Source organism: Thalia democratica, chromosome 4 (assembly GCF_965202585.1).
Source record: "Thalia democratica chromosome 4, ktThaDemo2.hap1.1, whole genome shotgun sequence".
Classification (NCBI taxonomy): Eukaryota; Metazoa; Chordata; class Thaliacea; order Salpida; family Salpidae; genus Thalia; species Thalia democratica.
In genome coordinates, this window is record NC_139168.1 from 6,591,207 (window position 1) to 6,735,385 (window position 144,179).

General features: G+C 30.2%; 2 protein-coding genes across 2 annotated transcripts in view; one reads left to right on the forward strand and one right to left on the reverse strand.

The window, feature by feature from the left end:
* Positions 1 to 2,624: 2,624 nt before the first annotated feature.
* LOC145832936 (uncharacterized) lies at positions 2,625 to 98,786 on the reverse strand. Its single transcript, XM_082940138.1, has 181 exons — positions 98,584 to 98,786; positions 98,064 to 98,226; positions 97,375 to 97,567; positions 96,919 to 97,115; positions 96,405 to 96,537; positions 96,112 to 96,170; positions 95,908 to 95,979; positions 95,678 to 95,810; positions 94,926 to 95,061; positions 94,364 to 94,518; positions 94,034 to 94,118; positions 93,704 to 93,894; positions 93,297 to 93,384; positions 92,637 to 92,827; positions 92,074 to 92,162; positions 91,665 to 91,818; positions 91,124 to 91,221; positions 89,711 to 89,894; positions 88,198 to 88,298; positions 87,794 to 87,947; positions 87,422 to 87,516; positions 86,710 to 86,878; positions 86,061 to 86,164; positions 85,570 to 85,726; positions 84,554 to 84,648; positions 83,021 to 83,192; positions 81,886 to 81,980; positions 81,084 to 81,237; positions 79,964 to 80,058; positions 79,419 to 79,519; positions 78,625 to 78,698; positions 78,305 to 78,326; positions 77,678 to 77,794; positions 77,147 to 77,334; positions 76,810 to 76,930; positions 76,378 to 76,550; positions 71,932 to 76,200; positions 71,550 to 71,716; positions 71,282 to 71,396; positions 71,069 to 71,157; positions 70,632 to 70,827; positions 70,177 to 70,328; positions 69,836 to 69,983; positions 69,188 to 69,311; positions 68,985 to 69,072; positions 68,800 to 68,881; positions 68,214 to 68,510; positions 67,753 to 67,951; positions 67,174 to 67,435; positions 66,776 to 66,914; positions 66,151 to 66,341; positions 65,797 to 65,902; positions 65,270 to 65,439; positions 64,935 to 65,067; positions 64,498 to 64,776; positions 64,262 to 64,364; positions 63,774 to 63,964; positions 63,263 to 63,384; positions 62,840 to 62,916; positions 62,590 to 62,663; positions 62,091 to 62,354; positions 61,779 to 61,878; positions 61,218 to 61,423; positions 60,518 to 60,796; positions 60,056 to 60,325; positions 58,737 to 58,836; positions 58,291 to 58,490; positions 57,816 to 58,094; positions 57,401 to 57,661; positions 57,155 to 57,254; positions 56,755 to 56,954; positions 56,183 to 56,461; positions 55,712 to 55,972; positions 55,470 to 55,569; positions 55,069 to 55,268; positions 54,552 to 54,830; positions 54,067 to 54,336; positions 53,724 to 53,823; positions 53,211 to 53,407; positions 52,844 to 52,937; positions 52,241 to 52,437; positions 51,624 to 51,899; positions 51,339 to 51,444; positions 50,898 to 51,094; positions 50,563 to 50,702; positions 50,010 to 50,157; positions 49,479 to 49,581; positions 48,925 to 49,106; positions 48,390 to 48,573; positions 47,936 to 48,221; positions 47,568 to 47,703; positions 47,095 to 47,285; positions 46,719 to 46,824; positions 46,301 to 46,473; positions 45,950 to 46,076; positions 45,458 to 45,721; positions 44,880 to 44,979; positions 44,342 to 44,535; positions 43,858 to 44,022; positions 40,069 to 40,233; positions 39,680 to 39,810; positions 39,014 to 39,149; positions 38,643 to 38,770; positions 38,165 to 38,315; positions 37,530 to 37,796; positions 37,021 to 37,302; positions 36,603 to 36,771; positions 36,025 to 36,143; positions 35,662 to 35,758; positions 34,984 to 35,177; positions 34,540 to 34,668; positions 33,812 to 34,116; positions 32,686 to 32,833; positions 32,307 to 32,443; positions 31,956 to 32,097; positions 31,598 to 31,754; positions 31,230 to 31,351; positions 30,925 to 31,027; positions 30,469 to 30,632; positions 30,168 to 30,363; positions 29,778 to 29,887; positions 29,240 to 29,420; positions 28,837 to 28,958; positions 28,440 to 28,551; positions 28,047 to 28,207; positions 27,627 to 27,777; positions 27,262 to 27,377; positions 26,747 to 26,927; positions 26,104 to 26,237; positions 25,551 to 25,805; positions 24,868 to 25,006; positions 24,349 to 24,473; positions 23,969 to 24,155; positions 23,585 to 23,709; positions 23,233 to 23,341; positions 22,748 to 22,923; positions 22,365 to 22,527; positions 21,931 to 22,046; positions 21,388 to 21,541; positions 20,833 to 20,972; positions 20,567 to 20,672; positions 20,111 to 20,265; positions 19,612 to 19,768; positions 19,329 to 19,474; positions 18,689 to 19,058; positions 18,313 to 18,443; positions 17,996 to 18,138; positions 17,377 to 17,542; positions 16,982 to 17,122; positions 16,247 to 16,393; positions 15,984 to 16,087; positions 15,619 to 15,829; positions 15,197 to 15,366; positions 14,655 to 14,881; positions 14,271 to 14,447; positions 13,835 to 13,977; positions 13,548 to 13,619; positions 13,116 to 13,237; positions 12,721 to 12,902; positions 12,218 to 12,397; positions 11,946 to 12,079; positions 11,494 to 11,691; positions 10,937 to 11,172; positions 10,316 to 10,531; positions 9,641 to 9,757; positions 9,207 to 9,354; positions 8,873 to 9,036; positions 8,406 to 8,720; positions 7,898 to 8,077; positions 7,429 to 7,582; positions 7,070 to 7,140; positions 6,524 to 6,746; positions 6,306 to 6,332; positions 6,040 to 6,152; positions 5,786 to 5,864; positions 5,227 to 5,418; positions 4,805 to 4,957; positions 4,266 to 4,481; positions 3,889 to 4,002; positions 3,281 to 3,398; positions 2,625 to 2,804 (listed from the first exon to the last, which is right to left on the reverse strand). Exons 1-181 carry the CDS (start codon positions 98,784 to 98,786, stop codon positions 2,759 to 2,761), a joined length of 32,661 nt encoding a protein of 10,886 aa, XP_082796264.1. The 3' UTR covers positions 2,625 to 2,758.
* A 42,469-nt stretch (positions 98,787 to 141,255) lies between these two features.
* Positions 141,256 to 144,179, forward strand: part of LOC145832937 (protein transport protein Sec24C-like) — an 11,332-nt gene continuing 8,408 nt past the window's right edge. Inside the window, exons 1-3 of the mRNA XM_082940139.1 lie at positions 141,256 to 142,213; positions 142,416 to 142,480; positions 143,284 to 143,466. Of these exons, the coding sequence (XP_082796265.1) occupies positions 141,256 to 142,213; positions 142,416 to 142,480; positions 143,284 to 143,466 (1,206 nt within the window). The remainder of the gene's footprint in view (positions 142,214 to 142,415; positions 142,481 to 143,283; positions 143,467 to 144,179) is intronic.

Here is a 144,179-nt window from a genome sequence, read left to right on the forward strand (position 1 = left end):
AAAAATTTAGTGCGTACTTTACGCGGATGCGTACTTCTTAAATAATGCCTTTAGTTGCAACAGAAAATTTGCTGTTAAAATATAGTGCGTACCTTATGCGGGTGCGTACTTCTTAAATAATACCTTTAGTTGCAACAGAAAATGTGCTGTTAAAATATAGTGCATACCTTATGTGGGTGCGTACTTCTTAAATAATACCTTTAGTTGCAACAGAAAATGTGCTGTTAAAAATTTAGTGCGTACCTTACGCGGATGCGTACTTCTTAAATAATACCTTTAGTTGCAACAGAAAATGTGCTGTTAAAAATTAGTGCGTACCTTATGCGGGTGCGTACTTCTTAAATAATACCTTTAGTTGCAACAGAAAATGTGCTGTTAAAAATTAGTGCGTACCTTATGCGGGTGCGTACTTCTTAGAATGCGCACCTTGTAGATTTTTGATAAAATAACATTTTTAAGTTATGATTTAAATCCTAAATTAAATGAAATATAGTTTCAGACATTACACCACCCTAGTTTATTACCTAATGTTTTACAAATACATAGAAGACAGTTCATCAGTAGATAAATGTACTTTTTAATGACAGAAAATGTACCAAATAAAAATAGAAAGTTTAATATGAGTCTAAATATGTACCTTGACAAATCTATTTATATGATTGAATTGCTTTCTATGTATATTCAAACAATAGTCACTTAACTTGCTTATGTAAATTGATCTTAATTAGTAACCTTTTCAAAACAGTATAAACTTAAATTATTCAAAAGTTAATCAACACTTGAAATGAAAAAAATGTTTGATCTATATATTTTTGTCAAATATTATATTTAAATTGTCACACAGTGTTTATAGCTTTATTTAAATTCAATTTTATACTGTTCCTACTACAAGTTATCATTTTACTTTTCATGTAACTTTACTTATTAATAATCAATCTATTAAAAACATATGCTTTTCATTAACTGTTACTACCATTACTGACTGGTGTATTTTGATTAACTTTATATTTTACTACTAGACTTAAAATTAGACTACATTAATAGTTGAATTCAGACAGCTTAATAAGTGTACATATAAACTAAAAGTGTTTGCTGTTTTCAATTTATCAATACATTGTTACAAACTAAAACAATTAAACCATACTACTCTATGTGACTGATTTTCCTGTTAATCATTTCAAAATTTGTCAATATTGCATCTTAAATACTCATCATTTAAAACCTTTATGTCTGTATTAACCTGATATAACAAAAAAAAGTTATACTATTCCCAAAATTTTGTCTTAACAAAAGTACATTGAGTTTTTAACTATATTTAGTGTTGTTCCATTAGCATTAAACCTTTTTATCTTTAAAGAAATGATCTATCTTTGACACTCACAGAAAACAGTACAGCAAGTTGTTGATAAAAGCTTGTTAGTGCATTCATATGAACAAAAGAAATTGTTGATAGATAAAAGATTAGAAAGAAGTAAGTAATAGAAGAACAGAAAAACTTAAAACAAAAGTAAACCTCATACACATATGCACTAACAACCTTCAAACTTTGCTTGCTGTTAACTGCTTTGTAAATGTATGAATGCAAACTTAAAATTTGGAACATTTTTCCATTTTGTTAACTAAAAAACCTAATCCTGATATGGTTTAATTCTATTAATTTGTAAAAAATTTAATTATCTTTTGAAACTAATACAAGTATAGTACTACAATTTTGTTTTAAATGCTACTTATCTTGCATGCACAGTTTAAGAAGTACTTCTTACTAAATATATCATTAATCTAAGAATATTTAAACTACATTAATACAATTTATTCAACTTTATTATATATAAACTTCTACACTTAGCTTGCTGTCTGTTTGGGCTTCATTTTGAATATAATACATCTTTAAACAACCTTATAAAATTTACCACAATGTTTTTAATGATTTTATTTATGTTTGAGTCTTATTTAAGTTTTCTTTAAAGGTAGCTTAGAAATCTTAGCAGAATGAAGCCCAACAAGACAAATATATGTTAATGGTATAAAACAAAGTTACAGTTCTATGAGTAGAAAGTGCTAGTCTGAACTTGTGCAAAATTCAATTAATATCTAAAGCTTAATGTTGTTCAAGTATTCAAAATTTTAATAGTAACAAAAGGGCTCAACAATTAATAAGTAGAAAATATAGAATCAAAAGACAAAACATCATGGTTTATTTAAAATATCTAAAAAAACTTAATTTTCTTATATTCAACTAGTCTGACTGGTTACCCTGGCAAAAAATACTAAGTTTATCTATTATTCATCATACACATAAAACAATTACAACTGTATTAAAAACTAAATTACTAGGTTATAACATTACACTAGAGAGGCATTTTTGTACAGATATTTTTAATATCTTTTTATTTAAAAATTAATTTTTCACTAACTTTTTTTTATACATTTAATCACTTTTTAAGCTATGTTACGATTTGATTTCAAATTAGTTTTGAATAAACGTCTTGTTTTTGTATAGCGTTAAAGAAAGTTTCTTCGTACACATGGTCGTAGTACCAATTATTTGAACGCTGTTTTAGTCTATAAACAAACAATATCTACCTGAAAACTACATTTAAATAACTTGAGTTTATAATCCATATTACAGTTTATTAGTGTTTAAGCGAATTAGTATAAAAATAAAATCTTAAAAAATGTTTTATCAGTATTTCTTTTGTATTTTCCAAGCTTGGCCCTTTATAGCGTACATTGAATTTTTTTAAAGTTTTGTTTTTTTTCAAGCTTGTCCGGCTTCTGCAGCTGCCGGAGAGTAACTTCCTTGCCTGTAAAAGTAAAACGTTATTGAAAAAAATTAAAATGAAAAACTAGAGTTTTTAAGAACTTTGTTTATGTGCAAACACTAGCTAAAAACTTCAATACAAAAAAATGCACAAAGATATAGTTGTATAAATAGATAGAAAATACGTTGTAAGCCACATTTACCATCATGAAAGCCTTTAGCTAAAACAATGATAACAGTTTGCTTTAAAAGATTTTAAAACTTTAAGCTTCTTTTATTCGACAAATGTTCTTGTATGCACATTTATAAATACTACTTACAACGTCTTATTGATTACAAACAACTCAATTTGTAGCTTTTACGTATGACGTCACAAACAAAACAAAATAAACAATTGTAAACAAAAATAATAAAAGTGTATAACTCACTATATAGATTTGATATGTGACATAACATATATGAAACAATAAATAGTTATTAATATCAAACGTGTATATATTTATATACAAATAAACTCACTTTGTAGCTTTTATGTATGACATCACAGACAACGCGACAATGGCGACCAATAGGGCGACAGCAAGCGCGATCAGCAACCAGCCACTAGGTGGACCTACTGTTGACGGCTCCTTAAATCCTGTGAATTTGTTTGGATGTTACTTTTTGTAATTATAAATTATCAAACAAAAAAATTGTAGTACTAGTTTAGCTAACTTTTCTTTTTTGTTGATAATAACAAGTTGTTATTCGATTAACTTTAAAGGGAAAAACTAAAATTTATTTTCTATATGTTTAGTAGAAAAGTTGTTTTACATTGTTTATTTCATTCTAACTATTTCCTTATCACAGAAAAGTTAAGGTCCGTATACTCACTATCATTTAAAATAAAGAAAAAAATAGTATACTAGTACACTAATTTTCTTCTATGGCAAAAAAAAAAGAGTTTTACGTAAATTAGTAACCATTAAATGAAACAAAACAAATAATTTTATTCATAACTTTTAACTACATTGTATACGAACCAACAAATTAGTTTACTGTTTTACTTTTGCACGTATCTGCTGCAAAAAAAAAAAACACACGAAACGTATTAAACAGTAATTTTTTTTCAAATAAAACAAACTCACTAGTAGTGACGTCAGCTGTCGTGTTCAACTGCTGAGTGGTTATTTCAGGAACTGTGGTGGCCTCAGGTATCGTAACTGGTACGGTTGGTTCGACTTCAGTCCAAGGTGGTAGGACTGTTGGAAAAACAAGCAATTAGAAAAAGTTAAACAAAGCTTTTGTACAGAGAGAAACTTAAATTAAACAGTTTTTTGTCATATATTTTTGAATAAATCTATAAGCTTAGTACTTCCAAAAACTGTTTTCACAAGTTTTAAGTTGAACCAAAAAGTGTAAAACCAATCGTTTTAAAATTATGTTTTTCTGATAAATAACTAAAACTTTATTTCAAATACGACAATAATTAATTGTTTTTTATGTTGTTTTGTTCACAACTCACCGTATATCTGAGTGTCGCACAGTTCGATCGTGTCACCGATTTCCGCGCCCGCCGCCGCCGCCGCCTTCACTTTCCGCATGATCGCCCTCGCCTCCTGGTGGTGGTTCCTCCTCGTCACGATCTTCAGCAACACTTCCTCGCTCGACCTCAAAGCCGTTCTGTAGCTCACGAGCGATCTCATCGATCCGGATCCCTCGCCGGATCCCTCCCCGGATCCTGGTTGAATGTCGAATGTTATTAATTTAAACGACGTTGTAAACATAATTATGTTTTAGATAGTAGATGTTATGGAAGGAAAATTGTTTACAGGCTGTTGCTTGTACTATTAGTTTTATCACAGTTTTGTTATTAAGCTGTAGGAGTATTTTTTATTTGACGAAAGTGAGACTTGTGAATACTCTTAAGTTTTTGCAGTATGTTAAACAACTTTAAAATAAAGTTAAAGAAAATACTTGTTTAAATTTTTTCACGTTTAAACAACCACGTTTATTGGAATAAAAATGAACTTGGAATTTTTGCAGGAAATATGGAAAACAAACCTCCTTTGTCGACGTATTCGCACGAACTCATAGTGAGATCGCAGTAGAGCTTGATGAAGCCCGCCCACTCGTCGTAATGATGATCGTGCACTTCGACGCTCTCAACGTCCAATATCAATCTCAACTCTTCCAACGATTCCAGCAAGTCCGTTTCTGTGGAAAGTAATTAAATGTAGCTCGAAAGTTTTGAAAAAATATGTGACAAACATGCTCAAGTTCGCATGGCTTATAAACGTTCTCTAAAGTTTTTTTACTAAAAAAGTCTTTTACACAGTTCACATCGGTGATATTTTGATCTGAATGACGAAGTATTTCGAAATAATTGAAAAGATTTTGTGCAATCACCGATTTAAAACATATTCATAGCTTTATCAACAACGCAAGTTAAGTGTGAACTCCAACTCGTAGTTTCAAAGTCAAACCGTTCTTGTATCTGATGTTGATCTTCGAGTACAGGACCCTCTTTTCTCCCAGCGTCAGGTTAGGGAAGGTTTCGTTCCCAGGTATGACGTCACCGGAACCTTCACCTGATCCTGAATATCCTGAAAACACTTCGGATGATCCCTGCAGCTTCGACACGATCTCATCGGCAGTATCTTCCAATGCGGCCGATACTGGAATAAAAAAATATATTTTCTGCAACTTTAATCTGATTTCGTTGTTTAAACAAAAGAATAGTTTTTGAGTTATTTTTTTTAAGTCAAACTAAATTTTTGAAACTTTTCATGTACGTTTTGTTAGTTGTTTACACTGTTAATAGTTAAAAAGTTTCCATCTGTGAATTTTAAATTATATATCATTTTTCTAATACTACGTTAGAGTTAATACAAATACTTGAATATATTTAAAAATTTTAAATTAGTTAAGAGTTTAGTTTTTATCTGGTGTACGAATTTTTAAAGTTTTAGTCTCATACTGAAATAGTCGTAATGTAACTTTTGTTTGAAAAATATTGAGTCAAAACTTCTAATCTAATCAAACCTTTCAAGTTGAAGTGAATTTTGCTGGAAGTTCTCGTAAATGGCTCGTTGTAAGCGTACTCAATTACCATTCCTTTGTGCTGAAGAAATTCAAAGATTATTAAAAAGTTCAATACGTTCTTTACTTTTATGTTAAACAGTATACATAAATGACGGTCCTACTCAAGTAGTACTGATGTAGTCAAGTTATATTTTTATGTAATTATTGAAATAATTCCTTAAAGTTTAAATTTAATTTTACAACTATGAACTAACCGAAGGCAAAGTTTCAGTTTTGTTTCCACCGAAATCAATAAAATCGTCACTGATCCATTTGTCAATGACGTCCTTTGTATTTTCCTCTTCGCTTATAAAGTACCCATCATACACTGAAAATTTTAGTAGGTTGATTATTTGTAGTCTATATTTTCTAAATTATGCAATTAAAACGTAAGAGTTTATATATAAAACTAAGCCACTAGGAACCAGCACATACAGATATTCATACAACTATAAACAATAACAAATAAAACAAAACTCACTTTTATCAGGAATGAAAGGTCCAGGAACTGCAAAAAATAAAAACATCAAAAACTTGTTCAAAGCTTTAAAAAACAAAACAAAAAATCAACACTAGTTTAATAACAAGTTTACAAAAGCAACGTTAAAGTAGCAATTATAGTATTTTAATTTGGATTGAAATGTTAACAATATTTATATATATATTTGCTTCATATTCTAACTATGATGTCACACTCACCTCTGACGTGCACCGGTGACGTGATGTCGTCAAAACCCCCTGTGACGTCATCATCCTCGTCCTCCGTGATCAGCCACAGGTTGATGTTCTGCTCTATGACGTCATCGTTCGCAGCGTCGCCGGTGGAAACTCTGTACGTCACGCTTGGCTTGTCGGCGTCGATTTCGAGAGAGTCGATGACGTAATGCGAGAGACCCGATCTCTCGTCCAACAGCTTCTTGCCCTGAAAGTGAAATTAATGTTTTAGCTTATAGTATGATTATACATTGAATTTAGAGAGAAACTTTTTTACTTTTGGTTGATTTTAAATTTTTAGGAACTTTAATATTGTGTTCTTTTTAAGTATTTTACTCATACTTCATTTTGTTAGACAACTAAATTGTTAATTAGTTTGTACTTTTTGTACAGCAGCTTAAGAACTTTGTTTATGGCTTAGTTTTATTTGTCAGTGAACCAAAAATATTTTAATAAAATTTATTATTTAATTTAGCAAGGTTCCAAAAAAGAAAAACCCGGTAAAAAAAGTTTTTACGAACTATAACTTACAGTTTCTATTGAAGCATATTTCTCAATAGCTGATGGCTCAAACCGAATTTCAATATCAAACCTCCTAAGTGCTGTAAAAATATATATGTTTTCAGTAAAAGTAAAGTTAGTTCAACTTTTTACTAAGAACACATTGATTGGCTGTAGGATAATAACAAAGCAAAATTTTACTTTTGTGTAATAAGTTATAAAAAAAGTATACTCCTTTTAAAGCTTGTATGAAAAGCTTCAAAACATAACTCGTTGTTTTGAAAACAAGTATCATTGTTTACTTTGCTAATGATAATACATCTACCATTTTATTTAAAACTTATACAAGAAAAAAACAGTTTCAATCTTTATTTTGTCACATTACAAACCTTGCACGGTAGAATCCGGGTACTTTTCGTTTACTTCAACCGGATCGAATCCGGGAAGAACGTTCAAATGAGCAAGCAGTTGATCTTCTTCTGTGTGTTCGAAGTAAATCACTCCGTTGTTGATCGCAGGGTCCATCAGCAAATACTTGTCGATCTGAGCAATTTATTTCGTTATTTTGTTGTTTAAATCGCACTACTGATGAGAGAGTACCACGATAATTTAACAGTTGTAATGTTGTTGTTGTTAAAACTTTTATCATTTAACAACATACGCTTATGAGACTTAAGGTATCAAGACATGTTGTCTTGGAAATTTGTTTAACCAATGTAACTAAAGATGCACGAAAATAATAAAGTAAAAGTCTCAGCTTGAGTTGTATATATAAATCTAAAACTTAAACATGACTAAACAGTTTTAAATTACAACATTCATCCTAAAACACTAGAATAAATTTTACAACAAACAAACCTTTTCAACGTATTCGGCAAGCACAAGCGGGTCTTCGGGCTCGTACAGTTTCTGAAGATCAGAATACTCGAATTCGGGGATTACCGCGGATATGATCTTCTCCTTGACTATCTTCTTGGGAGTCGTGACTTCTTGTGTTGTAATTTCGACCGTGGTCGTTGGCTCAGGTGTAGTTGCTTTCTAAAATTTAGAAATTTTATAAACTTCAGCTGAATAGAAGTATTTTAGTTTTACTTAGATACATTCGGTCTGAAAAACACACAATTAATTAAAAACTTAAACAATAGGTTTTTATTAGGTAAAAACGACTTACAAATTTTCTTGTTATACTAACCTGCGTTAAAACACTTAAACTATCAAAAACACAAAACATAAACCTAACAAAAAGCTTAACAACTTGTACTTTATACTTAGTACAAGGTCAGCCCTATGGGAAAAAATAGATAAATTAGTCACTAAAAAAGTTCAATTAAACTATAGTTATACATTTTAATCAAACAAAACTAACAGTAGTTATTTCCACAGTTGTCTCTTCCACAGTAGTAATTTCAGGGGTTGTGGGCTCAGGAGTGGTTGTCGTGGTAGCTTCAGGAGTCGTTGTTGGTTCAGGTGTTGTTTCAGGTTTTGTGGTAACCTCAGGCGTTGTTGTTATGGGTTCCGTGGTAACCTCAGACGTTGTTGTCATGGGTTCCGTGGTAACCTCAGGCGTTGTTGTCATGGGTTCCGTGGTAACCTCAGGCGTGGTTGTCATGGTTTCAGTGGTAACCATGGTAGTTGTTGGTACGGGTTCAGGAGTTGGTGGTGTTGGCTCCTCAGTGGTTACCTGTGAATGAAAAAATAAACAGTATTACTTATTTAAAAAAATTAGATAACAAAACTATTAAAACTTCGTTGTATATGGAAAAACAAGTACTTAAAAAAGTTTTCAAGTTTTCAATTTAAAATATCGATTTAAGACTTTTACAAAATACTTACCTCCTTTGTTGTTATTTCAGGAGTTGTTTCCGGTTGAGTGGTTTCCACAAAGGTTGTCGTAGCAACATGAGTGGTTTCCATGGTAGTGTCAACGAAGGTGGTTTCCTTCTGGGTTGTCATGGCAATTGTGGTGACCAGGTCCAATCTCCAATCATGAGGTCGTCCTGTGTTAATTTTTAATACAATTGCAATAAAAAACAAATTAATAAAGTTCTTGAACCTTTGGTAGATTTTTAAGCAAAAAACTAATAAACTATTTAGCACAATAAAATAAATTGTCTTTAACATTCTTCTAAAACTTTTTTACACTAAAGAAACATTTTTAACGACGAACCGATGATGCGGTATCCCCTTGTCTTGTCCGTGCTGTTGGGGCCGAAAGGAGGGTCGAAATCGTACATGAAGTTCATCGTCTGCGCCAGGATACCCGTCCACCAGGGGTGCGGAATCGATGGGGATCCCTTGGGCGCGTCCAGGTATATCTGAAATGAAAAAAAGAAAAATAAATTTCACGTTGTTGTGTGGTCTCAATGGCGTCTGCGTGCGGTTTCAAGTGTTTGAAGTATTAATCATGTTTTGAACTATAATAGGAACAAAAGTAATCTTTAAAGAGTATATCAATTGTTCATTGTTCAAACATTATTAGCCTAAAAACTAACTAATAAAAACGAACAATGTTCAACAGGTATATTTATGACGGTATAAAATAAAAAAATAAATAGATAAAATATTTAGGTTAAAATTTTACAATTACGCTAATAAACTTACTTCGACAGTAACAGTGTCGTTGTCTTGCTCTGGCTTTTTATACACTCTGTTGAAGTGAATACTTTCAACTTCACCGTCTGGATAGTAGACTTTTGGATCTTTCAAATACTTCGTGTACTGTTAGTATTGCAAAACAAATGTTACAGGGTCAGTTTATACTATTTATTTTGCAAGGTTAAAAGCTAAAGTTGAGTATTACTTTCAGGCGACGTGGAAGACATTAAGCTAACTTATTAATTAGTTTTTATGCGTACTTTTATTTACTTGCTACTTTTAATTAATTTCAGATTGCTCTTTGACGACTTTTCAGAAAACGTACCACCTTGGTTAAGTTAGAAAGCAGTTTGCTCACATTGATAAGCAACTCGTATTTAAGTTATTTGTGTAATTTTTTTATTTTCAAGCCTCGCTACCGTCCTAGAAAATTTGTTCAATTTTTAACGCGCAGAAAAAATATTATTTTTTTCTCATTGATGTACAAAATTCTTGAAATATCTTAAAAACATTTTAAATTCTGTTTGATTAAGAACTTTACTGTCGCTAAAAATCTCACTAGAACCATAGACTAACATAGTAAAGTATTTTTTTTATGAATATATCCGTGAACTAATAAACTAATCAACTTAATATAAACTTAACAAACTCTAAATTATTCAATCACAATTTCAGACTCACCGCATCCACCAGCTCCTTGACTGCTCCTTCCGGCAACTCCGTTTCGTTTTGGGGGATTACCATTTCGAACTCGGCGGTGAACAGCCTCCTCTCGTCGGGGGTAGTCCCGGCGGACGTCACTTCGTTCACGAACTCGGGTTTCCTGCCGCGGTACGGTTCCTTCATCTCGATCTCTTTGAACTTTTCAGGATCGTAGTTACGCTCTTTGATGTCCAGCTGTTAAAAGTTAGTTATGTTATTGTTGGTTATGTGATTTCTGGTATATTTTTTGAAACTTTAAGAGTTTGTTTCGGGGTCTTATTGTGTTTTTTTTTCTACCAGACTGAAATAAAAATAGTTTCGTTCAGTTATTTAAATCAAACTTTTTAACTTTTTTTGTTTAAGATGCTCAAAATTTAAAAAATATCATTATCAAGTAAATAATTTTTCTTCAAAAAGGCAGAATTAAGAATATAATTTTACTTTTTACAAAGTAAAACATTTAATTTTTGTATAGTTTTTTACATTTTTTGTATAATTACTATTAATTTGAGCTTTTCAACCATATAAACTAGCTGAAAATTTAGCAATTCTGCCATATTAAACCCGCAAACTTCATTTTTCTCACAATTCACATCAAACCTTGAAATGAGCGGTGACAACGTCCCCTGGCCCGTCCTGCAAGTACTGCACCTCCAAGCCGTCCACTCCTTCCGTGCCCTCCAACAGAACGTTTTCCAGGTACCCCTTCAGCTGGTGCTCCTTGTCCGTATCCCACTTGTACATCCTCATCCGGTCCTCGTGGTCCCTCATCACTTCCAGCTTGGCTTCGGGGTCCAACGAGACGTCCATCTTGCCGATGACTGCGACCGTTTTGGCTGCAAAGCGAAAGTGACAAGTTGTTAACTGAGTTAACTATTGTTTTGGATGAACAACTTTTTAAAATTGTTTACCATGCAATTTTTGTGTTTAGTCTATAAACAGTCTATAAATGTAAATACTTTAATAAAAGGGTTTTGTCTACAACGACAATAAAAGTGTAATGCTCAAAGTTTAGTTTTGCTTTTCTTCTTGTATTTTACATATTGTCTTACAGTACTACTACTTTGTTTTTAAGTTGAAATAAAAAAAAAACGAATAACAGACGGTATTACCGCATAAATGTTGATGAAAGAAAAATAAATTAAAAACTATTTTACCTTCTTCGTTGTCTTCTACATAATTGCTGTAGGGGTATGTGGTTATGTTCGCGTTGCTATTGTTAAGGGTAAGCACGTCTGGTACGTTGCCGTAGTAACCGCTTCCTTCGGGGTCCGAAGAACCTGACCCCTCGAATCCCGATCCTTCCATACCACTTCCTGAATTTCCGCTTCCGAGGAACATTGGGTCGTAGAAATCTAAAAATAAAAATGAAAATAATCTTCTGTGACTGGGAAAATTAGAAAAGTTTAAAGCTCAAGCGTGAGGAATTTATAATAAAAATGCTTTTGTACTTTACGTACTTAATAAATTCATTTCTTTCTTTATTACTTATATTTTATCGTAACATATCTATTTCAGTTTTACATACAGAATACTTTCAACTTTGTATAAGTAGTTGTTTCCTATCATTGTTTACAACAAATTCGTATTAATTGGAGCTGTGGCTTACTGTAAAGTGTGTAGTTCATCTTGTTGTTCAATTCAAAATGTCTTCTGAGCTCCTCAGTCAATTCAAACGGAGTGAAATGATGTTTTTTATCCACCACAACCTTTCCAATCATCTTATTGAGTTTGTGGTCGAACCTTTCAATTGATTATAAGAAACTTTTTTAATTGATACAAAAATAAAAGATACAAAAACGTTAGTTGAAGAATTGCTTTATTAACGTGTCAAATATTTGTATAAAATTACTAAAGATCACAAGGTACTATATGTTTCACCTCAGGAACTCAACACTCTTGAACAGTCCGGATTTGAACGTTTTGAGCAAGTCGTTAAGTTGTTCGCTCAACTCGTTCTTGGAGCTCTTTGAGAGCTTGATCTTTTTGATGTCTTCAAGAAGATCAGTTTCAAAGAAAAACTCGCGATCCACATCGATTCTAACTGTGCTTTGTATGTACCTGCAACACGTTGAGAAACTAAGTCTCAGGCACTTTATAACAAAAGTTCTTTAACTTAAACTTCTACTACTTTAGAACAACCATAATAAAAAGTATAACTTAGCCTCAAAATTGAGCTATTTGTTGTTAATTGATATTTGTTTGTTTCATTTTGATCAACCGAAAAAATGTAAATGATGTTATACTTTTTGAAAGCACGTTTAGCTATTAAAAGTTTTCAAGTAGGTTTACAATTGATAACGAAAATACAAAGCTACAACATGTTTTAGTTTGTAATTTTTTCAACCGGATCAAATTAATAAAATGTGAAACTTCAAACGCACTGTGGACGATTTTTCTTGTAGTTGTCCAGCAAAAAAACGTCCACGAGCACCCGAGGGTCTTCCAAGTCCGTCTCCACATCGAAATACTTCATGACCGTTCTTCCGTTGTAAGGCCCGAAGTATTCGGGTTTCGGCGCCACGAAGTAATGGCTGAGAAGGTACGGAACAATGTGATGCTCCACCTGACAAAAAAAACGTTATTTTGTTGTTTTCATAAAACAACACTCTTGAGCGTCTTGTTGTTGAAAAATAACGTTCTCACACTACAAAAGCGTTGTGTCAGGTTAAACTTTTTGATCAACAGTTTACCAGTTTGGTATTTTTGATCGTCGCCGGTCAACTAGCATCAACTTGATAAAGAAAAAATTTACCTTTAAATACTTTGTAACACTCACTTCATATTTAGCGTTTCTGTAAGTTGCGTTGTAAACTTGAGAAGTTTCGTTGTTGGAAACTTGGTACATTTGGTCGTTATCCAACGTTACATCGCTCGTCACAAACTCCCCATTGTACACGCCTTTTAAAAAAACGAACATTGTTTACACATAACATGCAGTTTAATAACGAAAAAGATTGTTATATATATATATATATACATAGTATACTTTTGTGGCTGAGAGCAGTTATTTTAAGTTTTTAATAATAAGACGTTGTGTACTACGCGTTTAAAAAACATGTATTTGATTAGTTGTTTTCGAATGCTTTTAGTGTATTGTACAATATGACACCATCGGCCATAAAACCTTGTAATTATACTTGGTCGAAAAAACAAGAGTAACTCTGTACGAAACGTATGTTATTGTTTTACGAAAAATTTTAAAACTAACTTGTGACAAACGGGTAAGTCCCGACCATTGTGGAGATCTTGAAGGTTCCCGGTATTATCTTCATCGTTGTGTCTTAAAATATTACATATACATTTTTTTATGCTTATGGTATACTGTTAGCGATACGGGCATAACTTTCAAGATGTAGTACAACAAAATGTTAAAGCTTTATAAAAAATAAGTTGGTTTAAATGTGCTTGTAACAAAGCTCACAAAATTTGAAATTTCAAAGAAAGTGTTGATTAAGTGCGCAAACGGCGTTTATAGTGAACTGATATGAAGCTCACTTTCATCTTTGACTTGTTCCAGCAGTTCGTTGATGACAGGCGCCAGGTTGGTGTAAGTCGAGGCGTCGTCGAACGCGCATTCCACTGCGAAGAAAAACAACTTCTGCTCGTCGAAATCTTTCCCTGGGATCGGCAGTGGAGTCCTGTTAGCAGTTAACATTCTTGTTGCATTTAAAGTCTTTTAACTAAAATATACAGGAACTGTGTCAGTTGGATAATATAAAACAATATTATTACTTGTGCTGTTTCAAGCCGCTTATAAGCTTTCATTTACTGTATATCTTATATCAAAAACTAGACTATACAGTCTATACGTTCTTACCTTTTATAACTAACAAACTTAAATATCATTCCATATGGAATCAAACCGTGTTTAGAAAAGTTACCAGCTTAAGTTATACTCAAACAGCGAAAACATGTAAGCAGCAAAACAAACTGGAAATGGTCGATCCATCTGACCGTGATGCCGTCTCTTCCGTCCATCCCAAGCTCCTGGTACCTTCTGACGAGGCGTTCCGTGTAATCGAAGAACTCCCTCCTGTCTTCGTAACCCGTCACCGCTCCTTCTCCCACAAACATTCTTTCCACGTTGGAAGCTTGCACTCTCGAGACGCTGCAACGACGTCAGAGTTTTATAACTTTAAGTTTTCAAGTTAAAGTAAGGTTACGTTTACGACTGAACGCGCTAAGTCTTGGATGCAGTACAAGACGCGTCTTGTAAGCAACTTTTATGACTTTTAACCCGCGCGTTTAACACGTTGTCGTATGTTGTGGGTGAAAGTTTAAAGAAATTTAATTTATTGTTTATTCATCATATTACCTCACGTTAAGATCGGTATCGTTGAGTTTCGTTTCCGCGAACTCCATCAGTTTCTCCTCCACAATCGCCCTCGACTGCACGAGCGGTGCATCTGTGTGAATTTTTACCTGGGCGCTGAAATCTTTCATGTTTTCTTTCTTAACCTTCAAGTGGTCACGGACCGGCTCGAAGTAGTCGATTTGCACCGTCGATTGGCTCAAAAATTCTTCGCCCAGCGCCATCCTTATCTGCGACGTTAACAAATAAATTAAAATTTTTGTAAAACTGTAAAAAAAAATCTGTTAAAACGGTTATTGTTGTATGGATCAAAATTACTAGTTTGGATTGAGTTTAGTTGAATAATTAAACAATTTACTCTACTTTTTTAATAAAACTAAACATAAGCAAAAATATAGATCTAAAAACATTAAGGTTCAAAAACATTACCATGTGTTGCTCTAGTAAGATTTGTTTAAAAACTCATAGTAATATTTACTGCTTGTTTTGAAAAGACAAAATATTCAGGTTGGATGCGTATACAACTGTAAAATGCACAGACTCACCATTTGTTCAATGTCTTCTTTTTGCTGTTTGAAGTATTCGCTGTCTGGATCCTTGAACAAATCAATCATGTCTCCACCTTCAGGTAGCTTTCCATCGTCAAAAGTGAACTCTATCTTCACATTGAAGTTGTTGGTCAGGTTCTCAGGTCTCAGGATTTCAGGTTTTGTGACTGTGAAAAAATTCAAGACCGCATTGAGTACTATATTTTTAATTAAGTTCACAGTTTATACTAATAGACTTTAGTTAGGTTATTAAATAAGGTTAACCCCAATTCTCTAAGTAAAAATTGTTGAAAAAAAAATCTCAAAGTTTCAGTTAATGTGACTGAATGAAAAATACTAGTTTAAAAAGAAAAATTAAAACAAGTATGCCTATAAAATATAGTTTTTTTAAGACTAAATATTTTTTTTTGTACACTCACAGTATATCTCGATATTTTCGAGCTTGTTTTCCTCATTTCCATCTTGTTGTGATGTCATAATCTCGTTCAATTCTTCCTCCAACAACCTTGGCGTGACGTCATCGTACTGATCCAGTTGCACGTCGAAAGTGATGACGTCATTAACAATCGGATGACCTGCGAAGTTGCTGACGTCGCCGATCAAATCTCGTGCGTCAAATATTGATGACATCTAAAAAAAGTTGGTTTTGGAAAAAGCTATAAACTAAATTTTCAAAGTATTCTGTTTTCAGGTTTAAACGATTTCTACTTAAACTTTACAGATAACTGTTGGAATATAAAAATTTAAATGAAGTCGTGCAACAAAAACTTTAAAGACTACTGACTTTTTGCTTAACATCTTCAATATCTCCATTGAAATCTCCGACTAATACTTTTCCGAGATACTTTCTTGAAATTCCGACATCTAGTGTTTCTTTTACCATTGGTACTAAAAATATAGATACAAAATGTCTATTATTTTTATTGTGATATTTTGCAGAAAATTTTGATTTAAATAAAAGATCAAATAAAGTAAAAAGAAATCTGTTAACTTAATTTGTTAGTTCATAAGTTTCGTATATGTGACTTATATATAAATCAAGCAAACTTTTAAAGTAGTCTCTTATTTCATCTTCAATCTGTTGCCTCTGCACTCTCAGCGGGTGCACATCGTCTTTCACACCGATGGTCATGTGCGCCATCAACGTAGAAGTCCAGTTTCGACTCGATTCGTAGTATTCTACTTGACTGTCGTCTGTAAAAAAGTTGGTATACTCAAATATTTGCATTGAAAGTTGTTTGCACGCAAAGTATTTTTAGAACAATTTTCGACTGTATTTGTAATAATAATACATTTTTTAATTTATTTGCAATGTTTAGTTTGACAGTATTGTAAAACTAAAAAGTAAATTTTTTAAATTTAAAAAACAAAAACCTATTTATACAATTGGAAAATCGGATTGGAGAAATATAAAAATTAAATACTTATTGGTGTTTTTCACATTTAAAGGTATATATTTTAATATATTCTATTGACTGTCGTCTGTAGATAAATATCATTATACCTAAGTATGAACTACTAGTAAGAATTTAACTTTTTTTTGTTTACAATTTTCAATTTAGATTAATTTGCTTGAAAATGATTCGTTTTACTTAACTTGAAAGTTGTCCTTTAGAAGAAGAACAGAAAAATAACATTAACGATTAGAATAACAATTACCATATTTGTGAGATTTAGATTGATTTAGATATGTATCAGTACACTTTATGAGTGAAAAAATTATTAAAGCAAATTGATACAGTCGTGCATTAATAAATAATCAACAATATTTTTCTAAGAAACCGATATTAAGTAATTCATGATCGGTGGTGGACAACAAAGCTTCTTTCAAGGTAGCGCTGCTGAGCAGTAAATCTTCTGAATTGTCCTTCTTCATTATCGATCTGATCTGTTGAGGTGTGAATCCCATCATCTTTATGGAGGCTGTTTGAAAATAATGACCTTAAGATTTCTGCACACTGTTTGTGCATGTAGCTACGTTAAGATTTAAATGTAGCTTCGGAAAAAATATTATAAATACATTGTTTTGTTATCGTTTTATTTTTTTAATGAAACTATACTTAACAACTACCAAAAACTTGATAAATTTATTTACAAAAATAGTACAATATCATTAAGCTTTTAGCACAAGCTAAAAACGAAACAATTTTTAGAACGGAATTAAAGTTTATTATTACCTTGCACGGGCAACCCTTTCACCACATTGAAAGGTTTGACGTCAACCACATCGAATTTCAGTTTGAAGGAGTTTCTCTTCAGAGTCCTGATTATGTTGGTTGGCGAAGTGTCGAACTCAGACTCGGAAGACTCCAGTATCAGGTTGATCATGTCAGTGTCGTTTTCCTGAATTTAAAATATAAAGTTTAGATGGATATGTTAATGGTTTAAATAAATTTAAAGTTTTAAATTTACTATATATTTCAGTGTACTTACAATGTGTAGAATTAAAACATCGTACTAAATTGACAAACAAGAACACATAAAACTGCACAAAAGTTTGTTTAATTAAGTCTTACTATTCTATTAAAGTTATTCTTTTCAAAATAAGTTACCATAATTTAATTGTGTAAAGTTAAACTCAGCATCTTTGTTAAGTAGCAATTGCATGTGAAAAACTCTTTGATAATTGTTTTAGCGATCACATAACAACTTACTATTCACCAAAAATTAAATTATAATTATGTTCAGAACCTGCATTTAAAAATACTTGATAAATTCAAAACTAATTATGTACCAGATAGCAGTTTTATGTAAGAAGAAACTATTTTGGTTAATAAAAAAAGTTCAGTATCTCACCGTTCTGTCGTCAAATGTAACTTTCATGTCGTATAGGGAGCTGTCCAGCTGAGACTCGACTTCCTCGATCGCCTGCTTGATCTTATCTTCTTCTTCTTTCTCCGGGTGCTTATCACTTAGTTGCACTCTGAGCTTTCTCTTTTCTGTATAAAAAAGAAAAAAAGTTTAGTTAAAGTTTTATTAGTATAATACAGTATTTGCTTGATGAACTTAACTTAATAACAAGACAACTATTATAAATAAGTGTAAGAAACTAGTTCTTATATAAACATGTATGTTTAAAACTATTAAAAAAATATTTACAATTTAAAGCTAACCTGATTTTTCAACTGCGGCATCCTTCAACGAGTCAGTATCCAAGTTTTCAAGAACTTCTTTCAGAATGTCGTCTAGTCGGTCCTTATTTGTGTTTTTGTCGAAGTTCTTCACGTCAAAGTGTATTCTTACTCTGTAAAGATATGTTTTGTGTAAAGTTGAAAACAGTTTGTTTAAATAAGCTATCATCATAGTATTTAACTTAGAGTGTTTATGACGTACAAAATTTTTAAAAGTTTGAGTTTAAATCTAAAAAATCAGAACTAGGAAAGGTTTTAAGTACAGTTACATTTTCACGCAGTGAAGAAGAAACAAATACTAACTACTGTTTTATAAAAAAACAAGTTTCATTGTACAAAAGTATCAGAATCTTTTTACCTCGAAGACATTTCTTCATCGGGCTCAAAATACAAGAACTTCAACTTGACTCCGTTCAGTTTCTCCTTCAACTGTTCTTCCGCGTCATCGAAACTCTTTGTGACGTCATTCTCTAGCTCCTTCCTCTTACTTGACTCCTTCTCGTTGACGATACTGAACACGTGTTCGGGGTCTACCCTGACGACCATGACGTAGTTGGTGGTGGTTGCCAGGCGACGCGGGGGCGGAAGGGGTGGCGATATGGGGGGAGGCACGGGCGGGGGGAACCTCGTTGAGATGTGGGGAGGGGTGGTGGGTTGAGGGGTCATGGTGGGGATGGGAGGTGGAGGGCTGATGGTGGGGGGTGGCGGTGGCAGTGTGGGGAAAGTACCTGAATCGAAAAAAAATTACAAAAAACGTGTACAAGCATGTATCTGTGTTGGTAAAAAAGTTAGTACAATGTTCGATGGCAGTTGTTGTAAAAAAGCATTGGTATATTTTCTATCAAAATTAGTTTTGAATATTTTTCTTATTGTATCAGAGTAAGTGCGGAAACAAAATAAACCAAGTTCATGATTCATGAAATGTTTAAGTTGAGTAAAACTATAAAAAAGAACTTCGTTGTAGAAGTCTACAGTACATATTTTTTGTATATTCTTACCAGTTGCGTTTAGTGCGAAAGGTTCAGATCTGGCAGTCATGTTGTTGGAATGCGTGGTGAAATACACAATAAATTTGTCACTCTTCTTTATCTTATTTATTTCTGATAATTCAACTTCTATCTCCATATTCTCTTCTTCTCTGTCTCTGTTAAAACATTAAAACATTTTTAGTATGGTCATACCACTTTATGATTATTTTCTAAAGTTATAGTTTTAAGATCAATGTTTGAGAATTTAGTTGTAGGAACTATTATTTCATTAAATATTTTTTTTTGCACTAACACAACAAAGTCTTTGAACATCAAATCTTCCTGATCTGCTTCTGTGGTGTTGTACAACTCCACGGTGTAGTAATCTTTGTCGCCAGCTGCCGGATAAATTGTAAAGTTTATGCTCGTTTCGCCTCGCTTGAACTCGGCGTTTGTCACCGGTCTAGGTTCTGTAAAGATACATTTTTTAATTTTCAAAGGTCGAAAAAAGTTTAAAGTTTGAAGCTAGTACAATTTTTTGCTACGTTAAATAATGATGAATTTTTTTTTTTGAACTTTCTGCAATGAGGTGTTCCAAAAACTAAAACTTTGTATGTTTGTTATGATAAATGATAGTTGTTAGCTTATCGTCTAAAACGACAGTAAAATGCAACGAAAACAGTTTTAAGTTATTGAAGATAATTATATTAACACTACTTACTGTTATTGTCATCACACACATTTCTATTACAGTGCAGTTAAAACAAGCTGTTTTTGAGTTTAATGAGCTAAATATTTAAAGTTTATCTCACTGGTAGTGACGTGGTCTTCGTACTTATCGGTCATTCCATTGTAGTAGGTTGGAGTGTAAATGACGTAATATTTTCTGCCGGGAATCGCAATCTCATCAAACGTAAATTCGCTGACGTCAGAATCGGTTATTGTCGTTTTTTCCAACGTTATATTCCTGTTTTATTATTGTTATATACAATAATTCGTTAAAGTTATACGAATTACATTATTATCTTTAATTGTTTTCTATCCTTAGTTCAAACTAACTTTGGTTTTTGTTTGTGATTTTATTTAAGTTATACATGTTTGTTGTTTGCTTGAAAACGATTTGTTTTGTTATTAAACTGAGAAATGCAATACATTTCAAAGCAATTTTTATAACTAAAAATTTTTTTGTTGATAAAACATTGTTCATAAAATAAACCTAATACTATAAAATATATTCTTAAAATTTTAAAGGTAAAAAATCAGCAAACTCTTCATAAGACAGCAGTTGGAATCTTGAAGATTCAACGTTTTTGTTCGGATTCCAAGTTACGTTGAGAAGTGATTTGTCCGCTTCTTTCACATTTAGTTTAATTGCTGCGAAGAAATACAAGTGTTTAAATAATAATATTATTTAAATTGAAGTACTTAACACCTAACCCGCAACTTTTAAAATATAACAAGTACACAAAACATTTTCAGTTATGAGAAAAGTATAACATTTAAAAACACAATTGAAATAGTCTGATATGTTTACCTTCATACACAGGGAATGTAGATTGTGCATTATTACCACTGCTGTGCACAGTGACAATCTTAACTTGGAAATCGCTGGCGTTCAGTTTCTTGTCAAAATTGTTAGATAGACCGTCGAAGTTAAAGTTGTAGGAAGGCGAACTGTAGAAGAAAATAAGTTTGATTGGATAGTTGTAACTATGTTTGAAAAATAAACTAGTTAGAATCTTAAGTTAGTACATTGAACAACTCTAAGGCTAAAATTTTTAAAACAAAAGTTTTAGCAAGCATAAACACGTAATAAAAAGTTGTACTTTATCATATAAAAACTATTTAGGAAAACGGTTATAACACTATCCAACATAAAAAAACACACAAATATTTTTGTAGTGATGTTTTACAAAACTTAAACTATAGCTAATATAAAAGCGACACTTTTACAAAATTAAAAAAAAAGCTTTTCTTAATAAATCTTATAAACATTTCAAAAAGCAATTTAAAGCCTAAAAACAAAACTAAACTTGAATAGTAATTACGTCAATAACTAATATCAGAGTTAAATAATAATAAAACAGACTCTGCAGTGATGGTTTGCGTCTTCATGATGGAATCGCTTGATTTTGACGTCAACATCACCTCGTAGTAAGACTTGATTCCTGGAGCGTCTTCGAATCTAACGCTGATGTGGTCGCCTTTCACGATGGCCACTGCCTTCTCCACTGGTGCTGTCACTGTTTGAAGACAGAACCAGTTTAACAAATACTCGATTAAAACAAAAGATAGTTTTTAATGTATGCAGAAAGTTAAGTTATTGAGTTAGTTTAAACTTAATTTTTTCTATTTTTTTAAACTTTACTGCTTAACAGCGGATGTTAGTAAAATACTTGGGGCTTTTGAGAACTGTAATTATATCAATTGTTATGTGATAACATTTAATTTATTTTTATTTTGGTTCACATACACAGCTTTGTAAGAATATATGTTTTAATACCTTACAAGTCATTAAAAACAACTTTTGACACACCAATACAAACTTTTTTATAATATGTACTAAAATTAAAGTTATGTGATAAAAAAATATATGAAATATGTGAAAAACAAATATTTGTTTTGAACAAACGTGTTGATTGGAACAGTTCAGCTGCAGTGAACACGTCATCGGCGTCATCTCCGGTCAACAAATCAATTTTAATTTTGTACGTGTTCCCGGGGTACAGTCCTTTTATTCTTTGAGTGCTGAAACGTATGTTAGCATGTTTAAAAAGTGTTTGATTTTGTATATGGGATGTGTTTTGTTCTTAAAAGTTTTTAAAATAATGATACAAGTAGTTTTAACTGATTGTTTAAAATAAAAAACATACACATTACTGTACTGTAAGTTATAAATGCACATTTTGACAATTACTATCGAGTTGAACTTTCGATTAAAAAGTTTACTTATAAGTAGCTGAGTTTAATTAAACGAACAATCAAAATCACTGTTTACTGTATATGACAAATGTTATATTATCAATCAAAAAAAATATATAAAATATATATCTCCATCAAACTCACACAGCATCCTGATAATCGCTTCCTCTCACCACGACCTCCTTGAAGTTGGAAGATTTCACGTTGAAAGTCCTGATCCTGTAGTCCACGTCCGTACCCGGTACCTGTTTCCATGACAACAGGAACCCGTAAGTGGATACGTCGCTCACCGTCACTGTGACGTTGTCTGTTTGGAGTAATGTTTAAATTTAATCTTACCAAAATACAAAAAAATGTTTCTTGAAATATAAACATGCAGGTTTTACTGAATTTTTTACGCTAAGAAAAACGTCAGTATTACAAACATAAAGTTTAGTTTTGTAGTAATGTAACAAGCTGTTCGAAAAACTTTCACTCAAACTTATTCTTTTACTATAATTACTTATAAATAATTTTTTTCAACGAACCGGTTCTGACGTCACGAGTTATTTTCCTTCCGACCCTTCCGCCTTCGAACAGCGCGTTCAGTTGCACCACATACGTCATGCCCGGAAGGGCGCCATCTAGCGAAACTTCTGTCACTGCTCCGTTGGGTTGCGGGGCCACGGTTGTCGTGGTAACCAGCGACACCGGGAAGGCTTTGCTGTTATTGGAGATATACGAAATGTTTTATTTTACGTTAAAAAGCGTTTTGTAAAAAACATAAAACTTGTTTACTTTTTGGAGTTTTATAAACTTTTTATTGTAAACTCTTTTGAGAAATCAGTCTATAAAATAGTGTTCTTTTTTTAAAAGTTTAAAAAGAAGAATTTGTATTATTAACAAAAAAGAAGTTTTTATTTGCCTTGTATATAGGACTTTGAAATTTTATATACACTAAAATGAAATAAACTATACGTCATTGTAAGCTAAAACGAAAGCGTTTTTGTTGAAACAGCTTGAAAAAACTTACTGTACAAACAGTTGAACATTGTACTCTACCGCTCCCTTTATGTTGATGTACGAAACATCAATTTTGTTTGTTTCCTTGTTCAGCTTGGCGTTCATTATCGTGTTTCCGTCTGTGAAAATAAGAAATTATTTTTTTTATTAAAAAAAATTTAATCACTAAAATTGTTTATTTAAAACTAGAATTCTTGAAAAAATTAATCTAATACTGTTGGTACCTCAAATTAAAATCTTGAAAATTTTGACACATATATACTCATGTGTATAATAAAACATGATTCCAAAACATTCCAGACATCAGTAAACAAAAAAACAAACAAAAAATGTACTATTAAAAAATGAATATAATTTAAAACCTGATTTTACGGGAAACTCTTCACTCTTTGTTACCAAATCACCGGCGATCGTATCAAACTGAATGAAATACTCATGGAAAGGAGAATAGTCATCGAGATCTATTCCCCAGCCCTTGAACTTCCACCTGATAATAAAATATACAATGATTTTTTTGATTTTTAGTAGCATGAAAAAAAAAACTAATAAAATATTTTTTTGTAGTTGAAACCGAAGTAAACTCATATTAGTTATGCTTAAGCCGCTTGTCAAACAACACAGTCTGAAAGATTTTTGAAAAAAAGAAAAATGAAAGAATTTAGTGCTCACATAACTGCTTTCGATGTGATTCCTTTTCACTAATAATACTTACATACTCTTTTTTAATACCAGAACATGCAACTAACGAGTCCCAGGGCCAGTCTTCGAATACCATCCGCTCCTCCACCGTGCTGATGACGTCACCGTCCTCGTTCTTCAAGCTCACTGTGACGTTGAAAGCGTCCACCTTGCCGCGAGCGTCCGGATCGGAGTAGATGTTGATCTCTCCCCGGTGGTTCATCACGGCGTCAACTGACTTAATCGCGTCGGGGTCTGTGACGTCATTGACGATTAAAACGAACAAAGTTGTTTAGTATTGTTATAAATACTTTTATGTTTTTATTAGTAAATATGTTAGACTTTACAAAATTTAGTTTTTAATTTTTCGCGCATTAATAAATTAAAGGAAAAAATAAATCTGTATTTTTTTGTTTTAACGAAATATTTTTTATACAATACAACTAACAAGTTCTTATTTTAAATTTGGTTCCGTGTTCCAAAAGACTGTTCCACGTGTTGTCTCCTCGAAACTCGTTGATCTTGATATAGTACTCGTGTCCCGGTCTCAGTCCTGTCAGCACCACGCCGGTCCTGCGAGAAAAAAGTGTACACTTTGGAGGAGCATTAAAAGGTAAAAATATGACGTCATAATCAAGTATCTTTTTATCTAAACTATGCTAGAGTTGGGCATTCCAACATTCAAAATAAAAATCATTTATACATTCACTTGATAATTAGCAAAGTTAGCATTGGAAATCATATACTGTTGAAAAGAGTATTAGTTAGGTTAATATTCTTTTAACCTAAAATACTTTAAGTAGTAATTATTTAAAGAGCGTGTTTTTTATAGACATTGCTTAGACATAACTACACAATAAAAATGTTTATTAGTTAACAAAACTTTAAAAAAGCTATTTTCTTGCACACTTAGGAAAAACTCTTAACAGTTTTTTATGATTAAAAAACCTTTATTTTTTAAACTCACTGATCAGCATCAACTTCAACTTCCTCTCTTTCATCTTGATCAGTATACGTCACCATGTGGTTCCTGCTGGCGTTTATCGGTTGCCATGACAACTTAATAGTTCTGCTGGTGACGTCATCGACTGAAGCTTTCAGTTTTTCTATTCAAGTTAAGTTTAGTCAACAAAAGTTTTCTACTTTAATTATTTTTTTTTTGTGTTGTGTTTATACCACAAAAGGTCTTGAGGAACGTTTTAAGTTGATAACTGTCGTTTGTATTGGTCAAAACTATTCTAATTTTTTACATCTATTTGAATTACTTATATCATCATACTTCTATTGTACTAACATATAAGAAAAAAATATTTGCAGAAAACTACTGATATACATTTTTCAAAGTAAAATTATTTAAAGTTTCAACAGTCTTTTAAACTTTCTCACAGACTATACACCAAAGTATATAGAAGATAAACGAAAATGATAACACAAATAGATGTTTATTAAAAAATCTTAATTTTTAAAATAAAATAAACAGAAAAATTATACTTTAAAGTTTCAAATTATACACAGTAATCCAACTAAGGAAAACGGTAATATTAGCAAAAATTTTAAAGTTTTTAGTGTAAAAATAAAAGAGTAGATATATAGAATATACAAAATAATAAAAATATTAAATAAAATAATAAATCTATACAATAAACAAACCGAGGAAAACTGTAGTGTTAGCAGAAACTTTGAAGTTCTCCGTGTAGAAAGCGTCAACCTTCAGCTTGTACGTGTCACCAAGGTACATTCCCCTCTCAATATACTCCATCGGGTCGCCAGGGTACTTGGTGGCAGACCACATCCCGTACTCGTGGTCGCCCTCCACGACGTATGACGTCACTCCGGGAATTTCCCGCCACGTGACAATGAGATCGTAGATTTCGGTGACGTCAGTAGACAATTCAACTTCGCCCACTATAAAGAAAAACACTTTTCATAACATGTTATTAAGCATTGTTGCTACATTAGTTTATACTAGGATTGGTAAAATGCTTTTTAAACTAAGTACTTACTATGTGTAATGCTTTCTAAAGAGTTATCAGTTTTTAGAATACGTTAAAACGCTATGAAGCTTTTGTTAATTTTAAACTAAGTAAAATCAATTGAGCAGCTTAGAAATAGAGAAGCCAAAGTAAGTGGAGATAAAATGCAGTTGTTGATAATTTCTACATAAATGTTATGATGGTAATTATTTATTTATGTAAATACTAACGTGGGTACACAGGGAAAACTTTAGAAGTTTCAATCAAGTTTCCGGCAACGGTCAGAACCGAAATTGTGAGGTTTTTATTTTCCAGGTCTTCAATGCCACTCAGCGGATATTTCAGTTCGTAGTCGTTTTCAGGTCTGTTCAACGAAACAAGTTAACAACTAATGAATTAATTTGATGTGCAGCAAAAATTTAGACGAATCTCGAGGTTGGTAAATTAAAAAAAGGTCTCGGCTAAATTTCAAAACTTAACAAAAAAGCAGAACAAATTGTATCAGTCAAGGCTCAAAATATTTTATTTACTTTATATTGAAAAAAATAAAGCAATATCTAAATAAAAACTTTTTGCACAATAACTTGCACATTTAGTCACTGACAACAAACCAAACATATTCTTGATTGATTTTCACATGTAAAATAGTTTATTAAACAAAAACAAAAAAAAAAACTTGCTCAAAATTTTTTGGTTCAATGACCTGGATAGCAAAAAGTCATCGAGTTGCATAACTTAATCAAAATTATAATGAGCTAAAAATTAAAAAGAATAATAATGTAATATAAATGTATGTAATATGTATGTAAATGTATGAAATGAATGTAATACACATACAAGTTATAGAAATAAAAAAATCAAAAAAATAAAAACCTGATAGATTCAGGGTTGACGGTGAACCTCCTCACTTCCTGACCGTCCACCATCAAACTGATGACGTAGAAGTCCTTCCTACCCGTCTTTTTGACGTCATCAGTGTCGATGAACAGCCTGACTGATAATTGTGACGTCACAGGGTTCAGGAGAGCGAGCGCGTTTTCCACAACAACCGGCACTGTGTGGGGAAAATATTGATTATTTTTTTTTTAAATCTAAACTGTTGTTTTGAAATTGCTATGTTTGTATCTGTTTGTAGTTAAATTTTGTAAAAATTTTTAATTGTTATCTACTTTATTGATATTTTTATTTTCAATTATGATGTTTTGATCTTATTATTGTGATAATTTTTTTTGAGTTTTTATAATAAGTAATGATCTAGCGATAAGGTAAAATTTTGACTTAAAATAAGTTTTTTATAAAGTCAGTTTGATTTGAAAAACAGACAACAAGGTAATTTGATAACATATGTTTACTTCGCTAACACATAATTAAAATGAAATATGACTAACGTGTTTGAGTGTTTATTTCGAAAGGTTTCAATTTTTCACCACTTAATTCGTTGATGGGTTGTACCACTATTTGATACTGTTCACCGGGTGTTAGTGACTTGATAGACAAGAAGACTCTGCAAATGTAACGGGATAAATTATTATAATATTTACAAATATAATAAAGTTGGCAATTAAAACAGTTCACAAAAGAATTGGTAAAATTAATGCTAGTATAAATACTTACTAAAAATAGATAATCTAACGTATTTATAGGACAATACATTTATGACGAATTTAAAGCATGTTTGACCTTTATATCGAGGGTGTTGTTTATTTTACTTTTCAAAAGTCATATACATTATCAGTATATTTTCTCAACAAACCTCTCAGTAGTGGGGAGGATCTTCTTGTCTTGCAACACGTCACCGTTCTGGTTGATGACGGTTACCATGTAGTGATGATTCTTACTCACTGGTTCATACGTCATCTGTATCGACGTCGTGTCCACCTCAACCACCGTTACTAAGAAGTTTTCTGAAAAAAAAAGATTAACAGAATACAATTTTAATTGAGCGTTTTAATGATATCAATGTGATAACAATTTTTTTCTTAAAGTATTGTAGTAAGTAAAATAACTACTAGAAAAATATTTTCTGTAAGTTTTAACAGTCTCTATCACCCACACTTTTTACTTATTTTTACAGTTTGAGAATTTAACAAAACGCTATACTTAAAAATAAAGGTTCACATCAAAAAGAAAAACAAAAGAATTACTGAGTAAACATAAAAAAACACTAAAATACCTGTAGTGACGTTGACGGTCTCTTTTATTCTCATCAATCCGTCGTATTGTGACGTCATAGTAATGACGTAATCGGTTCCGACCTGCAAATTGTCGAATATGACGTCACTATTGTTTTGTGGGAATCTGTTGGCAGAATTCAACGGTGTTTCCAAGTCGTCACTGTGGAAATGTATTAGTCTATTTATATTTGACAAATAAAAAAAATAGTTATTTACGTTTTCTGTGTTTGACTTTTTTTTGTTAGTTGTTGAAGTGAGTCACAGTGTAAAAAAAACATATATTTTTTTCTAAGTGATAAAGTTATTTTTAGCTTTATTATAATGTTTACTGTCTCACATGGTCTACGTAAAACTATCATCTCTCAATATAAAAAATAGTTTCACCAATTAACCTCTTGTATATGTCAAAGTTGTACAGTTCGTACAATACTTCTTGGTTGTTGAATCTAACTCGCACTTGGGTTTGGTTTTCTACGGTTGCAGTCAGGTTAACTATTTCCTCCACTGTGACAATAATATTTGTAAGTTTTTGCGTTACAGATGAAAGTCTAAACTTAATTTCGTGTTTCACATTTATATATAGTTTTTTTTTGAACACAAAAAAGCTTTACATAAGCCTAAAAAATTAATTTTAATAATTAAGTTCTCTAGTTTTTATATCGATTGCGCACTTTAATTCATATAATTTATTAACTTTTGTAAATCTAAAGCAGTTTAAAGAGTTATAAACTAAAACTGCTTAAATTATTTAACATCATAATAAACAAATCAGTAAACAAATGAACAAACGTGTTTTAACAGGGAATAATGGGCTTGGTTCCGAATAAACTCTGTCATCCGCCCTCGTTCTTATCACAACCGTCTCAGGAACAAAAGTTTCATTTCCGACAACATCGTAATGGTAAAAAGAACTGAAAAAATATATAGAAAATTTAAATGTAATTTTTTTTTTCGTTAATCAACAGTTAGATTTAACTAAAAGTCAGACAAACAAGATTAAATGATTGAAACTTTTGTAAAACATAAAAAGTCTTGTTTTATCAATAACACATAATAAAAGCTTAGTTGCTATTGCAAAAACAATAAATTGAGTTCTTTTGTGAAAAACAGACATATATTAACTGTAAAAAAAACCTGAAACAAATTAAATATAAAATTTAAAAAATAAAAAAAAAACTCATTTTTCACTCACGCGGCGGTGCTTCCCCTGTCGAGGACTCCCTCAACCTCATTGGCGGAGGTAACTTCGAAACTCGAGTATCCGCTGGAGGGCGCTACGTACAAAACGAGCATTGTGACGTCACTGTTGTCGCTGATGAGGTTCTCCTGCTTGTTGAGGAGCATCGCCACTCCCTGCTGCACCGCGGTTGGTACTAACACAATAAAATAAATAAATATAATAATTAGAATAAAATAAATAAATATAATAGAATAAAATAAATGTTAGTTGGTTGTTCGTTGTGCACATAAAAGTTTCAAATAAAAGTTTTGTTAATATTATTTTACAATGAAAAAAACTAACAGCTTTTTTTTTTTTTTTTTGGAAGAAGATATTTGGTTAACAGTGTAACACTATGTAAGAAAACATAAATCATAAAGCTGTTCGGTGATAAATTTGCTTTATTTAACTTAATAAATTTCCAGTCGAAAAAAGAGCGTTGTATTTTGTTGCTAAAAATAAGTAAATTTAAATTATATCTTTAAAAATCATTATATTTTTTTGTACTCACAAGTCTTAAGAGTTATGCTGCTAGTTGCGAGATTCTTGATTCCATCAGAAGGAGTTACTTCTATCAGATATTCAACGTTCGGATCCAGGTTTTTGAATGTTACTTGGGCTCTGTTTGAAATGTACATTCGTTAAACAACAGTTATAATGTTAAGAAATCGACTAAACTATAACACACAAGTACAAAGGTAATAAAAGTAAATTTCAAACTTTTTGCGTTATATAAAGATGCAAGAAAGTATAGAATGTTATACTTCTGTATATGTTAAAAATGGAGATATAACAAAAAAAAATTATAGTGAGTCAAAAACAGCAGAAAGGACATAAAAAATTTCCGGTGTGAGTAAAATTTGCAATAAATCTTTTCCTAAAAAAACTCAACAAAACAAACTTGTCAGCATCGACAGCGTCCGTCCATGTGGTTGATTCTGGCGTGAGTAAAGTTTCCGTTTTAAATTGCCACCCCGTGATTGACACGCCCCCTTCCTGGAATACTTGTGCCAGGTAGATATGGTCCCGGTCCAGCACGTCCCAGCCAACCGTGATTGAAGTGTCCGTCGTTTCCAGCTCCCTCAGTTTCAGCTTTTCTATAAAAAAGTGTATTGTTGTAAAAGAATTCCAATTTTAAAAGGACTTGACAGAAACATTAAGCGCGTAAAATTTTTAAAAGTTGAGTATAAAAAATTTCCTACCGAGATAGATGCTTTCAGTGTTTTCATAGCTGACGGTCTTCCTGTAAACAGCCATGATTGTGACGTCATAATCCCGATCAAGATCGAGATTAGTGAACTGGAACGAGTTCTTTTCTCCCACCAGTTTCTGTTTCACCACCGCTGAATCTCCAGGTGCGGAATCTCTGTGGAGGTAAAAAGTTTGTGTAAGGAAAATATAAATAAAAGATTATGGGTATAGATTTTAAAGCTGTGATAAGTAATACAAGTTATGGATTTATATTTTTAAAGTTAACTATACACATTTAAACAAACAAAAGTTTATAATACAGTTTATTATTAATTAGACAAAAAAAAAACTAAGATGAAAAACTGCAATAAAAACAGTATTTATTAAAAATTAGTTTTATTAGTTAACCCAGTTGAACTCTTATTTAGTTGTACATTAGGTGGACTAATAAATTTAAATAAAATTACCCCTTAGAAATTGTGAGGTCGTATTGAATTGCGTTCTTCACGTCTGTCCATTCGACATTTACTGAAGTTCCAACTTGTGACAACTCAATATCAACTTGTGGTGCTGTAATGTTTTACGTAAAAATAAAAATAAATATGAAAAGTTGTTAACTGTTTAGAACAGTTAAGATAATTTTTTTTTCTTAATTACACTGATAAGTTTAAAAAACCCATCGTATAGTTAATTTCTGTGTTGTTTACAAATCTAAAAGAAAAAATTCTTAGTTATAAGAAAACTTCTAAGACATATTTTATTAAACACTTACTTCTGGAAACTTTAAATTCTTTGGAATCCGTCCTGATTCCGTTAGAGACGCTGGTAACCACAATCTTGTACTGCTTCTGGTAAGGCTCGGTGAAGTAGAACGTGGTACCCTGGTTTTCGCGCCTGTCAATATTTTGTAAGTGTAAAAAGTAATACTAAAATAGTTTTAACTGTTTAACATATATAGCGATGTACTGGACCAAGCTTTATTTTATAAGACCCAGGTCCGGCCAATTTGATATTAAAAAATCTTGATTCTTTTTATAATATGTAGGTCGGGTAGATAAGAAGTTGTAAATCAATATTTGAAAACCAAAAATATACTTGTTAAAGTTTACAGAGATCGAAAAGATATTTACGTAAACCAACCCTGCTTCGACCCTGTTGACCTGTTGAACTCCGTCAATATAATAGTTGATTGTGACGTCATAGTAGCTGACTTTTCCCTCCGCGGGAGGTTGGAACCTCACTCTCAAATTGTTGTCTTGCGTGATTCTCACATTTGCTCTCTCGATTGCGTGAGGTACTAAAAATAGATGATAATATAAGTTGAACTGATGAATATGAATTAGGAGACATTACTTGTTTTGATCAACTTACCCCAGCTTGCACGTATTTTGTTTTGCTTTTCATATTATTTTAAAGTATAAACCACGTTTATACTAAGTATTTAATTTGGTTGTAAACACAAAGGTACAACAGCTTTATTAAATAAAAAACAACTCACCAGTGGAGAACCTGAAATCTTTTTCGGGACCCTCCTCACCCCTGATGTAACCATTGACAACCATCAAATAATTTTCGCCCGGGGAAAGTTTATCGAACGAAGTTGCAACTTCTGCAGTCTCGTTTGTCACTTGTACTCGTTGCTGAATTATTATGATTGTTTCAATTTTATAATTTAAGATTTTATATAAAATATAGTAGACACTTTTACTCACTATAAGATAACTAAACTGGTTTAAAAGTAAAATTTGACGTATGTTTTGTTATGATATAAAAAAAGAAACTTTTTATTATTATTTACTACAAAGGTTTTAAAATCTCTGATTACATCTTTTTTTTTCAACCAACTAACCCTCCTGACAAGACCATTTCCTTCCACTAGTGCAAACTTGACCTCGTCAAAAGTGAAATTCTCATTAATAGGAACTTCTACGTCAACTGTGACGTCAGTGGCGTTTATTATGACGTCAACAACAGAAGGAGTGGGTTCTGTGAGAAGTATAAGTTAGCTCCTGCTTTTTGTTTTACACGAAAACCTTTGCTTTAAACTTGTGTACTTTGTGCTTGTCTGATGCTATCAGTTACTATTTTATTATATATTTCTTTCTTTTCAAAAGTTTGAAGTAGTCATTTTGATAATATTATCAATTTTAACTTGCAACGACTTGTAAAGAACGATATAACCAATAAAATAAAACAAAAAGAGGTTAGTGGTTAAATAATAAACGAACTCATAGTGAATGGGAATTCGAAGCTCTTGGCGTTTCTCTGTTTAAAGCTGATTGCATCAAACTTGGCAATGTAATCTCCTCCAGGGATCAGCATGGGATCGTCGAAAGACACTCTCAATACTTCGTCATCAGTTGTCGGTTTGAGGGTCTAAAGGAAAGTAGTTGAATAGATAATGCAAATAATTGTAATATTTTAGAAACAATAGTATAAAACTTTGTTACTAAAAAAGAAGTCAAAAAAGTTTTATTGCTAAATTCATAAAAAGTTTCCAAAGCTTTTGGTAAAAATATACTTTTTGTCAAAATAATGAAACTAGTTTATAAAACAATGGTATGGTTATATTTAGAAAGTTAAATTAAAAAAGTTAAAAGTTAAAATTAAAGTATACAAACTCACAAAAATATTAACTTCAAAACACTACATCTACAAAACTCGATTCAACTTTTGTTTCAAGTTTCTATGACAGACTTAATATAACAATTTTAGTACTTCTAAATTTGTTTTTTTATAGATATGTACATATACTGTTGAGTTACAAACAGTAAGGACAGAAAACGACAACTAACTATTACTCCAACCTTACAGACACATTTCTGCTTCCATGTAATGTAGGCAAAGTAGTATAAAAAGTTATTAATACATGTACTTAAGTTTTTATAAATACTCAATTATTGTTTTAATTGTTAAGGTGTATACACAAACCTTTTTTGTATCTACTTTTTTTAAGAATCAGTTTTTAACTAACAAATAGGATATTTTTGGCTATAGTTTTTAAAACGTAGTTATACTATAAATTATATTCTTAATAAAAGCTTTAGTTATATATACTTCTTATAGTGTAACAAATTATTAAAATATGTACTTAGCTCATGTACTTAAGATATTTTTAAACATTTGAATATTGTTTAAAATATTGAAATGTGTACATAAACTTTTTTGTGTACCAACTTTGCTTAAGAACTAATTTTCAACTATAAAGTTGTATACTTTTTTCCTGAACTTTAAAAACGTTTTTATACCAGAAATTATACTTTTGATAAAAGGTTTAGTTGTTTATACTTCTTATGATATAAAAAACAATTTTTTTTATTCAAATATACAGATTTGATATATATATTTCAAAACCTTGGAATCGAAGGCGACATCCGAGTTGTTCATCTTCACCACTACCTTCAGCGTGTCAACCAGCCCCTCCGGTTTCCTGAACTCCATGGCAACCGAGGTCGCCGTGGTAACCACCTCGGACAGGTCCGTAACCGGGCGGGGCGCCACCACGCCCAGGTAGCTGATCTTGTCGCTGCTGACGTCACCGATGTATGACGTCACGCTTGCCTGGTAACGCTCGCCGGGCACCAGTCCCCCCACCTTGATGGTCGTCATGGTTTCCATGGCGGTGATGTTGAACCTGAACGTCTTTGTTTCGAAGTCAGCTGAAAATAAATAAAGTTTTAAAATAATTAGTTCTTAACAATGTATTGTGATTTGATTTTTATTAAATAATTGTGAAAATAATTTTTATTGTGAAAATTTATTTTTAAATATGTTGACATTTGGATTTAAGTTACTCTTTGACCTTTCAAAATGAGTTGATTTTTTTCATTTAATGATAAATTACCCTGGTACTAAAAATTAAAATAATAACAAATGTTATTCAGGGTATGTTTTTTAATTATAAGAAACACACAGTTAGATTGCGGATTGAGTATCATCTCGTACGCGACAACAAAAATTATCACTAGATATTATCAAGCAAGTTTTTATGACAATATACTGCCGATGAGTTGTTTACAATAAACGTGTCTGTGATGCCCGAAAATAAAGTTTTTTTATTATAATGTACGCAAACAACTCACAATTAGATTGCGGTTCCAAAATCATCTCGTATCCGTCAACATCTTCCTCGACCCTGCCTACGTCAGCTATCATTTCTCCTATGACGTCAGAAGCCGTCAGTTCCAAAAACTTTGGCTTCGGTGGCAACTCTGTGACGGAAATGAATATAAAACTTGCTTTTTTAATAAAAAAAAAGCTTTTTTTTTATTGAAGGTTTGTTTCGAATCAGTTTATGATTAGTTGAAGATATAAAAACAGCATTAACAGTTTAAGTAAAACTTACGTTTTAATGATTTTTTAAAACTCAAAAAGAACTTTACGAGTTTTATAACCACAAATTAAAGCTTAAAAGTATTTCTCATGACTAAACAACATTATACACCAAATTTATCAGCCTGCAATATACTATAATTGAGATAGTAAAACTTGAGGAAAACATTAAAAACTAATATAAGTAAACAAACTGAGTCTCGCGTTGAAGGTGGCCGGTTCGCTGTTCCTTCCGTTGCTGGAAGTTTCTATTGTGACGTAATAGAGTTTTCCCGGTGACAACCCCTCGTCGAAATTCACTCGTATTTTAGTGACGTCATCACCGGATGACGGAATGATGTCTTTTGATTGGATGGGGTCGTCGCGTGATTCGCTCCACACATAACATCTTAAACAAAATTACGTCATGAGGATTATTATTATAATTGCTTTTCAGTTTTATTTGATAGTAAACTTACAGAAAATGCTTATTACTGTAATTTAACACTAACCCACGCATAGCATCATTGGTAAATGTACTTACCTAAAACACTGTATTACTTTTTTCAAGCATTAATTTTGTAGTTAAAGCTTGTTATGTACTAATAAATATGTTTGTTAAAGTTGGAATATTTTAATTAAGTTTATAACTGCTGGTCTAAAGTTTTTAAAAATATTTAAAAGGTGATTAAACAACACAATAAAAGTTTTAAAAACAAAAAGATCTATTAAAAATGTCTGATGACCATGAATTAAAAGTTACTTTAAAGTGAACTTAGTTTCCAACCAAAATGTATTTTAATAGAACAAACCGAAAATATTTTAGTTAAAATATTCATTCCATAGATTACATTGTAAGCGAATTAAATTTGTTTATTCAATGATACACTTACTTGTAAAATTCTACAACTCCTTCGTCTACGGGTGTGAATTCAACTTGTATTTCCCTCAATGTAGTTTTCAGTGTTGCTTTTTCAACTGCTGTTGGTTCTGTTTGAAAAAAAGAAGACAGTTTATACTTGTGCTTTTCAACACACAAGTATTTCAAACTAAGTTAGATTCAATAGACTAATGAAAACTTTAGGTGTTTACTTAAATATACATTAACTAAGTTATCTTTTTTTTTTCTTTTTTAGTTATTGCTTAGAGTATATTTAAAAATTGGTTCACCTTAAAAATTTAGAAACTATTGGAATAAACTAAACATATTTGTTATTTATCTGATATTTACTATCTCCTTGTTACAGGTCACTAACTAATTGTATCAACGAAATCGTTAGATTCTCCTGCTTTTTCGTCAACAAAAGGAACAACTTCTGCTCTGTAGATTTCTCCTGACACGTAAGGACGATCGAAAGATGTCTGCAGTGTGGATCTGGAATTTAAATAAGGCTATAAGGCTCATACCAGTATCATAAAAATAAATATAGGTACGAGTTAAATGCGCACATATATTTTAAATTATTTAGAGTAGTTATTACTTTTATAATAAATTATAACACAAAATGATTTATCAAAAAAATTAAAGATTTTGTTATTATATATCCCTATAAGGTAAACTAAGTATTTAAAACCAAAACATTGTTTCTTTTCAGAAAATTATTTCTTTTACCTATAATTGAGAAACAAGCTCGTATCAGAATTAAACACAACTTTATAATGCATTACAATCAATTTATTCTTACAAAGTCTTAAATTAGTATTTTTTATTTCCACAAGACAATTATTATTTGAAGCTAAAATGTTAAAAAAAACCTATAAGAGTTTACGTTTTTTTTACGTACTTGTACAAACTAAATCAGCATACTGATAACAAAATTCATGTAAAAATTACCTTGATGAGTTGAGTGTTTGGACTTCTTGTTCGACCTGCTGATCCGACGAATACAGCGTCACTCTGTATGACGTCACAGCGAAAGTCGGCGAGGGTTGGAAGAAAAGTCGAATGAAGTTCCTAGTGGCAGTCAGTTTTCCAGATGGGACCGGTTTCGATGAGTAGAAGTCTGTAGAATTTATGGAGTAAGAAATTAACTTAATAAGTAGTTTTTAAACTTTTTTTTTTATTAAATAAAAGGTAAAGATATAATGTTTTTCAGTAAAAGTCGACTTTAATCCTGAAATCACGAAAAATACGTTAGAAATTTACTTTTAGTATAGTATATATAAGTTGTATATTTTCATTTGAATTTTAAAAACTCTTATACAATTGAAATACAACAACTAATGGCTAAAAAATATTTTTGTTAACCCACCGTGTTTAGCTTTGAATTTCTCCGAAACCACCGACTTGTTGCCAACCGAAACAGTTTCTACTGTGACGTAATAATCATCTTCCTCTGGATTTAATTTCAACCCGTCTATTTGGAATACAAACATCCGAGTCCGCTGCTCGAAATCGTCCATGTCCACAATCAGGGATTTCCCCTCGCTTGAAACCACAAAGTGCTTGTACTTGGACTGGGAAGGAGGGAAGAATTTTCCGTGTATTTTGGTAAAGTCGGCCTTCGCCATCATTATCGACACTGCTTTTGGTTCTACAATCGAAGAAAAAATGTTTGTAAAGGAAGAGCAGGTTATAGATATTTGTTCAATGTTTTTTTTGCAATTTCAATATTTCAATCAATACATTTTGACCGTTTAAGAAAAAAAAAATCACAGCGGGAAAATTATGCTCTAAGCAACTCAAAACCAAGTGTAGCTACAATAAGAAAAACTTGAGTACTTTAAGAGTAACGACGAAAAAACACAAAACGAATCAAACCGAGATCGAAGCTGATGGTTGCAGGTTTGCTCTTCGCTTCATTGACCACGGTTGTGACTGTGACGTCATAACTTTCTCCTTGCACCAAATTATCAACCGTCACGCTTGACTGATCACCCGGAACGTCGATTCTCCTCGCTTCCCCGTCACTAGGTGTCAGTGTGACTCGGAAAGAGTCACGTGGGAGGTCGGGAGAAAGGTTCCAACTGATTTTGGCTGTAGTCTTGCCAAGCTCCACCTTCAGATCATCCACTTTTGTTGGAATGGCTGCAGAAGAAAAACATTGTAAAAGATAAATCACTTACAAATAGATATTAATTATATGTTTTATGAAATTGTACATGTTCAATAAAGGTTTTTATATAGTTAAATAATTTCATTATTAAGTAGTATGCATTTAGAAAAAAAAATATATATACATTGATTAAAACATATATGATGAATTTTAATGAAGAAAAAAAGTTTTGCGAACTCGAGAACAAAAACGAAGTTTAAAACCTTTACCTCAGAGATAAAGCAAAACAAACTAAACGCGTGTCTTCTTAATAGTTAAATCGAAGGTGTAAAACTTTAACCTGATTTGTGTACATACACTTAAAACAACAAACTATTAAAATCAAAACTGCCCAACTCACCGGATTCGACCTGCAAGTCGGTGGAAACGAACTCTGAGAACTTTCCGTCGCATCCGAGACCCCTTATTTCGACGTTGTACACCTTGGAGGGTGTGAGTGGGGTTTTGAAGGTGACGTCATAATTGGCTGGTTCCGACGCGGCAACTTCAATCTGTTCGTATATATCAAGTTAATTACATTGTTCAAATACAAGGTAAAATCCGTGTTTTAATTTCTTAAAAGTATATTAGATGAACCTGTTTGTGAATTTTATTTTTTAAATGAATTCACTAAGCGTTCGCAAAATGTTCTTTATTTTAGGTGTAAATTCAAATAAAAATTTCACATAAATTTAAAGATGTTTGCTTTGTAATAAAAAATGTAAAAATTATCATTATTTTCAGTGAGTTTTTATCAAACACGTGTTAGAATGTAAACTGGTTGCTTCTTTACTTATTCCTCAAAAAATTTATCAACGTTAATAAACATAAATACACACCTCTTCAACAGTGTTGCCTTCCAGCACGAGTCTCGCCTGATGAGGTTGTTTCGATGCTGACGTGAACCTGATGTTTAGTCTGTTCGAACCCGTGAAGCTGTGATCCACCATCTCCGCTAAGTGAGGATCTACACATTGTAGTTTGTAAGGTTTCGTATAAAAACCAAAACTATATTAGTTAAAAATGATTTATTTTAATGCGTAAAATTATAATTGTTGGTTAGCAGAAAGCTTAAAAAAGCTTTTAAAACTCTGAAAAAAGATACATGTGGTGTGACCTAATTTCAACATATAAGCTTAAAACAATCTTTTTTAGTTTTTTTAACAGTGAAGTACAAAAATTTATAACTAAATGTTAAAAAAAAACTAACAAGTGCAGAATTCTCTGGTCATTTTTATGTTTCTGTCGTCTATTTTGAAGTACATGTTCAGTATGAACACCTGAGCAGGTTTCAGAAGATCAGACGGGCAGAATACAGTTTCTGTGTCCTCGTCAACTTGGAAAACCTGAAAAAAAATAAACTTCTAGTTTAGCTGACCGTATCATAAAACCACTCTATTAGTAAGAATTAAAAGAATTTATACTTTAAAAGTTTAGAAATCCCTGAGAAAAAACTTTAACAAAAAACTTTTTATACTAATGTACACCATTTCAAAAGTATCATTTACAAACGTTCTCTTATTTCAAAAAGTCAAACGATTGTTTTCACGTTGAAATTGTTTCGAATATCAACTGCGTTCTATAAACATAGTTTGATGACCAAATATTCAGCATTGCAACGTACGCTTTGACTGTTTTAGCTTGTCAAAAGTTTTAATCTTTTTAAACTGTAAAACTGTTTTATTGATGTTAATCTTTTCATTACAGCTGTAAAGTACTTTTTCTTTTATTTGCGTATCTGAACACCAACACAAAATAAATAACGTGTTAAAGTACAACCAATGATTTTTTTACTTAAACAAAAATTCGGAAAACTGCTTGGAAACTGCTTCTACCTTTTTCAAATAGTAAAATAAAAGCATTTTAAGAAACAAACCTTTACGACGTCACCATCTTCTGTTGTCACTTCAACTGTGACGTCAGTAGCATCGGTTGGCATGGTAACCTCAATGGAAGCTGACCCGTTGCTATGCGGGGTTGCTACGATGTCAGCAGGTGCTGATGGGGCTGAAAATGAGGAAGATGATTATTTATTCAATAAATATTTCAAAACATTCTAAAGTCAAGGTAAAAATAAAAATTAAAAAATAAAAAAGTTTAGTTGTTTATTCTATTTCAATATCTAAGTTTTCAGAAAATAGTATTTTTTTAATAACCAAATTTAACTATTTTAAAATTTGTGACATAATAAACTTAAAGGAACGCAAATAAAATACTTTATCTATACTATTATTTTCGATAAAAAAACTAATTAGTCAAACTAACTGGGTTCGACGAGGAATGTAACGGGGTCGCTGCTGACGTAGTAGTCGACGTAGTCGTTGTCCCTGGTCGTCACCGTGGTAACCCTGTATGTGACGTCAGGATCCGCCCTGAAGTCCTTCAGTGTCGCTTTAAATTCCCTCCTGTTTTCTACGTCATCTGTGGTTTCTGTTGGATATATTATTTAATACATTCGTTGAATTAAAACTATTTACTTACTTTTCTTGCTAACTTTAACAAAGTTGAATGCCAAAAGTGTTTAGAACTTACTTTATTTACAATGAATTAAATTTTTTTTTTATTATTTGTCATTATAAGTACATTTTTAATAACTTAATTTTTTTTTAGCTAACTAAAAGATGATAATGTTTTTGATATTTACAGTTTAGGTTTTTAAAGTATTTACACTACTAGATAACTAAAGTTTTCACAAGTATACTAGAAATAACTTAAATGCTTAACAAGTAACTGTAAGAGTACGTTTGTAAAAAAAGTTCTCAATTTATTTAGCTTATGTTGTATTTTTATGTTAAACATATCAATGTTACTATATTAGTATTTGTTTTATATTGTTAAAATTGTAAAACTATTTTTTTTTGTTTGAAATAACTTTTAATTCAAACAAGTGTTTAAAAAAGACTAATTACTTAACAAATATATGAAAATTAAAAAATGGCTTTGAAAAATTTTTGTGCACAACTAAACTTAAACAGTATCTTAATTCTATTTACTTGACTATTTAAACTATTCTTTTAAACTAAGTTATTATCAAAAAAAAAAAAAACAAAGCTTTTGTTTTAATTTATTTTCTAAAAAGAAACGTTTTCAAAAAGCTAAAAATAAAAAATAAAAAAATTAAGTCTTTTTTAAAACACTCTGTAAGTTTCAATTCTAAACAACAATGAGAACATTTAATTATAAAATATTAAATAATCTATGCTCAACTTTTTATATAACACAAACTCATAGATATAAGTTGCTTTAATATCCGTTAAATATTTTTTTTACATTGACTGTTATAACAAACCAATAGTATTCAAAAATAAGTTTAGTTAAACTTTTACGAAAAAAGAAAATCAATTACAACCAACTAACCTTGACCGTAACAACTTAAAAATTCGAAATGTAACAAACACAACAGAACAAGTTTAAACATTTGAATCTGCACTCAACATGTAAAGTCGAGAATCAAATGCAATTGAGGTGTTAGCTCACAACAAGTAGTATATTGCCGCGGGGAACAACATAACAATAACAGTAAGGCGGCAAAAATGCGCGGTGCCATTGTTTTCACATCTTTTGTTTTTGTGTATACTTAAAAAATTGTAGTTCATAACAGCTAAGATGAGTAATTTTAATTAATATCTACTGCCATTGTAAAAAGGTGTTAAAAAAAACTTAAAGTTCATATTAGCTTATTGTAAGAAATTATAATTAATATACTATGCCTTTGTACACACACATTTTGTTATTTTATGTCAAATTTTTCAAATTGCAGTTAATATAGGCATGATGTGCTAAGATTTTATAAAAAAATGCTATTATATCCAGATCTTTTGTTTTAAAAACATTTTTTTTTCAATTTAAACTTGAATTAAACTCAATTGATAAAATTTTAACTAGTATTTTTTAGCTTCGATATGTAATTGAATTCAGATGTTTTGCTTTTGTGTATACTTAAGCAAATGTAGTTCATTTAAGCTTATCGAGCTCATACTATTAATTAATAATTTCAAGCCTTTGTATGGTTTAAACCCAAGTAAGAAATGTCGAATTGCTTATATATTACCATTGTGTTTAGATGTTTTGTTTAATAAAAATTTGTTTAATTTCAGTTCAACTAAGCTGTGTGGGTCACATTTTAATTAACGCTCTGTGTCTTGGTTTAACTTGCATGCAAATAAGATGTCGTTGTATTCAGTTGTTTTTTGGTTTTTCAATAGTTTTGCAACTTGCAGTTCATTAAAGCTCATTCTAATTGATATTTTCGACCTTGGTGTAATGTACACACAAGTAAAAAAAAATCCTAATTGGTTTTCAGTATCATTACTGCATGTTATTTTGCTCAATTAAATTTTTCTTAATACAATTTCGATCAAACATACTGAGAATTTTTTACTAGATTATTGTTTTTTTTTTTTCGTTTTTATTGTGTCTTCATAAACTTACAGTTTTAACAAAACTAAGTATTGGTTTCTGTTCTTTTTATGTTGTACTTTTAGTATAATTCAGTTCATCATAGTTTAAAGTAACAATGTTGGCAAAATTTAGTTTAGTTAAAATTACTATGACGGTATACATTCTTAGAAATTGTGAAGGTTGTTTAGGTGATATGTGTATTTATTTTTTAGTCTAATGAAAAACTCTGTAGCAAACATAATATTGTGACGTAGTCACACAAACTGCAACATTTTTGTTTAATATTCAGAAAAAAATGTATATTTTCCTAAAATTAGTCTTTTTTTTATTAAAAAGTATCAGATAAAGATTTTGTAAATAATCTTTAAGTACTTTTTTGTTGACATCTTAAGCAATGCGAGCAAGACTCACATAAACTGTTTAGTATTTGCAAGTGCTTATAACCTTATGCATAATTGATTTTTACTGTGTTAAAAAAGATTTATTTTCTGAACACAAAATTCAGCTGATCGTAGTTGATAATTTAAAACAGAGAATGAAAATTTAAACAAGAGATTTTCAGGCATAGAAAGAGAACAAAACTAACTAGTTTTTACATTAAAAACTTATAAGTTATTTACTTGGATTTTCTAAACATAGTTAAGTCTGACTGTTTTTTGCTTTTACTATAACAATTTAATTTGCAAATTTAGTCTACATAAGTCTACAAACGTTTTAATGTGCGAACTAATAACTTACTGTGTTAAAAAAACTTCTTAAATATAAAAACTTTATTTTTTGTATAAGTCTGTTAAGTATTGCATATAAAACACTTTATTCGTAACACTCCTTAAAGTATGCTTTGTAATTTTCTGATTTTGAACATGCATGAAAGTAATTTGCTACATAATGGCACCAATTTTAATGTGAATATACATTTGCAGATTTATATTCTCCTATGTTTTTAATGTTAAAGTATGTGGAATATTTTTAAACTATGAGATGAAGTTTTAAGGAAAGTCGTTTTTAAGTGTTTTCCAAGGTTATAAATTACTATAAGTTTTGGCAAAGATTGAAAAATAACTTTGGCAATTATGCAAATTTTTACGGTTTTTAATTCGTGATTTGAACACCTTTTATCAATTTTGCCGATCTTTCAAATTGTTGCGAAGGCAATTTTGGGTTTACAAGAATTTTCTTTCACTTTAAGACCAAATTTGAAAGTTAAAATTTGATCATATTAATACCAAGTCACGGTAAAAATTATGAAAAGAAAATACTAATGCAACTTCTAACTTTTAACTTGAAAATTCATAATAATACTTTATAAATTATTCGTAAACTAATATTATAGTGTTGTTAGATAATTTGCCACATATATGCAATGTTTTAAGTGTTTAAATTTCGAAGTTGCATGAATTTTTGTTGTTTTCACATTTTGATTAAATTGAAAGTGATAATTTCTATAGTTAAAACGTTTTTTTATTTTTCATATACTACTGAAAACTTAAACTACACCACACGAACAAATATAAACAAGACCGTAGAAACAGTTTCAAAGCATTAACTACGCGATTTAACTACAGTTTTGCATTAACACTGTTTATTAATTTAAAAAAAAAGTAAAGTTAAAATTTGTAAAATAAAACAACAATTCACTACTAATTCACCCACCTAAATTAAAAAGGTTGTAGAACGTAGATTCTCCAGTGTTCGTGTCTTCGATTGTGCAGTTGAAACCGTCGACGAAACCCTTGTCAACTGTAAACGTCACGAACGTTTCGTTCAACGTGACGTCATAATGCGGTTGGAGAGAAACTGAACTTGCTTCGAGCGGTCCTGTTAATAATAGATTTTTTTTACTGCTGAAATTATAAGAATATTTCATTTAGAAAACAATGGTGTACCAAAGTGCGTAATTAACAAATTTATACTTAATTGGAAAAGCACAGGCTTTTATGTATAAAGACTAACTGTTTTGAGTATGAACTTTTAAAGTTTTCATACTTTATGATAAAAGTAAATAAATAACTTAAATATAATAAATAAATATTTGTATACATATAACTCAAATGGGTGTGAACAACATAAGGTTCTTCGCTGTACAATAGCTATGTACAGCAAAATATTTAAAAATGCATAAATTCCAAAAACTAACTGAGGTGGGTGTGAATTACTAGAGGTTCTTCACTGTATGTCTTTCCAATGGCGTATTTAACTTGGAACACCAGTTTGTTGCCGGGAAGATCCGGAAGTGATTCCTCGAAGAACCGGTAGTTTGCGTGTCCACGGATGAGCGAGGAATCGATCAGGTAAAATCCGTATTGTTTGTGCGCAGCGTGCAATGTGAACCTGCGAGAAAGATTGTCCGTTAGTAAATAGTTGTTATTTCTAAAAAAACACATTTCTATTTTTCAGGTATTTTGTAATTTTTGTTTAAAGTTAAGCTAAAGTTGAGTTTAAAGAATAAAAAAGTTTCTAGTATGTGTATAAGTGTTAGCTGTAACTATTAACTTTTAAAAGTTTTGAACATATATCCATGTTTGTGAATCTATGTACGTACTTATTTTTATCCAGGTCTTACTGTTTTGTCTAGTAAACACGAAGTCACATTTTGAAAACTTACTCAGTTTTCACAACATCAAGAACTTATCAAGTTTTAGCTAAATTATAATAAAGTGTTAATTCAAACTTACAAAGTTTTGTCAATGTCCAGCACATTTGAAGGTTTTTTAAGGAACAGTTCGGCCCAGTCACGACCAGTGTCAACTCTTCCGGTTGGGTTTGGCGTTGGGTCTGGTTAATAAATAAAAATTAAATAAAAATTATAAATTTATAAAAACACATTTTATAAATAATCTTAATAAGTGGTTGTTAAAGATTTCACCATGATTTTTGTACAAAATTGTTTTTTTGATTTTTCTGAAACAGTTACAAAAAAAAAGGTTTAGAAAAATTTCACGTATGTAAAAGTTTTGTTGCAAAGTAAAACCGCAAATTATATGTTTACGTTGTAGCACATATCTCATTTACGCTCAATTAAGTATAATGTTGCAGGTAGATATTTATCAATTACTTCTGTCAACAGCAAATAAGTTCGAATACAAGTATATCTACATTCACCGTTTAAATACAAATTATGATACCTTAATACGTATTTAAAAAAAAAAGTTTGAACTGATGTCAGTTGTTATAATATAATGTACATACAGATCAAAATACATATAAAACTTTTAAACGAAGAAATATATTTTAGAAGTTACTAAAAACTTACCAATATCAACAGTTCCAATAATTTCTTCATATTCCCTCCTGCCCACTTTAGCACTCATTATGACATCATAACTAGCACCAGGCTTCAGACCATTGAATACATGGTTTACCTCGCTGTTTCCATTGAACTCTTTTTGTTCGATGACGTCTCCATTCTGTGGCACGATTGAGATTGTGACGTCATTATCAGTGGTTATGACGTAATCGACTCGCAATGACGTGCTGTCGACGACGGAGACGCTGCCGCTTCCAAAATCGAACTTTTCTGTTTTAATGTTAAACATACCATTGTTTTTAAATTGATGTTTATAGACCGTAAAAACTATTGGTTGCTTTTATCTTAAGCTACTGTTAATTGATTTCGTAAAACTTAAAACATTGTTCTGTATTTTAAACAGCAGTACATAGTTGTCGTCGTATTAGATACAAGCCATTTTCAACAGATAAACAGCTCAAAAATTAAAATTTTTGAATAATTTTCAATAAAACTGACCGGTTTTAAATGCACCGATGAAAGGCTTGGATATTTTATCGTTGGCAACAGCGTACATGTTGAAAATGAATCTGGTCCCGTGCCTGAAACCATTCTTGTTTCGCGACTCCAACAAGTAATCCGATACCTGTGTAGTTGTATAAAGAATATTGATAAATTTTAAAAAGTTTGAAAGTTCTGTAATTGGTTTGAAAAAAAAGTTCAAGGTATTAACCTGTAATTGTTTTTCTTTAACTTTAAAGTTTTGCAAAATAGTTTGAACACGTCTAATTTTGAATAAGAATTGATAATTTTGTTTAGATCATAAGTTTAGTAAAACACTAGAACAGTTTAAAAAAAACAAAAACTAACAGATTCCTGGTCAACGATGTCGCCTTGAATTCTCTCGAAATGTGCGAACCTGTACACGTCGCGCTGGTTGGCGTATATGACGTAATAATCGACTTTTCCCGGCTGACGCTGCCAGTTGAACGTGACGTCATTGGACGTTACGCTCGGCTGCACACGAACTATTCTCGGTGGGGCTGAGAAATATTTTAATTTGAAATAATACAATTATAAAATTTTAGAGCTGTTTATAGTAGGTAGAAATACAAACGGCACAAAACTTAAATATTAAAATTTACAAAGACTAAATACGTTTTTACGTTCCAAAAATAATTTTAAACTTTATGTAGTTGTTTAAAAATTTTAGTTGTTTATTGAATATATGTTGTTAATTTAAACTTAATAGTTAACGGGCACAAATCAAATAAATTTATAAACTAACACATGCCGACGGTTTCAACGATTCTTGGGGGTGTCGGTTCTCCAGCGTCATCTAGCGAATAAAATACGTCGTAAACTGCTCCGAATTCCAAATCGGTGAAATTGACCTGAAATGTATAGTTGCCGTTGATTAGTAAAAACACTTATTTTCAAGTAAGATATTTAGTTTTTTATTGTAGTACATGCAAAAGTTAAAACATTTTCATACTGTTATTTTTAGGTACAGAATAGTAAAATGATAAGCTAAAAGAATACAAGATAAACACTTTGAGTTATATATCTTCAGTTATTATTACTTTATGTTACTCACACATATAGATGACCAAATGTAAACCGAAACCTAATTGGTAAAATAGAAAAACTTTAAACAGACAAACCTGATCGGTGGTTGTCACGTTTGCCATCTTTTCAGCCACAGTGACGTTGTTTTCGTCCCTCAAACTCAAGTACACGATCTTGTCTCTCAGATCCACCTTGCCTCTCTCCTTCACCTGCACAGTGATCTCTCCTCTCTCGCTTTCGAACGCCGAGAAGAACTCGTGCGTGTGCCGCATGTGAAAGGGAAGCGCTGAGAGAAGTTTTTGAATTAAAAAAAATAACAATAATATACGGAGAACTTGGTTATTCGTACCCGTTTTAAAGAATGGCTGCGACAAATATAGAACTTCTTTGTAAACAACCTCAAAGGAAACAATTTAAAAATTAAGTGTAGTTTTCATTAATGAATAAGTTAAGATAATGCTAAATGTGTGTAATTGCGTGTAAGAAAATAGAGAAATGTTCTAGAAATCATACACATGTAAATTTAATAAAAGCTTTTGTATTTTCTAATAATAAAAAAAAAACTCACTGTTGCTGTAATTGAACCTCATGACGTCACTAACGACGTTTTCTCTCGTTTCAGTCGTCACTATGACGTCATAATCGGTGTCTCTCATCACGTCAGTTTGATTGAACTCTATCGTTGAATCATTTGATGGTGTTATCTGTTTTAATTGGTTGTTGTTAATTGTGAAAAGACAATGTCAAACTTTAAGTACCATCCGTTTTGTTAAAGCTTTTTTTTTTGATATGAACAAACTTTTTTCAAAAATTAATGAAATACTTTAATAAAAAAGATGTAAATATTTTATAAATAATTAGTACCATGTCTTGAGTACATTAGCTAAAAAGTAAATGCACATTGTCTTGACGTTTAGTTTAACAAGTTAAACAAACCTCTTGCTGGAAAACTGCGACTTCATCGTCGCCGTAACTTGCAATCACCCTGACGTTGACCCTGTTGTAAAAAGAGGGGCTTTCCGGGGTCTGAAACCTCCAAAGAACTGCGTTATCTCCCTCTTCCACGGGGCTTCCACTCTCGACCCTGGGTGGCGGAGAGTAGAGTTTCACGGGTTCCTCCTCGTTAGGGTACTTCCCTTTTTCGGGGAATTTCTCGTCGTCGGATTTGGAGTATCGTGACGTCACCACACTGTACACCTCGCCCGGAACTAAGTATTCGAACCTGAGGAGAAAAGGAGATGAAATTAATTTTATAAAAGTATAAAAACTGCTTGATAGCATCAGCAATTGTTTTGACAAATACTACTACGGAAATATTCAAAAATACAATGTTTAACATCTTCGCAAAGCTAGTTTGATCAAAATAAATTTATTAATCTTAATTACTCACGTGGCCGATCTGTTCTTCCCGTCAGCTGTCTTGTTCCTCACGTCAAGTTCGTTCTTTTCTCCGAACAGCATGATCATGTACTCCCAACTGTCGTCATCTTCCGTGACGTCATCTCTGACTGTGACGTCGACGCTGTATTGTGACGTCACGTTGCCCACGGTGGTTTCGGCGGGAGGCAGGTTTTCTGATTGAAATGTAATGTTTAAAATTTGTTACTACTTGATATATATCACCTAATTGGTTTTCTATGCGACGTGTGGTAATAGTCAAATGTTTTTTTTTTTGATATATCTGTGTTTGAATTAATGAATTTGATCTCAACTGTCATTTGTAAACTTTTTTTAACTTGATGTTCATAGCATCAAAAACTCTAGTTTCATTTATTTGCTTGTTAAATACTTTTTATGTAAAACTAGTAATCAAAGTTGTTCGTTGAGAAAACGTAAATTGAAAAACAAAACATTAATTTTCGTACCTCTGCTAAAAGTAGTTTGTGTTAAAACATTTATACTGAAAATGAATAGTTATAACTCACTGGTTGCAACTTCGACTCGAGTCTTTTCTCCCTCCAGCCCGCTCTTGCTCACGCTGAAAACTTCTATGACGTAATTCGTATTCCAGTCCATGTACTCCAGCTTGAAGAAGTATATGACGTCATCGGAAGTTCGCATCAGTTTAATTTCGTTATAGTCATTCTTTCTTTCTAAGTTTTCGTACCTGGAATAGAAATAATATTAAGCTTAAGAACGAACTATTGTTGAAAAACTAGTGACAAAAATTTGCTTGTTGTGGTGAAAATGTTGATTGCCTTTTAACTATATATATACAAACGTACACAATATACTGACTTTTGTTGCAAACTTTTGAAGTGTTTTCTAAATTTAAAATGAATGTGTTTTAAAGTACTAATGGTAATGTTTTATAAGTGTAAAGTTAAAGTAGATTTATAGTTCTTCTACTATGTGTTTTTATACTAAGAGTACTTTGGTTTGTAATGTAAGCATAAACTAGCAGTAATGACTATTTAAGTAAAGAAGTAAAAACAGACCACAAAACATATTAGTAAGTTAATTAATAAAAGTTTACTACCTCAGTATGACGTGGCTGAAGTTCGATTGTGACGTAGGTGAAGCGGAAACGTCGATCCTGTTGTACGTGACGTCATCAATTTCTATTGTGAGCGGTGCGGGTGCTTTAAAAATATTGTATAAAGTTAGCTTGGTATATCAGCACTTTGGTGTACAAACACAACTTATATTATTAGAGCTGCTGTGAACAACTAAATTAGCAGAGAAAAAAAATTACCTTAAAAACTACTTAAAGTCAATTTTTAAACATTTTAAACTTTTTGATTTTAACCGCCGTATCAATAAGAGCTGTTAAAGTTAACACCAAAGAAGTTATTTCTTGAACTAAAACACACAAAATAAACTTTTGCTTGGTACAGCTGTTTCTGCGTTTAATACGCGTCTTCAGCCAAGTTTTATTCAACGAAAAGCAAAGTACAGCAATAAAATTATACAAAATTAGGTATTACGTAATAATAGAATAGTTAGTTGATTTTAGACAAAATCAGAATAGTATATATATATATATATATACACTTATACTAACACTTACCTGTCTCAACTTCATCGACTAGCTCCCACTCGCTTTCTATGTTGCTCCTGACTCCCTTCACGAACACCTGGTATTCCACGCCATACGTCAGGTTGAACCAGTAGTATGTCAAGGTGGCTTCGTCGTGACTTTCTGGGATACTCACAACCTGAAAGGTACGAACATCAAAATGATATTTTAAATTCGAATTTTCGATTTGCAGCCAAATGTTTTCGTCTTGGTGAAACTAACTTCACTCGTAAGACCTTCATTTTGAAGGGGTAATGTTAGTGTTTGTTTGGCCCACATGTCAAAAGTGTTGAGAATTTTAAGCAAGAAATTGTTTTAAGTCGCAAAGTAACTGTTTGAAACAAGTTAAGATATTTTAATCATTACTCGGTTGTTTTTTTGCTCAAAAAACACTGTTTAAGAACTTTTAAATCTTCATAATACAAATTAAAAACAACTGTTAGTTTTTTGCTGTTGTACTAGTTGTACAAATAAAAACTGTATAAGTGTAACTAAAAATAAAAGCACATTTAAACTGGTTACTAAATAAACGAAACAACTATACCTTTGTTTCATCTTCGCCGTTCTCACTCCTGACACGAAGGTGGAACTCGTTGAACTGGTTATCAACGTCGGTTTCCATGGTAACCATCAGGTGGCGGGTTCCGAACAACGACACCGAAGTTGAAGGGGCGTCCATGGATTCTGGATGAAATTTTACTTTAGAAATATTTAGTAGGACTGTGCTATTTCGTTTTTTTTTTGTTGAAAGATTCGAAAAGCTTAATGTTAAAGCAAAAGACTTTCATCAAATGTAAAAAAATATTTTTATATTGGTTTGAATTAAAAAGTTGATAATATAAATAAAAAGTTGGTTAAGATATAAATTCTAAAACAAACCAAGTCTATCTTCAACGAGCAGCGGATTCTTGCTCCTGACTCCGTTGACTTCATAGGAAATTTCAAACATGACGTCATCATTTGCGTAGTCGCTCGGAATTTCGTTGATGAAATAGGTGGGATCGGTGAAATTTGTTTCGTAGGAGGAAATTTCCCTCTTTTCTCCAGTCGCTTTGTCCACGTGGTATAAGTTTACCCTGTTTATGTAAGTTTATGAAAACAATAAACTTAATTATTTTCTGTAATTATTTAATTTCTAGTGAGGCTTTTTGGCAAAGAAATTCTAAAGTTGCTATGTTTTACAATCTTAATAAAAAGTGTTTCTTTTTAACTAGATAAGGTAGAAAAAGCCTACTTAAAAATCAGAATTCTCAGTTTTAAAAAGCACTTTTAAACCAAAACGCTTATACCCACAATAAGGTACCGAGCTACGCTACTTACCTGACAGAATCAATTTTGTCGTATATTTCCGGTTCGGGGTGAGTGAAAAATATCTCGGCCGAGTCTGTTGTCGTGAGCACTTCCGCTACTGGTGTTGGCACGAAATCTGTTTGAAAAGTTATACTTTATATTTTCTACTGTAGAAAAATATTTCAGTTTTTGTGAGTTTTTCCTGAACAGTTTCATGGTCGCAGTATGCACATAAACTATAACTGTATAAAAGAAAAACTTAAAAAATACAAAGCCTAGGTTATCAACTTAAACAAATATAATTAAACATCTAACCTGTCTTCACATTGTCGAACATTTTGTAGAACTCTTCGCCGTTGCGCTCAACCTCCACCACGAACACGTACTCTTTATCCGGAACCAGATCCTCGAAGACGTGCATTATGACGTCATAGTCGTCGCCGAACTCCTCCTCACCCACTCGAGTGAGGCCGGTGACGTCAGCGGTGACGAGTTTTATGGTGACCCTGTCGCTTCCTGGGTTCAGCGTGTACTTGACGCCCACGGAGTCCATTGAGGTCTGGTACTCTACCTCTCCGAAATCGAACTCGCCTTTGGGAAAAATCAAGTAACAATTTATAACGTTGTGAAAAGTACAGAGTGAAGAAAAGTTGAAGGAGTTGATGTTTTAGACTGTTACGGTTTAGTTCGAAACACTATGGCTTGTTTCCTTTGAAAAAGTCATAAAATGATGAAACCTTAGCATAAACTTAATATGTTTAGCTTAATATCGGTAAAGTTTAAAATATTTTCTAGTGTCAAACTCATCGTAGTTGGTCTATTAAAATATAACTTTGGTTTTTATAACATTTGTTTTAGATAAGGAATAAAACTACTTGTGAAAGTGTTTCTAAAACTTTGAAAACATTTTATAAGGTCAAAACAATTCTCACCGATTGCAACTTGCTCGACAAAGTACCAAGGTCCCTCGACTCTTCCGTCATTTTCCTTCACAAAAATATTCTGGACTTCCCCAAAACCGAGAACGCCCCACTCGTATTCAAAGTAAGAACCAGGGCCGACGTCGGTGGGAATCTGGAAAGATCTGGTTTGGTTGATGCCGAATTCGTCCACCAGTTTCAGTTGGAATCTGGTTGGAAGTGTCAATGAATGAATGTATAATTATACTAATGTGCACAACTTTTACAATTTGTTTACGAGATGAGTTGTTGTAATTTATGAGATTACGTGTCTTGTACAAGATGAGGTTTAACATACAAAGACAGGCATCAATACTAGCTACTACATTATATAACGATATTCAAATTTGTTTTCAAAGTAAACTTTAAATTTAGGAACTATTTCAGCATAAGCACGTTCATATATTTGTATAACTTTAGAATTAAAAAAAAAGTATTTCATTGTTATATGTTCAGTTTATAAGTAGAAAAACTGTGGCCATCAACAAAAATTTTCATACATTATAATTTTAGGACTTATATCTTGATCTCAGGTATTTTTAAACGTTCTAGTTTATTTTATTTTAGTTCACTTACTTGTTGTTTTTATTGTCTTCAGTTGCTTTTATCTTAATCCTGAGGAAGTTTTCATCGTCAACTGATACAATTGCATTAGGTTTTTCTAAGTTCTCTGAGAGTAAATTAACTTGTTTTAAAAAATATTTAGTTTACAGGTGTACACATACTTTTAGAAACCACTTAATTATTTTTTTTTTTGTTTCAACAATATTTTAAAATATAACTATTTAATCTTTAAAATAGTGTACGGGCTCTGAAACTATACGAAAGTTTTAGGTTCGAATGTTGCAAATAAGTACGAAATAGTTACTGCCGACTACAAACTAAACAACTTGAGATTTAAAAGCCGTTTTAAATTCAAACCAATCAACATATAAAAACTGACTCATTTCAACTTCAATGTACAGCGGCTGCCTTGATATGACCTCATCAACAACGTAATACACGTAGAACAACAACGTTCTGCCGGCGTACTGAGACAAGTCGTCGTAGTACTTGTTCAGCACGACCCCGCGCATTACGTCATCAGATACCAAATCAGGTACCGGGTTGCCGTCGTCACGTTTCAAGAATACATAGAACCTGTGTGAAATTTTATTTAAAAAAAAAGGTACTTTTTAGTCAAAAAAGTAGTATAAAGACTAACGCAAGGTTTTTTTATTTTAGTCATTTTTTAATACAAAGTCTCAAATAAATGCTAGTTGTACATTCAAAACACCATTATTTATCGTTTTCAACAATATTTTTTAAACTTTTGAGGTGAAGAAATACAAACTTACTACAACATTGAAATATTATATGATTACGTTAAAATAGAGTTTTAATAAAAACTTTTGTCATCTGCAGCATTACAACTATTCTAATAAAAATAGTGCATAATATTGACAAAATTCAATACCTTGTAAAGTCGATAGTATCAGTTATATTTGGATCAGCAAGGATTACTTCAGCTGTTTCGTTTGAATTTTTGACTTCACCAACTGGCGTGGGTGGGTAGGCTGTGTACAAAAAAAATAATTTTATCAATGTTTTCACCTTAAAAATTTGTTAATAAATCTTTAAATACGTTTAGTTTTTAATATTTTAGACGAAACAGGATATAAGTATTTACTTTTTTATTTTGTATATATATATTTTTAATCAACACAGTAACTTCACATAAACAAAAAGCTTGGTAGGTGTAAATTAGTTTAAATCAACAAAAAGCTTGTCGTTGTCTTTATTTTCAAAAAAGTTCTCACCTGTTTCAACCGAGCCGATTTTTTCCGAATAAGAATACCCGTCCTCGTTTGACTCTATTATGACGTCATAACCGCTTCCCGGTTTCAAGTTGACGAAATCGTGTGTGATGACGTCAAAGCCGTCGATGTCAATCGTGACGTCGTCTTGATCGGTCTGTGACGTCATGACCAACCGAAGCTTCACTTTGTCTACGTCGTCATGGAGATCGAAGTAAACGGAAACTGACGTCATGCCGGAAGTGACGTTGCCGTTTCCGAACACAAAGTCGCCTGCAACGTTTGTGAAATTTTCAAAAAGATGCTATTTTGTATCGATAGAAATAATACTTTTTACAAAAACTTTCTGTAGTTTTTTTTGTTTTGAATAAACTTAACAAATGTCATAAATGATATTTGCTTTAGTTTTATTCTCAAAACGTTTTAGAACTTATCGTACAAACCACTAGGAGTTTTACATAAAGTCAACAAAAAAACTTGTTTAAAACCTGTGGTAATCCCATCAACGAAATACCATGGGCCTTCAACTTTTCCATCGAATTCCTTAACCAGAACTCTGTAACTTTCTCCTTTTCTCAAGTTAGTCCAGTAATAATCGAAAGTATCGTCTCCATCGACAGTGAATTGTTTTATTTGCTCGTTTCCATCTTCATCGACAAGTTTCAAGTAAAACTGGTTGTTTTTGTTGTTTTCAGTGAGTTTTATTGAGAGCTTCAGGTTATTTTCATCGTACACTGTAGCTGATGCATCTGGCTCGTTAAGATCGTCTGTGGCATGAAGTATTTTTTGATAGAACCAAGCATATATGTGTTACTACACACAAAAAATAGGTGTTAATCAAAACACTGAAACATTGAAGTAAAAAGCTTAATGTACCTTGCTAAACTATTGTCTTAATTAATCTTTGTTTAAAGGAATGATTTCTATCTCTGTTTTGATCAACATTACTTGTTTTACACAAAACAATCTTTTCAAAGCATATAAGTGTTTTAAAACAATTCTCACCCAAATCAGCTTTCATGACAAGGGGAACGCTGCTTTCGACTCCTCCAATCACATAGCTGACTGAAAACGCCATCTTTTTGTTGGCGAACGGAAGCAACACAGATTCATTGTAGTATTTATCCAGTACTAATCCGTCCAAATAGTTCAAATTCACAAGATTTGTGACCTCTCCGCTTTCGTCGACCTCGTACAAAGAAAACCTGTTTATTTTAATTGAGTTGAATATTTATGAGGAATTTAAGTTAATTTTAAGCGGGCTTGGTGTTATAAAAAAATATTAAATTAAAAAAATAAGACTATTGCTATTAAACTGTAGTAGACAAACGAAAAGTTTCAATTCGGTTTTATTAAATTACAAATAGTGGATAAACATTGAAAATTATAAAAGCAGCTAAAAAAACCTTGTCTGATCAATAGTTTGTTTAATATTCGGATCAACTAGGACAATATGAGCTGTCACATTTGATGTAGTAACTTCTCCTATTGGGGTTGGTGGGTAATCTATCAAAAGTTTCCAATTTTAATTTTCATATAAATATTGCTGGAACTTTAAGCTAAATAATGATTGAAATAAAAATTCCTTATTTTTAACATTTCTTTAAGTCGGTTATTCAAAGCTAAAAATGTATCATTTATATCCTACCTGTTGTAATAGTTCCTATGTTTTCCGAATAAAAGTATCCGTCCTCCGAAGTTTCAATTATGACGTCATGTAAGCTTCTAGGTTTCAAGTTAACAAAATCGTGAGTGATGACGTCAAATCCGTCAATGTCAATCGTGACGTCATCTTGGTAAGTGCTCACTAATCTGAGTTTCACTTTGTCCACGTCGTCATGGAGATCGAAGTAAACGGAGACTGACGTCATGCCCGAAGTCAGGTTGCCTCTTCCGAAATTGAAGTTATCTGTGAAGTTAAATGAGTGAATAAAGTTTAATTATTTTATTTTTTGTACAAATAAACTTTGAGATCAGTGCATATCTAGTGGTAATTTTTCTAAAAAAAACCAAGTTGTATCAACTTGAATGGATTATATTAAAATAGATTTAACTAAACATTTTTAATCGATTTATAAAGTATATCATGGTAAAACTAGTATGCTTTTCTTAAACATACCTGTGTTGACTTGATCAACGAAATACCAGGGGCCTTCTACTTGACCATCGAACTCTTTAATCAAAACTCTGTAACTTTCTCCTTTTCTGAGGCTAGTCCAGTAATAATCGAAAGTGTCGTCTCCATCGACAGTGAATTGTTTAATTTGTTCGTTTCCATCTTCATCGACAAGTTTCAAGTAAAACTGGTTGTTTTTGTTGTTTTTAGTGAGTTTTATTGAAACCTTGAGGTTATTTTCTTCGTACACAGAGGCTGACACGTCTGGTTTGTTAAGATTATCTGTAATAAAAAAATCAATAAATTAAAATTTGTTTTTATAGTACCCAATTTTGTTCGTGTCAATTAAAATATAGAAAATACTTGAGTAAAAATCACATTGTACTTTTCTGTATTGTAACAAAGTTGGTAAAGGTTTTAATAAAATTATTAGACAACATTTTATCAATAAGAACACACATCTGACATTTTATAAAAGTAGCATGCACCTATATTTGTTACAATTTATCTATATTAATTACAACGGTTTTTCAACAATAAACTAAAATAAGTGTCTCAAATTACAAAAATCTCACCCAAATCAGCTTTCATGACAAGGGGAACTTTGCTCTCAATTCCTCCAATCACGTAGCTGACAGAAAACGCCATCTTTTTGTTGGCGAACGGAAGCAACACAGATTCGTTGTAGTATTTATCCAGTACTAATCCGTCCAAATAGTTCAAATCCACAAGATTTGTGACCTCTCCGCTTTCGTTGACCTCGTACAAAGAAAACCTGTTTGTTTTAATTGAGTTGAGTATTTATGAGAAATTTAAGTTAATTTTAAGCGGGCTTGGTGTTATAAAAAAAATATTAAACTAAAAAAAAAACTATTGCTATTAAACTGTAGTAGACAAACGAAAAGTTTCAATTCGGTTTTATTAAATTACAAACAGTGGATAAACATTGAAAATTATAAAAACAGCTAAAAAAACCTTGTCTGATCAATAGTTTGTTTAATATTCGGATCAACTAGGACAATATGAGCTGTAACGTTTGATGTGGTAACTTCTCCTATTGGAGTTGGTGGGTAATCTGACGAAAATTTTGTTTAAACTACATACATATAAGTTTTATAAACCTAAGGGTAAGTGTTTAACAAGATAATAATAATGTTTTTGTTTTATCTTGTTTCTTTAAATCTATCTATCAAGCTAAATAAATTATTGTATAAGTATTACCTGTCGTAATAGTTCCTATATTTTCCGAATAAAAGTATCCGTCTTCCGATGTTTCAATTATGACGTCATAAAAACTCCCTGGTTTCAAGTTGACGAAATCGTGAGTGATGACGTCAAATCCGTCAATGTCAACAGTGACGTCATCTTGATAAATGCTCACTAGTCGAAGTTTCACTTTGTCTACGTCATCATAAAGATCGTAATAAACGGAAACTGACGTCAGATCTGAGGTCAGGTTGCCGCTTCCAAAGTTGAAGTTTTCTGTGAAACAACATTAGCTATAGGCATTAATCACAGTTCTACTAAAAAAAACAGATAGTATTGGTTATTATGGTTAAGTTTCATAGGGTTTTGTTACAAAAATTTGAACTTTGCACATTTCTAAATAAAACTATTTAGGTTTTCTTAAACATACCTGTGTTAACTTCATCAACGAAATACCAGGGACCTTCAATTTTTCCATCGAACTCTTTAAGTAAAACTCTGTAACTTTCTCCTTTTCTCAAATTAGTCCAGTAATAATCAAAAATGTTGTCTCCATCGACAGTGAATTGTTTTATTTGCTCGTTTCTATCTTCATCGACAAGTTTCAAGTAAAACAGATTGTTTTTGTTGTTCTCGGTGAGTTTTATTGATAGCTTTAGGTTATTTTCGTCGTAAATTGTTGCTAATGATTCTGGCTTGTTAAGGTTGTCTGCAGGTGAAAAATAATTGTAAAAGTGCAACTTTTTACATAATTCATTTTGGTTTGAACTTAAGCATAAGAATGTTAGAAAAAGTTATCGTAAATTTTCAGTATAGGTAGGTGCAAAGTAAATGTATGTTTAAATTAGTCATACATTCACGTAAAACCTTTTATCGTTTAACTTCTGTATAAAACTACAACCGACCTAGATCAGCCCTGATGATGAGAGGCTCCTTGCTTTCAACTTCGTTTATATAGTAGCTGACGGCGAAACCCATCTTTTTGTTTGCGTACGGCACAAGTTGTGACTCGTTGTAGTATTTGTCCAACACCAACCCTTCCAAAACCTTCCACTCGATCGTACTGACTGGTTCTCCGTTGCCGTCGAGTTCGTACAAGGAAAATCTGCGATGAAAAAGTTTAGGGCATGGTAATCTTTCAGAAATTTAATTTATGTAAAGTTTGTGAAATCGTGCATGCTAAATAGATTTAAGCTTTCGTTGTACTACAGCTCTTTCTATAAAGTTTTATGTTTAATAATAAGTCCGTTGGGTAAAAACATGTGTAACTAATAAATAATACACTAGAATTTAGAATAAAATTACTAGTTTGCGACTTTTGTACAAAAAGTAATGCACCAAAACTACTAACCTAGTCTGATCAATGGTTTCTTTAATGTTTGGATCAATTAGAACAATATGAGCTGTCACATTTGATGTGGTCACTTCTCCAATCGGGGTTGGAACAAAATCTGTTGTTAATTAGCTTTGTTATCTAATGCTAAGTAATCAAGATAAGAAATACATTTACTTAAAAGTTCAACCAGAAAAAACTCTACCAATTATATTATTAGTAACTTTGAATCAACTAAGATAGAACAAAATGTTTATAAACACGTTTAATGAAAAATAGTACTAATTAAAATTGATAAAAATATTTCTTACCCATGTGGGAAATGTATGCTATGCGATCGAAATGGTAATAAAGGAATGGTTAAAATCACTGATAATTTGAAATTAAAAATCGGAAAATTAATTAAATTAAAAAAGAAATTAAATTGTAAAAATTTTGGGATCTATGCGGCAGAATGCATGGAATGTAATGAATATTATGTTGGACAGACGATAACATCCTTTTCGCAAAGGTGGTGCTCGCATAGATATAATTGAAAAAGCATGAATAAGAACGAGGTTAACGATCGAGCTGCACTTAAACTTCATTATAACAAAAATCATCCAACAAAAACTAAAGAACTTGAAAATGCTTTCACAATAACTTTTTTGGACAGCTCAGAAGATCAAACAGAACTAGATTTTTAGAAAGCAAATGGACAAATAAACTACAAGCTATAACTAATATAAACAAAACAATACTACCTTTTTACAGATAAACAATCAAACTAAAAAAACTTTTAATTTTTTAGTGTACTTAAACTTATTTTTGTATATTAAAACTTTATGCCTTAATCTTTCCAAAATAATTTGAGTTCTCCTTTTTTATTTAAACCTTACTTTTAAAACTTCAATTAGTACGTAAAAAAGTTACTTTATCTCAAGAAAACTAATACAAGTGGTATAAAATGTTATTATTTTTTACCTAAAATTAAAGATGAGTGTTACGTCACTATATTGTTTGTTTTCACTTTTTTATGCTAAACTAAAAATTCTCTGTTCATAATTCTTATATCTGCTTGAAAATGATTTTTTGAAACAAGTCGTAGATTTTTTAAGCAAAAATATTGCAGATTTCTTTTGTAATTTTAGAAGTATAACTTCCTAAATAATTAACTACGATCAAGAAAAAGAGAAATCTAATAAAGAAAAGTATACTGTGCTGGAAAGATTTAAGGTAATTTTAAATTAATTTGTACTCCAATTCTAATTGATAATGAAAACAGTTATTTGATACTAGATGTAATCATGTATGTTAAAGAAAATAAGTAAATAAAAGTAAAAAATAAGTATAATAACCTGTCATGATGCTATCAATCTTTTCCGAATAAAAATGTCCGTTCTCTTCCGTTTCCATTATTACGTCATAAACGGTTTCCGGCATCAAGTTGATGAAATCGTGAGTGATGAAGTCAAAGCCGTCTATGTCAATCGTGACGTCGTCTTGATCGGTCAGTGACGTCATGACCAACCGAAGCTTCACTTTGTCTACGTCGTCATGGAGATCGAAGTAAACGGAAACTGACGTCATACCGGAAGTGACGTTGCCGTTTCCGAACATAAAATTACCTGTAAAAATTTTCGTACTTTTAACATAATATATCTGTTTAAAAATTGTTTTTTGTAATCATTTAAAAATATAAAAATACTCATACTATTATTTATTCAGCTGCTATTGTTTGTTAATTAGTATTAATATGAGTAAAACCATATCTTTTAAAATTAAGAGACATTACTAGTTAGTTAAGTATTTTTACAAACCTGTATCGACTTGATCAATAAAGTACCAGGGGCTCTCTATAAGACCGTCGACTTCTTTGATAGCAACTGTGAAAGACTCCCCTTTCCTCAGGTCTTGCCAGTAATAATCAAAAGTATCGTCTCCTGCAACGGTGAACTGTTTGATTTGCTCGTTTCCTTTGCTATCGACGAGTTTTAGGTAGAACTTGTTGTTTTTGTTGTCGTCGTCAACTTTCATGGAAAATTTGAGGTCGTCTCCGTTGTAAATTGTCGCGTTGTTGTCAGGTTTATCAATGTTTTCTGTTATAACAAACAGTTTAGAACATACAAACTTACAGTCATTTAAGAAAATAGCTTTGGTTGTATATACAAAACATTAAAATTATCGAAAACAAAACTTCGTTTAAATTTGCTTTTAAGCTTTTGTTTTCTTTTAAAAAAGTACCTAAAGTATCTCGAGTTAAAAATAATTAGGACTTCTACCGAAAATGGTTACCAAATGCTGCAAAAGACTAAAAATTTAATTTGATTATGACGGTAAAATCATATTTATGCAAAAATAGGCACTAAGTTTTATATAAATCGTTCCAACTGTAACTACAACTCACCCACGTAATTTATTTATCATATTTGTATTGTTAATCTTCATTCAGATTTATAAAAAATGTACATAAAAATATCATAGTTTATTTTTACATAGGTAAATAATACTGTTACTCACCCAGGTAAGTGTCCATGACCAGTGGCAGCCTGCTTCCAACGCCCATTATGACGTAACTGACCTCGAACCTTAACTCTTCGTCCTTGTGGCCGAACAACAGCGATTCGTCGAAAAACTTATCCAGTACGAGTCCATCTAACAGTTCCACGCTGACTGTTTCGGTTGTGTTGAAGATGCTCGAGTCTGTCAAGGTGTGCACTGAAAACCTGGAAAAATTGATTCTTTAAAAATTTCTTCATAATATCGGATTTTAAGTTCATAACATCATTGAAAATATTAAGCAATGAAAACCTGGGAAAGTTTTTGTTGAAAAAGTGGTTGATAAGATCGAAGGCAGGTTTTTAAATTCATAAGAAAGTTGAAAAAGTTAAGTAAGGTATTGTCATCAAGTTTGTTATTTATAATAAAGTAAAAACTTATTACACAAAAACTTTGACTTAATTCACGTCAAGTAAGTTAAGTTTTGTTGTTAAATTAGATTGCGAGAAATGCTTTAAAAAATGCCCTATTCAAGAAAACCGTGTTGATTATTTTACATTTAGTTCATCAAGCAAAAGTAACCTAGTCTGATCAATAGTTTCTTGAATGTTTGGATCAACTAGGACAATATGAGCTGTCACATTTGAAGTAGTTACTTCTCCAACTGGAGTTGGTGGGTAATCTGTACGAATTAAGTGAGTAATGTAACTTTTGTAGAAAAATAGTCAGAATTTTTCAAGAAAAAAAAGTTTCCAATGTTGCGTTTAATTATTTTCATAGCTATTTTTATCAGATTTCAAAAGTTGCATGCTGCTAAATGTATTAACAAAATTTATACTAAATTCCAATACAAGATGATTTACAACTAAATATGACGTCACAAAGAAACCTAACCTGTCCTCACTGTGGCTACGTGGTCCTCGTAGAAGTATCCCCTCTCAACCGCTTCAACTGTGACGTCATAATCCTTTCCTGGTACTAATCCCGTAAACACGTGAGTGATGTCATTGTTGGTGGTCACCAGACCGTAAACATCGTCTGTTGTGACGTCACTCAATTTAATTGTGACGTTGCTGTTGAACTCTTTGTTGTTTGTGAAGTCGACCGTGACGGTGGTGATTGAGGAAGTGACGTCAGCATCGCCCCATTTCAATTGTTCTGTTTAGCAATTAGCTATTTCAGAAAATATAAGCATTTCTTTAAAATTTACTACCATATCTTAGTTTAAGTAACGTTTTAACAAACGTCAAAAATACTACAGAAATAAAACTTTTTGTAAACTTCTTGCAACGATGTCTCCTTTCCTATACAAACTACTTTTTAAGAAAACACGAAATCACTAACTTACATCTTAACTAGTTTAAATATGATAAAATAAAACCATAGCACAAACCAGTAGTAAAAAGTCCAACAACATTCCACTCTGAGTTGATGTTACCATCTCTTCTTTTCACGCTTATTTCGTACCTATAATTACATACTTTGTAAACTTTATAACTTATCATTTATTTTTATTATCCATAGTTAAATATTGTGTAAATTTAATTGTTTATATACTATAACTTCTTCTCACACTTATTTCGTATCTGAATTTACATATTTTGTAAGCTTTATTACTTATTACGTATACACTGATTTCATACCTGCTTCCCTTCTTGAAGTTGTACCAGTAGAAGGTTCTCCTGCCAACACTGCTAAACGTGTAGTTGCGAAGATGGACCTGAAGCAGTATAAAACTTTTATTAAACTAACTTAAATTTTGTATGAGTGGAATAATGACTTGTGTAAACGATGAGTTGTTTTACTGTTTGAAAAATTTAAACAATATTTGACAAAAGTAACAAGTGCTGTTTCTTAAGTTGTAACGATGCTTTTAAAAAGAAATTTAGCAAGTTTTATGTAATAGATAATTTTATGTAATTTTTATCAGTTGTGAAAATGTTTTTAACAAGACCATAAATTAAATTTATTTTCAAGAAGAAGGTATGAACAACTGCTTTAAAGTACGCAATTTCTTACTTTGAACACAATAAAAGGCAATAAAAAACGAGCAACTTGTAACTAACTTTTCCTTCTTCGTCGACAATCTTCACGAAGTAAACATTTTTCGGATCTGTAACTTGAATGTTGAATTTGAAGCTGGAAGGTCTCACCAGCTCCACATTGCACTCAGGTGGTGAAATATTTTCTGATTCATGATAAATTATAAAAAGTTGAACAGCGGTATTATAAATTTTATTAAATATTTGCTGTATACTGCACTCGAGTGGATAGAAATTTTGATGAAAAGATATACAGCGTTAACAATTTTGAAAAAAGGTTTTATGTTTGTGAAGTATATAGATAGTAGAAACAGAGTTGAAAAGAAAACTTTTGTGTTTATTAATTACAACTTAATCGCTGATTGAACCAAGTTTTAAAACTATTGTTTCAAGTATAGTTTTATATTAAAACCATAGTGTTTTATATTTATTACGCAAAATGAATTTTTTTGATTAAAAACATCAGAGTAAAATCACTTAAACACAAAACTAGATCTAAAACAACATCTTTAATAAAAAAATTAAAAAATCTCACCCAGCGTTTCGACGATTCTCAATGATGGGGAACTTTCCCTGCCGTTGATGACGTAAGCGACCTCGAATCCGATCTTCTCGTTTGTGTAGTTTCTCAGTATGACGTCATAGAGCATTGAAGGAGCCATGCCGTCAGCTATTCTGTCGTCTATGAGAGTTGGGGGTGATGATTTCATCGAGTACAAGCGGAACCTGTTGTGATGTAAACAAGGTAATTGTTTGATGAAATTGGTTGTATATATAATTAAGATGGTAAATTTTTTGAAAAATAATATAGATGATAGAATGAATGTTTAATTAAACAAGTTTTTACTATGACAGCAAATAAAAATTCTGGTTGATGATTTTTTGATTCTATACAGCAGTTCAAACAGAAAACTGGCCTGATTACATTAATAAAGATGTGTAAAAAAAACATTCACTTTAATACTTCTAGAACCTTGCTTATACGTTCCAAGTGTGTAAAACTTTTATACAATAAAAACAAACCTAGTCAGGTCAATCTCAACATCAATTTCTTGCTGATCCAACAAAAATACTTCAGCCGATGAAGCAGAAGTAACAACTCTTCCTTTGGGAGTTGGTGGGAATTCTAGTGGAAAGAAATATTAAAAAAATAAAAATTAATAAACCGCCTCGTCTTAGTTTATGCTTGAAAGTTTTAATTTTAATTGTGAATCTTTTCGATATTTTAAAAATAAAAGAAATAAAAAATTCAAACAAACTTGTTCTGACTTGAGCCACTGTTTCTCTGTACTTCCTGCCTTCGTATACACTCTCAACAACAACCTCGTACTTGGTTCCAGGTCTCAATCCGTCGAACCTGACGTCAGCTTCCAACAGCTTGCCTGGTGTTTCTCCTGAAAACCTGAACTTTTTCATGCCGACTGCGACTCCGTTCTGCTCGATTATGACGTCATAGTCGAATCCCGACAACAGGTTGTAGTCGACTTTTACTGACGTCATGTTGGAACTGACGGTTCCGGTTCCAAAGTTAAAGGCATCTGAAAATTTTAAAGTTTAGTTTTCAAATAATTTAGTTGTAATACAGTTTTATAATATTTGCTCAACTGAAAAATTAGATATTTTTGTCAGTTCGTATAAAAGTTTAGTTGATCATCATACGATTAGTAATGTTGTATGTTATCAAAAGCTAACTAACCTGTGTTTACGTTCTGTTGGCTGAGTCTGCCGTGTTTTTTACCAACTTTTGTGTAAATTGTCAAGTTGTACTCTCCGCCAAACGCAAATCCTTCTGGGTATTCGGGTGAGGGTTTTAGTGCGTACGATTGTACCTGTAACATTATTTTTGAATTAGATTACACTCTTGGTTGTCTAGTTAAATAAAAATGAGATTAGGTTTATTAATCTTATCTTATGAGTAAAACATTGTGAACATAATCCATGAGAAATGTACTTTAATGCAGACTTTAGATAATAAAAATAACATTAATGATTTTAACTTGAAGTATCTAAACTTATCTACAAATCACCAACCATGGGGCCGGTTACGTCATCGCTGACTTGCTCGCTGAACACGACGTCTCCGTTCGTGATGTCATACGCGTGTATGACGTAATAATCTACGTCACCCTCGTCAGCCACCCACGACACGCTTATCTTGTTGTCACGTGACGTCGCCTCAAAGCTGCTGATGTCGGGTGGGCCTGTGCGGTTGACGTATTTAAAATGTGTGATTGATATACATATATATGTATATATTTAGAATTCATTTTTTGTTAAGCTTTATATTTAACTTTATAGCAATCAGTAGTATTAGTTATAAGTTTTATTTGGATTTTCTACCCGAGGTACATGAGTTAATATCGTTCAGAGTTTCTAAAAATTTCTTTAAATTACCATGATAAAATTGAAACGATTAAAACGTTGGTAGCTTTTCGCATGATTAATTACTAAAACCTGTTTAAAGAAAATTAAATTTAAAACAAACTTATAACAATGATGACAAGAGGGATTCGTCGTTTTTTTAATACAATTAATTAAAAAAAAAATTATTGACAAACTTGTAACAATGTCAACGGGCGGCATTTTGTCGTAAATTTTGCTTCCGACTCTGAGTTGCCAGTAAACTTTGTACCTGCCGCCTCTGTACAAACTTGTGAATGTAACCTGTAAAGATTACAAGTATAATCGAGTTGTCCTATATTATGTTTATAATATACAAATTGAAATTAAACAGTGTTTTTTTTTTGACTATAAATCGTAAATTTACTTTAAAACAATTTGTAGTAGGGAATAATAATAAACTAAACACATCGACGCATAAAGTTTTTAAGAAAGTTGAAACCCAACTTGAACAATTTTTCTAAAACTTGAATTTTAATCTCAAAAGCAGATTAAAAGATTCGTCAACTCACCATGTCGTTACCCTTGTTGAGGTCGAGGTTCTTCTGCACCACTCCTCCCATACCGTCTTCGATCTCGAACGTTATGACTCCCTTGGGAAGTTTGTCGAACACCTCAGGTCTCAGCCGGATGCTGACCACTCCGTACTTCTCAGTTATCAACAGGTACTCAGACCAAAAGTCACCCCAGTTCGTCGTGTCAGCTGAAATTTGATTTAGTTAAAGTTAACATATTCTTTTATTGTAGTTAATAATTTTTTTTGTATAAATGTTTATATGTTGTATTACTTAAAACTTTTGTATACTTAGTTTTTTAATAATATTTTTTAGTTATTTTGCACAGTTTATTGTTGATAATGACTTATGAAAAGTCGAAACGTCGTCTGCGAATAAATTTTAAACTTAGAATGTGTTTCTCATTGAATTGGTTATAAGTTAAAGATGTTTCATTTGATTAAAATGCATGTTCAAATCTTTATGTTTAGAGTGCAGAAAAGTTTAGTAAAAACTATGTTTTCACAGTCTGCAATGTTCTAAAAAGTTCTATTTATTGAAAAAAACAATTTCCTGATTTTGTAATTATTACATATTTCATGCAGTTTTTGATTCATAGCTCTGTAAACAAAAAACTACTCACTCGTGTTGTATATGAACTCTGTAGGTGTGCTGTGCAATTTTTCCTCAGTGACAGTCACCAGGTTGACAACGTATATTTTGTTCAGTTGCACTTCTTTTTGTGTGAAGTTGATAGAGTTGAGGTTGTTGTCGTTCGGTATCTGAAAATTTGTTAAATGTTTATACTTTTCAACGTCGACAGTAAAAACAATGGTAAAAAAAATCTAAAATTTTATCCATTGATTTACAAAACTATTAATAAAAACTGTTACTACATTTTGCAACTAATAAAGTTGCAAGCAAAAAAAGCTTTAAGAAAGTAAGATCACCAAAGTATTTTAAAATACGACAGGTAAAGTTCAGTTTAATTATAAACAATTAAGACTTATTCGTAAAATAAAACAAAAAACTATTAAATACCTGGAAATTGTCGATCAAGACGTCATTTTCGTCGTCTCTCTCAAATATTTTCACCAGAACTTTCTTGAAAATTCCACGCGGTTTCTCAAACGACCAATTTCTCCTATCCCCGTCTTCAACACGGGGGTTCTCCCTCTCCACGGGGGCTGGGGGAAGCTGCAGTTTGGTTGCCATGGCAACGTTGGGGGTTCTTCTGTCGGTGAACAATGTGAAGCGTGAAGTTTCAACTTGGTATATTTCACCAGGGGTGAGGGAATGAAACCTGCAATAATTAGAGATATTAAAAAATTTAGACTGCAAAACATTTACAAAATGGTAATAAAACTGAACAATGATATTAAAATTTTTCTTGTTTTTCGTAACTAGGTAGATTAACAATAAACATTACGGTGTCTAGCTTGTTACAAACACGCAATTAGTTGTAGTTTTAAAATATTGCTTTTATACATTACACTTCATTTGTTTTATTCAAAAGATGGTCACTACAATGTTTACTAATACAGTAATAACAAAGAGTCGAAATCAGAAAATTATGACTTGAAACGTAAAGAAAAACTTGGTAACATACGTAGAACTTACTTGACAGTGTCGTCTATTGTTCCAACACTCTTCTCGTAATTACCGAACTCTTCCTTGGTGCTCTTCAACTGGACCACGTAACTGTAATCGAACAGGTTGTTCATCTTTTCCTCGAGATCTTCGTCTTCCACTTCAAGATCCATGATTAATGAGTCGGAAGTAACGTTCTCCCATGAAGCCATCACGTCTTGCAGTGGAGCTGGTTGAAGTTGTTTACTTGCAATCACACAAAAGTTAATTTAAAACTAACACTTTTTATCAATTTTAATATATTTCGGTTAGTCTACAAAATGCTTGTAAAAAAATATCTCATAAGTTTAAAGGAAAGTTTAACTTCTAAATGCTAAATTTTTAATTTAGCTACTTATATTTGTCTTTGACAAAAAACTTGAATGCTTAAACATTTTTTACTTGAAACTTTTTTTTCCAGATATACAAACCAATAAAACATTGTTACCGACCAGTTTTCCTGATAACTTCTCTCACCACCCCTATTCTTCCCTGCTCGTACTCGCCGACAGTGTGCGCCTTTATGACGTAACTGGTGTCAGGTAATAAATTTGTGACGTCATAAACGTAACTCCTCTTGCGGTCCGACGTCCTCACGATTTCATCGCTTCCGATTATGACGCCATTCACCGACCACGTGATCTGTATCTTGCTAAAGTGTTTGGTCGCCAGGGGGCGCATTCTGACGCGCAGTGACGTCATGGTGGTTCCGCTCGGGCGCGCCGGCAAGAAGTTGATGTCGGGAGGTTCTTTAGTGACGTCATTAGTTTTAAGGATGTGTGATATGTTTATAATAAGTTTAAAAAGTTTAAAAACACAAGACTTTCAAACAGATGTAATAAAAAGTTTTTTTCTAACACTATATACAAATTTCAAACGGTATATTTGTGCATAAACAAATGATGTACTATTTCAAACGCCTTTTAGTATAATCAAAAATACTCATACTTTAACACATACAATAAATTAGATAAAATATGGTGTTTCTATAAATCCAATTAAATGTAATTCATATAAATAAAAGTTTTATCTGACAACCTGGGAAAAAAGTGTGGGTTAGTATCTTTTTTGATTCGAATCCGTTTACGCTCCGCTTAACGTAGACTTCGTAAATATCACCCTGTGAATGTTTTTTTTTAAATACGTAAATTCTCTTCGTTTATTTTGTACCTGTGTTACTATCTACTAGCTACATAGAAAGTTTTCTAAAAAACTCAACAAACCTTGGGATAATCTTCCCATGCAAATTCGTATTTTCCACCTTCCAAAAGCCATCCGGGTATTTTAAAAGATTTCTCAGCCTCATCAGTTCTTTATGAAATATATAAAACATTTAACTACTTTTTAAAAGAAAACTAGAAAATTGACAGATTAATAAAACTATCTCTGTATTATACATTTTTTGAAAACAATTTTTTCAAAAAACCTGTCAGTAACTAGTATGACGTGGTAGTCGTCACGGCGACGCTTCTTGTCAGGAACCAGGAAAGAAACCCTCAATTGGCTGTCCTTGAAGCTTGTTACCTTGGCAACTGGAGGTTCTAGGGTATCTGTTTGACATTGTAGTTGTTGTTGAAGCTTGCATTTAACATATTTTTTTACAAAGGTTTTATTTTAGTTGCTGCGCTTTAAAAAAATGTTTTTATACTTTTTAACAAAATATAAAACATTTTGACGATTTGATATTTACTTGCTAAAAAATTACTTGTTTGAAGTGATTGAGAAAAAGATACAGTTCAATAAACTGTTTTCTAAAAAAGAACAGATAACCTCTAACTACATTTAAAAAAATAATATAATAGATAAACCAAATCCATTTGAAGTAAATTAGAAAGTTTTAATGAAACAAAGTTTTAGGCACACATACAAGTTTAAATAAAAAAATAAAAAATAATAATATAGTAGATAGACCAAATCAATGTGAATTAGAAAGTTTTTTTGAAACAAAGTTTTAGGCACACATACAAATTTAAATAAAAAATTAAAAAATATATATATAGTAGATAGACCAAATCAATGTGAATTAGAAAGTTTTAATGAAACAAAATTTTAGGCATACATACAAACTTCTAACCAGTAGTGATGTTGGTGAGCACGAGGTTGTCCTCTTCAAATGACGATAAGAAGCTAGTATGAGTGGATGATCTTATTGTGTAAGATGTTGCTGGCTTCAAGTTGCTGAAGTTAACAACTTCTTCGCTATCTACCTCATCAGCAGGTAACTGTGTTTTTATTGATTAATATAAGAATGGTTCCTGGTACAACATAAATATAAAGGTATGTAGAAGACAATTGCAACCGTTGGATTTTTAAAACTTTTTTGAAGTAAGCTCAGTTTTAATATCCTAAAGAAAGCAAATATTTTTATAGAAGTCTTAAACACCTTTATAGATAAATTATGTATTTGATTTTTACCTTAATAGTTTCAATAATATTCTCTTCATCGTTGTGTTTTGATATTGTGAACTGGTATTCCTCCACGTTTCCCCTCCTCGCTTTTCCGAACACGACCCTGATAGACGTCTCAGTCGTTCTATCGAGGTCCAAGTACGCTACTGGTCTCGGTCCTGTGTTTATTTTGTAATGAATTTATAAATATATTTTATGAGTTTATAACGCATGATTGTTGTAGATAAACTAGACTTTGAGTAAAACTTTCTTTTAAATATTTTAAATTAATTTTAAACTTTTTTTACTCTCGTTTAATATATGCTTATGAAATTGTGTTTAAATATGGAACTAAAACTAAAGAAAAATTATAGCTAAGCAAAATAAATAGTCTTATACTCTCAATTACTCTGTACACTTTTTGTAAATTTGCAGAAACGTACCAAGCTACGTCCCTGCTCTCAATCACTCTGTACACTTACTTGTTGGAACGTGTTTGTCATCAACCACCAGGTACTTGACGTTGTTCATCCAAGCGTGCAATTTCACTTTGTACGTGGTTCCGCTCTCAAGTCCTTCTATCGTTACATCACTCTTTTTGATCCCTCTGAAGCTCATCGGGTTCCAAGTTGTTATGGGGCCAGTTTTCACAGGTACCAAAAGCTCTACTTCGTACCTCTGAGTAGGAAGTTAGTTTGAATTATTTCAATTTATAAAGTAACAAAAATATAAAAATGACCGATTTACACACTTTAAATACATTTACAATAGTATTCTTTCTAGCTTACTTAAATTCATTAAGTTTTTAAGCTTTTCACGTAAAACAACTTATATTTTTTATTTGTAAATCCTACTTGCTGGTATCCTAAGTAATTGTAAATTTTATTATTATCATTATTTATTTATATTTTGCACATACTTCTGCATCCGGAATATTTTCCCACTCGAGGGCAAATGAGTCGTAAGTGTGATTGAGACTTCTTATCTGGGTATCGGGATTCAGCCTACCTGAATTTAAACATTAGTTTTAATTCTAATTTCAATGTAAACCCTGTATATCTCTTATGTTTGCTAGCATGTTAACAGATGTTATAGAGGTTTAAGGGTCGTAAACCAAGTGTTCAACACCCACCTGTTTTGATACCAACATTCGCCGAGTGAAGTTTTTCATTTCCGATGTAAGAGCTGATGACTATTTCGTAACTTTTAAGTGGTTTCATTCCGTTCAAAAATGTTGCTTCGTAGATCTTTGAAAAACATAACGAGTTTAAGATTCAAATGTTATTTTTTGTTTGAAAATACAATTTATAAGCACATATACACGCAATAGTAACAAGAATTAAGTTTTGTTTAAATAAAATACTTTAAATTAAACTAAAAAATAGTTCAATAACACTTACAGATTTGTTGCTATCAAACTGCACGGTTCTTGGCGGAATGATGTCCTGTGGACGGTCCAATCTCGTGCATTTAACTATAAAGTAATCCATTGTGTACTTTGAAACGAATTTGACATTTGCTTTGTTAAACTTTGTGCCAGCTTCGATTATTTCCACTATTGTTGCGTCTGAAACAGTAGTCATTTAAAATTTTACTTTCACTCTAAAGTCTAGCTAGACGAAGGAAATTTGAAATGAGAAAGTTTCAACTGTCTTCTTGATTTCGGAAGCCTAAAATCTAACTCTAGAATATTTTTGAAAATAATAAAAATTAAAAGAGTTCATTTATTTTTCAAAAAAAAACGCTCTTTTATACCTTATAGAAATAGTAAAAAAAAAATACTGGTTGGTATTGCAGCTATTGTTGTAGGTTTTTGAAATCTTTGATCGGCAGTAGTAGTCTTGAATCTGGTAGTCATTTCAACTGTAGTTGGGAGCCTTGTCGTCATATCCATAGTAGTGTCACCTCTAGTGGACACTTCAACTGTAGTCAGTTCAGCAGTTGTTGAGAACGCAGTAGTTGGTGATTTAGTTGAAATTTCAACTGTGGTGTCGGCCCCGCTCGTTGCAGGAACCGAATTAAGCTCTTGCGGAGGTTCGGTTGTTCCCCGAGTTTGAGGCTGAACCGTCTCGACTATCAGCGTCGCGTTCTCAGTTGTGTACTCGACTGTGGTGTCATAAAAAGTTGTCATCTCTTCGGTTGTAGAGTCGACTGTTGTCATTTCAATTGTTGTGTCATCTATAGTAGTCATTTCAACTGTTGTATCACCTATAGTAGTCATTTTAACTGTAGTAGGATCTCTAGTAGTCATTTTAACCGTTGTTTCGTCAGTAGTTGTACCTTGAGTCGTTTCAACAATTGTAGTTGCTTCGCGAGTTGTGAAACTTTCTGTAGTCTGTTCAGATGTTGTATCCTGAGTTGTTTGTTTCACAGTAGTAGATTCTGCACTTGTGAAATCTTCAGTTGTAACGTCTTGAGTGGTTGCAATTTCAGTAGTAGGCTTTTCTGTTGTTACATTTTCAGTCGTTGGTTTTCGTGTAGTTACCGACCTTGTACTAGATTCGTGTGTAGTTGTGACTTCTTGAGTAGTATGGTCCTTAGTCGTGGTTTGCTGAGTTGTCTCACTCTCTGTAGTTTGACCTTGGGTTGTTACAACCTGTGTAGTGGGAGCATCTGTTGTTTGCTCTTTGGTGGTAAAAACTTCAGTCGTCTCCTGAGTAGTATCAGTCTGAGTAGTAACTTCAAAAGTTGTTGCCGTCTCTGTCGTTGGAGAATATGTGGTTTGTTGCTCAGTTGTTTCGTCGACTGTTGTCAACTCCTCGGTTGTATCGGCTCTTGTTGATGCTTTCTGAGTAGTAAGAGGCTCAGTAGTGACTTTTCGCGTTGTTTGAGCTTCTGTGGTGAGCTCTGTTGTCTCGGGCTGAGTCGTAGCCTCTGTTGTCGTTACTTTTTCTGTTGTTTGTTCCTGAGTTGTTTCGACTTCTGTTGTTGCTTCTGAGGTTGTTTCTTGCTGGGTGGTTTGAGCTTCAGTAGTTGATTGCTTAGTAGTAACTGCTTCTGTGGTTACCATTTCAGTAGTCTCCTGAGTAGTTGGAGGAGCTGTTGTAGTCTCAGCTGCTGTTGTTTCAGATATAGTTGTTGCTTCTGTAACGAGTTCAGTTGTCGTGTCAGCCTCTGTAGATAGTGCTTGAGTGGTTACAGTTTCTGTTGTAATTACAATTGTCGGTGGGCCATGAGTAGTATGATCTTTCGTTGTAGTTTCACGTTCAGTTGTTATTTCTGTAGTTGTAACAGCCTCGGTTGTTGGTTCCTGAGTAGTAACAGCCTCGGTTGTTGGTTCCTGAGTAGTAACAGCCTCGGTTGTTGGTTCCTGAGCTGTAACAGCCTCGGTTGTTGGTTCCTGAGTAGTCACAGCCTCGGTTGTTGGTTCCTGAGTTGTAACAGCCTCGGTTGTTGGTTCCTGAGTTGTGACAGTCTTAGTAGTTTTTTCTTGAGTAGTTACAGCCTCGGTTGTTGGTTCCTGAATAGTCACAGCCTCAGTAGTTGGTTCTTGAGTAGTCACAGCCTCGGTTGTTGGTTCTTGAGTTGTAACAGCCTCGGTTGTTGGTTCCTGAGTTGTAACAGCCTCGGTTGTTGGTTCTTGAGTAGTCACAGCCTCGGTTGTTGGTTCTTGAGTAGTTACAGCTTCAGTAGTTGGTTCCTTAGTAGTAACAGCCTCAGTAGTCAGTTTCTGAGTAGTAACAGCCTCAGTTGTTGGTTCTTGTGTAGTCACAGCCTCAGTAGTTGGTTCTTGAGTAGTAACAGAATCAGTTGTTGGCTCTTGAGTAGTAACAGACTCAGTTGTTGGTTCTTGAGTTGTTACAGACTCAGTAGTTGGCTCTTGAGTAGTAACAGACTCAATTGTTGGTTCTTGAGTTGTTACAGACTCAGTTGTTGGTTCTTGAGTAGTAACAGACTCAGTTGTTGGTTCTTGGGTTGTTACAGACTCAGTAGTTGGTTCTTGGGTAGTCACAGACTCAGTAGTTGGTTCTTGAGTAGTAACAGCCTCAGTTGTTGGTTCTTGAGTAGTTATAGACTCAGTTGTTGCTTCCTGAGTAGTAACAGCCTCAGTTGTTAGTTCTTGAGTAGTCACAGATTCAGTAGTTGATTCTTTAGTAGTAACAGCCTCAGTAGTTGGTTCTTGAGTAGTTACAGACTCAGTAGTTGGTTCCTGAGTTGTTACAGACTCAGTTGTTGCTTCTTGAGTGGTTACAGATTTTGTTGTAACTCCAATTGTCGGTGGGCCAGGACTAGTATATTCCTTTGTTGTGGTTTCACGTTTAGTAGTTATTTTTATAGTTGTAAAATCTTCTGTTGTTGGTTCTTGAGTTGTTACAGATTCGGTTGTTGATTCTTGAGTAGTCACAGCCTCTGTTGTTGGTTTCTGAGTAGTTACAGCCTCGGTAGTTGGTTCTTGTGTAGTCACAGACTCAGTAGTTGGTTTCTGAGTTGTTACAGATTCAGTTGTTGATTCTTGATTAGTCACAGCCTCGGTTGTTGCTTCCTGAATAGTTACTGCCTCGGTAGTTGGTTCTTGTGTAGTCACAGACTCAGTAGTTGGTTTTTGAGTTGTTACAGATTCGGTTGTTGATTCTTGAGTAGTCACAGCCTCGGTTGTTGGTTCTTGAGTAGTAACAGACTCAGTAGTTGGTTCTTGTGTAGTCACAGACTCAGTAGTTGGTTTTTGAGTTGTTACAGATTCGGTTGTTGATTCTTGAGTAGTCACAGCCTCGGTTGTTGCTTCCTGAGTAGTTATAGACTCAGTAGTTGTTTCTTGAGTAGTAACAGCCTTGGTTGTTGCTTCCTGAGTAGTTACTGCCTCGGTAGTTGGTTCTTGTGTAGTCACAGCCTCAGTAGTTGGTTCTTGAGTAGTCACAGCCTCGGTTGTCGGTTCTTGAGTTGTAACAGCTTCAGTAGTTGGTTCTTGAGTAGTTATAGACTCAGTAGTTGGTTCTTGTGTAGTCACAGCCTCGGTTGTTGCTTCCTGAGTAGTTACTGCCTCGGTAGTTGGTTCTTGAGTAGTTACAGCCTCAGTAGTTGGTTCTTGAGTAGTCACAGCCTCGGTTGTCGGTTCTTGAGTAGTTACAGCTTCAGTAGTTGGTTTTTGAGTAGTTATAGACTTAGTTGTTGCTTTCTGAGTAGTCAAAGTCTCGGTAGTTGGTTTTTGAGTAGTTACAGCCTCGGTAGTTGGTTCTTGCGTAGTTACAGACTCAGTAGTAGGTTTTTGAGTAGTTACAGCCTCAGTTGTTGGTTTCTGAGTAGTAACAGCCTCAGTTGTTGGTTTTTTAGTAGTAACAGACTCAGTAGTTGATTTTTGTGTAGTAACAGCCTCGGTTGTTGGTTCTTGACTAGTAACAACTTTAGTAGTTGTCTGTTGAGTTGTTGTAGCTTCTTCAGTTGTTTGCTCTGAAGTTGTTAACTTCATTGTTGTTTCAGCAACTGTAGTAGCTTCTTGAGTTGTCACTTGAACTGTACTAGCTTCTGGAGTTGTCACTTGAACTGTAGTAGGTTCTTGAGTAGTATCTTGGACTGTAGTAGCTTCTTGAGTTGTCACTTGAACTGTAGTAGCTTCTTGAGTTGTCTGTTGGACTGTAGTAGCTTCTTGAGTAGTCTCAGCGACAATGGTACTTTCTGGAGTTGTTTCAGCTGCTGAGGTTAACTTTACAGTCGTAGTGATGCTAACCGTCGTGGGTTCCATAGTGGTCACCAAAGACCCCTCTGTAGTCTTGTACTCGACAGTCGACAACTCAGTTGTAGTTTCGGACGTTGTTTGAGATGTTGTCATGACAACGGTTGTTTCCGGTTGAGTGACCACTGTGGTGTCGGCTTGCACGGTTGTCGTTTTAGCTTGGGTAGTGTACAGTTGGGTAGTGGTTTGCTGAGTAGTTGCTTCCGTGGTCGTTTTTACGGTAGTTTCAGCTTCAGTTGTTGCTTCGGTTGTTGTTTCAGCTTCAGTTGTTGCTTCAGTTGTTGTTGCTTCAGTAGTTGTTTCAGCTTTAGTTGTTGCTTCAGTAGTTACTGCTTCAGTTGTGGTTGTTGGTGGTTCAGCAGTTGTTATGGTAACACCAGGCTCTGTTTTACAGTATTTGAATTAAGTATCATTTTTCTTTTAGGATTTTGGCATTTTTGAATATTTGTAAAGTCCTCGATAAATAAAAGAAAAAAATGTGAAAGTTCAATTTTAAATATTATGTTTTATTTTAATTTTTTTTTTCTCATGAAAAACTTACTAAACTGAATACAACTCACCGTTGCACTTGAGGTTCTTGTTCTTGAAGTTTTCGGTGAAGAACTCCAACTCCTTGTAGTTTCTCAGCCCCACGAACCTGTCGGGAGTGGACACGATGTCAACGAAATCCTCATCCCTGATTGTGATACCCACACCGAAACCCGTGATAGTTGCTCCCATGGCTTTCAGGTTTCTGTTTAAACAAACAGTTTGGTATTTTAATAGCTTTAGTATACCTAATTAATTTTGTTTGTTTAATTTTTCAAACATGTTTTGGTTTGTTACAATCAAAAATTAACTTTTTAATAAAGGTTTATAAAGACCTTGCGACAGATACTGCATCATCTACCGCAAAAATAAAGAAGAAAAAAGTATAAGATTATTTTTATGTAAAGTATATTTTACATACCTATTAACTTCAAATACTGTTAATTTAATACAAATATTCTCACCTTGCAACAGATACTGCATCGTCGGAACTCGGAGAGGTTGCAATGAAAATGATCAGATGCTTTTTATCTTTCCTGATTCCGAGATTGCTTATTTTCGCCATCTCACCCAGCTGTTGCAGAGCTGTTACAGATTTATTTAAGTCTGTATTACAGTGCTTCAATAAGTTAGTTTGTTTTGTTATCTGTTATCTAATGTTATAACTTTAGTTATCTAAACTTAGTTACTTAAATTTTCACAACTCAACTCAGTTTTTTTTTAACATGCAGTGTTTATCGCAATTGAAAAATCAATCTAAACACTAAAAAAATGTTTTAAATTTAACTTAGAATAAAAAACCTTGTCCGAGCCTGTTACCACCATTCCTGTACGGTCCGTCCCTGAAAACCTTGGCGATCTGGTCCATGACTGCTTCCCTGTCGTAGTGGGAGTTGAAGGGGAAGATGTTGAAGGAGTCCATGTTGTACACAGAGAAGGAGATCTGATCCTTGCTGGATCCCTCCACCTGTGTCATTTCCACTATCGATCTGTGTTTGTTTGTTTACAATAATTTTATTTATTTAGATATTTATTTATTAAACATTCAATTGAGCATCAGCAACTAGAACACAAGTGCAAGCTTGTTTTTGCAATGAAACAGTTTATAAGTATTGTTTATTGAAAGAAAAAAAAATACGCTTAAAAAGTTTGGTCCAAGGATCTGGTGTACGAAAAGCCCTTTGGTTATCGAGTCGTGCACCAGAACAGTTTAATGTAAATCCAGGACATGAAACTAAAGGTTTTTGAAGACTGGCTATGCTTTTAGACAATTGAAACTACAAAGTTGTGAACCATTAAGTTTATATCTTGTTTGCAGCTTCAACAACAAACCTTATGAGCTCGGTGACGATCTCTCCCTGTTTTCTGCTCATCCTTTTGTTGAAGTGGTAAACGAAAGAGATGTCCAAAAATTCCCGCGTTTTATTTGAATTCTCACACTCGAGTGCGCTGTTCAGTTGTAACATAATTAATTTGATTTTTACATGTGCTTTGTCGTTAATAGTGTTATAATAAAAGTATTCAAATGAGACATAAATTACTAAACTGTTAAAGTTTGTTAAGTTTATTGATTTTAATAAATTTATTAAAATAACAAGCTATTTGTTCTATAACATATTGATATAGAATTTATATCAACTTTATAAAAAATAAGATTTGTTAGCTTAAAAAGCTTTTAAATAAGTGTTTTAAATATTTTCTTTTCAACAATAAATAGTATAACTATATTGTTGAAAGTTATATGTACATATATATGTATATAGTACACATCTATTCACTATTTCAGTAATAAACAAACCTTAATCTTTATTGTTTGAAGTTCCATAGCACCAAATAAAAAGTAAAAAATATAAAACTATGTAGTATAGACATTAAAGAACAGTATTTACCAAAAATATGTACAACTCATTTTTATTAACAGTGATTATAGTTGATTTTTATGAAAAAACTCAAACTTACGGCGTCAACACTTCAAGAAGATCTGTAAGGAGAGAAAACAGGTTTATTAATTAAGCATTTTACTCTAAATTAAACAGTAAATTCCCAATAGTTTACAAATATTTCAGTAATTTCTCTTAAAAATTAATGTTTTCATCAAACGTAGATATAAATATTTTATTACTAGTTTCTTGAAAGCTAAACTCAAAAATGTGTTTTATTTAGCTTTTATTTAACATTTTTATTTACAAACATGAAAAGTATATTTTGTAACAATATAACCATTATAATTAAATATTGTATATATATTTTTAGTTCGGTTACCACATTCAAACACAAACCTTGCGTCTTGACTTCCTTCAACGCGACGAAGTTGGACGCCTTGCCGCTGTACGTTTGTATGACAATCTCATACCTAGAAACCATCATTGTTACATATTGTTACAAACTATCTAAATAAAAAGTTTCATGTACGTTTGTATGACAATCTCATACCTAGAAACCATCATTGTTACATATTGTTACAAACTATCTTAATAAAAAGTTTCATGTACGTTTGTATGACAATCTCATACCTAGAAACCATCATTGTTACATATTGTTACAAACTATCTAAATAAAAAGTATCATGTACGTTTGTATGACAATCTCATACCTAGAAAATATTATTGTTACATATTGTTACAAACTGTCTAAATAAAAAGTATCATGCGCGTTTGTATGACAATTTCATACCTAGAAAATATTATTGTTACATATTATTACAAACTGTCTAAATAAAAAGTTTCATATACGTTTGTATGACTATCTCATACCTAGAAAATATTATTGTTACATATTGTTACAAACTGTCTAAATAAAAAGTATCATGTACGTTTGTATGACTATCTCATACCTAGAAAATATTATTGTTACATATTGTTACAAACTGTCTAAATAAAAAGTATTATGTACGTTTGTATGACTATCTCATACCCAGAAAATGTTATTGTTACAAGCAACCTATTGTAATAAAAAGTATCACGCATGATTGTAGTTATGTATGGCAGTTTTGTACGTATGTTATAGAGTTTTTTGAAACATACAATCTATCTGTTTATAAAGTATCATTTATAATTGTATGACTGGTTCGTACCTGGTATCAGGTCTGAGGTTGGTGAAGTAAACCTGGCCTATCGTGGTTCGTTTGCTCTGAATCGGGCTTCCTACCAGGTTACCATCCTCGAATAGTTCCAACTGTGAAAAAATAGTTTGAATAATTTCAAGAGGAACATACTATTATTTCAGCGATAATAGTTTTAATTGTTTTACTAACTACTTTTGTTTAAAACAGCTTTAATTAATGCATGGGTTTTATTGCAGTAGAAAATAATCTATCATATAGTGTTAAACTTTGTGTTGTATTTTTTGAAAAATAGTAACTGTTAAAAACTATTGTCGTTTTAGCAATTAATTTAGTTTACCTTTTAAGAATACGTTTGTATTACATCGTTTAAAACACTTATTAAATAAATAACTTTTTTATGGCTTAACTTACGTTATATACATATAATGAGATCAGTTAGAATTAACTTTACAGTATTCAAAATTCATACTAAGAATAAAATAAAATAAAAACAAACTAACAATATAATAATATAATGTAAACTAACAATATAATAAAATACAAATAAAACTAACAATATAATAGTTCCAGTCACCCTTTGCTAGTTCGAAATTAATTTTTGCAGTTTGGAAGGTTGTTTCAACATTTTCAATAGTTACTGTAGCTGGCACTATAGAAATACAAAATGTTTTAATTCGTGCTTTATTTTAAAACATTATTCCTTAAAATGGTGTTTGTTAGCTTTTATTACCCTTTTTTGTTGCCACAATTAAGCGTTTTAAGTTTTTTATAAAAACTATTCAAATTTGAAACTTGGCTTTTAATAAATGAGCATCAAGGTTTGTACTTCAAATTTAGTTTAACAAAAAATAATTAAAACGGTTATAACAAATGTTTAAATAGCACCTGATTTTAAGGAACTTATACAGTTGAATGATTAAATAAGTTTGAAAAATTTAATAGAAGTACGTTCATAATTCAAACGTTTAGACAAATTACATAAAAATTTCTTTTCAAACAGTTTTACATAAAACCTTGCAAAAACTAAAGTGTTTATTAACAACAGATACATGTTAAATTAAAAAATCCTCATATTTCTTAAAATATTCAAATTAAGTTAATTAAGAATTACTTTTAAAAGGAAATTAAGTCGATTATTTTACTCTATGTTTTCTTTTGCGGTTTAAGTTTTATGTAAAACTAATTACGTTTGAAACACCTTTACACCACATTTTATAATTATACTTATACTTTAATTAAAAAAAAAATTAAAAAAAATGTTTTTGGTTTTCTACAAGCAAAACTTTTTTTGAAAAGAACTAAGTTTCAAACAAAGTTGTCTATAAAATAAACTAATTAAACTTAAAATCAAAAAGTTCACTTAAAAGTGTAGGTCATGAATATTAACTTGGTTTCTTAACACACACTATATACTTTATGTATTTGAAATAATGAATTATAAATATCAAGTCTACGACGACCAAATGTATGCAAAATGCTGAAGGTAAAATACTTTCACATGTATTTCATACTGACAAGTTTTATAATTGTTATGAACAGCTAATTTACTTAAAATATTGCAATTCACTATCATTAAACAAAAACAAATGTTAAATACAAAATCTTTGAGTTTGACTATTTATAAAAAGATTATTCTTTACACTGTATATTTGTTTAAATTATTTTCAAACTAACAAGTTCTGAAAGAGTTGGGTCCGGCCACTAGTACGTACTTATCAGCGTACAGCGATGCGTTGTACAATCTGCCAGGGGTGTAACCCTCGAATTTCATGGGGGTGTTGTCCACTATGCGGCGCTGTTCAACTTCTTGCGTTTTCAAATCCAAAATCTAGTAAAAATAGAGTTTGTGTTTATTAACATTTTAGATTACTAAAAATTTTGTACAAGTAATACGTTAAGTTGTTTGTAAGATTTACCAAACATTCTTTCAATGTTGTCACATTAAATATATAAATTACCGTTAACTGAGGTAATCTACTCTTTCCTTCAAAATTCGATTTAATACTTTTCTCTGAAAATGACCACTGAAGGTCAAATATGTTGCTAAAATTGATGTTGCAATATTTATGAAGAGGAAGTAAGAACATTGTTTTTTACAAAACTAAAGTTTGCAAAATTGATGTTTACGAAACAAAAAGATTATCTAAAGGTCAAGCACTACTTAAAAAGCTATTTTTTTTGTTTAAAAGCTATACTTATATTAAAATTTATAAAGAATTAGTCTATATATAACTAACAAAAATATTTTTCAAAACATTTTATAACGAGAAAACCTGTAAAAAAAAAAGCTTTTAAATATTCATTTAATATTACAATTATCTAAACAGTACTAATTTTTTTTTCATAAATTAATGAGTGATTGAAATAACTAATTTAAAAGTAAATAAGTTGACTAACGTTGTTAACGTAAAACTTTTGTACAAATTATATACTTTACTTCAATTAAAAATAGTTCCAAGAAATAACTAATGCTAACCTCAAGCAAAATATTGTCTTCGTTTTCGAAGTCTTTCGGAGGAAACACAACAAAAGAAGTCGTTGTTATGTTCTTTATCTTTATTTGGATGGTGGCTGTAAATAAAAATACCTTGTTATCTCATATTTATAAATAAACGTAACATTACCGTTTGATTAACGAAATTGTCATTCTTTCTCAGGTATTTTTAAATCGTTTAAACCTAATTAAGTTTGCACAAAACAGATAAAATTGAGAAAAGTTTAAGTTTTATTTTTAATGACAAAGTAATATACGTATTTGGACTTTTTTTTTGACTAACAATTTTCGATTACCTGCATTTCAAAACTAAAGTAAACATAATTGTTCGCAGTGTTGAAGCATAATTTTTATGCTTTTTAGTCTTTAATTATTAAGTCTTAGCGTAAGTTTGTTTATATATAATGCACAAATGGCTACAAACGGTAAATATTTCAACGTTTATCGACATAATATTCACTCAAAACAATAAAATAAAAAATGTTTACGTATAAATGATGTTTTAGTTGAAAGTTTTTTTTTAAACAAATCCTGTTATTACAATACTCCATTGAAAATATAAGGGCTTATTTTAAAAGGCAATGTTTGCTATTAAATCAAACTACTGTTTTTATCTTTTCTAACAATGTTGAGACTCAGTAAACAAATTAAGTTACAATTTAGATGCATATTTATATTGGTGAAAAACAAAAGTTTTAAGTTTTATCACTTAATTAAAGTTTCGAGTGTGAGTTTGACAGCAGAATTATGTTAATAAAGAAACAAATTTGTGTCAAAAATTTTAACCACAATAAAATATAAATATATAGTTAAAAATAAAACAATTGAAAAAGTAAAAAACTTAAATTTAAGAATACTATCTTAAAACTATATAAAGAATCCACTTGAGTATTCTACAAACAAAACAGTTTGTTTATAAGTTTTAAAGAACGATCAACAAAACGTTTACTACGATAGACTAAATACAGGATAACTGTAAAACTAATAAGTTTTTACGAGAAATTTTTTTAATTAACTTTCTTGAGTAAACATCACTGTTGCTAAACTACCACCAAAATAGCAATATGATATAGTTGTAATGTTGTTATTATGACGTCATAGTAACAACAAAACTAACATGTAACGCTGATGCCGTATAAGTAAGTGCTTGCGTACAATTCACCGCTGTTTGTTTTTATTATGACGTCATAACTACTATACGGTTCCACGCCGGTGAATGTGACGTCACTATCGGTTGTTGTTTGAGAATCGACAAGACGCTTCAGAGGCGACGTTGTGTATAGCTCCACCTGTGAGAATCAATTGTTTATTATCAGATTATTTTAAATTTGATATACTGGTCATTTAAAATGAAGAACACTTTTTTGTATAAATTTGGAAAATGTTTACAAGCACTTTTATTATAGGAAAAACTTTATTATAACGCTTAAATCTAGTTTATTTTGAACATACACTTTAATTTTTCCTAAACAATTTTTTTTATAAATCTTATTTAAAGTATAAATTAAAGGTTCTGTATTATTAAAAAACAAAGATTTAGTTTAATAGTAGCATTTCTTTAAGATTACATAGGTTAAATCTAGTATACAAAATTATTATTAAAAACAAACAAGGTCTTTCACTAAACACATATATTTTTCAACAATTTTCATCAGTACGTTACAGTTGTTACAAAATAAAGAAAATATTAGAATATTAAAAATTATAACTAAAAACAAGAAGTACAGCAACTTCAAATGCAATAAAAACATCCTCAATATTAGAACATTTAATTAAAACTCCTAATTGTGGAAAAAGTTACAATGAAATGAATTTTAGATTATTAAGAAGTTTTAATAATATTTATGACCTCATCAAAATTGATGGCATATACATTCATTTAAATAAACCAAAATTATGCAAACAGAGAGAATTTGATTGATCGTTGTCCTTGTTTCAGTTAATTAGAGATCTTATGTTATGCTTAAATGTTTATTTAGAATTTTGATTACTTTTTTGTTTTGCTTGATTAACTAATTTCTGATGCAATTATAAGGCTATATAAGTTAAATATTTTCTTTATTTTGTAACAATAGTAACACACTGAGGAAAACTGTTGAACTATATATGTGTTTAGTAAAAGACCTTGTTTGTTTTTATAAAGTACAGTAGCAGACTAATGTTTAAAATTACTATTAGTCATGTTGTTTAAACAATAACTTGCATTAAGTAAAAAAAAAATCAAGTATTTCTTAACTTTGAAAAATTTAATTGATTTAGTTTAAAGCGCGTCGATAGCGTTTCAAATATTATTTTTATTTGTTTTCAAATCACAACGCTTAATTGTCTGTTAATTTAAAAGTTTAAACAAACCTTTATATAATAACAAACCATAAACATTTGCGCTCTAAAGGTTTTTCGTTACATATTGTAAACTGGACGGTAATTTAAGTTACAAGGTTTAAATAAAATTCTATTTTAAAAATTCGTACCACGAAACTTGAAATCAGTTACATGAAATCAATTAAAGCAATTAATACTTAAATATATTAAAAAATACTTTTTTGTAAACTTTTCTTGAATATACGCTGTAAGCGTTTGGTCAACGCATAGAATTTATATAAAATATTATATTTAATGCTTTATTTATAGTATAAATTTAAAATCAAACCGTGTAATCATCCCAGTCTCCGATGGCGAAATCGAAGTTTAATTTAATTGTTTGATCGTTGTATTCGTAATTCACCGTTTTGACAGGTGCAGGTTCTGTATAAAAATATAAATAATTATTTAATTGCAAACTTATATTTAAACACCTTGATATATTGGTTGCGTTTTTATAACTTTCATTTAAATCGTTTAAAAGTTTCTTTTGTTTAGACAAGTTTCTGTTGTTAGCTATGCTAATTGTATCATCTAATAAAACCTTAATAAAGTATTAAATTCTTGTGTACTAGTGAACAATCTAACAATTTATTAACGATGAGGGTTTTTATAATTAACGATTTTTTGTCTTTGTTAACAGGATAAACAGCTTTATTTGTCTTATTATAAATTACTTAAAATATTTATAACAAAATATTTGTGTTAACCAAAGTTTCTTTTAAAGTTGTGTTTAATAGTTACATACATAGTACTTATTGTATTTTAACATAAATAAAAAATTACAAAAAGTAAGTATAGTTATTTTCTAAAACAGAGTTTATAACGTATATTATATTTTATAAAACCAGACGTTTAAAAAACTAAAGTTGCAAATATTTCATGCGAAGAATATATATAAGTTTCATTTTAATTATCGGTAAAAAATTGTACTAACTCTTGAAGATAAACTAACGAGTTCTGGTGAGCACGGATAATTTGTTGTTAAATATATACTTATTAAATATATTTAATGTTAAATTAAAATTTTAAATACATTTTTTGTTCAATTTTTTTATAAAATTATAATAAACTAACGAGTTCTGGTGAGCACGGATACTTTGTTGTTAAATACATTTTAATTAAATATTTTTAATATTAAATTAAAATAATAGATATATTTATTATTTTATTTTTTTGTAAAGTCATAATAAACTAACAAGTTTTGGTGAGCACGGATACTTTATTGTTAAATATATTTTAATTAAATGTGTTAAATATTAAATTAAAACATTAAATATATTTTTTTAATCATAAAAAACAAACGGGTTCTGGTGAGCACGGGGCCGACAAGGAACGAATCGAACTCGGTATGCAGGGTCAAGTTGTACTGTCTCCCTGGAACTAGGTTGCTAATGACAACGGGATCCAACGACGTGATCTCGCGGAAGATGCCGAACGAAGAGTTCTTCGCGTCTGTCAGCTGAAAAAAGTTTCAAAAAAATCTGAAAACTATTTTGAACAGCAAAGGTGTTTTATCAATGCTTACACTACTTTACTTAAACACAACTTCGAAATATTTTTTAAAGATTGAAACACTATTATATGTTTTGGTTTTAAGAAAACAACAAATAGAGAGATCTCAACTACTGAATCAAAAATAATAAAATATTTTAATAAAAATTGAAATACTTTTAATATCAAATAAAACCATTTTGGAATAAAATTTTATGCTCATGCACAGATGTTATACTCACAATAACGTGTAACTTATTTAGTTAATTAGTTCTGTTAGAACAATTTTAAAGTTTTAAAACCTCGATATAAGGATAGTCTTCAATGTTCAAATTTTGAGGCGGAACGATCGTCAGTGACGTCATAGTTATGTTTGTGATGAACATTTCGTAAACTTCCTTTTCATCTGTAAAATTAATCAATTATTTAGAATTTTTGATATGAATAAGTAATAACATTAACACTACCAAGTAAATTTAGGTATAAAAATACATAGTTAGAACTGTTTTATTAAATTTTTGATGACTAAAATTTTTGTGTCTTGATTAACAATATAAATAGAGTCTGAGCTTAAAAATTATAAAATACATTTACAAGTTGTTCGTACAGCTACTAATCTTTGAACAGAAATGCTTTTTGAAGGAACTAATATCAACAACAAACGTTTAGTGAATGTTCCCCGTGAAGCTTAGGTAGCTCGACCCAGCTACTACCAACCAAGAAATTTTCACATTTTGCTTATAACAAAAAGACATAAAAATAAATTAATACCAAGCTACCATGTAAAATAACAGTAGAATAAGCACAAACAAGCTAAAAAACAAACGTTTGGTGAAAATTCCCCTGAAACTCGAGTAGCTGGACCTAACAACCAATAAAAAGACGTAAAAATAAATTAATACCAAGCTACCATGTAAAATAACAGTAGAACAAGCAAGTCAAAAAACAAACGTTTGGTGAAAATTCCCCTGAAGCTCGAGTAGCTGGACCTGTCCCCGCTGACGGTTTCGATCAGCAATTCGTAACTTTTGTTTTCTTCCACGTCCTCGAAGATTGCCGTCCCATTTTCCACGACGTCCTCGTCCATGAACTCCCTGCCCGGGTCCGTGTACAGTTTGACCTGTGAGGAGAAAAAATATTAATATTTTGTAAAAATAATGAAACTTAAGTCATTTTGATAAGATTAGTGTATGGATTAACTTGTGTTCGAAAAACTAGCAGTCATAATGTCAGCAAACGTATTCAATTGATTATTTCGATTTTATTTGTTCTTTAGATTGTTTGTTGGTATGTAATATTAATTGAAACCTGTAAACAATCTTTATTTGGTATGTTTTTTAACTTAATACAAACTTTTACAAATGGCTACAGATTTGTGCTTAGTAAACTGTTTAGGGCTTTACTAGATATCTAAGAAATTTGGCTTAAATAACAGTTCTAAGTTTAAATTTTTTCTCAAAAGAAATGCGCCTAATGAAACAAAAATGCTTCTAGTCAACTACTTGTTTAAAAGATATTTAAACTAGTTCATATATTTTCGTTGTGAATAGTAAAAACTTGAACAACTCTTAAACTTAGAGTTAAGCTTCCATTCTTATAACAGTTTTTGTATAAGAATTTTGAAATAGTAAATTTATTAATGAAAATTCTTCTTAGTACTTACGTCATAATAGTCAAAATCTCCTTCCACGATTTTGAACTCGAACTTCAAGTCTCCGTTTTTGTATTCGTATGTCAACCAAGTTACTGGCAGTGGCACTGAAAAAAGTTTTATATCAAAATAAATCATTATTTGTAGGGACTATTTTTACCATTTGATTCTTAATGTTGTGCAACACTGTTGTATTAAACATAAAATTTAAATAATTTGTGTGCAATAACTTATTTTTAAAATGAACAGTTTACAAAACGAAAACAATCTTTATAAGCTTAATAGTAACCGAATGAAATTTGTTTGTTTAAAAAGTAAACACCGAAATGATTAAAGTTAATAAAAGAACAATTAATTGCGGAACAGATATACAAACAAACTCACTAGTTCTCACAGATACGGGTCCGGCTACGTAGCTACGAACATCGGTATGAAGGGACACGTTGTACAACCTTCCGGGGATCAAGCCTACGAAGTGGAGATCTCTGTGATCGACAATCTTCAAAACGAACTGGTCCCTAGTGATCAAGTCGCTCACCTGGGATTGAAGCATCATGTTAATATTGTTGTTCATTGTTATTTTATTATTTTTCAAGCAACGTGTGTATTATTTTGTGTTCAAATATCTTCAATACGAGTGGTAAGATTGCTTACCTTGAAGTTGGCATGTAACAACATGTTTTCATCAACAACTTCTAAAGCTTTTTATAAAATGTGGTTTAAACCAAACCTTTCTTTGTATACCTTTAAAAAGTATACTTCTAATTAATTAAATTGATTTTTCTAACCTCAACATAGGGATTGTTTTCAATAATGAATTCCTTCGAAGGTGTCACAGTAAATGAAGATGTTGAAACGTTGCTTATACTGATTGTCATTGGTGGTACAGCTGTTGAGGTATTATTGAACAAATATTTTAAATATAAATCAACATATTTGACAAATTTGATAATAATTGTAAATACGTGAAACATTATAGATACAAGTAGTTAAAGGAGTTATGTATGAAGCACAGCAATAAAAGGTAGTTTATTCCGAAAAAACACATTTAATAAAACAAAACAATGTTTTAATCTATTGTTTGAGTTGTTTAGCTCAAATCACGCATGTTTTTAACAAAAAAAAAATCTAGCGCACAGTATACACTTATCGACTTATTACAGTTAATAATTGTGACATTAATTGAAGTTAATCAGGTTCAAGTTGAAAATATTTTGTGTAAATACTGTTATGTCTTTTTACACAGCAAAACGTCACCTTTGTTTAATTTAGATTAACTTTAATTTGGGGGCTGTTGAGTTTACTTAACTTTGTTTCAAAACAACTTAACAAATTAGTTAAACCGCAAACGTAAGCGTAGTTTTTATTATCTGAGTGTAACTAAATATAAACAAATTGCCAAATATTATTGTTTATTAATAAGCCAGCCGAGTTCGCTGTTTGTGCCGATTTCAAACAATTTAAAGAGCTTGTTTATATTTTATTTCGGAAACTATTTCAAACAGGCTTTGTTTATACTGCTTGCTTTAAAAGGTCAAACAGGTAACTTTTTAGATGTAAAAATATATTAAAGTAGTTTTTAACAAGTTTGCTCAACTATGCAAGGTTTATAATTTAATGACGGTTTTTGATTAACTGAAAAATACCAAAACTGGATATGAACAATAGTTTTTGAAATATACAACAGTATGTTTTTCAATGAAACATTTTAAACTAGTTTAAAAGGCTGAAAAAAAAGTAATCTAAAATACTAATGAAAAATATAAATGAACATGTGAGTCAATGGCTGTAAAAGTTTATAAAGTTTTTAAAGCGTAATAAGCTTAATATATTTAAACTAAAACAAGTGGATTACAAGTTAAACCACTGAATTAAACTTATGAGACTGATTAGTAGTAAGTTGATTTGAAGACTTCAACTAAAACAAAAACGACGATGTTTTTGATAAATTTTAAAGCACAATAAATTTTAAGCTAAAGTATTTAGTTGTAAATTTAACTATCAATCAACGAGGTTTAATAACTATGCTTTTAGACGAAATAAAGAACATTTTTAGTTTAAAAAAAAGAAAAAAAAAACTTAAAATTTACAATAATAAAACTCAACATACGAGGCTTAAAAAGTTAGACTGCCAAATTAGGTTTATGAGACTAATAAATAATAAGTTGATTTGAAAATTTGAATACATTTAAAACTAAATAACGAGATTTAACCAAAAAGCTTTCGATAGAACAAATAATTTAACTTGGACTATTAAAATAAAATGTTCTTTAAAATTAACAATAATAAAATTCAACATACGGGGCTTGACAACGATGTTTTTGATGATCTTCTTGGCTTCCGTCCTGTTCACATCTCCGCTCACAGTGGTGACCTCCAGTTCGTATCTGATCAGGGGCTTCACCGTTTCAAAGCTGACCCGACCCACGTTTGTAATTTTACTGTCCACTAGTTGACGGTACATGTCCCTGGTGTACAGGTCCACCTGAAAGTTGTGAAAATATTTGTAAAAAGTTTTATATGTTTATTATATAAAATATATATATTTTTATCAGTATGTACAGAGTGACCGGTAATTTATACATATTGTAAACTTCAAGTTATCTTATAATTCTTGTCATATTAACTATATGTGTTTTTATCAATATGTAGAGGTCTACTGAAAGCGGTAATTTTACGTATAACAGACTGGTCATTTTATAACAAAAATATTGTGTAAAAAGATTTTTTTTTTTCCCTAAATAACAACATAACTTTTATAATATATTAGTTTTCATCAGTTTTTACACAGTTTATTTTGTTGAAACCTGGTCTTAATTATAGTTTAAATCATAATGTATGATGTTTTATTTTAATAAAATATTTAACACATTGAAGTAGATTAGATAAAACGACCAATCTATGAATTAATTCCGTTAGCACAATCTTAAACTAAAGAAACGTGAAACGTATTTACTTTGGGCTTTCAAACACTTCATACTTATGAAAATTCTCAAAAACTTCACTTTCTATTATGCCCAAAATGTTTGAAGCTTAAACAACCTTGACAGCTTACATTGTTTTTGTAAAACAACATAAATGTTATAAAGCACGCCTTTAGTAGTTAATTATTTTCAATTTGTTAGAGAAAGTATGTTTGTTTTGACTTGTCAAAGAGTCAAAATTAAGACAGATGTTTATAGTATTTTTTAAGCTTTACTTATTTGCTTATCTTTGACATATTTTTACATACTCTAGTACACTACGATTTTTAAAGTATGATAAGTACACATCTGTTTTTTACTTAAAGACTGAACAACTAGTGTAACTAATAACAATAAATTTTAATCTACTTATACGGTAGACGGATTTAGAAATAAGTTTTGTGCAGTGCTACTTAATTAATCAAAGCTTGAATATTTGTTTACACTAAAAATTTGCTTTATATATAACTTTACAGTTTTATACGCATTATTGATCTTATTTAACTTAAAAACCCTTGACATTTTATAATTATATTTGGTAGAAAAGTTTAAAAAACAATTATTCTTAAATTATTCTATTAGTATTAGTTTATCAAGACCACAATTTAACAGCATACGACTAAATAATAATTTTTTGTTTAGCTTTCATAAAAACAGTCAAAGCTTGAGCAAAATTTGAGAATTTACAAATGGAGTAGTCAGATATGTTTAATCTATATAAAAGCTCAATGATTACGTCATAGTTACCTACCTCATAATAATCCCAGTCGCCGCTGACTGTATCAAATCTGAATTGAAATATTCCGTCTTCGTAAAATATTTCTATATTTTCCTCCACTGGCAATGGGTCTAAATAAAAAAATAAAAAAAATTTTTTGATATCAAAAGTAAAAAAAAAATTATAGAACTGTTGGTGCTTAAAATTTAATACAATTTCGAACGTTTAGATAATCGTTTTCTCTTGAGAATTAAGAAGGTATTTAGGCTATTACTTTATTTAAAATTAGTGCCACTTATTTCAAGTAACAAGCATTGAACTTTTAATTCTTATAACAGAAAAGTCTTTAAGTCAAAATTCCTTAGTCATACTTTTAGTTATACTTGGTTGTCGTGTTTTTATTAAGATCATTCAGTACACAATTTAATTAACAAAAATAGAAAAAAACTACGAGGTTGCGTACGTATTGATATGCAGCAAAACACTTTTAAAGCCTTCTGTTAATAACAATCCGACAATGTAGCTTGCTAAAACTAGTTGTTGGAAAGTTTTAACGAGGTTATAAAAAACTAACAGGTCCTGACGCTTCTGGGGCCAGCTAACAAATTGTCGTCCTGTGAGTACAGAGAAACGTTGTACAACCTTCCTGGAGTGAGGGCAGTGAAAAATATGGGGTAATCCAAAACGATGTTCCTCTTATTCACCTCGTTCGTTGTCAGGTCCATTACCTGTTGGTTTGTACTTAAGTTGGATATGCATATTGATAAAAAACATTAATAAAAAAACTCTTACTTATAAATATGAACAAATTTTAAGCTTTTAAATAAACTGCTTATAGTGTTTTGCTAGACTTAATTTGAACAAACTGGTTGTATTAAAAAAATGCAAAAAATCTCAGTAGTAAAGAAAAAGTGTGCTCAAAAATTTTCGGCGAGGTTCTAATAAACATTGTAGTTTTGAACTTAGTTTTAATCAAAACGAACCTCCACATACGGATTGAGGTTGCTCTTGAATCCTCGAGGTGGAATGACGTTGAAGGATGTAGACGTCACGTTTGTCACGTGAATTTTAACTGGAAATTATTTTTAATGTTCAGTACTTTAAAAGTCATAAAATTTTACTTTAAAATTTTAATAACTAAATAAAATTAACTTTAAAATTACTTGATCCAAACATTGCTAATTTAAAAATTGAAACTCCAACTTAAATTATTTTTGTGAAGTGTTTTTAAAATCCGTACGTTTACATATCAAATATTGAAAATTCACAATGTTCGAAGACAATACGAGAAATAAGATATTGGTTGAAGTAATTTTTTTTTTCATTCCTTTTAGTTATAAAAAATTCTAACTGTTAAACCTTCTACTCAAACTACTTTTGTTACTTGCTTTCAATACTACATGACCTCTCGCATCTTTACGCACTAGTGACGTTACGCATCGTTTAGTTACGCATTTGTGCGTAAATTAGTGAGAGGTTACTGTATATACATTTTTTCATATAATTACCTCATATTTATTTATATTTAAACATGTTTTATACTCACAAGGTTCCGGTTGTTCGAAGACGATCTTCACCGAAGTCGAAGTCTCGCTCCTCAGTTCGCCTCGTTGGGAGAAAATGTCCAACAAGTAGACTCCCTCCTCGGGGATCGGGAACCTCAATCCCGTTTCAGGAGTCGATTTCTCCCAGATCAGGTATCCGTCCTCGCCGGTTCTTACGAACACCAGCACGTATCTGTTTAAAAAATAGTTGAAACAGTTTCTTTGTGTTGTTTAAAATTAAGTAGACTACAGCTGTATATTTATTAAACTTGTTTTTTTACGAGCACCAGTGCGTAGCTTTTTTAGAAAAAATCACTAGAGTTAGTTACAACAATCGTTTGTTAGGTAAAAACCTGTTTTACAGTATCGTATTTGTGTGATTTAGTATGTGTACTTTAAATTCCTTGTTGTGATAAACAACTAAATTGGGCGGTTATTAAGAATCTCAGCGATTAGCTTAAATCAGAATTTCAATTGCAAATAAGCTTTCAATATACTAATTATGATGTCACAAACCCGTAATCAAACCTTAAATCAGAATTTCGTAACAAAACCAATTATTGTTTCTTGTGCGGTAAATTAATCACGTTTTAAAATAACACTTGTTATTTAGTTTTTACCGACAAATAAGCTTTAAATATACTAATCATGACGTCACAAACCCGTCTACGTCATCAACTGGGTCCCACGTGACCTGAATTTCGTCATCGACGACTGACGTCAGCACGTTTGTTGGTGGTGGGGGCGGTACTGAAAAAATTAAGATAATTAATTATCAATATTTTTGAAGAAAACAATTTAATCTCTTGATTATTAATACTACTGAAAAAATTTTTGAATTAGCTAATAAAACTTTTCATTCACGACTTATGTGACAAAAAAAGTTAGTAATTTGTCAGTAACATTAGTAGTTAATGTCAGAACGTAAGTGGCACAAACAATTTTTTCTATTTCTAATGCAGCTTTTATAAAAAAAAAATGTCAAAATCCGTTTTGAAAACATAAGGCTAACTCGTAAAAGTCAATTTTTTTGTATTTAACGACTTGTAAAGTTTAAATAAAAACAAACCGGGGTTGTCGGGCTTGTAGGGAATTTTGAACACCGTGGGGTTCATGCTGGCCAGGTTGCCCATGGTGGACCACATCTCGGCGTAGATGATCCCCTCGAAATCGCCCAGGCTGACGTCGACGAACGTTTCCGGGGTTTTCCGGTCGAACAGGATCTTGTTAGTTCCGTTTATCGTCAACCGAACTTGGTATCTGGAGAACGATTACAATATAATTTTTTTTAATAAACACATGGTGAAACAAAGTTATTTGTTTCAACACTTTCCTTGCCGTTAATAGCAAAAATATCTAGTTCAGCTTAAATTAATAATACTTTGACGTTTAAGCGTACCCGTTGGCTCTTTCTACGGGCTCCCAAGTTATTTGGATTCCGTCTTCTATCTTCCAAATCGTGAAGTCTTCAGGTGCTTTTGGAGCTGTTGTTTTGTAAACAGTTTTAATTTCACTTAAAGTTTATTTAAAAAAGTTATAAAGTCACAATTAGTAAAGTTACAAAAGTGAATTTATATAAAGTTGTAATTAGTAATAAAATTATAGCTTACAGTTTACTTTTTATAAATATACACCTTGCGGCTCAGGTTTTCACACCTGAGTCCAACATTGCGCAAAAACAATACAGCAATGTTAACCGAATAAAAATTAAAAAAAAACAACAACATACGTAACGTAAAGTCGACGGTTGCTCTGGACACTATGACGTCACCGCTCTTGTAAGCAATGGCCGCCTGATGCTGGTATCCGGACTTCAGTTTTCCGACCGTGATGTCGTAGACGCTGTTCGATTTCACGTCTACTATCTCCTTGTATCCGACTTGTCTGAAAACATTAGGTCAAGTGAGTTTGGTGTTGATTTTTGAAGTTCTTGTTTTGCATTTGACTAAATCTTGGTAAGCATGTGTCGAATAAACTTCGTTGTAAACAATATACTCTATGTTGAAACAGTCATGCTGTGGTTTACGTTGTGAGTTTGTTAGTTATCTTTATATGATAGCTGATAAGTTTACCCCTTAGTCCAGTGCTTAGGTTTTTGCTTTAGATAGTTACAAACTGCTTATTAATACAAACTTTCTGCTTTCAGTGCCATCAAGAAAGTGTATGTAAATTTCTGTATAAACATAAAAATTATCATTCTAATTTTGTAAAACAAACTTTCTATAAAAAAAAGTAGATAAATTTCAATGCAATTTTTAAATTTTTAAATGCTTATTAATACAACAACAAACTTTCTGCTTGTAGAGCCGTCAAGGAGGTGTATGAAAATTTCAGTGCTGGTGACAAAAGTGTCTTCGGCGCCGATGACAAACTTCAGCACCGCCGTCTCCTCGTCAACAATCTCAACTTCCAACGGGCTCTTGTACGCTGTTGTTTTCATTTGACAATTTACTAATGTTTATATTTAGATTGTATTTTTGTAAATAATTGTGTTAACATTTTTCATTGACGATTATAAAATTGATTTTGTAAAAGTTATACAGTTGTACAAGTTCCGCTTCATGCTTACTTTATTCCAATACTATATATAAACAATATTGCACTTTTGAACGGGATCTTGTACGCTGTTGTTGACGATTTATTCACTTAAAGTGCATGTTACATTACCTTTTTGTAAGTAGCTTTTTAACATTTTTAAATGGAAAATGGAAACTTTATGTTGTAAAAACGATATAGTTCTAAAAGTTTCGCTTCTTGCTTATTTGACTTTGAGTCTATAAATATGAAACAGTGTTGCACTCTGCAACAACATGAGTTTTAAGTTTGATAGCATAAGTTAACAATTTCTACAAGTTTAATACTGACCGTGACCAGTATAGTAGTAACAACAAGTTTGTCGCTAAACGTCGAAACTTAAAACAAAAATAATTTTTACGCAACAGCATAGTTTTGATAACGTGATACTGTACATTTTGTTAATAGCATATATATATATATATAAAGTGACGTACATAGTAACTTAATAATAGTTCAAACAACTGACCGGTAGTAACGAACAGCTTGTCGCTGAACATCGAGATGTCCTCTCCCGATTTTGCTCTGACCTCCACCTGATATCTGGTTTCGGGAAACACGTCGGTTACCTCAACCTTGTCCGTATACCTGACTTCGAACGCCTGAAAAAATGTTAAAAAGTAAAAACTCGCTTAAACTGCTTTAAACAAAAATTTACTCAAGTAAAATATTTAAAATATTTATTATATTTGAAAATACCTGCACGAGATCAAGCTCGTCCATGACTCTGACGACGTAAGAAGTTGCCCCTCTTACCCGATCCCACGAGAACTATTGAAAATTTTAACAGATTAATTTTTTTTCATATACATTTATATATATATTTAAAGATACAAATTATGAAGCTGTTTGGTTTTAATTGTTGTACTCATACTGAAAAGTAGACAAAGTTTGAAAACTAACTGTAAACGAAGTTGTTTTTATTTCGTTTATTCTCAAGTTTAGAGGCTTGTCCAATACATCTGTTTTATTGATATAAGATAATTACTTTTTCAAGTACTTTGAATTTTTTTTAAGCTATAGCTAAATTTGTCTAGTTGTTTTAAACAAAGAAGGTATAAAGCATTTATGTATGTATTTCAAAAGTTTAGAATTATTCATTTATAATAAAACGAATAGTTTAAAATGCTTTTCTACTTGTTTATAATGAGCATGAATCTTTTAGCTACATTTTACTTCTTCCTATATATACTCACCAAACACAAGGAACTTGTTGTGTGGTTCACTCTTTTGTTTGTAGCTTACAGTGACCACCTGAAGCAGGTATTGTTGACCTGGTATCAGTATCTCCCCTGCTATGTTCCACACAAGATCGGAAGTTGCGTTTATCTGTTAAAAGTTTATGTCTACATAAGCATAGAACTTAGCATACTTTTTAACGTTCAGTTACAAACACAAATAATTCATAAATTTTTTAAGTAATGTAAGTATGAAAACAAAAGTTAACAAAAGTGTTATCGATTAAAACCTTAAATGTGTCTTCAACTTCAACGCAGTTTGTATTTTTCACGTTAAAATCATTTTATAGTTGTATTAATAAAAGTCAACTCAGAAATAACATCAATAGTTTTTTTTTTCAAACTGTTAACAACCACTCACTACAGTAGTAACTTCTTCGCCGATGGTTTTTTTAAACTATTAACAATCACTTCTTTTTTTTTAATTTTTTTTTAGAAAACTGTTTTTTATTTTTTATTAACAATGACTCACCACAGTGGTAACTTCTTCGCCGACTAATATCTGACCAGCGGGTGTCGTCGGAACGAACAACAACTCGTAATAATCTTTTCTGCCCTCTGCTGGCAGAAACTGTATTTCTAAGACGTTCGAAACCGCCTCCACCGAGCCGCGAACCTGCGTCACTCTTGCAGGTCCTGTAAGTTGTGACGTCACAATGCTGTTAAGTTCTTACAAAGAAATACTCAATTAATGTAATCAAGTTAAAAGTCTTTACGGTGTTACGTTGAATAACTTATTAGCCTTGAGATTAAAAAATTTAACTTCAAAAATTAATAAATAGTTTTACTGTTAGCAAAGATGCTTCAGGATGTTTTTTATTCAAATAAAAGTTTTACTTTCTATATATAAACGGCTAATTTTAATAAATTTGAGTAACCAAAACAGTTTTATTTATAGTTGCAAGTAGATTATAGTTGTTGTACTAACTTGTATAGAAGGTAGACACGGATCCAAATTCACTCGCTATGTACGCGCTCGAGTTGAAAGAAGCCACTGAGAACTTGTACTCGTTGCCAGGAAACAAGTTGTATGCAGTGAACTGGGAGTCGTAAGCGAAGAAGGTCCTTGTTTCAATGGCAACAGAGTCCTTGAACATCCCGAAAATTCTCACGATGTAGCCCTGTAAAACAGTTTAAGAATATTTAAATGCGAGCTACTAGTTAAGTTAGCCTTTTTATCAATTATAGGTAGCTTGTTAGCTTTTTGGCACATTCTTTATTATATAGCGCTGTGAGAGGTAACATTGTTTAGTGTAAGTGACAGTGTAAGTTATATTTTTTTTTATAAGGTTTAAGTGCTTAATGAACTCTACAGCATAAGGTTCCAAATTTAAAAACATATTTATTAATTTTAAATCGAGTTGCTTACAATCAAGATTGTTGATAGACTTTAAAGGCTTCATCGTTTTAGCGTATAATTTTTTTTTAATTTACTCTTTTCAACCTACAATCACACGAAACAATTTTATTTGCAAACTAACGGCAGCTTGTTCGCCATACCAAAGGTTGTGATAAAGTTTTAAAGTTTTTTAGAATAAAAAAAAAATAAAATAAAAACACTCTACTAAAACTAGTTGATTGTTTTTCAAAATTAACTCTAAATTTTTTCAAACTAACGGCGGCTTGCTCGACTCGCTGCCACTTGGCAGTTATCGAATATTCGTCAGAGTTCACGAGCTCCAGCTCCCTGGGAACGTCAGGAATGTTGACGATGATGCTTTCAACGCGGTACTCGTCAGATACGAGCCTGTCTGCTTGAGTGAACACCACTAACAGGTATCTGTGGTTCAAAAGTAACACAACTGTAAATTTTGTGCATTAAAAGTTATACACATTAGTTTTATATGTATTTGTAAGTTAGTGGTCCGCTCGAGTGAAAACCACTAGCAAGTATCTGTGACATGAGTGAGTTAAGTTGTTAAGTAAATTAAAAAATAGAATGTTTCTATTTGTGTTATGTGTATTTGTAATTTTGTAGTAGTCTGTTATGAAAACAAAATTAAATTTTGCTTACCCAAAATTATAATAAATAAACGTGAATTAATTTTACAGTTTTCAAGATGGCAGTTTTACAGTTATTAACGATAATTAAAACAAACACTAATTACTCGAAATAAAAACTTAAAACGGAATTAACTTTTTGCTTTCAAACGTTCCCGGCAGGAACCCGGTTATGACGTCATCTTCGTTATCGCTGACGTCAATCCTCAGTGACGTCACGTTTTTGTTCAATACCTCATCGTACATTATGACGTCATAGTGGGTCGACCTTCCTCTCGCCCTGGGAAACCGAATGTTCATCCCCCCTTCGACAAAGTTGTACTCCAAAGACTCGATCATTGAAGGCGCTGTGATTGTCAAGTATTTATTTTCTCTTTAGTTTACTGTATTATTTTTATTAACTGTTAAACAATAGGTTTTCTCAAAGCTGTAAGCAACTGCAAAGTAAAAAGTAAGTTTTGATCATTGCCGGTTTCGTGTGGGTAGGTTGTCAAATAGATATTTATACTTATCTAAAGTTTTTTTAGGTGAATGCTCCCTTGTCATAGTTAATCATTATTTATTGTTGCCGTTTGTAAAATTGTATTTTTTCTTTTAAAAGAGTTTTAATTTTCAAAACATAGTTGACATTTATTCTTAAGTTATTTTTAAATAAAATTTTCAGTCATTAATGGTTCTTTGAAATACTTTTGAAAAATAAAATAGTGAATAGGTTTAAAAGGTTTATACTAAATGAGTGTAGTTAAAAGACTTGATAGAAAATTTATTTTCTAGAAAAAAGTCTATAAAAAGTAAGTAAAACGTAGTTTAGTTAATTTAAGCAAACTGACTCAACAAAAATGTCTCTTAAATAAGCTTAGTATTAGTTTGATTAAACTTTTATTATTGTTTAAGAATTTGTCAATGTTTAATAGGTACTTCAAATTTTGCAACAATAAGAAGCGAATTAGGTAGACAAACTTTTAAGTTTTTAATTTAATACAACACTTTTTGAATTTACATAATACAAAGTGTTTCATTAAATTGCTTCGGTCTTTTTAATTTTATCAAACTATTAAAACACATTCAAGTAACTAACTATTTTGAGGTGTTTATATGGACAAAACTAATATATCAAATTGCATTCTTTCAATAAAAAAGCTTTATCATAAATCTAATATTAATGTATAAATTCAGTAGATAAATTATTTTTTAATATAATGATTTTTGTATCTGCGAGCATTTAAACTGGTTTGGACGTTTACTTTTATTTATCTTATAAAACCATGATTTATGAGGTTTTCACCACATTTCAAAAAACATATATGGGCGACGGTATAAATTTTAATGGTTTTTACTTCCTGTCTACTTTGAAAAAAAGGAAGTTTTTTTTTAAGTATTAATAAGCGTAATTTGTTCAAAAATTATATTCAAAATAATATTTTACATAATACACGTTAAAGTAGTTTTAAAGAAGAACCAAAGTAATTTCTTAAAAGTGTTACAAACAATCAATTGCTTTTAAAAGTGTAGATTTAAATAAAGAGCTGGAGTACTTTATGAATGAAACAAAAGTATACGTTAAACGTACACTTTAATTTTGTTTATATTTGTGACTTGTATGTTGTCAACTACTTAGCAACTTACCAATTATAAATAAAATAAATTACCATTCATAAAAAGGTGAACGGTGATTATTCAGCACATGTGCAGCAAAACCAAAAAAGAGTTACTACTATTAACAAGTCAAAATAATGCTAACAAACTAATCAAACTTAAAAAAACAACACCAGTACTTTTATTAGAAAATTCAAAAGGGACAAGGTTTAAAAATATATTTCAACCCGTGTCCATTTATTTCAAACATAAAGTTGTACAAACAAACTAGTCTGAAAACTCACGAATACATAACAACTAACTGGTCTGAAAAGGGTAGGCTTCAGACACGTTGCCAAGCAACTCTCTGATGGACTGTATCTTCACGGCGTAGTGGGTTCCGGGGGTCAGTCCTATTTCCTGATGCTGCGCCAACTGGACCACCAGGACCGACGTCTCCGACGGACGCGATAACTCGTACAACTGGAATATAATGAAAATAAATAATAATAAAATACAACTTAAATATCTATAAAACTTTTAACAACTAATCGTATAATTGGAAAGTAGTAAAAGTGTGTAGTAGTAAGTTGACAAATGTTTCAGACGGCCAAGAAAACTCGTAAAACTGGAAAATATTATTAAAAAAAATTATGAATAAGATTTTCGAAGAAAAACATTTGAGTAACATTTTTTGTTAACAACCGTATGTTGTATACTGAACAAAATTTGAAAGCGTTTACGACTTTACGGTAGTTTAACTTTAAAATCGGTAACTGATGTTTTTTAAGGCTTTAAAGTCTAATCGATTTGTTAAATTACTATTGTATCTTTACTATTGTATTGTAATATACTAGCGTATTATTTTTTATAGATATCAGCACATTAAAAGCAATTTGGACAATTTTCGGATTTGGCTTAAACAATTGCTTTCTAGCCGTGGCATAAGCAACATTTGACATTTTATTTTTCTGATACAATTACTCTTTGGCACACGACAGTAGACCGGCTAAGAAATAAATTCCTCACTTAAACCGCAAAGTAAAGGCATTATGACGCTACAAAGTGGAATTTAAGCCGCGAATTAATCCTTCTACGTATATGTAACATTTCATCATCCTATATGTATGTATGAATGTGGACCCTAAGGGCTTTTGAATAAGATTATCGTTCATTTTTGAAACAAAGAACCAATTTACTGGAATAAAGTATTAAATACTAGTTATTGTTTTAGTAAAATCGATTAGAGTGCTTACTTTAAAGTATCATTTTTTTTTTGAGAGTTCTATTTGAAGTAATTTTACATCGTTCATGCTGTGATTTAAAACTTATATAACTATTGATGAAAATAAATAAATATATTGGCTACTGTTGCATATTGCGTTTAAATACTACACTATGAGTTACTATAAGTTAACAAAGTTACTTTACACTGAAACATATGTTAATACGTTCTAAATACCTTAGTTTTACTTGGCATTTCAATTTGAAATAAGCTAAATTATTCTAAACTGATTGATGCTTACTTTTGTTAAAACTAAGGTTTTATTAGTTATTTCCATCTAAATTTTTATCGGTTGTTGCAAAAATGTATAAAATGTTTAAAGTACACAAAAGGCATAAAATATTCCGAACAGAATTATATTTGAAAGTTTACGATAGTTTACTTTATTAATCATATAAATGATTGTTCGCAAAACTTTTAAAACATTAAAATGATATTTTGGATTTACCTACATATATAGTAAACTTATGAATGAGACAGTTATTTACGTAGCAAATAAATTTTACCTTGGTACATAAAAAACTTCGTGTCCTTAAAAGTAAAATTTTACGTTGTAACATAATTACGACATGTAACATAATTTGGGTAGACTGAACACAAATTACCTTATTAAGTGAAACATAAAACTTTTAAGAATGTACTCAATAAATAGAATGTCGCAAATTAGACAAATTGTTTGTGGATGTTTGAACTTTGCCGTTGTTAAAATTTTTAATTAAAGTATTATTTACATACTTTAAAAATATTTAATTAAACTTTATACACATGTTTCAGGTGTAAAATAATTTTTAATTTGATGACCAAATCGTACATGTTTGTACAAATTACTTTACAAATTTAATAATAGTAGCTGTTTTAAATAACACTTTGATTTATTTGTTGTATTGCTTTTACGGTACTAGCCAGTACGACTTGTAAATGCGATCAAATTTTTAATTTATTTAAATTTATAAATTACTTCAAAAAGTTAAATTGCATAAGTTTTATTTAAAATCAATCTATTTAAGTGCTGTTTTATAATTTCTTTTTACTTTAATAGAATTTTACAAGTATGCGCTGTATACAAGCATGGGAAAATTTTAAGTACTTTTGTACATTAAAATTCTTTTATGATCTCCTTTAGATATCGAATTATTCAAATAAACATTTCGTAATTCGCTTAAACACGCAATTATCACACAGGCGTCACGTAAAATATGTCTTATCGCGTTTTTATTAAATTTTAAGCGATTTTAAACTTTCATAGAGCGGTGATTAATTCTGCTATATTAGATTTATTAAAATCAAAGGTTCAATGCAGTATGTGGTAAGATTAGCTTTAAATTAAAAAATCTCTTTTAATGTTAATGTATAAAAAAAAGTTTAGTTTTAGAAAACTAAAAAATAACTTTACTTTTTGCAGATAACGTGAAGAGACTTATAAATTTATTTTACACAATAAAGACAAAGTATGTATTTTGTAATTAACAACATTTGTTTTTATATTAACAACATGCATTTAAAAACTTTAACATGTGTTAATACACCATTTACTGCAAATTAAACTACGTTTTTCACTTTTTTGTGCACTGCTTTCAAAGTTAAAGTAGTTTACTTATCAAAACATACTAAAAGATAGTCTTTAACTGTTGACTTAAGTAAAATACTTATACAATAAAGATAAAGTATATATTCGAATATTGAAAAACACTTTCGTTTATTTATAAAAATAATCTTTTACCTGTAATCTGTAACTGTTGACATCGGAAAAATATTTATACGATGGAGAAGAAAAATATATTTGTGTACTTGATAACATTTTCGTTAATTTATATAATCAACTTCTCACCTGCAGTCTGTAACTGTTGACATCTGAAACCCTTCGCCATCTGATCATTACAGAATCGTTAGTAGCTCTTGTTTTTACTTCTACTGGTGGATGAATATCTGAATTGAAAATAACTGACTAAAATAACGTGCTTTTTAGCTAAATATGGTACGTAATTTGAAGGAAAGCATATATTTATAGTTTAAGTACTTGTAGTTAAAAATGCTTGTAAGTCATTCTAGATTTTTGCTTGAGTTTGTATAAAGCGACAAGCAATTTTTTCCGATTTTTTTTAAGGAAAGTTTTGCTACATGTTTACTAAAAACTAAAGTTTGTAAACATGTCGTGATTTGCGTTTGAAAACCAAAAAATTTTACAAAAGACCGCAAGAGCTTTTTTGAATGTTTCGTCTACAAAACTACAAAAAAAAGTCACAACTAAAAATTAAAAAAAAACCCAAAGCTCTGTTTGCAGCAGAATGGAGCTCACACAAGATGCCCATCACTTTATTTTCCGAAAATTTAAAAAAAAAAATATAAACAATATGATTCAACCACTTGCCTCTGCACACGAAAGCCCTCTCTGCGGCGGTGTGGAGCTCATACGAGATTTCAAATATTTTGTTTTCCAATTCCTCCGCATCCTGGATCGTCATTAGGACCGAGTTGCGTAGCCTCCTTACGTGATCCATCTCTTGGATCGCTTCGTTCTGGATTTCGATATCAATATGTTTACCAAAGAGCAATTTGAATGCTTTGTTCTTCGTAGGTTATGCGTTTTTTTTATTGCTTTATACGTTTTTATTAACATGTGGCTATGTATAAAAGTAGAACAGAGCATCTCACGCTGCCTTTAAAATTAATCTTTTTACGCTAAAATATTATGTTTTAAAAGTTGAGCTTTTTAAAAGTGTAGATAGTATAACAGTACAATATTCAAAACTTTCGAATTTTTTTTTATAACAAAGTCACGACACTCACCCCAACAGCTATGGCGTGAATGGTCGACGGCCTCGTCCTCAACTCCTGCTCGTAAGCTCTTATGACGTCATTCGAGTCCGATGACGTAAGTACTATGACGTGCACGCCCGCGCTCGCCCGAGTGCCCGTGACCGGTTTCAGCACCTCATACGTCACTTTGTAGTACGCTGTGTTGAAACAAGTTCAGTTAACTTAATTGAAAAATGTAGTTTTTATTTGTTCAAAGAATGCAAAGTCTTAGCAGAACTTTGAAGAGATTACGTGTAGGTATTTCATAGGAAAAATTGGTAGAAAATACTTTTGAAGTAAAAAACTAAAACAATTTTTTAAACCCAAAGTTTATTAGTGCAGTTGTGTTTAAAGTACGTGTAAAACCTTTACTTTTAACATGTACTAAAATTTTAGCTATTGTCTTTTGAAATTTTAAACAACTACATCTCAATATTTATATCACCTCTTCCAAGTCTTGATCTCCTTGTTCTCTGCGGAGAGAAGTCAACATTGTTGAGTAACTCGTAAAACTTTTGCTTGTCGTTGTAGTCGTTGAACTTTATTTCCAAATCCGCCTGATTGCTGTACGTCACCACCGACACCTGTTCATAGTATTTTATTTTTGTTAATTTGAATGGCGAAGTTTGTGAGTTTAAAATGTAAAAAAAGTATATACCAGTAAAATAATGATTTTTTATTGTAAAGTTGTAAAGAACTGACAAGCGCAAAGTAAACTAAAAGTTTTGTCGAACAACTGAAAAAAATGCATCATTTTGAACCTGAGTGTCATCCGGCCCGTAGGACGCCATGTTCATGTAGTTCCTGATGATCTTCCTGAAACTTTCTCCTGTCCTCTCGTCCACGCTCCGGCTCGTGTCGACCACGAAAACGACGTCCGCGAAACTGAACTTCTCGTCAGGGCACAACCGGGCTGTGTACAAGTATGATAATTAAAAATATTACGAAACTATATATATATATATATATATATATCATAGTCATACTATACGCTGTTTGGTACTTGGTTATGATAACGGTAAATTGAATACAACACAACCGGGCTGCAAGTATAAATTTAACTAAAACACTTTAAAGTCGTACATTAATTAAACAATTTCAGATTGAGAGTTTTATTCAACACGGTGTTTCATGCAAACGCAATGATCACGATTAAAAACTCCATAAAGTAAGATAGAGAAAGGCATATATACTAAACAACACTAATCAACACTAATTATATTCTTATTACAACTGATTAAATTAAATGAGCTTGCTAACTTCACTTTAAAGTTGTATACACGTCATAGTCATACTATGCGCTGTTTGGTATTCGATTATGATAACGGTAAATTAAGTTGTTAAGTTGCTTTACTTCGCTACAGCTATGAATTGATAAGCCGCGATGCTTAATTTTTTTTTCTTTACGAGTTCAATAAAATAAAATCTTAAAGTCATTTTATGTCAGTTATATTAATTTTACGAGTGTAGTAATTACATGTGTAGTTAGCTATTGATCTTTATTAATAATACAAATACAAAAAGCTTAACTAATAGCCCTTAAATAGCTGTCTAATGAAACAATAACCAGAACACTTTAGTTGCAAAGCTTTCGTCAGCTATTTAAGGGCTATTAGTTTAGCTTTTTTTTATTTGAAAATTTAAGTATAGCTTTGTCTGAAACAATAGTTAATTGGAGTTGTTTTTTGACCCCGGATTACGGCTTACCTGTTTTCTTGATCTTTATTAATATAATTTATTCGTCTACTGTTAACAAAGAAAAATTTAAAAGTATGTATTGAAATGTTGCTTTGTTCAATACACAGTACCATTGTACACTTCGTTTTTTAGGTTTACTTAATTAGTTATTGGTAAATTAGGTTTGAAGCATGTTTTTGCTGATTCAATGTACAAATATTGCAACAATTAATTCATTTATTAGTTTAAATTTACGTTAGTTTTTTTACCAACAAAATCTTTTTGCATCTTAAAATTTTTTATTACCTTAAAACCTAAACTCTTAAACCAATGAGGTTTACCTCAAACAATTATCATAAATTTTAAAATTTGATATCTGAAACATTCCCGTTTAAAGGTTTTCATTTCAAAAATTCATAGAAGCGGTTTTCGGTCATTTAAATATCAATTACAAAAGTATTGCAAAATAAATTTAAGAAAACAGCGGTTACGGCTACTGTGTTTCCAGACTGTTGCGCAAACAGAAAGAGTATCAATAAACACTTTGTACATTGAATACATATTCTGCCTTTTTATTTTGGGCGTGGTGAATTTTAAAGTACTTACTCAAGCAAACTTACCATGACTTGAACTTTTTATTTAATGTTTAAACTCATATTTTAATATTTGGTCTGCAGAATGTTTTAAAATTTCAAAACATACGGATTAAGTTAATTAACTTTAAAAAATGTCATAACTTAATAACAATCTAATCATTTCGCTTAAATTTACTTAACCACAAGATTAATTTGTAATTCTTAAAAGGCTTACTTGACCAAATCTGTTTAACTAATCGTTTATAAAAGACTTTAAACTTTAATCTATAAATTTTAAAAGATAAAGTTCTTTTATATCCATATTAAATGGCAGTCAGCTAGTAATATTTTTCATACTAGTTTTAGAAATAATTGTTTATAGTTTTATATGTAGGTAAAAACAGTGTACTAATAAAAACAAAACATAACACGTTTTAAACAAATACAGACTATTATTTATTCAGCTATATATTAAGTATTGAAAACTTTTCAGATATAAATTTTTCAGTAACTTCATTTAACGTTCTTTATCGGCTGTGTTGTCTTTAATCAAAGACATAAACAGTATGAATCAACAAAAACCAAACCAAACTTGTACAGTGAGGCTACTAAAACTTTCAACACATGTACAAAATACTCATTTGATGAACTAATTTTTCAGTATATTTTTTTGAACTATAGTAGTTTTTTATTATATTAAATTTTTGCCGTAAATTTTGCTTACCAGGGCAAAGTGCGGTCGGTAGAGGTCCGAGTGAAAATATGAGGCTCGCTTCGAAATCTCTCATGTTGTGGATCTCCGAAGACCCGGATATCTTGCTCAGCACAGAGTCCCTGGACCTGAAAATTTAAATAAAAAATTATAAACTAAAATCAAATATAACCTTACAGTTTATTTTTTCAATTAAAAAAAAACATCTGAGACAAGGTTGAACTATGAACAAGCATGTTCTAAATATACGAAAAGTTATTTTAACAAAATTAACGTGTTGCGTTTTTGTTTGAAACTATTTTATATAAACATATTTCCAACATAGTATTTAAAAAAAAAATCACCTCTCAGAAACTCCAACCACGTGAACTCCATCGGCTACCTGCCTCAACCTGTTTTCATTATTACAATGTATTAAAATTGGTATTTAATTTAAAAATAAATTACTAAAAGAATGTCTCAACCTGGCAGAAGGCATAGTGACGTCATCGAGAGAACCCCCGTCGGTCACCATGACAACGTGCAACTCAACGTCCTCCCTGCGTCCCTGCTGTGACGTAAACGCCTCCGTTATGACGTAGTCGATAGCTGTGTGACATCATAATTGTTGAAAGAGTAGTAGTTTGCTTTTGTAAAAGCATTAACAAAACATACTGTAACAAACAATTATAGACAACTAAAACTTTCAGTTTCTATACATACTTGATCTATTATTTCAGACACTTAACATTTTAATCATGTTTTTTAAAGTGTAAAGGATGTGCATAAAAGACATCTATAGGCTTAATTTAAAGTTTTTTTTTGATATTATAAAAATACTTTTAAAAAATGAATGCAGTTAAAGTTTTACAGTCGTACAACAAACACAAACCTAATTTTACAGCTTTTATTTTAATATTCATAACCTTTTAACCCTGTAAATAATTAAAACCCACCCTGTCCGGCCATAGTGCCGTGCCCAACATACTCAACAGCAGCGATGGCGTCAGATATTTCTTGCTTCGTTGTGAACTTGTTGAAATCGAACAAGACGTGCACCTCCCGCGAGAAACGTGCCAATCCGATCTGTATATTAGAAGAACAAGCATTTTTAATTTACAACTTTGGTTATTTGAATAAGATAATTTAAATAAAACACGATTTTCAAGGCTTAAAACATTTGATTACCATTTACTTGGTTTCAACTACAGTCTTAATAATTAAGCTTTATAGTTATTAAGGTATCTGTAATAACTAAGTATTTATAAAATATCGAACTGAAAACAACGATTAAAACTGAAAACTTTTACAGCGAAAAACTAAATAATTGTTAAGAAAAATCGAATGTAAATTAGTTATTCAAACCTGCACAGCGTTGGGACCAATCTCCAACAGATCCACCAGTCTGATAATAGACGTCTTGATCTTGCTGAAGTTTTCCTCTCCGACGCTCCTGCTCGACTCTATCAGGAAGAACAAGTCCATACGAGCTCCGCGGCAGTCCGTGGAGTTGAAGTTTGTCGGGGGTGTTGGTTCGACCTGGTAGCATCATTTTTGTGATAAACTAATATCATTTCTGAACTAAGTTAGTACAAATGTACAGGACCTAAAGTTTACAAAATTTAGCCGGCACAAACAATTAGGGTAGTTTTTCATTCAACCATCAACAAAGGACACAAAAGCAACAAATAAACACAAACAAAGTACTGTGGTCAGTAGTTTAAACAGTGAATACAAAAACTCACAGTGGGCAACACGACTTCTTCAGACACGCAAACCCTGGTGTTTGTTTCATTATCGTACTGCATCGTGAAACCCGACACGCAGGAACACTGGTAACCCCCTCCCACGTTCACGCACTGCGAGTTGGAGTGAGGGCAGTCGTTGGGCACCAACGAGGACCTGCACTCGTCGCATTCTGAATGATGCAACGTAAAATTAAATAATTACAATTGAAAACTTACCTATAAAAATAATAATAACTGGAAACTCAATTAGTTTTCTAAGGACTCTTTCGAAATTTTTTTCAATAATTTTTCTTATTTAGCAACCTATGGTGCATTCATGTTTTGAAATCAACAGTGCAAAGACTAGTTAACTTTTATATCTTTTTTTTTAAGCTGTAACTGTGCTAAATTACTGACTTATAACAAAAATAATTATTTTAGATCAAAAATAGTTAAGCAACCTTTTCAAAAGTTTATTTTAGATTTTTTATAAACTTATTTCATATAGTTTCAGATAAATTATAGTTTGCTTAAAGCCAACAGTAGTCTATTTTGTATCAAATTAAACTGTATATTACCAGTTATCAACGATAAAAGTTTCAAAATCGACTTATATATAAATACATACCTCCGAATATAACTGAATCTTGTTTTATCAGTCCAAGCACAGTCTCGTCTCGTTTGGAGAAAGTTTTCAACAAGTTTTCAAGCTCAGTCGTCACCAAGTTGTAATCTGTAATAAAGACAATATTGTTTAGTCTTTTGTCAAATATTTTGCTAATGCTAAGGTGCGGTTGTGTTTATGAATTTAAATAAAACGTTTTCTAGTGAATACAATAAAGTTATAATTCAAGATTTAGTTTAGGATAGAGTTTAGGTAAACTAAAAGTAATCCTCATGCTGGGAAACTATCATTTCATAAAATGGTGTAAAGAAAAAGTTGCTACAAATTAACAACAAAAAAATTAATAATTATAATAAGCGTGGTTTTGTTACATAAAAAATACAATTAAGCGGAAACAGTTAAACTTTACACAAAATGTTTTTAAGCTTATAGTTAATACATTAACTTGTTAAATTCTCATTTACTAGTTCGACAAATGTAATATTTATGCTAATAAAAAATAAAGTATAGGTTTTTTGACGATTTTATCCTACGAGTGATTAATTTCCTATTTAATAACCTTGGGGCAAATACTACAGATATCACCGATAAATACTTGCGGTCATTACCGATGTTTTTGTAACTATAAAAAAACTTTAACAACTTTTAATGGTTTCTTACAAAATTTTAAAGAAAAGACCTTTTAAATGAATTATTTTTCGGATTTCATCATGACGTTTTAGAGTATTATTTATCACTTTAAACTGTTTATTGCTACCGTTAATTTTTGATAAAAATTAATCTAGCAACTCACAAGTATATTTAAATTAAATTTAATATTTAATCCTATTAACATACCTTAAAAGTGCTTATTAGAAAATATCGAAATGTCAAAAACAAATAGGATTTACAATATACAAGTTTATATTTTTTACAGAGCTACTTATCCCTGCATAATTTCACATGTATTCCGCTAATTGGTTTAATACGATATAATTTGACAACGGACTTGAAATAAAATCTTTTAAGTTTTTAAAATAAAACCTCGTAAACCTTACACGTTTCAAATACGTTGTACGTGCTTAAACATCGCACAATTTTGCACAAAAACATGTAAGCTATGTGAAAATTATGCATGCAAAGTTCAAAGTTATTCAAAGTCCTTATAGCTTATCGGCCCCAAAAGCTTAAAATGTTATTACTTTGCTTTTATTGGACACGAAAACGCTTAAAACATGGTAAGAGACATGCAAAATGAGCTAAAAGTTTGTATAAAAGAGCGAATGTTCTTGTCGATTTCAGATATGACTTTTCAAAGTTGTTGCTTTTGAAATTCACTCACGTATTCTAATATCGTTCACAAACTAATTTGCAACGAAAGTGATTTGAATGTTATTAATTCGTGTTTAAATAAAAACGTCCTTTTTTGTACAGATAAGATAAATTCAAAAAAAAAAGTTAAATAGATTTCTTATTTTAGTTTTTAATTTTATTTAAGAACATAAATTTTATTTATTTATTTTACAGTTTAAACCACTTTTATAAGTTAAAAGTTTTTATGTTTTGATATCTATCTATTCTATACTTCAATTTTTTATCTATTTTTAACTTGAGCGTTACAATTTACCATGAACTTTTTTCAGCATATCACAACGATAAATACTGTGACTCAGTGAAAGGTATTTAAATATCGCTTACTATGCCATTTGGTAGATAAACAGCTTTCTCTTGTTTATCAATGCACACTTTGTTTTCAACTGAGAAACGTGCGACAAATTTTTTATGGTACTACTTACTAAGAAATTATAGGTTTTAGTGCATAGAGAAAATATAAAATTGCAAAAGTAGATTTTCGTAAATAAAATAAAATGACCGATGAATCATCAAAGTTTTGTTATATTAAATTTACGAAAAACACAATAAAAGCAGATATCAGTATTATCAGATTTTTTACAACTTTTCTACTATGTAAAATCAAAAAAAAAAATTAACTATTTTAAATTCTTAAAATCTTACTTACAAAAAAACTAGAAAGTTTAATATACGTCACAAACTCACCATAATCGACAAAATAGTCGAGGTACACGACCACAGATGCGAACAAATTGTCGTCTACCGAGTTCAACTGGAATTTTGGTATTTCGACAGAAGCTTTTTTCATATATGAACGCGTTATTTCAGAAAGCAGCTGTTGGATTTATAAATTCAAGAATTTATTCTACAAAGTAACATTCATGTTTATTGCTTTATTATTTGACTTTTAAACTGTTTTTGTTTTAAAATCAAATGGTTTTTGTAAAGCTCTTACTAAAGAAAATGTTCTAAAAAATTCATTTTTTATTTTTATCTAAAGCATTGTAAATATGTTAAGATGTATAAAAAGTGGTCTAAAACTAAACACCATTTTTAAGACAAAAAGTCAATTTAAATAAATATATTCTGCTGCTTACTTTGGATAATATCTGATGAGTGAGTTTTCTCCTCTTGACGTCATCCGATATCCATTCTCTTTCAATGAAGAAATCTCCGACAAAACAGACACCCGTCGGTATGTTGGAAGAATCAAAAAGTTCATCCTCTTCAACTGTTTCAGATAAATATTAGCATAAGAAACTTGAGTCAGCCATTTTTAATACAGATATAGAAAAAATAAGATGTTTTAACTTTTAATATAATTAAAGTTTGTATAGTAAATGTAAAAATAATAACAAAAGCTTTAACAGAAGTAAAATAAAATAAGCGAAACAAATCTTTGTAATCTGGCATATATAAAATAATTAGTATCACTATCACTTTATGCAATTCAAATTGATTTGTATTAAGTTAAATCAAAAATAAAGTTGTTCGAGTTAAATATTAAGTAGTTTTAAGAAAAAATACAAAAAACGAGATAGTCAAAATTGCTAAAATATCAAATAAAAGTAAAGCTAAAATTACGGCAAGTGTTAGCATAACTAAAGTGAAAAGTTAGCATATAAAAACTTAAATACGAAGTTAACACAATTATACAAACCTCCTGTGTAAGCGTAAATAATTTGTGAAAAGTTTCCAATTCCAGCCTTATTAATGGCAGCAACTTGAATCTGATATTTTGTATTGGATACCAAATTTCTCAACTTTGTTTTGAATTCTCCTGTGTTGCTTATCTGGAAATAAAAAGTATTTTTGGAAAATCTTATAACTTTAAAAGTTAACTTAAAAACGTTTATATTCTTGTTTTAAAGGTTATTGTCTATAAAACGAGAAGTTTAACACTTAGAATACACTAAAATGTTCACAAAATATTTTAACCGCCTAACATAGCAAGATATGGGTTTTATAGAATTTTTTCAAACACAACATAAATCAAAGTCACTTTAAACATTTTTTTATTAACGAACTTTTTCAAAAAGCTTTACAATCACTTATCGAAGCTGCTATAAACGTTTTCATGAAATTGCTTAGTTATCAGTGTTTCTGAAAGATGCACTTATAAATCACTTATTGTTGTGTCACCATGTTAAACACGACGTCACAAACAATACGTGACTTACGTCATCAATTATCTTCAAAAGTCACATCTTCCCGCTTTCTTACAAGAAAGATTTAGTAAAAACTTACTAGTTGCAAAAAATTATTTTAACAAAAGTTTTGAAAATAAGTACAAAAACAGTATATTTAAAATTATTTAGAAAATTTAAAATATTTATTAAATTTACAACGATACATTACTTGTATAAAAAACAAAAAGAAAAACAATATTTGCAGTAATACTTTAAATCATTAAAATTTTTTTTTGTAATAACATGGTAGAAAATAATGATGCGTAGAAACAAATAATTTCACTACATAAACATCTTTTTAAACTTCAGAACATAGTTTAGTTGTAACTTAAGTAGCATTAAAACATCAAACGCTTTATAAAAAAAGTAAATTTTACACATTTTTTCTAAAAAAGTGCTGTAAAAGTAAGCTCATCAAGTTAATAAGTAAATTAATTGTAAATTGTAAATTTATGAACAAGTTGCGGAACTAAATAGTTTCAAAGAAATGAAAAGCTTACAATCAGTATTCAAACAACACAAAATAGCCAAGCAGAAATTAGGTTTACACAAAACAAACTATGTAACAGTAATTATTTTTGAAATATTTACTAAAACTTCACAGTCGTTTTGTTTGAAAAAAATATCTAGCCAAGCGCACATTAAACATAAACAAAATTAGTCGCCATAGATATTAAGAAAACAAAATTAATTAATCAGTTCTAACACTCACACACACATATATATATATAAATATATACAAAAATTAATCAGTTCTAACACTCACATATATACTATATATATACACGTAAATACTGGTACACGTGTTTCATAAGACTAGACTTTTCAAGAGTGGCTCAGTAGAGGGTGTTTAAGTTTATATAACAACCTTATTTTATATATATATATATACATATAAAAATTACGTATATATATATATAAAACTAATTAATTCAATTGTGACGTAGTCAACTCACAGTCTTGTAAACGGTCCTCCCGCAATCGTCTTCCACTGTGACGTCACCGTCCTCCTCATTAATCGATTTTCTCCTCTCCTGCTCCCTCCTGTGACGCAGCTGACACGTCACCTCGTCCTCCACGTACCTCACGACGTAAGACTTCACCGTGACGTCATAATCCGACTGCCACGTCACGACGAGCGAGTCGGTTAGCGAGTCGGACGACTGCACGTCGTACGGCGCGGAAGGTACTGGTGAAAAGAGTTTTATAATAGAAATTTTTTTAAATAAAATAGTAATAAATAAGTGGAAAGAATTATATATAGGCATAAATATAAGATATTAAAATTGGAACAACTAAATAATTTTTAGTCAATAACCAGTAGTTATGAAATCTGAAATAAATTGGAATCTGAAATTATAATCTGAAATAAATTGGAGTTTTTTATGGTTAGTTTAGAGCTAGAGTTACATAATAAATGATAGTCAATTCAAAAAAAAATTTTTAATTACCTTTCTTGTTTCATATTATCATTGTAAGTTCATAATTGTATAACAACTAACGATTTTCCATGGTTCTGACGAAGCACCTCCTGACGTCATTCAGTATGATGACGTCGCCGTTCAACTTGTCTTTGATCTCGACTTTGACGCGGTAGTTTGAGTTGGCGCGCAACTTGCCGATGACGTAATCGACGCGTGACGTGGGCACTTGCAGGCTCTGTAAAAAAAAAATTATAAAAAATTAAGATTTATATATAAGATATTTTAGGCAAAAGTATAATTAAAAAGCTTGTTTTCAAATAATTAGCAATTTTGTCTGCCGGCTCTGTTTATATCAGGGGTCGGCAAACTGCAGGTTCTGCAAAAACTTACCTCTTAAGTTGTAGAGTTGTAAGCAAAATTTGTTTGTCATACCGTTTCTAAGATAGATAACTGAAATGTCTTTCTGCTGCTTTTTGGCGATAAAAAAAAATGTTCGTTTGGAATTATTATAAATTTGTTATCAAAAATAAATATGTAACCCTGGAACACTAGAAACATAAAAGTTTTTAAAGGTGTTATTCATACTATATACTTTTTTTTCACGTGTATTTTTAAAGTATAAAGTTATAATGCCATTTTTATACTTATTAACTTAATTTAAATGACTTATACTACTTTTAAAGGTTACATTTTTGCAAAGTGAAGAAGATCGTATAAGTTTAGGAGCTAAGCAGTACATTTAAGCCACTATAACAGAAATCTTTTAAAATGTTTGAAAAGCGTTGAAATTTTTGAACGACCAAAACTAAAAGCTGTCAACTACGTTGGAAGGTGCAGAACGTGATTAAAAATTAAATGACTTTTAATGAGCTTTTGCAAAAAACGTTTTGTTTTAAAAAAACGTATATTAGGTACGTTAGAATTTGTGTTTTCTCAACTGCTGCATTGATACTTTGAAACACGATTAATCAACTTCGAATTTTTTTTAAATAAGTCATAATAATTAAGTTTCAAAGCTACTTTTATACTATCTTGTCGAAGTAAAAACTATAACAAAAATGTTTTTGATTAAGAAATTCACTTTGAGCTTTTATTTCTTAAGATTTATAAAAGTTGCGCGTCATTGTTTAAAGGTAATAAAACGAACATAACACACTCAAAAAATGACTCAAAAAATGTTTTATTTAATAATAAAACAATGTTTTTAATAAAAAAATAAAAAAAATAATTTACATTTGTTTGTTAAAGCTATTATTCTAATACATAGCATTATTAAAATATGTACAGTACTTGTTTAAATTTGTAAGAAAAAAAATAAGGATTTTGAAAACATTTATTATCACAAACAAAAACGAACTCCGATGTCCTGGTAACCGTTGCTACCCATGTCACTGGTGATGACGTCATCGAGCTGCCACGTCACAAGGAAGTGGTCCAGTATGACGTCATTATTCCTCCAGTAGTTGCTGATCCTCAAGTCCAGTTTTATTTCGTCATGGCTCGACGATTGGCACTTGAGGTCGATGAACTCTATCAGTGCTGTGTTGAAAAAAATTTATAATAATTAAATTAAAATTATTTTGGCTTCATACAGGAGCTGTTTGAAAAAAATTATAATAAATAAATTAAAAACATTTTGGCTTCATATAGGAGCTTTTTTTGAAAAATATAAAATGATTAAATTAAAAACATTTTGGCTTCATATCAGTGCTGTTCGAAAAAAATTATAATAACTAAATTAAAACATTTTGGCTTCATATAGGAGCTATTTGAAAAAAAAAATGCCCTAGTTTAAAACATTCAATACCAATAAAACTGTTTTGAATCGACTTATAAATTATAAACAACTTGCAAAAGAAGTCAGCTAGTACATTTTAAGCATCTGTTTTTTATTAAAATAATAGTTTTAAAACTTGTTCAAGTTTGATCTAGATAGTAGATAAACTTTGTATTATCTTAATAAAAACTAACGTGAGCATTGAAGTCCGTTGCCGGAGTAAAATTTGTTGCATTCGCAAATATAACTTCCGATTGTGTTCGTGCATTTGGCGTTTTGCGAGCACGGGCCTGATTTGCACTCGTCAATATCTGAATTTTTTTTTTTGAAAATTTGAATAAAATATTTTTTGATGAGTATTTGTAAACATTGTGCTATCGAAATATACTTTTTCCGTAGAAAATATTAAGTTTCGAGTTAAGCTATTTTTATGGTTTTTAAAGTTAGAAAGTATTAAAACTATTTAAAACTGTGTTTTTATAGTAATTAATTTTTTAACTCATTACTGTTTACAGTTTGTTTAAAGTCTTTTTCTGAATAATATTACTAACTTTTTAAGTTTATTTTTAAATATTTGTATGCAAATACTATTTTTTTCTAGGAGTAAAACAACTATTTGTAAGTACAAAGGAGAACTAGGCTGTTTTTAAAGTTTGGCTGATTAATATTTTTAAAGTTTTGTCAAAGTATTGCAAAATGAACATGTAAAATACTTGCGGTAAGTTTTAGAAGGTCGTTTTGAAGTTGAAATAAATCAACGGCACCTAATGAGGTTTTAAAAAATCGGTAAGAAGTATATTAAATTAAAAAAACAAAACGCCTTGCGGTGCAACTAAATGTTAGATTAAGTAGTACGAGCTTTATTACAACAACACTTACAACTTAAAATGAAATACTTATATACAAGTAGGCTATTGTTTTTACAAATAAAAATTTCATTGCTACAGAAAGGTGTGTCGTTTTTAGCGGAAGCTTGAAATTTAATAAGTTTTAAAAACATCGCATAGCTATTTGTTTAAGTGATTTTGTACATTTAAGACATTTAAGGATAAAAAATGTTTGCTGTAGTTTAACGTAAACAACAAAAAGAATAATTAATAAAGAAATTAACAGTTTCTCTTTATTATAATTACAAAACAAAATAACTATACTCAAAAGCAGCATACAAACTTACTTAGTTTAGATACATTTTAGATTTAAGACAAAACCATTGACATCAGGTGAGTAACCTATGATAGTAATAAATTGACACAGAGTCAAACATGACATACAGTATAAAACAAGTATATGACTAAATATATTTATGCTCTTATTTGTCAGAACAACCGCTAAAAATATTCTTTAGTAAAACATAAATGTAAATCAGATAAGGAATTTTATATTTATCAGATGTTCAACGTTTCGTTTATTTCAAATCAAAAAACTGAAATGCTTTTATTTTTTTACAAATAATAAAACAACTTTTTTACCTTCACATGTTGGTGGAAAGTTATTGGTGTTGTTCCTCAAACACGGTATGGAATCCTGACCCCTGAGCTGGTATCCGTCGTCACACCGGAACCTGACCATTTCTCCGAACGTGACGTCATCATTGATAACTCGACCGTTCTCCACCATGTTGTCGTACACGCACCTCTCTGTTACGTCATAACAAAAAAGTGTTACGTCATAACAAAACTGTTGTCTTACACACAATTTTCTGCTACGTCATGTTTAAACTTATGACGTGTTTATTACATCATGGTAATACTTAAATAATCAGTGTATTTTTACCTTGATTACATTTTCTACAGTGTATTTGTAAGTAAACGTATATTTACGTAAATGCTAGAAAACTGTATGCACACTCAATTGTTCACTAGATTTATTAACATACATTTATGTTCAGTATGTTGTGCAACTTTATGTTACGTCTTTTTAGCTTTAGACTAACTTATATTTTTCAATCGAGAAGATAAAGAATATACTGAGTACAAAAGTGTTGTTTTAGTAAGTAAATTACAAGTTACCTCCGCAAGCAACACCGTCACCGTACAGTCCATCCGGGCAATCCCCGCATTTGAAACCGTGATCAGGGGCCTGCTGGTCGTAGCAGGGCACGCCGGGGTAGCAGGGCTGGGACAAGCAGGAGTTGTAGTCGGACTCGCACCTGGTGCCGTTGTAACCGAAACTACACTTGCACCCAACGTACTGTTGAGATGTATATATATGTACATATATATATTATAGATTTTTTTATTTACTTTAAATACAATTTACGTTGTATCCGAAGCTACAGGTAACATACTGTTAAGTTGTTATAATGTTAGTATGTTTGAATTTGAATAAGCATGTTTAGTATAAGGAATAATGCTATGTTGTGTCTTACACACTGATAATGTGTGTTTTAAAAAGATTTTTATATTTAAAAGATAAAGAAACCATTTAAAGATCGTTATAAGTTAAACTTAAAAACTAAATTTTTATAATAAACCGTTTGTTTAAATATAAACAATAGTAATTTTTTAAATTTTAAAATGTTACTTATTACTTGATTTTTGCTTAAATAGGAACAAAAAATATTTGTTTTATAATTTTTTTAGAAAAACTTAGTAAAAACAAGATTATTTACAACATTAAGACAAGCCTGTTTTGATAAATTTAAAAGAAAATTATCAATTTCATTAAATTACACTCATAAAATTGTAAAAGTTTTAAATGAAAAAATTACTTTACTACTGAAAAAGCAATTTTTTCAAAGTTAAGCAAGTATGATATAATGATAACAACTTGACAAGTTGTTTTTGTCAAAGACAGATAATTGCAATTGCTTATGTTTACTGTTTTTATTTTGTGATAGATTAAGTTACTGCACCTGATAATAGATCTTTATCTATAATTGATTGTATTGAACTGGTTTATAATTGGGTTTTACGTGTTTTAAACTCAACTATATGTACACTTTTATTTTAACTTGAGGCATTAGCATAGTGTTTTAAAAATTGTTTCGAAAAAGAACTTGATCTTTTCAAGAATGTCAACATTGTTAATTTTTATTGTTGTTCCAAAAAAATAAACTAACTTTTTCTAAAAAAGTATTTTAACTGTATCCGGAGATAAATTTGATTTTCATTAAAGCTTTTTAAAAGTTTTAAAATATTTTATAATTTCAGTCGTTTTCGTTTAAAGCAAAACAATTCTACTAATAAAAAAAGACGTATAACTAAAATAATACACGTAAAAAGCATAATGTCAAAAATTGTATATATAGTTGAAGTTAAAATAAAGTGAAGTTTGTTTATTTTTAAAATAATGGAAGATATGCTAAAAATTTTATCTATTAGAATTATATGATTTTTTTTTTCAAACTTAAACAACTTTTAACTTCAACAAAATATAAACTTCTAAAGTGCAAAAAACGCATGCGGTTATTTAAAAAAAGTTTTGCAATCAGAATTAACTTAAATAGAACAATCAATTATATGACTTGGTAAGCTAACTTTATTATGTTTTTTGGTAAACATTTAAGAGGGATTATTTAAGTGCAACTGTAGAAAATAAATCCTAAAACTTCTTATCTGATAACCTTATTATATAAATCAATTTTAAACACCTACAGCTTGAAAAAACTATTTTAATTAAACCTTCTTATAAACGTGTCAAGAATGGTAACCAATTTTTTTAAACTGTATTTCTAACAATGAAAAGCTCAATTTTTTTATCCATTGTGTTTTAAAAGGTATATTACAAAAACTTGTAAATTTTTTTTGTATTAGTTTAAAGATGGTTTTATGCATAATTGTTATTAAATCGAGCCATATAAAGTAAAACAAGTATCAAAATTTTGTTTGTTATCATTTGTAACTATTTCTGGAATTTTTGCCATAATTACTGAAGAAAATGTTACATCATTTGAAACTTATTTCCTAGTACAGCATTGAGAAAGTAAACTTTATTTTTTTTTAACAATTCTAGAAAAACCGGTTGAATTTAGAAAACGTAACTGAAAGAAAGTTAATGATTTTATTCTTCCCACTTTTGCTTTCGACAAAAATATATTCAATATTTTTCTAAAAACAGCGCTTTTAAATGAAATGATTTTGAAAAATAGTTTGAGACTAAATGAAGGACATTATAAAATATTTTTCTCAAAATTTGTATTTAAAACTTATGTCTTATATGACAAAGTTTATTGAACACTTTTTTAGTGAGTTTGAAAACTTATCTGAAAAATTTTGAAAAGTACTTTTCATAGTTTTGTTTTTTTTTTGTATTAATTTTCTGCTGCAAAACAATAATTTTTAAAACAAAATGCTACAAATAGACTAGCAAAATGTTTACAAACAAAAAATTTAAGGCAAAATGAGTTCCATTGTTTCAAAACTGTTTTATCAACAAACTGTTTCCAAGCAACGCCTGTTATCGAATAAACAAATTTCCATGGCAACAAACATCAATCAATGACGTCACGCGTCGTTACCGCGGTCACCGCCATCGTGGTAACCAGGCAACGAACTCTGTGACGTCATAAAGTAATCTGTTTTTGTTTATATCGGTGGCGGCGAACTTTAAGCGACATCGAATTTTTAAGCTTCCTGCTCAAATTTTTCCATAAATTTGCATAAATAAAAGTTAAAGTGGATTTTTTTAGCTAGACTTTGGTAGATTTTTATGTTTATTAGTGTGTGGTATTAAATATGGAACTTTTTCTTCAAAGTGCTTTTTAAGATGGTAAAAATGTTTAGATATTGACTGCAATTTTTACAAAATGAGTTAAAACTTTTAATGTTTTAGTTTGTATACGTAATAAGTTTGTAAATGTATATATTTTTTTTGTATTTTATGTATTTGTAAAGAACTGTTCAATCAAATTTAAACTTAACTTAAATCTCAAAGTATGAAATTTATATATCTAAGTATAAGCGGCAAGATATACAGTACAGATATATCACAAATCGTCGAATAATGGCACAATTTAGTATGAACTTTAGACCGATCTTATCGCAATACAAACTTAATAAATCGATCAGACTTATGCAGGTGACTTTGAACTTCACATTTGCAAGTTTGTTAAAATTATTATGAAATAAAAGTTTATGAAATAAAAATACTCTTTACAAGAATAGGTGTTTACATACAATTGTTTTTTTTTCAATAATTTTTATAGATTATTTTTTCAAACTGTAAAAAAGTTAGTAGTACTAACACAACTGATATAGAATTAATAAATGAGGTGAGAACTTTTCTTTAAGATTTAACATATTCACCTAAGAAAAAGCACTGTTGCTTGTTTTCTTAAATTTCACGAGCGCGAACAAATGAACATATTTAACCTAGTTGACGTTGAACGATTTACAAGTTTAGCGCGAATGTTGCCAATACAAACCAGCAATTTATACACAGCACAATGCGAGGCCCGAGGGTTTCAACTTGAGTTGCAACGGATGCAGTGACATTCGGGAGGTTTTTTGTATCTAGGGCGTGCGTTAGAATTAACTTGAATAATTCATTTTGTAGCCGACTTTTAGTTATCAAAGGGCGTTAGAGTTACTTATGAAGCAAAACAACACGGTTATACTGATAATCTGAAAAAAATATTTATCAACATAAATCGAATAGGTCTAAATTTTCGTCGTCAAAGCTCAAAGAATAAATTGTTAACAAAAATTACGATTTTCTTAAATTACTTTAAAGTAACTTATCGAATAACGCTTAGCAAACGTATTTTGATACTTTTAAGTACAGATAATCTTTGACTTTGTTGGTGAAATTTATTTATCATACCATGCTGTTGCAGAGAAATTTATGCGATATATAACAAATTTTGTTGATAATCTAAAAAAGTTCATTTAAGCGTTCTTTACCTTAACCTATAGCTTTAGTAAAACTTCTCTGAGTTTTAGTTTTATAGATTAATTTTTTACCAATGTCCTGATATATACAGATATTTCATTCATCAAAGTTTTCGTAATATAAACAAAACATCTCTTAAACTTATTGAAGTAAAACATCAAATAATCTGTAGTACAGTCAAATAAATTGTTTCAAAAGCTTATGTTATGTCTAGGTTGTTTCTTAAACACTATAACAGACATCAAATCTTAATCTAAAGTACTAAAAAAATTACAAACTTAATACAAATAGTTTTGAAGCTGTTGCTTTGCTAGCTAATTGCAACAACATGAATATCTTTTAAAAGTTTTAGATGATTTTGATTTTAAACGAACTTAATAATCCAAAATTTTCAAAATACCAAAGTTTCAGAAAGTTTTCGAAAAACTTAGATGACTTAGGAACTCAAAGTGTAACGCTTTAGGAATTTTTTAAGTGGATAATTTCAACTTATAGCGATTTCTGTTGTAAAGTCTAATTTGTTTGTATTATTTTGACAGATATTTGTATCTGACTCATGACAGTAAACAAACAAATAAACAGTCAGAATTTTATTAGCTTTGGAATTTTTAAGCCTTTAATTAACAACTCTTGCAAAACTCTTTAAAAATTCAAACGTACTGTAATTAGTAACACATGTATGTAACTTTCTAAAAGACAACTGTAAATTTTGATAAATTATTTGAGTTATTTAAAGTTTGAACAAAAGTGCTTAACTGAAATAAAAATAGTTAAAACTAAAATCTAAACAACAATAAAAATATTGTAAACAACTGTCGTTTCAAATTTATAAAAAAGTATATAAAGTAAACCTTTCTTTACAAGTGTTTAAATACATGTAAACCTGTAAACAAAACTATCAAACAAAAAACAATCAACTAACGCTGATCCTTCCCGACGACTCCGCTATGACGTCATAGTCACACAGCCCGTCGTTCTGGCAGTTGCAGATCTGCCAGTCGGGCGACCTCGTGGCGGCGCCACCTTGCGGATCGGTGGCGCGAAAGTAGACTTTGAGGAGGAGGTAGACGAACTCCTCGTTGAGCGGGATGTCCATCCTGAACCTTCCGTCTGTTGGGAGAAAATACGTAATATAATGTTAATGTACATTGTTAAAGCGTTTTATTTTGAGTAGGGGTTTTCACTTTTTTTATTTATTTTGCTAAAGAATTTTATATTGAGTAGGTGTTTTAACTTTTTTAATTTTAATTTTATTTAAGGACAAGGACAAACTTCTTACTGAGCGGTATTCTGAACTTTCTGTATGTTTTGATGGATATATATTACACAACGTGTATTCATTTATCTGTTTTTTTATTTTTGGAGAGTAAGTGAATGTTTCGTTTATTTATTTGTTTTACTGCGAGTAGGAAGCATACGTTTTTGTTTTTATTTTATTAGATGTCCATTATATTTATTTTATATTATTTTAGGAGAAGGTAGAAAAGCTTTTTGTTGAATGTTCCACCGAAAGAGGAAGTGTAACTATAAAATCAAAAATTTGATTATGATCGTCTCTTGCAGGGTCATGTAATGCATGTTTATTCCAACTTACGATGAAGCAGAAGAATTTTCAGTTTTCTTGAATTTTTTTAAGGGGAAGTTTGTTTGTAAACAACGTTTACCTAAAAAAATTACATTATATTTGGAACCTTATTATGATTTTTTGATCTGATATTGTTTTTGTTTTTCTTTTCAGAATATTAGTTAAAAATAACTATAAAAGTAGTAATAACTTTGTAACTTGTATAAGAAATAAAACATAAGTTTTACGCTTACTGCAGCATGTTTTTCATGGTTTCTCTTTAAAAATATCTAAAAAAAAACGAAGCTCGAAATTTTTGAAACAAAAAACGTTAATGAACATTTTTATTTAACATTTTTAAAATTTCTTACCTTAAGTTTGTACTTTTAAAAGTATTTTATGTAGTTAGCATAGCTTTTTCTATGTCACGTTTTTCGTTTTCAAACTTTTTTCGCACAAGTATAGTTATTTAATCTGACACAAAAATTTGAAAAAGTAATTTATTCATGCTGTAAGAAAAATTACGAAACATTTCAAGGAATTTCAAGCAGTTTTTCACGTAAACAAGTTTTACACCTTAAACTTTTAAAATTTTAAAGTCAGCAATATGTTTTTTGTTAATTGTTGCTACTGTAATTACAAAATATAATTAAACTTTTAAATTTTATTTAAATGCAATAACTTTTCGATTAAATGTATTTAAAAAATACTAGAATAAAAAGTATATAACTGTATTTTAACATCTTCATTTCATTATGTTTAGTTCTGTATATGTAGGTTTAGCATTTAGCGTTGATTTATGATAAAAAAGTGTTTTACTCAAACCGTACTTGAAATTTAACTTTAAGCAGTTATAGAAGTTCAATAAAAACCAAACTGCTATTTATAGCTATATCAAAGTAGGAAGTTTACGTTAATAGTTTTAATTTTTACTTTAAAAGGACAACTTTTTATTTAAACTTTGCAAGTCACGTAATACATCTTAGGGAATTAATCATCTTTTGTTTACTCGACCCCATTAGATTAATTTAATCTGATTATAAATTCCTTTTAAAATCAAAACAAACATTACAACCTTTTACGTGATGTAATTATTTCGTAATTTAATTAATCAACATTTTTTATTAGTATCTTTGTTTAATTTTTTTTTAACTGAACCCTTATATATTCATAGTTATAAATGTTTTCAATAAAACTAACTTTGCCTTTTGGTTTATTTAGTATAATACTACAGACTTTTTTCAATTTTCTTATACCTCAAGACATAAATTAATTAAGTTTAACTTAAATTCTAACCCTGAAAAGAAAGGGTAAACCTGTAAGTTTTATAAAAAATATTTTAAAATGTTGTTTATATAAAACAAAGTTAACTCGAACTTGAAAAATCATAAAACAAACTTGACTTAATCTTTTAACTAGATTTCTTGAACAAAACCGTTAAAAGAATGTTTACGTTTTTTACTTAAAAGTCAATGCCATGTTTTTACTCACAAAAATTCTGAAAATTTACTTTAATAAATAAGTTAGAATATAAGCAAATATAAAATCTTAGTTTTTTAGAAATGTTAAAATTTTATCACAAAAAATCAATTTCGCTTATTTTTTACAAAAACTCATTTTAAATTTAAAGTATTTTTTTTAGAAACCAACAAGTTCATATTTTTACCCAAGTTTTGCCAACATTTGCTCATTGAAACTACCCTCTATATTTAGTTAAGTCTTTTCAAACAATTTTTTGTTATTCAAAATTATTAACTTTCTGAAACATATTTTTCTCATTAAAAACATTTTAAATTTTTATCACAAAAGTTCGAGCTCTTTTATACACGTGAATACTATAAATTTAGTTAATTTTTAGGAAAAAGTAGGTTCATATTTTTTTGAAGTTTAGCCTACCTCTACTGATTAAGTTCTGAACTTTTATACATTTCATTCAAATATTCAAAAAAACTCAAATCTTCACTCATGAAGTTCTGTGAAATCAACTTAACAAGTTATAATAATAAAGTTACAACACAAGTTTGAATTAATCTTTTCTAAACAAATATTTCTCAACTAAACTGTTTTCCTTATTTTTTACAAAACAAACTCCCACCTTTGCTCATGGAAATTCCCCTCCTCCGCAACTCGTTCTGATGCAGCAGCGAGAACTTGACTTCGCCCCCTTCCGGGTCCCTCGCCGCCACTCTCGTTTCGAACGTCTCGCCCACGACGAACTGGATGGTCACCGGCTCCTCGAACTCCGGCGGCAGGTTTCCTGAAAAGTTTGGATTTGAGTTTGAGCTTCATGTGAACTTCGAGGAGAAAAAAGTTTATCGTAAATCTTGTAAAAGTAAAAAAAGTGTTGTTTTTCCAAAATTCTGAGGCGGTTTTCTTAAAATATTACTTCATTGAATAAATACATAAAGAAAATTTAATTCTAAAACAATTAGATTTAAATTTGTTTATACCCGAACTGTATTAATTTGATTAGTTAAAAATATAATAACTAAAACTTATTCAAAACAAACTTTAGTTCTTTATTTAGTTTAAATTCTATATTAGGCTTTATATTTCATTCAAAAAAAAACTGTATGTTAAATAAAAATTAATTAAAACATTAAACAATCACGCACAACGCATTATTACGTCACAAACCCTGTTTTTCGGGGTTTTCCCCTAATTTTTCGTGCTCCTCCTCCCACTTGTCCATGTCCACGATAGGGGTTTCCCCCATGGCGAATGGGGGAACTCCCTCCTCGTCCAAATCCCTTTTTACCCTGCCAAAAGCGGACGTCGAGCCGTCGGGGCGGCCGAAATACGTCATGATGGCCTTGTCGACGATTTCCCTTCCGTCATCTGTGACGTCATCACCGAAGTGCCACTGCTGCTCTGACGTCACGTCAAAAGTCGTCACCGGTTCCTCGGATTCCACGAGCTGCACGCCCGAATACACGTCGAACGTGTACGCCGTCCTCGCCGTGGCGACGTCACAAAAAAGTGACGTCACTGCCAGTAGGGCGACGAGCAAAGTTGAAAAATTTACATTTTTCATCTCGTCTTTCTTTTGTTATTTGTTTGTTTGTTTCTCTTTTCGCTTTTCCCTTAAAAATTCGTAATATATCTACTGAATAAGAACCTTAAAGTATTTATTAGTGTATTAATATAACCAGAAGCAAGTAAACTTTAAAGTGAATGTGGTTTTGGTAATTTTTTACGCAAATTTTTCAACGTTTACAACCACATAAATTTATTACGGCCTGAACTAAGTATGACGGTTGTGTTGGTAACTCTGAACAACGTTAGATAATAAAATGCTTTAAAAATTAAAAAAAAAAATGAAAATTTTCAAGTATACATTTATTTTAGAATATAAGTGTCATTGAACGAAATCAACTTTTATACTTAAAATATCTATTGGAATTTAAAGATACTTTGTAACTTTCAATATCAAAAAAAATTACATACTGGTAAATACTTTATAGTTCTCAACGTAAAAGTTTTCAATAAAACTTAATCAACTTGAATTTTGTAAATAAACACTACCTAATTTTCTTATCTAACAATTCAAATATTCTTTAGTTTTTTTAAGTGTAAACTTTATTATTATATAAAAGCAACGTAAAACTTCAACAAAAGCAGCTTAAAAACCTAGAAAACCTCGATTAAATAAAACTTTATACAAATTAAAACTTATAATTTTGCAATGAATTAAACAAGGAAAAGCGTTTAAAATTACTTTCATTGTAATTACTAATAAAATCTTCAACTTCTAAAAACAACAAGTTTTTCAATGGTTTGCGAAAACAAAATTTGCTTTGCTTTAACAACTTCAAGTATAAACTATGAATAATTAAAATAAAAACTGTACACTCGTGAACTGCACATGCAAAAAACTTAAGTTGTCTCTAAAAATGTGATAATTGCCACAATGTACTAATTCTGTAAAATTATATGCTTTAAAGAAAATGTATTTAACAAAATAAGAAAATGTATACTTTTAATTTGTTTTAAAAAATTTAGAAGTTATCCATTTAACATGTTGATACTTTCTCTCTAATTTGAAAACGTTTTTACTTAAACATAATATACGGATTGTGTTTATATTCATTTATTATTTGTATAAACAATTAGTTTTTTAAAATAAATTTTACTTTAATGTTATTTCAAAACATTATAAAATATTGAAACTGTTGAAAAACTGTATAAACTAATAAATTACATTTTTTTATTTTATTATTTATAGAAAATACTTTTAAAACTATCAGCTTAAAGTTTTAATTCATTTAGGAAAGTACATAGCATAACATTTTTTTTACATAAAAGTTTACTTATTGAACAAAACAGTTTTAGACCAACATTTTGCAGAAAAAATCTATAAAGCGACATTATATTTCTTATTTTTTATTTACTTAGTTTTAACTGTTCCAAAACTAATAAAATTTCAATTCAGCTATTACTTTATTCTTATAAAATAGACACTTTGCGAAACATAATTTACTTAAAATACAATTTACTAAGCGTAATTTACAACATTAACGGTGTTCGGAAAAGTTCGATACCAAACAGTTTCCTACCATGTTGAACAGAAATCAAGCAACTGAAATATTAATTTTATTTATAACTTCAATTATAGATTATATTTAGAAATCACTCAATTCCAACACTGAAAATATCAACTTAGTATGTATAGATATAAACTAAAAACTTCAACTTGTTTTAGAACTGATTGAGAAATAATCGACTGTTATAACGTTTTCTAAAAGTTATCTACAAAAATACACGACAAAGACTTGAGACATAAAATAATAAAAAAGCATAGTCCAAATAAAGGAACAAGTGATCTACTGTTTATATATAATGTTTAAACAAAAACTGTATAATAACGAATTAGATAATCTATAGATAGAGAATTACCGTTACTAAATTAACGAGCGTAGGTACAAATACTTACTAATTTCTGATATCATTTTTTTTACATCAACAAAAACAAAAAACTAAAATATTTATGAAATAATAAATAAGAAACAACAACTAAAATCTAGCATGTTACTTGTTTAACGGTCGTAGATACAAATACTTACTAATTTCTGCTATCATTTATGTTACATCAACAAAAAAAAATACTTATATATATGAAATAATAAAGAAAAAAAAATAAAATCTAGCATGTTACTTGTTTAACGAGCGTAGGTACAAATACTTACTAATTTCTGCTATCATTTATGTTACATCAACAAAAAAAAATATTTATATATATGAAATAATAAAGAAAAAAAAAATAAAATCTAGCATGTTACTTGTTTAACGAACGCAAGTACAAATACTTACTAATTTCTGCTATCATTTATGTTACATCAACAAAAACAAAAACTAAAATATTTATGAAATAATAAAGAAGAAACAAAAACTAAAATCCAGCATGTTACTTGTTTAACGGTCGTAGATACAAATACTTACTAATTTCTGCTATCATTTATGTTACATCAACAAAAACATATACATATATATACATATATACATATGAAATAATAAAGAAGAAACAAAAACTAAAATCTAGCATGTTACTTGTTTAACGAACGCAAGTACAAATACTTACTAATTTCTGATATCATTTATGTTACATCAACAAAAACCCTGCGGCGATAAATTAAAATTATTAACTGGGTGGAGCATTCTCTTTGATATTCGGAAGAAAATTTATCAATTAAAAACAACATTTTCGGATCAAAAATGTCAGGAGAAAAATGTTTTTATATTTTTTTAGAACATTTTGAAGCTTAACAGTTGTTATTTAGTGTTTGATTTTAGATTGGATTCAATTTTTATTTTCAAAAACGGTTTAAAAAATTTTACTTTTTTTAGAAAACTTTGCATAATTTTACGAAAGTTTTAACTTAAAACTAAGACGAAACTTAAAAACACAGATTAAAGTTGCGTTGTTATATTTACCGCTTTTTTCTTTCCGTTGATAAAATATTTTTTGATAACATTATATACATTTTTTAAAAGTGCATTTTAAGCTTCCTAAGGGTTCTGTTTTTGCTGCTCTAATACTCAATAAACTTAGACAATACATTAAATATATTGTAAACCGTTTGAGCTCTTCTACGAATTTTCATAAATTCAATATATTCAAACTCGAAGGTTTCTTAAAGAACAAAAAATATTTTTTAAAGTTTTTCTGTTTAAGATTGTTAAACAATAAATTGCATTAAAACATCTGTTGAACAGCAAATCATGTGTAAATTTTTAAAGTTTTTCAAGAAAAAGTTCTCCGAAGCATCTGAAAAATATATATTTAAGTTTTTCCTATATTTAAAAAAAATTTTTTTTGCAATAAATTTATTAGCGGGTGTTTAATAAATGAGTTGTTTTATCTTAATCTTTAAAAGAATAGTCTAAAAATATAACATTTACTATATTTTACAAGAAAATACTAAATGAAAACGTTTATTTCTATTAGCTTATAAATCGCAAGTAAGCAAAAAATCAAGCTTTTATTAATTGTATGGATTAAAAATCAACTATTAGTTTTTGTATTTTGAACGTATAGCTTCTATTAATCTTAAGGTTTTATAATAAAAAGTATGTAAAACAAATTGTTATGAGTTTTTAATAGTTTTTCAAAACATAAACGTTTTTTTACCACGAAACTAATTACTTATTGTTCATCATGGTTTTATAAAATAAAACTTTACTTTTGCAACAAAATACCAACACCTTTTGTTATTGACCTCATCACAAAACCTTTTAAAACTAAACAAGTAAACTAAACGATTTCTCTTTAAACTACAAACTTCTTTATTTTGTAAAAACTTTAGTTGATTAATTTTAAAAAAATAATTTTTAAAGTTATTTTAAAACAGTAAATTATACAATAAAAATTCTTTAGTAAACTTGACTTACTGTATTAGATCACATTAACTTTAATTACACTCGAGCTGTACAAAATCTACAAATATCAAATAATAATTTAATGTTTAACACTTATTTAAGCGGAAACTGTTATTTTATAACTAATAATTTTAAAAATGTGTAAAATATCTATATCTAAACTATTAAACTAAAAATGCTATTAATTGATTTTTTTACTCGTAATAATTAAAAAAAATCTATCAATTGATAAAAAATTAACAATAGATAAACACTACTTATAAATTAAAAGAAAAACATTTCACTTTTTACGTCTACTGATGATATACTAAAATTCGAATAAACTTTTTTATCAACTATTAAGTAAAACTTTTTTCTCTACGAAAATTTTCTCAAAATACAATTTTTATTTTTATTTCTCATGCAATAATATTTTGTTTTTATTGGAAAACATTGATAAAATAAATTCCTACCGTGTTTTAAATTCGTGTTTTTGTTTGACGACTACGTATGCATTGTTTTCTTTTGTTTATCATGTTTTCATCTTGTAAGTTAGTTTTGCTCAAAAACAGAATAGCTTGAAAACAGAATTATATAATATTAATTATTAAAACTAGATTATATAAACAAAATAATTTTATCTTAAAACTGGGTTCTGTAAGAAAAAATTACTGTAATTGAAAAATAGAAGCTAAAGTAGGTGTATACATGTGTTTATTACAATTAAAATAAAATAACATCTACAGACTTTTAAAGGTTAATAGTTAATAAAAGGTCAAATACTTAGTTTTAATTCCGACCGTTTTAAAACTGTATAATATTTGTAACCATTAAGTCTAAATTAAGTAAACTAAAATACACAACAAAACAACAAATCATAATATAAAACAAACCACTTACTTTAATGAAAAGAATAACTAATTTAAATTTATTTTACCGTTGCTAATGATTGAACAAATATATCTAGTTATACGTCACAATATATATGAACAATAAGACAGCTATTTAATTTGTATTGTAAAGTTAGTTAGTTTAGTCTTTATGTTTGGGAAAGCAGTAAAGCGCTTTAATATGAAAAGTAGTATGTAATTTATTTTGAATAAAAAGTGAAACAACAACCATTAATTAGTAAATCAATAAAATTTAACAACGGTAAAGACAATACAAGTACCAGGAACTTGATATAATATGTATTTTATTTATTAAACGTTTGTAATGATTAAATCTAAATTATAGCAAAATCAAAGTTAGATGCAATTAAGAAGGAGATTTAGTTTAAAAGTAAAAATTTTAAATTTAAAAAAACAAAGCACAAAAAAAAACTTGTTTTTAAGCTTATAAAGCACTAACCAATAATTAAGTTACAGCTTCAATCCGTAATTTACAACTTAGTTTAATCATTATAAACTTTTAATATCTGTATGGGACCTTTAATTTAAACACTCGACAGCTTCTTTATAAAACAACAATAATTTTTTTGTCAATAATTATTATATACAATATATATGTAGTTTAAGTCATTGTGGTTTTATGTATGTTGCTGTAGCTTAATTATCGGTCAGTTCTTTGTAAGCTTAATAACAAATTTGTTTTTTTTTATGTTTTGCTTTCTTAAATTTAAAAATTCACATTAAAACTAAATCTGCTTCCTAATTGTATCTAACTTTGATTTTGTTATAATTTAGATTTAATCATTACAACCATTTACTAAATAAAATATACGTTATATATCAAGTTCCTGTAACTTTTATTGTCTTTACCGCTGTAATTTTATTGATTCACTAGTTAACAGTTGTTGTTCCACTTTTTATTCAAAATAGATTACATACTACTTTTCAAATTAAAGCGTTTTACTGCTTTCCCAAACATAAAGACTAGTGATGTACCGGACTCACTATCCGGGTCCGGATCCGGCCGGATATTGCCATTTTCGTCTGATATCCGGATCCGGCCGGATCTTGTTTTGAAAAAAAAAGTCCGGATCCGGGTCCGCCGGATTCTAACAGAGATCCGGCCGATTCGGATCTAGTTAGTAAAAAAGAGCATGCTGAAAAGTATTTTTTCAAAAACAAACCATGTGTAAATTAAAAAGAGTCATTTTCGTCAGAAAATACGTTCGAAAATTAAACATCTACCGTGATTGGCTCATTTTGTACACGAGAATAATTTACATTTGTTTACATTAACTATGAAACAAACATTTCAGAAATGCAACTCTTTACCTATGTTGTAAAATTAAAAACTTTATAGCCAAATTGTCAACCTTATGGCTAGCTGTTCTACTGATAAGTAGATTAAAGTAATTTTAGACTCAAGCTAGTTTATACTCACTCTAGCTAGTTTTTTTTATGACTTAAAGAGAGTGGCAACCCTGCTAGTTTGAAAATTTTTGGGAATTTTTGAAAGTCTAAGGCTGCCTCAGGCTAGTTAAAGTCTAAAAAAATCAAAATTTAAACTCAGGCTAGTTTTAAGATTTTTAGAAAAAAATTAAGGTTAGTTTTCTTTTAGATTTTGAATGAGTTTGAGATGATCCAGTTTTTAATATTTTGTGATTTTCTAGTTAATTTTGTTCAAGAACTTGATTTTAATTGATTTTAGATTAGTAAGGCTATAGGGGGGTCCTTATCGAGTTAGAAATGATAGCAGCTTAGAAAAGAACGGCTCCCAAAGTTTTGTACGTCGTAAATGAACTATTAAAAATCAGTGTTTATAAGTTTTATAACTAACACGTGTTTTTTTTTTATTAGAGTATGTCTTTCCATAATTCATTGTTTTGTTTGATGTTTTTGTTTTACGACACTTATAATATGATTTAATCTATAAACTTACAATTTTTGAATTAATTTTTATCAGTTATGTTATAGAAGTAAATATAGTAAATATTTTTTTGCAGACTTCTTTTGTTAATGAAACTTAGTAAAAAAGGACCTCAAATTTTATTTCACCTAAGTGACTTTATGAGAAATTTTAGTTAAATTCAAAAGTTGTAAAGCACATTTTCAGACTTCACTTACTCATTGAATAAGTTATTTAAATATTTTAAATTTTCCTTATATAACTAACTTACAAAAAAAAAAAGATCTATTTTACATTAAAGTTTTATAAAAATATAATTACATACAATCGCTTTTATATGTCATATCATCAAATGTAAAACGATTTACATAAATCTGAATAAAACTTTTGAAAATTATACACTTCTGTAAAGAGTTTTACAGTTATAAAAAAACGTTTTAAATTGTTGCTAGTTCTAAATAAGTTGTTTTTAACTATCTTATACTACTTATTATTTTTGTTCTTGTATTACTTTGTTGATTTTAATTATTCACAAAACAACTTACTTCTTGGTAAGCAATGCCAAGAACAGTAATCTAAAATGATCTGTTAGAAATCTAAAAAATCCCAAAAAGTAGTTGAAATTTTTATCGCGAAATTTCTAAGCAAAAACACAATAATTCAAGTACAAAGTTAAAAAGAAGCTGATCGCGGAAAGCAAAGTCTTTCCAAAAAACTGCATGAGGATTTTTTTATTAGACTCCAGAGAAAAACGGTCGGATCCAGCCGGATCCGATATATCATTACTTTCAACTTGACTGTAACAGCTTGTAAATAACTAATTGGAAGCTTGAAACTTGAAAAGACTGTTGCGTTTGAAGGTAAACCAGATAGTATAGGTTAGAGTTTAAAAAATCTTAAAACTTATGTTATGGTTTTAATGGTTTTACTACTCAAAAAAAAAAAAACATTAAATAAATTCATTTTATTTTGTTTATCGATGAGATTATTGTTTTAAGTTTATAATTTTATTTAAGTTTGATAGAAGTTAAATGGGTCTATAACTTTCTGGTAAAGTTTTTAATTCTGATTTAAAAATTGGTATTACTTTTGCAAGTTTCAGACTACTTGAATATATGTCTTCAAAAAATACTTGGTTAACTGTTATAGGTGCATTGCATATATACTTTTTCTTTTGTACACAACTTTTATAGTCAACATTATTGTTTCAATTTATAACTTTGTTTTATTTTTGCATTAATAAAAACTGTTGTTTAAAAATCCTCGTAGTTAACTTATTTAGATATTAAGTTGAACACTCTCTTATCAAAACTAAATGATTTGAAGAATATATAATTAAAGTAGCGTTATTAAAATTGTTCAGCTGTTTGATTGATATAAAAAATGTGAAATAACACTTAATTAGGGGTCGAAAAACTGTTGCCCGCGAAGCACTTTTCAGCTAAAAACTTATTTTTTTAAATATTAGAAAAGGTGGAAAAAACTAAAAAATAGGCTTTTAATTTCATAATTATTCATAACTAGTTGAATGATCAAAATTAGTTTAGCTGAAATCTATTTCTGTTTATTTAATTTTTAATAACTAAAATTAGTATTTGTTTTATGTTTTTGTAATATTCGTTAAGGGTAAAGGCTTAGCTCTTAAACTTTACATAAAACAAGTTATGGAAAACGTTAAAATGTAAGTACCAGACCGAATGACTGTTTAATTCATTTTTTCATTTACAAAGAAAAGTTAACGAAAAATTTATAATACAGTACTACTTTAGCCCATCATTTATAACACATACAGTTTGAAGCTTTTTAAATTTTCATCGACTCAGGGAAGTTTACCTAAAATTAAAACTACTACAACATCATGATATAATTTTCAAAGCCTAAAGTTTGCCAGCAATAAATTAACTTGAAAAATGATAAATTATAAAATAACAAAAATGTATGAAAACAAGTAAATTTACATTAAAGTTCTACAACTTAAAAACCATGGCAATGACCAAGCACTAAATTAGAAGATTAAAGGAAACTGAGTTTAGTCCAGGATGAACAATCAACTCAGTCAAATGGTGAACCAACACCAAAAAGCAGTGAACCATGGGCTACTACAAGTAAGTTAATCGTTTTATCTTTTAAATATATAAATTATTAAAGTAATGGTTATGTAGTAGAAAAATTATTAATAACATTTATTTCTTTAAAGTTGTTACACACTCATACCTTATCCACATTAGCTACTCTCTTACTCAAAAGGCAAATTACAAAATTACAAATAGACTAAAATTTCAAATTACAAACAAAGGCAAGTTTAAGTTGAAGTAAATAAAAGACTCAGGCTGGCTCAGAGAGTAAAAAAATAGTTTTGTGAAACTTTTTTTTTTGATGAACTGCAGATAAATTTTAGTACTATGTTATTTTTAACTAGTCATTTTGTGTTCTATCTAATTAATTTTGTAATTTTACAAGTGCCAATTTCACTAATGGGTTAGGTGTGTTTTTTTCAGCTTTATTTAATATAACAATTTACTTACAGCTCTTTTATTTAAGAAATAAATGTTATTACAAAAAGTCATTGATTTGTCTGCATCACGAATTTAGATTTTGGGTTTCATAAATGATTTTTATTTTCTTTTATCAAACCCACTCAGTAAAAATTTTTCATGTAACTGATGAATGTGAAAACACTTTGTTATATTTATTTTTTTGTTAAAAATGTTGGGTTCTAGTTGAGTTTAGGAGGTGCTCCTTTTTTGTTTATGAAATTTTAACGGGATGTTTTTAGCTATTTTTTTAACAGACAAGTATGTTTATAGTATGACTAAGTTTAAATAAAAAAATAGTTTCAAATAAATTTTTATGACTTTATTGTATCAGTGATTATCTATTCTGAACAGTATTACTGAGATAAATCTACTTAATTTATTGGAATCAAAATATTAGTTAGTTTGAGTTAAAACATGAAGTACTTAAACAAAATTTGTCTTTTATAATAAGAATCCGGCAAATACCTGGAACTTTATAATTTTAGCAAACAAAAAAAACCTGGAAAAACCTAGAATTTAAGAATTTTAGTAAAAAACCTAACATATCATGTTAAACAGTAAAAAGTTTGTTCAGTATTCAGATTTCTTTATTTCGGAATTCTAGCAACTCTGGTTCTTATCTATTTTATGTTTTAGTATTAAATAACAATTAAAGTCATAAAAAAGTACTGAAGCCCTGCTTATGTTAATTTAATGATAAAATTGAAATATAGCTGAAATTGTCCCTGTGAAAATGAATAAACAAAAACCAAAGTGGGAGTCCATCTAAGTATACTTATTATAAGTATTATTGTTAGCTACATGCTTGTTCTTACTATTCATCATACTTTTATAGCTATTCAGTTTTTAAATGTTGTCCTTATCAGCTTTGGTGTAGCCCAATATACATTTTTTCCTGAACTTTAATTAGCTATAAAAATCATTTCATTAAAACTTGTAGATAAATACCATATTGTGTTTTTTGTGTCCAGAATATAAGTTACAACATTTTTTTTTTTGCAACAAACGTTTTGTTTATATCAAATATATATTATGCTGAAGCAAACAGAATAATTTTATTATGTTATTGGTTTTATAAGAATAATCACCATGATAAAAAAAAATCACATAGTATTTCATTAAAACTTGTAGATTTGAGATAGATGATTCAAATATGAGATAGAAAAGTTAAGTATGTTATATGGCAAATTACTAAGTCATGTAATATATAGGCTTGTTACAACCAACATACTTAAGCCAACTCAGGCTTTTTGAAGTTATTATTTAAAAATAAAGTTTAATTATATTTTTTTAAATTTCAGTATAATTTTTATGACTTCAAAATTATAATTGTGTAATATTTCTTTACATATTTCAACTAATTTAACTAGTTAAAATGTTTTTATTTATACAAGCCTAGTTGTAATAACTCTTGTTAATAATTTGCTCTTAGTTTTTTTATCATATTAACATACAATTAGGCTAATTGGACTAAACTTAAAGTAGTTTTTTGATGTCTTCTTATTGCTAAAGAGTGATAAGTCCAAATATATTTTTCTTTTTGTAAAAGTATTTCCTAATTTGTATTTCCAAAATGAATATTCTTTGTAGTGTAGGGTAGCCAAAATACCAGGAATCCTAGAAAAACCTAGGATTTGAAAATTTTGGCAAAAAATCCTGGAATTTTCAACTATTTTAATTTTAACATGAAAAGTAATAAAATTTCAGAATAACACAAAAAATTTATCAGGAAGATTTTTTTTTTTGCCAAAATTTTTTTATACTTAAAATCACATTTGAAGTAGCTTTACAATATTTTTTTTTAATGTTATTATATGAAACATTTGATTAACTTTAGTTTAAGTTTATACTAAAAGTGGACCAAAAAACTTGTTTTTTGACAAACCTGGAGCAAACTTTCTTAAAACCTTTGGCAAGCCTGATGTGTCAACCTTCTTTTCTGTAGTTTTGATAATTAAACTAAAAAGATGGATTTAGTGTGAAATCATTATATTTTACTATTTTATAATGATTATATTTTATTAAAGTTTTTCACAATTGGAATATAGTATGGAATTTTTGATTTTTTACTAAATTATTTATACTGCTTATTTTTAAATTAATATTCTTATGCTTTGTTTTCTTTTAATAATTCTAAGTAATGTAAACTGAATTGATATAGTATTGTATAACAATTTCTAGTATTTTTTATGTTAATTTTTTTTAAGTATAAAAAAGGTTTTTACAAATATACTTAGTAAATATAAGGTACAAAAGTATGTATTTACAATCCTGCTGATAGCTGGTTCAAAATAAGTACAAAAATATATAAACAAACATCAGTGGTTCTCAAAATGTTAAAAGCTATATGATCAGTGAATATTTTAGTTTAATCTTTCTTCTTACTAAATATTAGTTTTTTAAAGTTTTTTTGTTTTTACAGTTGCAATTTGTAACAAAACTTGTAATTAACTGAGAAAATCAGTAGCTAGTCTCTTACTAAAAAAGCAAATTACAAAATTACAAATTGACTAAAATAACAAATTACAAAATTACAAACAAAGGCAAATTTAAGTTGAAGTAAATGAAAAACTCAGGCTGGCTCAGAGAGTAAAAAAATAGTTTTGTGAAACTTTTTTTTTTGATGAACTGCAGATAAATTTTAGTACTATGTTATTTTTAACTAGTCATTTTGTGTTCTATCTAATTAATTTTGTAATTTTACAAGTGCCAATTTCACTAATGGGTTAGGTGTGTTGTTTTCAGCTTTATTTAATATAACAATTTACTCATAGCTCTTTTCTTTAAGAAATAAAGGTTATTACAAAAAGTTATTGATTTGTCTGCAACACGAATTTAGATTTTGGGTTTCATAAATGATTTTTATTTTCTTTTTTCAAACCCACTCAGTAAAAATTTTTCATGTAACTGATGAATGTGAAGACACTTTGTTATATTTATTTTTTTTGTTAAAAATTTTAGGTTCTAGTTGAGTTTAGGAGGTGCTCCTTTTTTGTTTATTAAATTTTTACAGGATGTTTTTACCTTTCTTTTCAACAGACTAGTATTTTCATTGTATGACTAAATTAACTAAAAAATAGTTTCAAATGAATTTTTATGATTTTATGTATCAGCGATTATCTATTCTGAACAGTATTACTGAGATAAATCTACTTAATTTATTGGAATCAAAATATTAATTAGTTTGAGTTGAAACATGAAGTACTTAAACAAAATTTGTCTTTTATAATAAGAATCAGGCAAATACTTGGAATTTTATAATTTTAGCATAAAAAAACCTGGAAAAACCTAGAATTTGAGAGTTTTAGTAAATTCCTAACATATCATGTATCATGTTAAACAGTAAAAAGTTTGTTCAGTATTCAGATTTCTTTATTTTGGAATTCTAGCAACTCTGGTTCTTCTCTATTTTATGTTTAGTATTAAAGAACAATTTAAGTCATAAAAAAGTTCTGAAGCCCTGCTTATGTTAATTTAATGATAAAATTAAAATATAGCTGAAATGGTCCCTGTGAAAATGAATAAACAAAAAACAAAGTGGAAGTCCATTTAAGTATGCTTTTTATAAGTATTTTTATTAGCTACATGCATGTTCTTACTATTTAACATACTTTTATAGCTATTCAGTTTTTAAATTTTGTCCTTATCAGCTTTGGTGTAGCCCAGTATACATTTTTTTCAGGAATTAGATATAAAAATCATTTCATTAAAACTTGTAGATAAATACCTTCATTGTGTTTTTTGTGTCCAGAATATAAGTTACAACATTTTTTTTTGCAACAAAGGTTTTGTTTATATCAAATATAAATTATGCTGAAACAAACAGAATAATTTTATTATGTTAATGGTTTTATAAGAATAATCACCATAAGAAAAAAAAATCACATAGTATTTCATTAAAACTTGTAGATTTGAGATAGAAGATTCAAATATGGATAGAAAAGTTAAGTATGTTATATGGTGAATTACTAAGTCATGTAATATATAGGCTTGTTACAACCAACATACTTAAGCCAACTCAGGCTTTTTGAAGTTATTATTTAAAAATAAAGTTTAATTATATTTTTTTAAATTTCAGGATAATTTTTATGACTTCAAAATTATAATTGTGTAATATTTCTTTACATATTTCAACTAATTTAACTAGTTAGGATGTTTTTACTTATACAAGCCTAGTTATAATAACTCTTGTTAATAATTTGCCCTTTGTTTTTTTTCTTCTTAACATATAATTAGGCTAATTGGACTAAACTTAAAGTAGTTTTTTGATGTCTTCTTATTGCTAAAGAGTGATAAGTCCAAATATATTTTTCTTTTTGTAAAAGTATTTCCTAATTTGTATTTCCAAAATGAATATTCTTTGTAGTGTAGGGTAGCCAAAATACCAGGAATCCTAGAAAAACCTAGGATTTGAAAATTTAGGCAAAAAAGCCTGGAATTTTCAACTATTTTAATTTTAACATGAAAAGTAATAAAATTTCAGAATAACACAAAAAATTTATCAGGAAGAATTTTTTTTCTTTTGCCAATAATTTTTACATACTTAAAATTACATTTAAATTAGCTTTAAAATGTTTTTTTTTATGTTATTATATGAAACATTTGATTACCTTTAGTTTAAGTTTATACTAAAAATGGACCAAAAAACTTGTTTTTTGAAAAACCTGGAGCAAACTTTTTTAAAACCTTTGGCACCCTGATGTGTCAATCTACTTTTCTGTAGTTTTGATAATTAAATTAAAAAGATGGATTTAGTGTGAAATCATTATATTTTACTATTTTTTAATGATTATATTTTATTAAAGTTTTTCACAATTGGAATATAGTATGGAATTTTTGATTTTTTTACTAAATTATTTATACTGCTTGTTTTTAAATTTAAATTGTTATGCTTTGTTTTCTTTTAATAATTCTAAGTCTTGTAATCTGAATTAATATAGTATTGTATAACAATTTCTAGTATTTTTTATGTTCATTTTTTTAAGTATAAAAAAGATATTATAAAAAAGATAATTATAAATATACTTAGTAAATATAAGGTACAAAAGTATGTATTTACAATCCTGCTGATAGCTGGTTCAAAATAAGTACAAAAATATATAATCAAGCATTAGTGGTTCATAAATTTTAAAAGCTATATAATCAGTGAATATTTTAGTTTAATTTTTCTTCTTACTAAAAATTAGTTTTTAAAGTTTATTTGTTTTTATAGTTGCAATTTCTAACAAAACTTGTAATTAATTATGAAAATTTTTAACTTATAAAATATTTAAAACTTCGCCTCAAAAATCTTCTGCACACACTAAAATAATAATGTTCAAGTTTACAGAAAGATAATTGCACTAAAACAAAAGTAATAATTATAAATATAATAGTTTATATAATTGCACAATATTAGCTTATGATGAAATAAAGCATCATTACTCTTAGTCTTATTTTATAATACACTGAGTTTACTTTAAAACAAAGGTAAAACAACACTTAATAAAAATTAAAACTTTATAATTTAAGCAGAAGATACTCAAACACAATAATTTAAATGAACAAAAGAATGTATCCACTTCCTAATTCCAACACCAATTCCAATGCATACAGCCAACAGCAAAATAAACCAATGGCAGGTCAGCAAAACAGGTATTCTCCAACTAAAGGCCAGCAAAATGGTTATTCTCCAATGACAGGCCAGCAAAATGCTTATAAACCAATAGCAGGCCAGCAAAATCAAAATCAGCAAATGACAGGCCAGAAATATAAGTACCAACCAATGAATAACCAGCAACAGCAAGGTTTTCCACAGCAACAAGGAATGAGACCAGTCCCCCCTCCGGTCAATCAAATGAGAAACATGAACCTCGGCTGTCCCCAACGGCCAATGGCAAGGCAGCAAGCCGGTGGTCCACCAATGGGAGCACAAATGCAGCAACCTCAAATGCAGAGGAAGCCTGCTGGACCACCAAAAACACCATTTGCTGGACAAAAACCAACGCAAGGCATGCCACCGACTCCACCAGGACCAAACAAAATGCCACCGACGCCGCCAGGACCAAACAAAATTCCACAAATGCCACTAGGACCAAACAAAATGTCACCAGGAACAAACAAAATGCCACCAATGTCATCAGGACCAAACAAAATGCCACCAGGAACAAACAAAATGATACCAATGTTACCAGTTTTAAATCAAGTACCACCTGGTCCAAGTAAAGTTGCACCAGTTCTAACCCAAATGTCAACAGTTGCAAACAAAATGCCACCTCATCAAGGAATAACACCAATGATTGGTCAAATATCTCCTGGGCCCAACATGCCTCAAGGACCATGTCAAATTAGACCAGTAGGGCAACCAGGTCGAAAGTTGCCTGGTAAAATTCCACCACCTCCAAGAGCTCCTGGTCACATTCCATCAGGTCAAGGAATGAATGGTCAAATGCAACAAGGTTCAGGAATGCCTGGTCTACATCAGTTACCACCAAGTGGTCCTGGTGGAATGCCACATCCTGGATATGCAGGTAGATTTGCATTTTTTTTAAATTCAATTTTCTGTTTTCTTCATATATCAAAGCTTGTTGGAAGTGATTCTTTCTAAAATTTACAGATTCAAAAGTATATGTATCTACGCTGTTCACTACAGCCTATAAAATAACTTACAAACAGTTATAAATAAGTATGTTAAGAAACTAATTATTTGAACAATTTTTTCCTTTATAATAGGTCATCAAAGGTCAGAAGTTCCAAAGAGAAAATCACTCAATCAAAAGATGCCTCACCCTGTTATGGTAGGTTTTTTATACCTTTATGTGACTGTAGTATTTTTGAGCTTTTAATTTGCATTCCAATTATCTTTTAGCACGTTGAACTGTAAGCAATTATAAATGTTAATTTAAGGATAAGTGGATAGTTGGTAAAGTTTGTTTTAAATTCATCTTAGTTTTTCTTTTATTAATAAAGCTACCAGTTGTTTTTACTCTGTAACTTAAAGAGTACAATATAAATGTTATGGAAATTGACAACTAAATAGGCATAAAGAATTATTTAACTAAAAGTATTTCTAATCCAACAACTTTTGAGCATTCATTTTAAAACTTGACCTGAGTCTAATGTATGACAAAGCGTGAATAATATTTTTAGCGTTTTTTCTGTTTCTTTCTTAAAGGTTTTTTTAATAAACTAAACAAAAAATTAACCTTTTTTAAATTTTATTTTTAAAAACCTTTATCTGAAAATTGTTCAAAACACTGAAATGGATATTTCCTAAAAGTTTGAAATAAAGTTCTATAAAATATAAGTTGGGATAGATTTTTAGTAGTTCTCCAATATTCCAAACACATTACCATGAAAATTCTCTTTCACAAGTTTCTACCAGAAACCTTCAACAAAAATGATTATATCTCATAGACCAAATAATTATTTTTGTAAAGCTATTTTACAATATAACTTTAAGCTTTTTTAATCAAGGGCTAATATTAGTTTTTGTTAAACAATTGTACTCCTATGCCCTTACATTAAAAGTACTTTAATAAACATATTAATGTGATTGTTTCAAAGATTAATACGAAAACAAATAATTTTTTTTATGCAGATTATAGAAGAGGATAGGCAAAAGAATGGAGGAAAAGAGTACAACACAAATCAAACGGGCGAACTCCCTCCACTTTGTACCACTGATTTCCATGTTAACGACATGGGCAACGCTTCGCCTAGGAACATAAGATGCTCTATGTACGCTGTTCCCAACACCAAGAAACTGCTGGATGAATCCAAGGTTCGTTTTTCAAGTTTTTCTAAAATACGGTGTTGAGCAACTGTAGGTACAGTTAAATAAAGCTTGAATTTAGTGTATATATATATATATATATATACAGTAGACTACCGCTTAAGTACGCAAATTGAACCCGACCAAAAAGTGCGTACTTAGCACGGGTAGTGCGTACTTTTTGACGACATAGTATAATATGAAATTTAGTTGTTTGTTTTCTTTCTTACAATTAGCCACCAAATAATTAAGCCAAATAAACAAGTATTTTTATTTTAAATAACATTTAATACATAACTCTAATCTGCAAAATTCTTTGAAAGATTTTAAAATAAATTATTTTCTCTATAAAAAGTTTCTACACAATTAATACATGCATTTATATAGAAAATCAATGTCAGTCAATGAATTAAAAAAATCTATTAAGCCATATTTTCCATATTTTGTTTTGTTAGAGGAAAGTAACAAACTACATTGTGTTTACCAAACATTTTCAAAACATCAATTTGTGTACATTTGAATTAAATTATGACTTAACTATGTTGTATTTGTAGGTTTTTTTAACTTTGTCATCTAGGTTTATTTGTTTTATAGCATTACAGCTAAAATATCATTATTTTTTTCATTTTTCTTCAGCCACTGTATAAATATTTTGTTTAATAACATGACTGTAACAATCTCAGGCAACTTAGGCTACTCAGGATTACTCACCCTAGTTTAAA

Coding starts and splice junctions, on each gene's coding strand:
- LOC145832936 (XM_082940138.1), bottom strand. CDS start 98,786: ATGATCGAGTCTTTGGAGTACAACTTTGTCGAAGGGGGGATGAACATT. Junction 56,955..57,154: donor CAAACTATTGATCAGACAAG/GTTTTTTTAGCT, acceptor TAAAACAAACAG/GTTTTCTTTGTACGAGGTCA. Junction 14,448..14,654: donor GATACCGATCTTAACGTGAG/GTAATATGATGA, acceptor ACGTCGTTGCAG/CGTCTCGAGAGTGCAAGCTT.